The sequence below is a fragment of the Vidua chalybeata genome, chromosome 1 (assembly GCF_026979565.1).
Source record: "Vidua chalybeata isolate OUT-0048 chromosome 1, bVidCha1 merged haplotype, whole genome shotgun sequence".
Taxonomy (NCBI): domain Eukaryota; kingdom Metazoa; phylum Chordata; class Aves; order Passeriformes; family Viduidae; genus Vidua; species Vidua chalybeata.
In genome coordinates, this window is record NC_071530.1 from 15,793,747 (window position 1) to 15,915,642 (window position 121,896).

General features: G+C 40.8%; 3 protein-coding genes and 2 long non-coding RNA genes across 16 annotated transcripts; 2 read left to right on the forward strand and 3 right to left on the reverse strand.

Moving 5' to 3' along the window:
- Positions 1-92: 92 nt before the first annotated feature.
- On the reverse strand, positions 93-4,800 carry BAMBI (BMP and activin membrane bound inhibitor). Of its 2 annotated transcripts, XM_053965011.1 has the most exons (4): positions 4,496-4,581; positions 2,771-2,969; positions 1,346-1,636; positions 93-894 (listed from the first exon to the last, which is right to left on the reverse strand). In XM_053965011.1, the coding sequence occupies exons 3-4, from the start codon at positions 1,584-1,586 to the stop codon at positions 476-478; spliced, it is 660 nt and encodes a 219-aa protein (XP_053820986.1). In that variant the 5' UTR covers positions 1,587-1,636; positions 2,771-2,969; positions 4,496-4,581; the 3' UTR covers positions 93-475. The 2 variants fall into 2 exon arrangements, with proteins under 2 accessions (XP_053820986.1, XP_053820976.1); XM_053965001.1 differs by lacking the exon at positions 2,771-2,969 and having other exon boundaries at positions 4,496-4,800.
- Positions 4,801-34,970: 30,170 nt separating this feature from the next.
- On the reverse strand, positions 34,971-91,860 carry WAC (WW domain containing adaptor with coiled-coil). Of its 4 annotated transcripts, none has more exons than XM_053967113.1 (14): positions 91,757-91,860; positions 90,985-91,021; positions 89,411-89,606; positions 71,435-71,541; positions 70,575-70,690; positions 69,867-69,979; positions 68,125-68,433; positions 52,203-52,448; positions 50,169-50,291; positions 49,036-49,184; positions 45,568-45,686; positions 40,736-40,922; positions 37,488-37,615; positions 34,971-35,106 (listed from the first exon to the last, which is right to left on the reverse strand). In XM_053967113.1, the coding sequence occupies exons 1-14, from the start codon at positions 91,771-91,773 to the stop codon at positions 35,037-35,039; spliced, it is 1,917 nt and encodes a 638-aa protein (XP_053823088.1). In that variant the 5' UTR covers positions 91,774-91,860; the 3' UTR covers positions 34,971-35,036. The 4 variants fall into 4 exon arrangements, with proteins under 4 accessions (XP_053823088.1, XP_053823084.1, XP_053823077.1 ...); XM_053967109.1 differs by lacking the exon at positions 91,757-91,860 and adding an exon at positions 91,150-91,734 and having other exon boundaries at positions 40,736-40,919; XM_053967102.1 differs by lacking the exon at positions 91,757-91,860 and adding an exon at positions 91,150-91,732.
- LOC128801313 (microtubule nucleation factor SSNA1-like) lies at positions 90,967-106,749 on the forward strand. Of its 7 annotated transcripts, XR_008435169.1 has the most exons (4): positions 91,866-91,973; positions 92,952-93,380; positions 96,826-96,858; positions 100,216-106,749. XR_008435169.1 is itself a non-coding variant. In XM_053967144.1 (3 exons), the coding sequence occupies exon 2, from the start codon at positions 92,993-92,995 to the stop codon at positions 93,335-93,337; it is 345 nt and encodes a 114-aa protein (XP_053823119.1). In that variant the 5' UTR covers positions 91,866-91,973; positions 92,952-92,992; the 3' UTR covers positions 93,338-93,380; positions 100,216-106,749. The 7 variants fall into 7 exon arrangements, 6 of the variants coding, with proteins under 6 accessions (XP_053823127.1, XP_053823129.1, XP_053823119.1 ...); XM_053967144.1 differs by lacking the exon at positions 96,826-96,858; XM_053967164.1 differs by lacking the exons at positions 96,826-96,858; positions 100,216-106,749 and adding an exon at positions 95,731-96,819.
- Positions 106,750-110,027: 3,278 nt separating this feature from the next.
- LOC128794089 (uncharacterized) lies at positions 110,028-111,923 on the reverse strand. Of its 2 annotated transcripts, none has more exons than XR_008432984.1 (3): positions 111,659-111,923; positions 111,289-111,562; positions 110,028-110,864 (listed from the first exon to the last, which is right to left on the reverse strand). It is a non-coding gene; the product is annotated as an uncharacterized LOC128794089 (long non-coding RNA). The 2 variants fall into 2 exon arrangements; XR_008432985.1 differs by having other exon boundaries at positions 110,028-110,867.
- Positions 111,924-112,050: 127 nt separating this feature from the next.
- Positions 112,051-119,773, forward strand: LOC128801081 (uncharacterized). The gene is made up of 3 exons (XR_008435133.1): positions 112,051-112,647; positions 113,417-113,488; positions 116,390-119,773. It is a non-coding gene; the product is annotated as an uncharacterized LOC128801081 (long non-coding RNA).
- The last annotated feature ends 2,123 nt before the right edge of the window (positions 119,774-121,896 follow it).

Below are 121,896 nucleotides of genomic sequence, written 5' to 3' on the forward strand. Positions count from 1 at the left end.
GCTATGCATGGCATTACCATGTACACCTTGATTTGTTTTCTACTGTCATCCACAAGAAAACCCATTTTCCAAAACAGAAATCACAAGCAAGGTTCAGAGAAAATATATATATTTTAAAAAATCTTTACAATAAGTCAGGAAACATAGGAGCTTGCATACAGTTTATTATAATAACTCAGTTCTCAGCTCCCTACAGTTCAGATAACCCTGGTGACAGTGTTTACAACTTCTAACTTTTGCTTTCACAACTCTGAAGCAAACAATACATTTGAGTGTATTTTACTCTGTGCAAATAAGACAACTTTTGGAATCCTTCAGAAGAAATATCCAAGATTCTGTTTGCAGAGGTCCTTTGTTTCTCAAAGATGATTTATCAGAGTTTTTTTTTTTTAAGATAAAGTGCTCCTGTCCAGCAGAACCCAAAGGCCTTCAAGAGTTCAGAGAGTAAGTTTAGCTCAGATTAGAAAATAATTGGTCATACAAATTCCAGCTTCCCATGTCCGCTGTACATTCCCCAGTGGACTAGTGAAAGAATTTTATCATTGCTGAGGTCTGAATGTCTCATTTTATCACAGGTCATGCAGCAGTTCTCGTGACCAGTCACAGGCACCATGCATTCCAAGTCCAATTTTGCCACCTGCCCTTTTTTCGAATGATGTCCATGAAAACTGTAGTGCAAACGAGAGAGCATTTGCTGTCGCTGATCTTGCAGTCTCTTGTTTTCACTCCTGAGCATCCTCAAGGCCAGCATGATAAGGAGCACCAAGATTAGCCCACCAGCTATTGGAACAGCAATTACAGCTGCCCTGAACCATAACTCTTTCGAAGAAGTCAATTCTTGCACCTTGGTGATGAGATTCCTGCTGCTGTCATGTTGATATCTGCTCCCTTGTCCTGCAAAGGGAAAAGATGTGAAGCTTATTTCAGGATTTATATGTACACTGATTTACATACGAACGCCTCCCTTAAATCCCACACTGACAAGTTTAAGGAGCAACTGCTACACACTCCAGTATCCACAGAAAACACCCCTTTAAAGAAAAAAATTAGTTTCTAAGTCTGCTTATAACATGGAATTTCTTACCCCAATAGCCAGTTGGACTAGGAACACCACTGCCACTGACTCTTAGACTTCATATCAAGATGGCAAGAGAAACTTCCAATATTAATGCAGACAAAAAAAGCTAATTGGCTGAGATGATCCCCTGCATCCAGCCACCCACTTCTCCCTCTGGTGTCTCCACTTACATTAACAACTAAATCAATAACAGCAGATGCACAAGGTTTTGACTGTAGCTGGCCTGACGGCCAGAAGAGGCGTTTCACTGAAGCTTTATTGCCCTACCTGAAGCATCACCCCTGGAAGGAGACAAAAGATCATGTAATCCTCTGTAATTGCACATATCTTCATGACAGCATTCCAATGTGGACATGGTGGTGGTGCCAGAGTGGTTTTGTGCTTGTTTGGCTTGGCAGATATCAGCTGTGCTTGCAATAGAGTCCAAGCAGCCATGAGTAAGTGGGGAATGTGTATTCTGAGGATCAAGCAGTCTGGAGAAGCAGGCACTAAGCTCAGATTTGCACATATAGCCAGTTGCAACACAGTGTGCAGCATCACAGTAGCATCTGATTTCACCTAAAAAACAAAAATTGTGCAAGAAAGGTAAGAATTTGGTCCTCTAAGGACACCTCACCATATATCATTATTAGCCACACGCATCACACAACCAAACTCGGTGCCAGTTTTGAGACAGTTCTCTAAGCTGTAGAGCCACAAGAGCTGGGGTTGTTCCCTTCCTATCACTGTACAGCGCCTGCCTCTTGAAACCTTAATCCTTGTAAACGCCTTGGGGCACTTGCTTTAATGACTACTGCTATAGTCCTTTGAATTAAAGCAAGAGCATTTCACTAAAACAGGGACTTGGGGAGGGCTTGGGGGGGGCGGGGGAAGGTCACAGTGGCTTTTTTTTTTCCAAGGTAAATAACTAACAAGACCATTTTATAGGTACTTCCACTCGCTGTCAGCAGCTGCATTTAACCACATTTAAAGTGAAATACCAGTTCTAAAAGCAACACACACTTTCAATCCTAGAAGAAAGTCACATCTGTGTTTTTAACCATTACTCTAGGAAGAGCATTCTATTTATATAAAAGTAACATTTCTTTTAATTGCACATAAATACACAACAAAAATACCAGGCTTAAATACTTATGTGACAAATGAAAAAGAAAAACTCGGAACTGCTAAATTGTTTATTACCTCTCAATACTGCCCCAAAATTTAAAAGGTTTAACTAACACCTTATAAAGCTATTTGCTAAAACCATTACCATCTAAGTCTCTCTGTCAGGAAGGTTTTACTGTGTGAAACTGAGTAACTATTTCTAATTTCTACAGAAAGAGAAAATCTTTAACTAGTTCTTCATGAAAAAAGACTTTTTAATCAATATTATAGAACAAAAAGTTCCAGTTTATAATTATTCTGCTCACCAGAGATAATGACTCTCAACTCAAATGTGAAGTTTTTTAATGGAATGAAACTGCAAGGCTAAAGGCTCCCCCTTGCCTCTCCCCAGTTTCACATGCAATCGAAATGCAGTAGAAAAGAGGAAACACTTAAGACTGAAAATCCTCTACCGGCTCTATGAAAAATATCAGGAAACCTCAAAAATTTCTGAAGGAAGCGATAAAAAAGTTCCCTTCATAAAATTCTTCATTTTGTGCTCTCCAAACCGCTCTGGTATGAATTAAACATGTAGCAAAAACTTACTCTTTCTAGGCAAGTTGCAACTCAAACATAATTCAATGTGCCATCGAGCCAAGGTTTAAGAGGAAGCCAGATTTTGGAGACATCCTTGGAAGAATGGACTTAAAACTACTTCTGGTGTGCCTACTGTACTTGCCACCATAGTAGCACCAAGGCTTTCAAAGTTGACTGAATAGTCAGTCAGATGTCTTCCTCCTACAGTCTGCATTTCAAAAAAAAAAAAAATCAATCTACAGGCCTTCCTGCTGCCAGCCCTTCTTATGATGTTATCTACCACCTATATCTAAAAAAAACCCCAACTGTTCTGCAAGACGTTAAAAATCATCCCAAACAAGTTAGCTTCCCCTCGTCGGGCTACCTTAATACTTTCCCCAAAATGCTACTGCAGGCTCCAGGCCTTGAAGTTCCCGCTGCTCTTTAATAACTCTGCTTAATAGAAGCCAAATGATGGAGTGTCTCACTGTCTCCAGTCCAATTCCCTTGGGGTTTCAGAGCAAATAACCTAATTTTTCATGAATTCACACTCACTGTCATCCAGCATGTTACAGAAAAAAGTACTCAATAATTTTCTAAGCATTCTATATGAGGTCTCCCCCCTACCCCTCTGAAAAAAATGGTTTTCATAATTTTTACACTGTTAGTGTAAGATACAAACATGGCACAATTCCAAAGCTCTTTCATGAGCCCCAGCACAGTACGGGAGTAAAGAGAAACAATACACATACTTGCATTTTAACTGCTCATACAATTACGTTTAAAAATCTACATTTTATTGCCCTAAGACAATCTTACAAACAAAATCTGACAGGCTAGTCATCAGGTTAATTCAACTGCTTTTTAATTAAAGCCACGTTTTCAGTGAAACAAAATGGACTTTGTATTACTGTATTTCTGTCAATTCATAAAGTTTCTTCCTGTGCTATGCAAAAGGCCAGAAAGGGTATTTAGTATTTTGAAACAGTGAACAATGCCCTTCTGTTCCCTCCTCTTTCTTGTTACTGTATATAGCTATTAAAGAAAAATGTCTGCTTTTAGTCAAGATGGCTACAGGAGAGACTGCAGGCTTCTCTTAAAGCTTTTGAAGTCAACAGCAGCCAGAAGTCTGTGATCCCCTAATTATATCATTATCAGGCACATAGTTTCAGTATCTGCGACTTCACATCACTCAGTCACTCCCTGTTCTGCCCGCTTTGATGGGGCCAGCAGGCTCCCCCCTGCACGCTGCAAGGCTGTTATTTAGGGTTAATTACAGCCTTCCTTCCAAAATAAATAAATACCGTCGCACATCACCACCACGCTAACTTATCCCTTACCCTCCTCCCCGGAGCACGACGATTACCGCCAGCCAGCGGGTCGCCTCTGCCCCCGAGGGCGCTCCCCGGGCGGCCAGACCACAGAGCACAGCCCGCAGAGCCCCCACCGAGGGCAGCCCCCAGAGCCCCCAGCCCCCCGCGGGCGGGGACAGCGCCGGGCGCGGCTGCTCCGCCGGGACACGGCGGGGCCGTGGCTGCCCGGCACCGGCGGCCAGGTGGGAGGGGAGGGACAGAGGAGCGGGAGGCACAGGCCCGGCGGCTCCGCCGCCAGCACCGCTCGGCGCGGGGTCCCGAGGGAGCGCCGGGCCCGGCTGCCCTCGGGCGGCAGCTCCCGGGCACCCCGCTCCCGCCGGCACGGCCCCCGCGGACCACGAGCCCCGCAGGCGCCCCCCGGTGCCCCGCCGCAGCCCCTCACCTCTGGTGAGCAGGACGGCCATGGCGCACAGCTCCAGTTGCAGCCAGATGAAGATGTAGCTGGAATGGCGATCCATTTACCCGGCGCCGTTCGTCACAGCCCGCAGCGCAGGCACGGCCGAGTCGCCGTCGCCCGCCCGCCCCTGTCCGAAGAGCCGCTCGCCCGCGGGCAGAGCCGTGGCGCGGCCACAGCTGCGGTGGCGGGCCAGGGGGACGGCCGCGGCTCTCCGCCTTTCCCTCGCAGCTCCGCCGCGGCCGCAGGAGCAGCAGGAGCGGCGGCGGCGCGGCCCGGCAGGCGCTGTCTCACTGGCACGGCGGCGGCGGCGGCGCCCGCCCCGTAAATACGGCCGGCGCCGGGCGCGACTGGGCCCCGCCCCGCCTCCCCATTGGCTGCGCCTGCCGTGAGTGGGCGGGGGCTCGTTCCGCCCCGCCTCCTCCGGCCCCGCGCCGCGACCCGAGCCCCGCCCGCGGCGCCCCCGAGCGGCGGCGGCGGCGCCGGGCGGGCCGGGAGCGCGCTGGGGTCTGCGTTCGGCGGCGGGCTCTGAGCGCCGGGAGCCCCGGAGACCTGCCGGGAGAAAGACGCTGGAGGCACCGAGCGCCCTCGCTCGCCGCCTTAGGTTCGGGGCTCTCCGTGGGCGGGGGAACGGGCGCCGCTGGGTCCCCGAGGTAATTCCCTACGGAGGCGGCAGCGCGAGGTTCCACTAAAAACCATCATGTTCTGACTGCGAGTTCTGCGGAGCCACGATGGATGGATGGATGGATGGATGGATGGATGGATGGATGGATGGATGGATGGATGGACGGACGGACGGACGGACGGACGGACGGATGGATGGATGAGCTGCCCGCAGCCCCAGGTCGCGGTGACGGGCAGCGCCGGAGCGGAACGAGGCGGCGGCCGAGCCCTCCCGCCCGCGCCCGCTGTCCCGGCGCTGCCGCCAGCCCTGCCTGTCCTCTCCCGACCCGCAGGGCTGCACCAGGGTGCAGAGATGTTGCCCGAGCGGAACAGCGGCAGTTCCACTGCAGCCGGGGCTTTTTTCCCGGGTTTATGGAAATCCTGTGCTTGGGCTTGGCGCAGCGCGGAGCCGGCAGCCGTCGGCTGGAACCGCGGTGCAGCTGGGGTGTCCATCCCCGGCGCCACGCCGGTGTCCCGGCCTGGGGTTCACCCTGTGGCTCGGGGGCTCCTGCATCTCGTACTCAGCCCGCAGGGTCTCACCCGCTGCTGTCACATCCCCGCAGCAAGGGCAGACCCGTGGTACAGAGATATTAGCGAATATACCCTGCAGTAACTATTCTCCTTCCAGTATTCCGTTTCCAAGAACAGCTGCTGGGGATGGAAGTACGAGATGGTGTTCTACCACTGAGCTCCGATACAGCTCCTGTGGGTCCTGCTTAGCTTGGACAGTTTTCCTTCACGTATTGGTCCTGAAAAAAAAATGTGTCCCTTAATTAAAATTTCTTTGCTAACTTAGTTTTCTTCTTTCTTTGTTCATTACGTTTTACAAGCCTTGATTTCTACAGCACAGACTGTTTCCCATTTATGGGAAAAATGCTTTACATATTTGGGTCCACTACTAGTATGAAAGCTGTTGGATAATGTGTAGATAATAATAAAAAAATTACTTGAGAATTTTCATTTGAAATTTTTTGTGAGTCTTTAAAGACATTTTCAATAGGGGACATAATACCTCATGTCAGAGACATTCCTCCCTGAAAGAGAAAGGAGGAAATATGAAATCTGAGATTGAGATAACTCCAGTTTACTTTGGCAGAGAGGAACAGACTGGATCTCGGGCTAATTAGTGCTGATGCCATCACATGTTATAATGGTTTTACTGTGAGTCTTGTGATTTGCATATGTATAAGATAGATACACGTGTGCTGCGCTGCAGCCTTTACACTTATGTTAGACATATTTGCACTCCACCACAAAGTAATTTGCTAGTTCTTGTTTCTATTTTGAAATTACAAAAACAGCAAGAACAGCCAAGTCGTATCTCCCAGTCTGGCACCGGCTATCAGACACTCATTTGCAAACATACGAAATGTCATTCATTATAGCTTAGAATCATTACAGCAACATGTGCAATTCTTCTTCTCCTGTTCCTATCAATGGTGACAAGCGCATTTAACAGATCTCATTTGTTACGTGCAGTACCGACAGACTGGAAAAGGCTTTTATTCATGGAGCCACATTACTGCACTAAGTAACATGAGAGACACCCTGAGTATTATAAACATCCTGGCCAAGGGAGCACAGACAGACTAACCAGAGGGCAATGTGCTTGACATCAGTTTTGAACAGCAAATTTCATTGACAGCTGTCAGCTTTGAATTGTGAGGTACAATTTACTGTAAAAAAAAAATTCTAATTCTGTATGTTACAAGCGTGCATGAAGGACCAAAAGTGACGGAGGGACAGCAGGGATCACTATCCAGCGTTAGTTCCCCCGAAAGCAACTAAAGACCCTTTTGTAAACCTGTAGATCAAGTCAGAGTGTCAGGAGGGTTTGACTTACTGTGTCTCTTCACTCTCTGGTACACTGCTCACAGAGGCATGTAAGGTTTGTGTGGGGTCCTCTGACAGACTATAACATAAACAAGATAATTCAGCTTCTGCAGTGCTAATTTGCTTTTGTTTTAGAGACAAGAGCTAACAGGGCCAGATTGGCCTGTAAAAAAGGGACAGGAGACAGACCCAGCACAAAGCAATAATAGCAACATGTTCTGCAACCAGAAGGAATGTGGGATAATGACTACAAGGAACCATCAAGGAAAGCGTCAGGAGCCTGAGGCCGCATTACGTGTCTCCAGCAGCCATGGGAGAGCAGCCTAAAGCCTCCACTTGAACGGACTACAGAGCCTGTAGTCAGAGCCTGCAGAGCACAGGGCTGCTCCCTCCCACCAGATACGGTGAAGGCCTTTGAAGCCAACATGAACAGAAGGACCTGGTTGCAAAATCAGCCTCTGGCACCTCACGGAAAGGGACTGCTTTGGGCAGCATCTCACAGGAGCACGTTCTCTGCATCAGCTCAAAGCTCTGTCACAGATGCAGAATTTTGTCTTTAAGAAGAAATTGCCAACTAAAACAAGAGATCCATCCAATGTTTGCAGGCCACACAAATGCTGGTTTGAGTCTTTTACTTTGTTTCACAAGCCAATAGTTGCAGTGCCAAGTTTCTGGTAGGAGGACTTTAGAACTGACAAGTCCTTCTAAAAGACCAATTCAGATGAGCACCCAATGTCCTGAACTATTCCAGACCAGGATTTCTCCTATCAGACAAGCAGCAGCTCAGGACAGTACTTGCTCTCCTCTACAATCACATTCCAGAAGAGGCTCACTATTTCCCACCAGGAGTGTGTGAGCAGTTGAGCCATACAAGAGTCTTCTTCCAAATGTCAGGGTGCAGTCCCTCCAGTGAAATGCCAAATCACATCCATCTCCTTCTCCAGAATCTCCCTGTGCCTGAGAGTCCCAGCACAGGCATGAGAGGATGGCTGCCATGAGGGATTTAGGCCTTTCCTGCGTCAAGGAGGAAAATAAAACAAGCCAAGACAGAAATCAGCCTGTCAGAATTTTCTAAGTACAGAACTCTGAACAAGAGAAAAGCTCTTCTCTGGCTATGGGAACCCAGCTTTAGAAAATTCAACTTCCTCCCATTGTTTTGCTTCTTTCATATATTCTCTTCCTCTTTTTCACATGAATTGGCATAAATGCCTGTCCCTGCTGCTACTGCCTACTGTTTATGTGCCACCACAGCAGTCTGTCTGCAAAACGAAGTTACAACTTCAGCCTGCAGGTGCCCCTGATTTAGGTAACTCACCCCAGAAAAACAGTTTGGAATCAAAGATAAATCTTTCATCTGGCAGCTTTGAACATTATTATGAATTCCTCACCCCTCTATAAGCTTAAATGGTATGTTGGCAACTCACCACCATTTCCCCCAAATGATTGGATGTAACCCTTCTGTCGATTTCTAGCAAAAAGCCCTGTGTTTTCACAGTATTATTTACCTGTTTGAACCTTTCAACAATGAATGCATCCTTCCCCCCCTCAAAAAAAAAAAAAGTTAGGCAAGAATAAAAATTTATTAGAGCTACAATTTGGAAATCCTTTCTACCATCACCTCTCTAGTCAAGGCATCACTGAAGCCTGTTCTGCGGAGACCCACGTTCCTCAGGGAGATGAAGATTTGCATAGTGCTGGATCTGCATGCACACACCAGCATTTGTCAGTACTGCCACATCGGATTCTCATTGCACTAGCAAGGAAAGGTTAGTACTACTGCTTTGGAGTAATTTCAAATTGGTGTCAAAAGCAACATTTGCACACCATATCCATTCCTTTTTGCACCTTGCAGTCATGATTCAGCTGGGAATTTCTTATTTGGAAATGATGTGAAGTTAAAAGCATTGGGACTGTTTAAAGCATCTTTGGAGCAACATTAATCAGAGTAGTTTGGGGTTTTTGTTAACTGCTTAACACTAGCCAACAACCAACCATTGTTTTTTGAGTTGCTTTGCTAGCATTTGGGATATGATACACAAAAGCTAATTCTACTGAATTACATTTATTTATGCTGATTATTGCCTTTAAAAAAATAATTAAGGCTTAAGCTAGCTTAGCTTGGCATAAAGGCCAGGGGGCAGGGAACATAATGTGACTGTGCAATTCTTTTGGCTTCCCACTTCAGGGTCTGGCCATAGATCTCCTGAAGCAAGTAGCCATTTCAGGATCTAAGGCTATGCAGATCCCAAAGGCTGGCTCCTCCAGCCGCTCCTCTGTGACAAACAGGCTGCTGAGCAGGTTCCCTCAAGGTTAATAACTCTCAAGGAACTTTATCCCTGTAACTGGGGCAGTTCAAGGAGGTGGATAGAAGCCTGCACATTAGTCCCTGCTCATTTTCAGCAGCAATTAGCGTGTCCCCAGTGAAACCCAGTTACGTCCAAACTGGAGAAGGGGAGCTGCGTTCCAGAGATGATACATGTTCACCTAAAATAAGTAGGAAACCAGACTAGTGTCTATGTCGCAGGATCCACCTCTCCATGCACGTGATATACTATCCAGATGGCACCAATCTGCATCCCCCTCAGACACAGGACATGATAAAGAGATGCTACTTAAGAGGCCCAGAAAGTGAAGCATTTCCTGCCATGCTCATCACTTTACTTTTTTTTTTTTTTTTTTTTTTTTCATTTAAAACTAATCCTCCCTCCCCCAAGCGACCTGCACTCCTACTCCTCCCAATCAATAGGGCGATTTGCATTTATCCTCCTGGAGGCATCGCTCCTAGAATCGGGGCCAGAGCGATCCAATCGATAGGAGAAAGCTGGAGCAAGACTGGAAAAGAAGCAGCAGAGAGATTTCCCCCAGGGAGAAATGCAAAACACTGGAGAGAGGCAACAATTATTGTAATTGAAGGTAATGAGGCCGAGGCGCCAGCCCCAGCCCTGCTTAACATCATTCAATACAAAGTGAGACACACATGAAGGAGACGGCCCGAGCCCGGCCGGCCCCGCGGCGGCCCAGCCCGGCTCCCGCACCCCCGCGCCCCGCACCCAGCCCCGCAGCCGCCGCCCGGCCAGCTCCCCGCCGGCAGCAGCACGGATGCTCCCGGAACAGGCCTGTCTCCTGTGCTGCTGCATTTGGGAGAGTCCCTCTGGACCTGACCGCTGCCAGGGTCCCAGAGGCCTCTAGGAGCCTCCCGTGTCCGTAAAATTCTCGGTGTGTTTATCCGTCACCGTGCGGTGAAAGTCACGCGCTGAGCCCCAAATCCTTCGGCCAGGGCCAAACGCCGTCCTGTCCCGAGGCAGGACAGGCTCAGCCCCTAAACCTTCAGCCCTTCCCTGCCGACACCCTGTCTGCCACCGCAGCCTCCTCCCCGCAGCTCCCCGGTGTGGGGTGCGACTCCCCGGGAGGAGAGAGGGGATGCTGGAGAGGAGCTCCATCTGCCCTGCGGCTCTCGCTGCGGCTCTGCCGGGGTACGGTGCAGGTGGTTCGGTATCTCTGTCCCTGTGCCCGGCCCTGTGTTCGCTGACCTCGGAGCAGAGCTCACACCGGCTTCAGGCGAGAGGTCTGCACTGGAAGCACTCAACTGCGCCATCGCCTTGGATTCCTTGGGCACAGAGCCTCGGCCGCCGGGGGGTCAGGGAGCCACCAACACCGGGGCAGGCTTTTTGAACTCTCCTCGAGATTAAGGCAGCCGGGGCCGGCACGGAGTGAGAGCCGCAGAGGCGGCCGGAGCCCCGGCGGGGCGCGGCTGCGGGCGGGCGGCGCTCCCGGCCGCGCTCCCCGGGCTGGCGGCGGCTCAGCGCGGGCACCTCTTGCCCTCTGCCGGCAGAGCCGGCCCTAGCAGGGACAGCCGGGGCCTCTCCCGCAGCGAGGAAACTGTCTGTCCCCTGCCAGGTCAGGGCGAAAGAGCGCCGGGTGGAGGTACGGGAGGAGGCGGCTGCCTGCAGGCGTAGAGATGAGTAATCCCGGGGCTCACATCAGCATCTACCCCCAGCCACATCCTGCACACAGGAATTAACATCCAGGATTCAGCCATCACCTTCTGAAACATCCATGTAAAGGTGTTACATGTCAGGATTTATAAACGGTACCTAAAACGTCAAGCACCACCTATCAGATCTGAGTTATCAGGTGTCTAGAGATAAGGAATAGCAAATATTAGGAATTTGCTTTAGATCCCAAGCATGAGAAACCATTAGTTACATCCTGTTACAGCATAATGTGTGCATGGGGGAGGAGAGCTGACACCTGGACATGGCCAAAAAAACCCTGGAAATCACTGTAGCAGGACAGAACATACAGTTCAAGTAACCTCTCTTACAGAAAGCTATAGTTTGGATATAGGACATGAAGGAAACAGTCATGTTTGCCAGTGAAACCAGAGCCTCTTTTGAATAAGAGCTTATTGCCTAAGCAAGAGTCTCAGGCTTATATTTGCACATACAAGACAGACTGTCCACGAGTCCAAACACAAACACCAGTTCCTTGGAGGACTTATCCTAACCCTTGGAAGACTTACACCCAGCACCCTGCATGCTCTGCAGGGCCTGGGGGCTATGTGAAACTGTTCTACACTCTTACAAATCTATTGTCAGCAACCCCTTCACAACAGCAGCTCTAAAAGCTTTTGATGCAGATAAAGAAACTCTCCAGAGATACATTACTTTGTATTAGTCAATATTTATTGCTCCAGCTCTATTTTCTGAGTCGTATATTTCAGAGCCAAATGCCAGAGCCAAGGCAGTCAATTCAAGCCAGGAAAGCCTACACACATTGTAACAGACTGGAGTCTCAGCTACTTAAATAGGCATCACTCTGCCACATTACACCAAATCTCTGTTCTGACAGACATTTGTAAATACAGTAGAGAAAACTGAAGGCAGAGCTAGATCTCAAAGCAAGGACCAGCAGTTTCAAGAAGATGGATATGTATCTTAATTGTATCTTAATAAGATTTTAATAGTTCAGTCCCACAGCTGCTGTTTGAAAAAGAAGGCAGCAGGACATCTAAGCATAGATGTGCAATTGAAATAAAACCTTAATTCTCACTTTATCATGAAAAGGAGAAGGGAAAAAAGTATTTGTGAGAGGGAACATGAAGAGCTAAGTCAATAAAGGCTGTGGACCCACTTAAATTCTAGCAGCATATGATTGTGTGCTCCAAAGGGAGAGTGTGGACAATTCCCTGTCCTGGCTCTAGAGTAGGATCAGTAAGTACATCAGAGACAGCTTGTAATTCTGAAAACTCTGAGTCAGAATAATTGTAAAAAGGACAAATAAATGGGCAGGGGGAGCTGCAGTGAGCTTTGACAAATATGAAAGAAGCTGAAGGTATTCAATATCCAGGATGCCAGGCAGGGCAGCATCTGAAGACCCAAGCCCACCACCTCTAGTGGGTTTAACCAGGGCTGGTGAAGGTAGTGATATCCTCAGCTTTCTGCTAGCCCTTCTTGAGGGACTCCCACCCCTGTGACAGGGACTGCAGATGGGATCACCCATCCCTATCACCTGGTGCTGAGGCACCCAAGGAACAGGTTTGAGCACCCTCTGACTGAGATGATAATCGCAGGCAGAGGAGGAGGATACACAGCTTGCTGCCAACAACACCTCAAGAAGCCACAAGGGTTCATCTGTAGGAGCACTGTGAGATCAAAGGCAGATCAGGCAGAGGAAAGGATGGGTGGAGAGAGAGAGCAGTGTTGGCAGAAAGTGATACCAAGTGCAACAGAAACTCAGATTCCTCGCAGTCCAGGCCTCAGAGGCAGTGAGGAGGCAAGAGGGCTGAGCTCAGAGAGCTGAGAGTCTTGGAAGGAGGGAGAAGTGTGGCCCTTATGTTTTCATAATTATGAGTGCAAGTCATTAAAGTTACACAGGACTAAAACAAAATTAAGAAGCCTCAGAGAGAGAAAGCAGTGCTGATTATTCTCAAAGGACCTTTTGTTACGAAGAGTATTATATAGCAGAATGGGGTATTAAACCAAGGTCTTCTCCACAGGTTGCAAGGCAGTAGTGAAACATGAGAGTTAAACACATTGGAGGTGGGGAGCAGGAGAGTGCTGCCCAGAGCCCCAGAGCCAGAGCTGCTGGACAGCCATCCCCAAGCCTTGCCCCCAGCCCTGCACTGCAGGGCTCTCTGCACTGCAGAATAGATCTGGTTCTGCCTCCACCAGGCTGCCATCCTCTTCCTCTGCCATACCTCCAACATGCTGCTCTTCTACTTTACTCTGTTCAATACTGTTACATGTTTATGGAGAAATATTTTTCCTTCACTTTGACTGAAAGAAGTTAAGAAAGGAGGTAGTGAGTGTTACCATCTGAGACCCAAAGGGAGCTTCAGAGATGGAGTTCCAATGTACCAAAAGTAATGAAGAGACTAAATTATGGCCTTCAGCAAATACACCAGTCTGCCATAGACTGTGAACAGGTTGGCCAACTGCTTTGTCTTCTTTGTTGCCTTTGATGCTCATGGCAGGACCATGCTGCCTGTGGCTGCTGCAGCCCTGACTGGCACACCCCCCCTCTCCCAGCAGCCCATCAGTGGCCTTCTTTTTTAATCAATTCAATAATAACCTAGTTTTCACTTTCATCTTTAGGACTGAGTCTTAACAAAACAAAATTCTATCAATCTCTCTAAAGACACATTCAGACTGATATTAAGTGTGTCTCTTTATGTCCCCATGGAGAGCCTGGCAGGAAGGTTGATAAAGAACAGAATGTCCTTTTACCTCCTAAGGGCGGATTTTAAACTTATCTTGTTCTAACCATGGGAGTAGCATAAGGGCTGATATTAGGAGCCCAATTAAGGGAAACTGCTGCTGAACACTTAGCAACTGAATGGATATTAGCATGATAGAAATCACACACAACAATCTGCATTAATTAGTATAGCTTTTGTTAACCATAGATACATGCATTTCTAAATAAATACATGTAATATTCATCTGAATTGCATTTCCCATGAATAAAGCTGGACTCAAGCTCTGTGCCACAGGAAGGAGGACCCTGAGGGTTGCTGTTTTCGGAGCAGGGCTAGCAGAGGGGAACATTGGCAGCAGCTCTGCCCCCGTGCTGTGTCCAGCCAGGACAATTTCATTTAACCAAGTCTCTTTGCCTTTCCTGAAACCCCCAGGTTAAAACAACATTGGCTAATTCATGACACAAATGCCAGTTGAAACACATCTATTTCCAGTAGCAGGAGGTAACACTTGATTCAGCTCTGAGGAGGCTGTGCAGGGTTTCTCTGCCTGTCCACTGGCAGCTCTGCCTGTCCAAATGGTGAGGAGCTGAGAATAACTACCCACCAGCTTTGTTGGGCTGCTGGGCATCCATGTACATCTCTGCTCTTCACATATGGTCAGAACCAAAGTCGCTCAAGATCATCCCTACTGACATGCTTTTCAAACCTCTCCCCAAAACCCTGAATTTTCCTTTACCCCTGTCCCTCACACTTTTTTTTTTCACTGTATTTACACATGAAGCTAGAAAGTAGCAACAGCAAGAAGAACTGAGCTGTTGAAAAAAGTGAAGTGGAGAGAAAACTGGCCAAAACAGAGAGGAGTCCAAAAAGCTAGCAGGGAAGAAGGATGAGGAATGAGCCACCCAAGTGAAAAGCAGTGAGCGTATCTGAGCACAAAACCCACAGTGAGAAAAGCTGGTCCTGGCACTCTGCTGAGGGATCAAGGGGTGATGTGCCAGGAAAAAGAGATGTGGTAATGAAGGCTAAGGACAGAGTGACTGACAGGCACCAGCACTGCCAAACACTGACGTGTGAAAAATTGTCCTCACTGTCCCCTCTACTGGTTTGCAACTTGACAAACCTAGAAGCCCAGCTGGCACTGAGGAGGTGCTTGGAAGAACTGGGGACAAGGAGTAGGTACAGGGAGAGCACAAAGATGAGGTGCACCTGAAATTTGAGGAGCAGATATTTGGCAGGAGGACAGAAGCATTCAGGGACACTGCATAGGACAGTGCTGTCAGGATCCCTCTCTCCGCTGAGAGGGCCCCTCTACATCCATCTTGGCAAATCTGCAACAGTGCTCATACTTTCATTCCTAAAATCTAGTACCATGCTCCAGAAACAGATCATTATTTCCAGCATGCCAAGCTCAGAATTTTTCACTGTGCCCAGAAAACAAGTCTCCCCATGGCCTACTCCATCCCTAATGGTCCTGCAGGAACACTTGGGTGAGGAATATCTCACTGTGGCTGATTGAGTTTTTCCTTTCTGATTTCAGTGACATAATTAGGAAAGCACAAATGATGAGGCTTTTTGAGAAGGCATGCTCCTTCCCTCTTTGCTGGCACATCTGTAACAGTCCTTCTCACTACATTTGTGTCATAGATTTACTTCATTTTTGTTGAAAGAAGAGGTTGTCAGAAATCTGAAAATGGAAACCGAGCCAGGGTCCTACTTTAATCCTTAAAATTACACAGCTGCCCCAGACTCCCTCGCACAGATTGCTTAAAAATGTGGTGGTATGCAATGACTTATCAACATCAACCAGCAGGGAATGGCAGATAGTGTGTCAGGAGATACCTTCAGCTTATAAAGCATGTTTCTTCTAGAATGTCCCTAAAGCCCAATATTAAAATCAGTCAGCAAAAAATTATTCATTCTCATTATATTTGATTAAAAGGCCTGCATTTTCTCAACTGTTTTACAGGTGATGATCCTAAATAAAAATGCACATGCCAATTCTGATGCAAGAGAAATAAATGTTAATTGATTGTCTATAAATTGGGAAACACGTAATTCTGTCACCAGCCTTATCACAATATTAAACTTCATTGGACCATTACCAAAACCAATCCTAGAGCTGATTCAGAAAGCACAATAACTTACTCATTCACAAGCTTCTTATTTCCTCCAGACTCCGTGATTAAGAGTGGGATCCTTCAGGGGAATTTAATGGTGTTAAGTTCCCATTTGCCACAGAAACACTCATATATTACCACAGGGTGGTGTTACAAACCACGTGGTGGACACGGGAAGCAGAGCAAGTTGTCAGTGAGAGCCGTGCAGCCCCTACAGCCAGAATGAGTTGGTGAATTTGCACACCCAGCAGTAAACACCCATTCAAGTATCCCCACTGGAAAACATCACATTTACTTCAGCAGATGGTTTTCCCTCAGCAGAGGCAGTGTCCTGTGGACAGTGCTCCACTGCAGGGGTCCAGTTGACCTCCATAAAAAAGACCTGCTCTTCACCTGGCTTTCCCTTGAACAGTGCCCGTGCAGAAAATCTTTAGGAAATACTAGGCGTATCCCTGCAGAAATCATCAGAGACTGTCCTGTTTGACCCTTTAAGAATAGATGAAAGGAACAGAAATGAACCATATTTCTCAATCAATCTGCAGAAATAATTCAGTTATTCAAAGTGCTGCCCTACCCCACGCTAGATTCTTGCTGCAGTACATAAAATAATGTGTGAGACTTGTTCAGCATCCAAAGTTGAAGTCATCAAGTTCTACAGATGTTGAAAGTACATCTACAGTCATCCAGAAATGACAAGGAAAGAACTGCAGGCAGCTATAAAGTATCATGGCATACATAATCATTTCAGAACCAAAGAAAAATAAAAGTAACACTTGACTAAAAAAACCCCAACATAGTGCAGTCAGAGTTGCTTATCCCTTGTCCTACCTGCCAAGGACAGAGAAAGACTTGTGCTTCTTCTACCACTCTCTATATATTTGAAGATTTGAATATTGCATGCTCCCCTCTTTCATAGACTGCCCCAGGATAAGCTACCCCTGTTTTTTCAGCCCTGTCTGTCACATCATGTTCTGGAGATCATTGTCCTTGTTCTCATCCAGATTCTTTCCAAAGTGCAGTCTACAAATACAGACTCCACCCTACACCTCAGACCCTCCTTGCCTGATTTTGCAGACAGGAACATAGCATATATCTCTGAATTTGCTGCTTTCCTGCAACAGCAACACACTGACATATCCTGAACTGATCTCCAAAAAGAAGAAGTTAATCTCCCTGTTGCAAATTTTAAGGCTACTCCAGAGGATATTCCTGAAGAGTTGTCTAGCTAAGGCAGTCCAAATTTCAATGTAGGAGGTAACTGCTGGCTAGGAAAGGAGTTTGGGAAAACTGGCATCAGGCAAGGTGTGTCTGACAGATACACAGCCAGTACCACATTCAGCTTTGTGCAATACAGATGGGTTCTCAGACATCTTCCAAAGCTCTGCTCCTCAGCCATGTTCCTGCAGTGGGCTCTCCTCGGTGCACAGTTGTTCTTTTCACCAAGGAGTTTCATCCCATGTTTTTTCAGAAAAAATACTTTTCACTTACTTTACACCCCTACATTGTGAAAGAAGAGATCACACTGTAGCCAGTATCACCTCTTTTCTTTCCTTGGTCCATGCTAGAACAACTTCTTTTGGCATACTTGGAACTCATAGTTTAATTATTATTTAAAGAAATTGCCAGTTCTGCTTAACTCCTTTTTCCTTCAGGCTTCCTCCCTGAAATTACCTACTAATTCTGATTTTACTCCAGACTTTTGTCTATAGTTTGCTCTTCTCTCACTTTGTATTCCCAAACAGCAAATACATTACCTTTTATCTTCATAGTCAACCTGTTTTGTTTTGCTGGTTAGACTCAAACCTAGAATTTACCTTTTAAAATTACTTTTTATATATATAAAGAAAGTGAAAAAAAAAAATTCTATCTCATTCATATAGGTAGGAATAGGCACATATATTTATGAAACACATTATGGCAATGAGTGCTGGAATTTCTCGCCAGTCTGCATCCCACTCATCCTTTCCCAGCAGATGATTACAGCCCTCCGTGACAGCCTGCCACGCTCTGTGCTTTGGATGATACTGCTGGATGCTGAAAGGCAGCCTGGTCCACCTGATTTTCCTACTACAGAAACCTGCAGGAACATGTGCAGTCACAGTGGTCCTTTCCCTGTCATCCTCACTGACAGAGCCAGTATCTCCTGTGAAAGTCTTCACCTCCTCTTTGCTGCAGCAGCCACAGATCACACAGCCATTGAGGTGTGTGGTGTTTCCTTCTGCACTGATGGGGCTCAGTCCCCACTTTGTGTTTGGGCAAGGATCCAGTCAATCTTTCCTGCTAAGGAACAGGTTCTGACTTCCTTTTGCAGCATTCCCTCTCTCATTAGCAATGCTGCTGCAAACCCTCAGCTTCCCAGCTTTTACATTTTCAGCATCCACTCTATCTGGGCCTGTGGAATGATGAGCTTTTCTCCACTTGACTTTTCCTCACCCAGCTTTTGCAGTCTGGTTCCACAGAAGTTTCCCCAGAACTAGTCTCCACACTGGAGCATGTTGGTCTCCTCACCCTCACCAGGAGGAAAATGTGGAGTTCAGTCCTTGGTAGCCCAGCCCAGGATCCAGGCTGAAACACGGCATGTTTGTGGTGACCATGTGGGCTTGGCCCTCAGAGAGTCAGGTCAAGGCAAGTCTGGGCTCCACAGCACTGGGCTCCACCATTCCTGCCTCTCAGGCTGTGTCCCAGCTCACCTGTTAACCTTGGGAAATTCTCCTCTGTTACCCTATTCACAGATGCTGGGGCTGGGGGTTCACAGGCTCTCTCCCAGCCCAGCTGCCTCCTGCCTTCTTATTAGGTTGCAAAAAGAGGGCAGACATGCTACTTCTTGTTAAACTGATGTAGCTGGGGAAGCTGCAGCAGATGGCTCTGGCTGAAGGGATTTTGTGGCTGTGCTGGGATTCCCCATAAATTCATCTCAGACAGAATCAGTTTTCTCATAATCTGAAAAGGATAAATGAAAAAGTCTCTTAAAGCAGCTGAGGAGTAGGAGCAGCATTAAAGCCACAACAAATCCCCTTCATTAGCTTCTGAACAAGGGTATTGCTTCTGCCTGCCAGTGCAGCTTGTGTCACAACAGCAGAAATGGGGCTGGATGCACCAATTCTAGACATCAGCTCTTTTTGTTATAAGATTACCTTGTCAGAAGGAGAGCCAAGATTCACCTAGGTGAGCTTGTGTCTCCTTTAAGTAGGCACCTGAATTGTGTAAAAGAAGCCCAACATTTGAGAGACCTGTTTTTTCCCTAGTGTGCACAGGTACCATTGGCTTTGTTAGCAGTTACTATGTGTGTCAGGTGTTAAACCCCCTAATATTCAAAAGGAGTTAGGTAAAAGTTTTAAGCTCTGTTATTTTAGCTATTTTTCTCACCATTTATCTTCAATATCTCTGAAAACATAATGAGGTTGGCTCTTTCTGTGTTGAACATTATGAAAGGGATGGTAACTGTGTCCCCCTACTTTTTGACATTCTATTCTCCATACAGGTTACATTTTAACCTACTACAGGTCACCAAGTTTCTCCAGTCTCAGAAGGACTGGGTTAAGATCAAGGTTATACCTCCCTAGCTCAAATGCAAACAGGTGGCTACTAAAACAGGGCCATTTCCAAACTGTTTATGAGTTGATACCTTAAATACTTTTCCAATTAATCAGAAATAAATAACTCAAGTTTGTGTCTGCTCTTGATGTTGAAAGAAGGGTTCCTATGTATTTAAGTCAAGAGATTTCTGCAAGCCTACATATTTTTTGACATCTCCAGAAACATTCTGGTATTTGGATTTTTTGGGGGTTTTTTTAACTTGTAACACTTTGAAGTGGGCATCTGCACCATGGTACCTCAACTACAGGACCTGGGAAAGGCTGAGCTCTCAGAGGCAGGGACTGTTGGGGAGTGGGGATGTGATAGGAAAGGGAAGCAAGCTTGTAGAACTGTCACTGATTGGTAACTTAGATAAAGCAGTGAAGGCATGGGGGATAACCATGCCTAGGTTAGAAAATCTATTCCAAAATTCATTACTTAGATGCATGCAAATGTTAGAGGGAATTTTAGACAAGCTAATTCACCTAATATATTAAATTGTTGCTGATAGGGATTTAAACTGATTAATAATCAAGCCAGGATACTCAGTTTCCTCTTTCTTTTCTCAGTACTTTTAGTGGTTGTCATTGAATCTTGTTTTAAAATATACTGGCTGTGCAGTGTGAGGGTTATTTCCTAGTTCCTGAAATGCTCCAAATCTTTTTTGGGACTGAGAAGCAACTATTTCCTATCCCCAACTAAAATTATGAGGGCCATTCCCATAATTTCTCCCAAATCTAGGCAAGTTTTCACTCAGCCTGAGCACTGATCTACTGTTGGCACAACGCAAACCCACGGAAGGGTCACATTGTGACCCTTTCAGTTGCAGGACTACATTTGACCCATGAATGAGCAAGTAAGGGACAGGATCTCCACCCAGGTCACTCCCAGGGAAATGTATTCTTAATTTGAGATATGGGTTTGTGGTACAGAGGAGGTATTTTGGCTAAGAAACGAGCCTGTCTCCAAGCATATTTGGGAAGTCAAATATATAGGAGCCAAGTCTCAGTTCTCACATTAAAATCAACCAGTTAGGTTGCAATATTCTGTTTATGCTGCCAAGCTGGGATGGTCAACAGAATTTGTTTTGTCTCCAGTATACCCTAGGATGAGCATAACAGGCTAGAAAATCCCCTATCTTGTGGGAGCTATCAGGGCCTCTTCCTTTGTGAAGACAGAAAGATGACAAATCAGGGCACAGAGCAGAGAAAGGAGAATGGGCAATCACAGCATTCCCAGTCTCTTGTCCAAATTGTCTACCTCCCAGATTGCAAAAGCCAGAAATAAAAGGAAGTTATGCAGCCCTATAAGAAGCAAGAGACACTTAGGCAGAAATGCAGAGGAGAGCTGGTGTCATGCAGCAACAAGTTGTGCTAAAAGAGAAGATGCATCCAGGAAAACAAAGCAGACTGGCAAGGTCCAAGGGGATTTTCTTGCTTTGCACCAGTATGGATATCAATCAAAAGCACTTTCAAAAGCACATATTAATCTTCCTTCAAGAAACAAGGAATCCCCACATAACTGCTCTCCTCCCCAAATAGAAACACCTTGTGAAAATGTCTCTGGAGTCACAACCTGCAGTCCCCCCCTCTCACCAGTTTTGCATTGGGAATGTACCTCCAGCAAGTGCCAGCAGGAGCCAGGGCCTCCCCAGCAGAGGCTGAGCACTGCCACACTGCCTCCAAGTTCTAGGTTCTAAGCACCTAAGAATTCAAGTTATCAATGCACAGAATGTTTATGGCTTTTGTCAAGCCATAGCCTTAGTAAATGGAACTTTGATCAAAAACCATTCGCCTGTCTCTAGATACCCTCAACCCCCTGGTGTATTCTCTCATGGTCAGAAACTATTAGCTTCACATCACAGGTTTTTGGCATGGCACCTCTGTAAAGAAACAGGTTGCAGCTGTACCCAAGCATTTGGCTTAGCTCAGCACAGCAGGAGATGCTGGAAGCAGGGGGTTAAACACGTTGGAGTAACCACAGCCCTTCAACTTCCCCTTGCAGCCAAACTCAGAACCTGCCAAGTGCTGCGTTCCAATAAAATGCAACTCACACAATCTGTAAGTGCAATAAAATAGCTGTTAACAATTCTGTAACTCTCCCTCTTTTAGCTTGTAAAAGCCTGAAGGTCAGCTGGAAGTCAAGCTGCATTTCTTTGGAAAGAGGGCAGGCCAATCCCGGGTGACTGGTTCCTGTCCTTTTGCCTCCTCCTCTGGGGTTTCTGAAGGGCAAGCACTGTGCCTGGAGGGGGTCTTGTGCCTTATTCCCACCACAGGGGAGCAAACAAGGGTGTGTAGCCAAAGGAGAGCAGGTACCAAAGGACCTTGCCCATTCCAGGGCAGTTCAGCTCTGCCTTTCATCAGCAGTGACACTGAGTGAACACCTCAGTTGATGTTTCCCCTTCTCTGGACTTGACACTGCAGATGCTCAGGACCATGGAGTGAAAAGAGAAGCAGTTTCAAATCTGTCCTAGGAATGAGCAAGTCTTAAAATCACCTGGTGACTTCCAGGTTGGCTGAGGTTTGGGGCTAGGTATGCACACCCAAACACAGTGCTCCTGCAGACATGTATGTCGAAATTTAGGGTCACCTATCAAGGGACTGAAGCAGCTCTGCCATATATGAGAGTGGGGATGTAGGATGGGTGCAGAGAGGAAAAGCAAGGGTAACAGATGCAGGAAAAAATCATCACCACTCCCTCATCACAAGACACTTAATTTCTAGTTTGGCAAATCAAGTGAATGTACTTGTCATCTCCAGGGTCAAAAGCCTCCTCACATAATCACTGAGATTTGGAGGGACAGAATGTGCCAACACTAAGAGTAAAAACAACCAGTATGAAAGCAATGCTTTCCCCAGTAATTTCCCAGTTGTGTTCCCAAGTATATAAAATTCTTGCAAGAAAGAACATCCAGACAGGCCAGACTGAGGGCTGAGCCACACCACTGGAGCAGCCCTGGTGAAAGCTGCAGTCATTGCAAAATGGCATAATCCACTTCAGTTAATTACCAGTTGAGAGAGCAAAGTGTTCATGGCTGGATCCTTTTATTGTTTTAGCAAATGTTATGTTATTATACTTACATTTTACATTTAAACTCTCATTATTGCAGCTAAGAAAGGAGGGACTCAAAGGGGAAAAACAAAGAAGTGCACTGACCTGCAATACCAGTTCAAGCACAGGCTTTGAAATCAAGCATTTTTTCCAGGATGGCATAGGAATACTCAAAATCCTGCTCTTGCTAAAAGGCTTTTGCTCACCATTACTTTATTGTAGTTGAGGCCAGGGCCTTCAGGAGCAGATTTGGGTGAGCACTGTGAGGAAGGAGGAAAGGTGAAGCTGAACACCATCAGCAGGCTGAGTATTGCCCTCTCCTCCAGGTGCTGCAAGTCCATGTGAACAGAGAAGATCCTAAAATTTAGACAGACCTGCAACACTCACACAGACCAAGTACTGACCTTTTAATATTTTTTTTCTTTTACATGCCCTTTAGAAATTCCATTTGCCATAGCACCATTGGCAGAATGATACAACGGCAGCTTAGGTAACAGTAAGATGCACCAAAGTAATGATGAAACACATTCAGTTTTTCACCCAGTCTTGTGTCTTCAGTCTATCTTTAATCAGGGAATAATCTGGGTTCCCTTGGGGGTTTGACTACAGGAAACCAGCTGTAGTGCTGGAAGAAGACAGCTCTTCCAGAGGGAGCTGGTGGGGTTTGTGCCTGGTGATGTACTACAAAAGTTCAAACTGGCCTCAAATCGAGCTGTGTTCTGCACCCTCTTCTGGGAAACACCACGGACATACAATTAAGGTGTGGGTGGTCAAGAGCTGGGGAAACGGCACATGAGTACAGAAAACAGCCCCGGGATGTGTCACTCAAGGCTGGCATCCCGTCACCTTCATCCACCAGTGTGTGCCTCCCCTCCGCACTGCTGCTGCTGCCACTTTTGGGAAAACCACCGTATGAGGCGAATTTTGTCCCGAGCCTGGCGGGATCCCCGCAGCCTGAGCTCGTCGTGCTGGGGCAGCGGAGGGCGGAGGGAGGTGCGGGAGGCAGGAGCGATGGAGGCGATGGATGCAGTGGATGTGGTGGAGGCAGAGAGAAGCAATGGATGCGGTGGATGCGGTGGATACGATGGATGCGGTGGATGTGGTGGATACGATGGATGCGGTGGATACGATGGATACAACGGATGCGGTGGATGCGGTGGATACGATGGATGCGGTGGATATGATGGATGTGGTGGATATGATGGATGTGGTGGATGCAGTGGATATGATGGATGCAGTGGATGCAGTGGATGCGGTGGATGCAGTGGATATGATGGATGCGGTGGATACGATCGATGGATGCAGTGGATGCGGTGGATATGATGGATGCGGTGGATGTGGTGGATGCAGTGGATGCAGTGGATATCATGGATGCGGTGGATATCATGGATATGATGGATATGATGGATGTGGTGGATGCGGTGGATATGATGGATACGATGGATGCGGTGGATGCGGTGGATGCGGTGGATATGATGGATACGGTGGATGCGGTGGATGTGGTGGACGCAGTGGATATGATGGATGTGGTGGATGCGGTGGATATGATGGATGCAGTGGATATGATGGGTACGATGGATACGATGGATACGATGGATGTGGTGGATGCGGTGGATGCGGTGGATGCGGTGGATATGATGGATACGATGGATGTGGTGGATGCGGTGGATATGATGGATACGGTGGATATCATGGATATGATGGTTGTGGTGGATGCGGTGGATATCATGGATATGATGGATACGATGGATGCGGTGGATGCGGTGGATATGATGGATACGATGGATACGATGGATGCGGTGGATGCGGTGGATATGATGGATACGATGGATACGATGGATGCGGTGGATGCGGTGGATGCGGTGGATGCGGTGGATATGATGGATAGGATGGATACGATGGATGCGGTGGATGCGGTGGATGCGGTGGATATGATGGATGCGGTGGATGCGGTGGATATGATGGATACGGTGGATATCATGGATATGATGGATACGATGGATGCGGTGGATACGATGGATGCGGTGGATGCGGCCGAGCCGCCGCTGCCCCGGCGGGCGCGGAGAGAGCCCGCGCGCGCAGCGCCACCTAGCGGCGGCCGGCGGCTCCCGCCGAACGAGGATGTCCCGTGGGAGCGGGAGCGCTCCTGGGAGACCGAGTCACATCAGCAGCAAAAGGAGCTCCCCGACCTCCGCTGGATGCGGGGCGAAACACAGTGACAAGGGATGAGGGAAAGGCTGAGGTACTTAACGCCCTACTGGCGTAGGTTTCCACAGAACAGTTGTTCTCTGGGTACTCAGCCCCTAAGGTGGAGGAAGAGGATGGGGAGCAGAATGAAGCCCTCATAATCCAAGAGGAAATGGCCAGTGACCTGTCACACTATTTGGCCAAGAAGGCCAATGGCATTTTGGCTTGTACCAGCAATAGTGTGGCCAGCAGGCCCAGGGCAGTGATTGTCCCCCTGCGCTCAGCACCAGTGAGGTTGCACCTCGAGTACTGGGCTCAGTTTTGGGCTCCTCAGCACAAGAACAACAGTGCTGGAACATGTCCAGAGAAGGACTATGAAGCTGGGGAAGGGTCCAGAGCACAAGTCTGATGACAAATGGCTGAAGCAGCTGGTGTTGTTTAGCCTGGAGTAAAATAGGCTCAGAGGAGACCTTACCATTCTCTACAACTGCCTGACAGGAGGCTGCAGCAAGGTGGAGGTCAGTCTCTTCTCACACATAGGAAGTGACTGGATGAGAGGAAATCATCTCAAGATGCACCAGGAGAGGTTTAGACTGGGTATTAGGAAAAATTTCTTCATGAAAAGGGTGGTCAAGCACTGGAGGAGACTGCCCAGGGAAATCACCATCCTGAAAGTGTTCAAAAGATGTGTAGATGAGCCACTTGGGGACATGGTTTAGTGGTGAATATGGCAGCGCCAAGTTAACAGTTGGATGCAGTGATCTTGGAGGTATTTTCCCTTATGATTCTGTATTTCTACATGTGCTGTCCACTGAAAACTCTGTTGGGGGGATAAGGGAATTGCTCTTTTACAGCAGAAGGAGACTGACAAAAGGAGGTGAAGAGCAGCAGGAAGATAAAACTAGGCAGAAGAAGATGAGGCCATGATAGTCAAAACTTCAGCACCAAGATCATAAAAATTCAATGGATGATAAAATCCTACCTAGAAAAAGAGAAATGGCATGACTGAAATATCCCAGCAAGACACTTTGGTGCACACATGAAGATGGGACACAATCCCTGACCAAAGATTAAGATCACTGACAGAATGTAGCAAGCAATTTAAGAGACATAAAAGTGTGCTGAGAAGAAAAACAAGCCTCAAATAATTAAAAGGAAGTGTAACATTTCAAATAAAATGGCCCCGATGGTTCAAAATGGAAAAAATAATCAGGTTGATTTCTCAATTCAGGGAAGTCTCTAAAGCCACTATAGCCTACTTCTGCATTGATTAAAATACATTAATAATCTCTGAATTTTAGATTAATATTGAAAAGAAGATTCAGTTAAAAGTATTTTCCATAGTTCACAGAAGTCCTGTCACTCATCCTAGGAAATTCCACAAAATGTAAAAGCCCACAGAAAAGATGCCATTTAATCATATTGAATACAACTTCACTTCAAAATTTCCAATCTGTGAAGAACTCAAGTGTGTAACAAAATGAACAGGCAAATCTGACTTACCTTTTACCTTTTTCCTCCCCTCAGCAAAGTACTAGACTCCCACAGCTTTTTTTAAAATTCAGGGGCTTTAGGGTACACTGTTTCTGACAACACTTCTCATTTATGTACAATTTGCTTGAAAAAAAAAGATGAAAAAGGCATTAAAAAGGTATTCAAAAGGCACATCAAAAGAATCACAACTGTGCTAGATTCCCAGGTAGAAAATCAGTCTCTTGAATAACTCTGTGTAAGTGAATTAATCATTCCAGCTCTAAAAAGAAAATCTTATAAACTCTACTATGAAGAGGTACAAAATATAAGGTCATTTCAGTATTTCTGCTTGTCAGCCTGGGATGCCATTGCTGAAAAATGTGATTAACAAAATTTCCTTGTGAAAAAACTCTTGCAATAATCCAAATCCCATTGGAGTTGAACAAGGCAGTAAAAAGAACAGAACATCATTAGATATATGAGATTTTTTTCCTAAACAACAATGTAAAAGTTAACAGCAGTTTTTTTTAGGTAGTCCCCATCTAAAACTATATATCACCACAAAAGCCTGATGCATATCAAAATTTTCCCACTAGATCTTATAAAATCTAATGCCCAAGGGTCGGCGCAGAGGATGTGAGCAGAAGTTAATCTTGTGATATGAGTAGCTTACCTAAAAATAGTAGCAGCTATTTGGGTCAATGCATGATAATGAAAATTCATTTTCAGACTACTAAATGCTGAATAATCAATCTGTAGAATGCCTGAAGTAAAGTCTCTTACTAAATACTGTCCAGGGATGATGTGTGCCACTCCCAGCTGCAAAAGGCAGATTCTTGTGAAAGAGCACCGTTACATTTTACCAATGCCATGAAGGGCAGTCATGTGAAACTGAAAAAGCATGGAACAAACTCCCATGGAGCACCTATCAAAATGTTGTCTTCTGATCAATAAACTACTCTAAATTGAACCTTTAATCAATAAACTACTCTAAATTGAACCTTTAATCTCAAGTAGCTTGAAACAATTGCTGACATTTCAGATTAAAATAAATCAGTCCCAAAACTACACCTAGCATATAAACTCTACTTAATCTTATACTGATCAAGGACCATCAGTACTGACTCTGGGTACTAGAGAACGTAAACAAATTCAAATATATTAACAGTTAGGAGAGAAAGCCACAAATGTTACCTAGGAGAGAAATACAGATATTTAGGGGCTTATACCAAAGATTATTCTAGGTGGGGTATCAGAGCCCCAAAGTTGGTGACATAGATTTTTAAGCAAAAGGAAGCCAGTTTCCAGAGGAAGAGGGGTCTGGCCTAGCATTACCAAAATTAGATCTGAGTTGGCCATAATAGCAGTGCTCAATGCAGTTCAAGTGAGTGCTGACCCTGATGTGGATTTCTGAACCCTTCTTTTCATGGTTCTCTTGCTCTGACCCTCCAGGGTTGGATGCCTTGCGTGTGCTGGAGAGATTCCTGCACTTTGGAGCTACCTCAAAAATTACTGCACTAAGAACTCCAGCTGGGTAAAGTGCCAGCTGAAGCAGAGGCTTTTTATCAGGCCATGCATTAGGTCTGTCTCTGCTGAGCCAGGGGAAGCACTGGACCAGCTCAGATCCCACGTTCTGCACACCTCCTCACACCCCAAGCTGACACCAAACAGTTTCAGCTGCCACAGAAGTGAGGCAGATTGGCTGGAGAGGGAGAGAAAACACATGCAGAGACAGAGCCTGTGTCTCTGTACCAGCACAAGGGCAGAGGTGTGCCGAGCACCCGAGCTGGCCCAGGAGCTGTGGCAGATCCCCAGCCTGGCTGGCTGCTCAGGACCTGCAGTCAGGGCACGTGCTTGATCACAAGGCTCCCGGCAGGGGAGTCTGCAAGATCCTCACATGACAACTAAGGAGTTCAGGAAATGCTCCAAACTCATCAGATGGCAGATGAGGACAGCCAAGCAGATTTTCTCTCTCTTGAGAGAGGTTTGGTATCTGATGAGACAATCCAGGGCAAGAATAGCAGTTCAGTGCTAGTTTAACAAGGAGTAGTAAAGAGAAATAGCATTTCCTTGGAGACACTGCTTCCTTTATGTACTACACCTATCAAAGATGCACAGTTTGTTCCGGGACGAGTGCTTTGTTTAAAATATATTAAGGATGTGCTTGATAGTTAGAACTTGATTTAAGCTTACCTGAAAGCTCATGTTAATAGAGCAGTTAGATTGTTATAATTTTGTTCAGATGCACAGCAGGTACAAATTTAGAGATTAAATTTTCAGATGAAAACATATATGCACCAAAACCCCAGAATAACATGCTTTACTTGGAGAAATCTCCATGTCCCAGGTCCCTGCTCTCTGCACATGTAGCCCAGAGTTTTAAGAGCATTTGCCATTTGAGCTTACAGCTGACCCAAGTGTTACTCTGACCTGCCCTTCAATGTCAGAAGGTGTCAGCCCTGCCCTTGCTTGGCTCCTTGGTGTGAGCCCTGTCAGCCTCTGAAGTCAGTGACATATTTACCAGGCAGGTTTCTGCTGGGGCTTTACTCCTTGGAATACTTCAGGGCTGGCAAAAAGGCCTCAGCAGGAGCACATCACCAGGAGCAGGGAAGCAGTAAGCAAGGGTCAGTTCTTTCTGCAGGGAGCTGGGTGTCAGATAAGCTGAGTGATGCCTCACCATCACTGAGTAATTCTTTCAGTGAGGCAAACCAGAGTCCTGAAAGATCTTGTCCTGTTGATGTGATACATATATTCCACTCCACACACACCCACAGCCCGTCTCCAATTGTTCAGGTGAGGAGGTGCCGGAGGACGTAAGAATAAAATACACAACAAATTAATCCTCTTCTTTAAATTAAATGAAATTCAGATACCAACCTAGGTCAAAGTGAACTCCGGGAATTTTTACCCTAAAACCAGAGCAGTATCTACAGGTTCAGTTAGCCATGCTTCTACTGGCAATGCTACTGCAAGCAGAAAGGCAGTTTCATTTAGCAAGTGAAGATAGGGACAAGCTGTCAGTAGTTTAACAGGTTTTCCACTTAAAAAAAGATAGAAGTCTTACTGTGAAATTGAATCTCAAACACAAAGTTTAATAAACCTTCCAAAATGTGGAAGAAAGGAAAAGTCCTTACTCTGAGGATGCAAAGCAGCAGCTAAAGAAACCTAGGTGGAACGGAGGGACATCGGAGTTCCTTGGCAACATCACACAGTCCAGACTTGCTGACAACACATTCACCTTCTGTAGCACCATCTGCCAGGGGCTTTGGTCAATTTACCACATAACTCTTCCCAGGGTTAAGTTTTCTGCTACTAACAAGGATGCATCCAGCAGAACACGAACCTCAGTCAAATTCTGACAGCATCCCAATTACACTGAAAAAAGATCCAATCACAGATTTTTGGCCAGAGAAGTATGTAAGACCTTGTCAGCAAATCTGCCTGGCCAGGCAGAAGAAAGTTGTCCAGGCTGTTCAGAACTCTGAAGTAACACACTAACTGACCTCCACGTGGCAACTTTAGAAATCTGGGAGAATGAGAATCAATTTGTGACTTGCATTTAAATTCTAGCTGCTGATACAAAGGACTGTAACAGTATTTTCCATGAGTAATTTTCTTGTAATATACAGTCAAAAGGAAGATGAGCCTAAATTAACATTCTGAGCATCACTACATTAACACACTTTTACACAGCCCAGATTCTGAGATTTCAAACTGGAGCACAGGGATCAGTCTTTGAGCATGGAGCTGCATGCAGGAGTAGGTAGCATCCCTTTGCAAATGCTCTCTGGCACGTATGATTAACATAAAGTGACAAAATACTTCACACATAACTGAGTAACTGCAGGAAAGATCAGGTTGTTTAAGCTGTGTTTGCAAACCTGCTGTGCTAACTGTGGAGCTGTGTAGTACAGCTGCACACAGCCCATCAGCTCCAGGTAGGACCGTCCAGGATGCAACAAGATTTCCTAGGATATTCCTAGTTCCATGGGAGACAAAACCTGACAGTTCATTCTCTGAATGTCCTAGATCAGGCATAGATGGGTTAGTGCCTTTATTAGGGAGGAGAAAAGTGCTTTGTGACTTTCAGATTCTCAGCTACCTGGAGCCCTGAGTGCTAGAGAGCCTACATCAGTCCATTCCCTCAGACAGTCTTCCCAGACAAAAAAGCCATAGTTGGAAAACACAAAAATCTATATCAAAGAGCATCTAGGAAACAGTTCCAGATGTGTTAGTACAGCAGCAGCAACACAGGCATCCATGGAGGTTAGGAGGATAAAGCTGATGCCTACAGCTATGAAAGACTGAATCTTTTTGAGCATCTGTTGTAAACCAGAGACAAGATAAAGTTAACAGATATCTAGAAAAAGTGATGTGTAACTGGAATCCAAAACTAACAATGCTGAAAATATTTTTTTGCAGAAGTCAATGTCTATATGGATCTCAGTTGCAAATGAAAGCTTTTGCTTGACTGACTACAGCAAAACAACTGTCAAAAAAAGGGATTTTTTCCTTTTGCTAGGCAACAAAACCAATTCCTCCCACATCAAAAGCTCAAATTCTTAAGAAATAATATAAACACAAATAAGAAAACCAAAACGAAAGAAACCTCCACATATCATTAATCAGCAATGATGGGCAGAAGAGTAGTGCTGATGTTAATGAGATGGCACTTTAGCTCAGAACATTCCTCTGCTGGAAGCTTCTGAAAGTTGAGGCATTTTCAAAACATCCAGATTTGCCTCATGATCATCTTGTATCTGTAAATGAGATTGATTTGGTGAGCAGAGATTATTCCAGGATCAGCAGTAAGGATGACATATTCACAGAAACATCCATCTAATTCCAAGAATGGACTTGATATTTAGCTGTATATAGAACAGTTGTGTGTTAACAGAGAGTTGAAGTGATTGACCCTTAGACACAGTGGACTCACGAGTCCCTGAGGCACCATGGCAGTGATGCTCAGGGTACATCACTCCTTCCTTCCTTGCAGCAGAATATACAGTACTCGCCATGGCAGCCAAACTCACAGCAACAAAGGACTCTGCTAAGTCCTCAGGTTGTCATCACAGGCAAGGTGACACTGGAATAAAAGGGTGACAATAAGACATGGCCTTCTTTGACCCACTGACTTAGGAGGCATGGCACAACTACCCAGTATTTTTTCATGTATTCTTTGGGGATAGTCCTGCAATGAGGCTGCTCTAAAAAAGAATGGATATTTTACAAATTCTTCCTGGCCTCAGTGATACACTCTTTCTGAACATATTTTTAATTGCAATAGTAAAGACAGCACCAGTATCCACCAAAAGATAAGATGCTCCTACCAAAAGAGATGCAATTAATGAAATGAGTCTGAAAATTGTGTTGCTACAGATCAGTGTAGGCAGGCAAAGTTGATGCAAATTGAGCAGTTGACCACAGCACCTTCAGGGTCAGTGAAAAGAATACATTCACCTGCAGAAGAATTAAGAGTGCCTTAACAATAAAGTAAAAATAGGAATTCCTTGGAACAGTCATGTCATTTTATAATCATATTAAGCTGCTCCTGCTGTAGTCCTTGAGCATGCCACAACATCTGATAAAGTACGAGCCCAATGGCACTGCTTGCAGTATGACTGTACCAGCTCAGACAATCTCCTCAGTCATTCTGAAGGCTGTTTTTCTATTATACTAAACAGTTGCTTAGCAAATGCATAACAAGAAAATCAAAAGCAACATATGCAACAACAGTTCTTTCCCCAGTTTCTCATCACTTTTCCTTGACCACCTCAATTAAGTAATTAATATAGAAAACACATCCCCACAGCTCCAATCAACACCTTCTGAACACCTGCCTAGGAAAAATACAAGGTTTGATCCAGGGGAATTTCACTCATTTTGACTTACAGGTGCAGAGCAATTCAATAAAGCCCTTTAGATTAACCAGTGTAAGGGATAGCATCAGTTTCAGGATGGATAATTAATAAAACGCTAGTAATCTACTAATAGGTCTCAGTGCACCTGCTCATTTTTGTCCAGCTTCAGATACAAGATTTGATAGGGAGGAGAAAAATCAGTGTTTTTTTCCCCAAGGAGCTTACAGAATGCTGGCTTTGGCACACTACAGAAGCTGAACAGGGTCTCCAGATCACCCTGTAAGGCCAGGATTGTATTTGCATCTTAGTGAAGCCATTTTGAAGGACCTCAACCTAACCCACTCTTTGGTTAGTGCTGACTTCAGAGCAGTGCCTGCAATCCTCTTCCCTAACTTGTCTAATACCAAAGTTTGGCAGGCTGTCCCTCCTCAGCTAACAACAGCTCCAGGTGTTGGAAGGGTGTGGAGGATGGGGAGGAAAGCTATTGCATGGTGAGCAAATACAGAACCCAACAAGGTATGGACATGTCATCAGATGGTGACAAAGCAGCCATCTTTGCAGAGATAGGGAGGGCATCATCTGAAGAAAGAGTATGTCTCTGTGTGATGGGTATTTATGCAGGTGGTTTGAGGGGGTTAAAGTGGCACGTTAATCCTTGTGACTCCCAAATTATCTGTGACCATTCATATTTTATGTAAGTTTTCAAGTGATAAACAGACTAGTATTTTTTAGGCTGGAAAGGATACTCATCTGCAAAACAGCAAGATCAACAGACAGTAGTTAAACGTAAGACAATTAATTCAAAACAGAGATTTAAAAAAAAATTATCCAAAGTAATTTTCTAAAAATAAAATTAACTTCTGAGGCTCACTGATACAGGATATTATAGAGGGCAATATAACAAGCAAAAGGAAACAAAATAAGCTCATGGAAAATAGACCCAGCATATCTATTAAGATAAAAGTCACCCTTGTCTCAGCAAGTAACAAAACAGCAAAATACCTAAACTAAGGACAGCCACTGGTGAGAGATGCCTTGCACACCCCCATGCACTTCACATGCTATTTGGACAACTTCCAAAAATAGGATGCAAGACAAATATGAAAGTCTCAGGAAGAATTTTGTCACTCAGCCATGGGTCTTTAGAAACACAGAAACAATGTATGTTCCAATTCATTCATTCAAGATTACTCCCATCTTCTGAGAAACATCAAACATTTGCATGATATGAAACACAACAGAACATACTGGGTTAAAAAGTGAGGAAAAATCACAAGTTCATCTGTCCCAACTTTCCATTGTTGTTGTTGCTAGGTATTTCAACTTGCTCCATTTGCAATGTTTTGTTAAATCAGAGCACTCAGATTCTACTGATGAAAACTTCATTTTAAAAATCAGTCCAAGCTCACTCAACACAAAAATCAAGTACCATTTCTGGTGCCGAAAGTATTTTTTAGGAACAAAACACAAAGCATCACATGTTCACATGTCAACACCTCTATCATCCTTTTTGTTTTTAATCCATCTCCTACTATCTTTCCTACTTAACAGACTGCTGTGACATATATATACCTCTACAAATATTAAACTAGTACGACCATCATGATTTCTGTAATTTTTAAGCAAAGAAAAAGTCACGTTTATTTTGTAGTAGCAATAGTTTCTTTTTTATTTTTAATATACTTTAGGAAACAATATACAAAGCTGAGCTTTTCCACCATTTTCAAACGGTGAGTTGCTCCAATTACACAAATTCAGCGTTTTGTGATGGTTAAGAACAGCAGTCAGCACCAGACTTAAACAGTTAGCTACAACACAAACATCCTTCGAAATGAAATGTCATAATATCAAGACAGGTAAACCAGGAGTTAACATATGACAACTGTTGGGGAGGTGTCTTAAATCATCCTTGTTGAATTTTATATTTCCTTAAATATTTTATACATATTTTCCTGTTTACAAGTTTTAAACAAAACCTCCCTTGAGGAATTATTTAAGTACAAAAATGTTCAACAAGAACAGTTCTAATAAAGAATCCCCAAAAAGACCAAATTTTAATGTGTTGACCAAAGGAAATGAAAACCAGTGTTTCTTTGCTTTAACATGTTTATTACAACAGATACAATTCACATCTGACTAGCTTTTTTTTTTTCCTCTTTCCCCTCCCACAACCATGTTAACATGTTCATTGGGCTATTTCCTTATATTTGAGCAAGTAATGTACTTTCAGCACACATGCCCAGCAGTACTCTAAGTCCATTCTTACAGGGTGCAAATGGAAATACGTTTCAATAATTTATACAAACAAGTGGGTTATGCTCAATCACTGCAATTTTAAGCTACTGTACACAGGAATGAAAAGATTATAGAAAAAGTGCCATAGCAACAGTGCCTTAAGAAAAGAGAAAATTAGAAGCATTAAAAAGCTGATAAAATCAGATTTAGGATTTCATGGGGAAATGGAACACAGAAGATGAAAAACATTTCTCTGTAAAACAGAAATGGAGAAGCACTGCTCTCGACTCGGTGCAAGTGTGGAAACAGTTGTTTCATGGTATTTTGTACATTGCCCAAACTGTTGCAGCCTTAGACACAAATCGCCTGGCGCTTGCATTGAATTTTAGGAAATGAAAAATTTCTGAATGATAAATTAACTAAAAAAAAAAAAAAAAAGAAAAAACAAGAAAAAAAAAAAAGAGAAAAAAAAAGAAAGCTAATTTTGCAGACAGGTTTACATGTAAGAGGCTAGGTATTTAGCCACCTCAGCATTGATTAGTTTTGGATGTCTAAGCTCTGATACACATGGCTTCCCATGGCTTCACTCTACAAAATATATTTACAACGTGAAGAATACATCTACAAGAAATCTACATTTCAAGGGTTTTACAAATCATTCTTGTATCTTTCCCCTGAATTTGACTCCCTCCTGTCCCCTTCCCCATGTCATCTTTTTTTTCTGCCCAGCTCAACGGTCCAAAGTCTACTCAAATGCAGCTCAAAAGTGTTAAGACTGGGCATCAGTTTAATAGTTCCTGTACTCAAAACCATGTGCAATTGTTTACAATTTTTCACACCATGAAGGAATTCTGATTCTTTAGCTTTTCAAGTTCTTTAATTTGTTGCCTCAAAAATAGTATCCTGCAAGAGAAAATAAATGAATTAGTATAAACATTTCCATTCTACAGATGTACTAAATAAGCATCTACACAAGTCCTTCTACAATTTCAGTGAAAGATACCAACTTCCTTAGCCCCATTAAAAAATTCAGATATCAAGTTAATACCCAATCTGTTCAATAACCAACAGTCTTATGCAGATACACAAAGGCCTGGTGCGTTTGACACTTTAGTTCAAAAAATGAAGTTGCTGTATTTCTATTATGACTGATACACAGTTGTGTTTAGGTCTGCTCTTCACTAGAATGTAGCTCCCAGAAAAAGCAGGACACTGGCAAATAAGCCAAGTAACTGAATAATCTGGAGAACAGCATTATGCCTGTGTCACACAGTTTTCCAGATGATAAAACAACCTAAAGCGCTCTTTTTTTTTAAAAAAAATGTGAGTTTTCTTCTCACGTGCTTTTTTAAAAGTATTTGGCTCTATGGCTAATGGTAGTCTCTACTTATGGTAAGCTCCAATCTCAAAAACATTTGAAGCATCATTAAGGGCCATCTAAGATAAAAAGTTGTAAGACCACCTTGCTTAAAAATAAATTATACTTCTTATATCTTCTTATATCACAACTTCTTATATCTTTTTTTCTCTTCTTCTGAACTGATGTAAGTAATTACCGTGACTAACAAACATCTGGTTCACAGGACTGTCTCCCAGAATTTTTAACGAACATTTTGAAACAACTTTTCATGATGCTGAAGTGCAATGCAAACATATCAGCAAAATAAGAAAATACTCAGGGAGAATTTAAGTTTTATATAAATATTCTATGAAGGCTGAAGCAACTTTAATCAATGCAGAAAAAGAAAAAAATCAGCACTTTTGTGGAACACTTTACAAATATGTGCCCAGTTCATTAAAAATTAATTTTCTACTGAAAAGTAGGTCGAAAACAATATATTTATATAGAGACACTGAAAAGATAACATTTAGCTTCAAGGCATGGGCATATAAAATATATCAGTCAATGTAAAGTGCCTTTTCACATGCTGTCAGTTATGATTCAAACAATATATGTGCTTTATCTAGAGATGAAGTTCCTTCTTGGAAGAAATTTAAGTAGCACTCTTCTGTGCAAAAGTACAGAAATAGTATCATCATTTAAATGTGTTGATTTTGATAATCCCATCCTTTGTGAAAGCCTCCCCCATCAACTTGGTTACTTATGCCTTGTATTCCACATCTTTGGGATTGCAGCAAAAATAAAAGATACATGTTACTATAGGCTCAAAGTCATAATAATAATTATCCATTGACAGTTTAAGCATTCAAAGTATACAAGAAAGAAGGTACTATTTAATGAGCTGAACAATGACATTTGACAAGTTATTTCAGATCAAATGTGCAGAGACAAATGACACCTTAGGAAATTAAAACTGTAAGAAACCAAGCTGTTCATTAAATAAACTACAGAAATAATTAATGTAGTGAAGTTATGAAATAAAGCTTCAGAAAGAATGGGTATTTTCAATTCTTTATCAGGAAAGGTTTACAAATATATTACAGTCTGCTTCTAAAGGATTGTTTCACTATCTGCCAAAATGCAAGAGCTTCAAGAATAAATTGAGCAATTTTAAAAGCATGCCAAGACAATTAAGGTGGCTTCAAATATTAAGTCAGCAGCATTGTATTCAAACTGTAGTATGACTTAGTAGTTGGGATAACATCATTGAAAGAGGAAACAAGATGAAAGCAGATAAAAAATCATGACTATTGGTGAATATTTTGAGCATGTATTTTATGATTACAGTTTCCAATCTTGCACGAAACTATTCAAAAGCCTGGCTGTGCATCACTGAAGTGATACAGAAGACACCTGCTATCACTGACTTAAGAAGTAAAATCTACTTTGTTATAAGCAAACATTAATTTTTCCTTCACTTGTGATGTAAATTACACCTGTTCAAACCTGCTCTGGCTTTAGACCTATTGAATTTCTCATATAAACTGTAGTGTTTCAGATCAGGATAAACTGTGCAGATGTGTACCTATGTGATCTATGCATTACATATGGGCTGATACTCTAGAAGCATGCTGAAATATTGTGAGTTCATCAGTTCTTTTTAATGCACTAAGGTTTCTGCAAAGATATTTTTTTTTCTCTCCAAGTAAAAGTAGATACAGAAACTACATATCTGGTTCTGTTTAGTGGGGAGAAACAGGCAGAATGTACACAGGGAAGACAGCTTGCAAACATGGCAAGTACTGGTGTACTTATAAAGTCATCAGTAAACTTATAAAGTCTTATAAAGTCATGAGTAAACAGAACTCATGCAAAATAATGCAAGTATGGATGTTCTAATAACACCCTAAAAACTGAAAATAAGCACAGAGCACACACTTACCTTTGCTCACGCAAAGTTGCTTGAATTTCACATACTCGAACTAAAGACCTTAAATTCTTTAATTCAGTACAAATTTCTGACATATGCACACTTCCCATGTTATGGGCTTCCTCACGTAATCTTGATGCCTGCAGTGGTTAAACAAAGGTTAGGATTTTGAATCATGCATTGGAAACAACTGGCACTAGCCAGAGAATTGCTGGATTGGTGTTTCTTGAAACAGCAAAGCACTCTAATTTCAAAAGGGAATATTATATCAGAAGCAGATTAAGTTCTCTACAAAAGCCCATTCTGAATCATAAATAAACAACACTGCTGCCCAGAAACTTTCTAACCTACGCCTATGCTAAGGCAGGGCTAGTTTAGACTTTCTTGATCCTAAAGGTTTACCCGACCATCTTGAAAGACAGTACATGAGGGCTTGCAGTTTCTAAAATAACTTTTTCAAGTAGTTTGAAGTCTCCAGCCATTATTCCAATGGCAGACTTAAACTTCCCATCTAATTAAGCCTTACTGACAAAAATAACTGAATGCCATCTTTTTTCTAGCTACCTTCTACCTGACAAAAAAAACTTTGCAACCCTCTTCAGGTGTTCTCTAACAGACCAACTCCATTACTTTAATATTCCCACTCAGTCAGCTGGAGATAAGCAGAAGTGTAAATTTAAAGAGCATGACCTATCCAATTCCCAATTTGTGCATTTCTTTAAGTGTCATCACTATATTGGATATGACTCTAGAGAACTCCTCAACAGCACGAAGGAGACCAGTGTAATTATCTGAGGCCCTGTGTATTTCACTGCATTAAGGAACAGGACTTCTTTCAAGTGGCACATGGAAAAATTGTTTAAAAATACAGCCTTCTCTGCAGCATTACTGTTTAGCAATGCTATTTATCCTCTGCTACACCGGGTCTAGCTGGGATGGAATGAATTCTCTTCACAGAGAAGAGAATGGTGCCACATGGTGCCAAGTTTTAAATCTGTGACCAAGCCAGTGCTGACAACATAGTAACGTTTTAGCTATTTCTAAGCAGACCATATACAACATCAAGGGTTTCTCCCTTTTTCTCTCTGACCCCTCCTCCACCCACCAAATACACTTTGTGGTGGACAACAGGCAGTGAGGGAACAAAACTGGGACAGCTGACCCGAACTGACCTCAGGGATATTCCATACCATACATGTGTCATGCTCAGCAGTAAAACTGGGGGACAGTGTTCCAGGGTTGCCATGGCTCAAGGACTGGTGGTGCACTGGCTGGCAGTGACTGCTTCTGCATTACTTTCCCCCCCCCCACAACCCTTTTACTCTTTGACCTGCTTTTACCTCAACTCCCGAGTCTTCTCACTTTTGCCTAATTGTTTCCCCTATCCAATTGGGGCAGAGTGAGCAAGTGGCTGTGTGGTGCTTAGCTGCCTACTGGAATTCATCCACATCTGCTTAGGTACTTGTACACTTAATTTTCCTTCCCAAAAATAATGTTATTTAGCACAGGTCTTCATCAACTTTTGGCACTTCTCCAGTTCAAAGCAGCATTTTGTGTTCTAATTCCCTACTTGAAAGTTTTTGTTTCTGGAGTTTATTAACATCCAGGAGTACCCTGGTCTCCACTAGGATATAACTGCCCATGTCTTCTCTGCACAACTCCAGTTACTGAATCGTTTTTCAGTTTCCCATATTAGTTCCCAAGTGCTTTCTGTGAGTTCTGTGAGGTGATTGCTGTAATTCAAGAATGTTTTAGCTATTAACTATTGCACAGTACATTTCTTCAATTCTAACTGCTTTCGCACATACCTGTCCTGACTCAGTCTAATTTATTTACTTATTTATTTTTCGGTTTACTCCAGCATGTGCTCTTCCGCCTTAAGTTCAAATTACACTATATATCTGGCAGCTATCTGAAGAAACCAAGGCAGTGGATTTTTAGTCTCTCCACTTTGATCTATCTTATCTTCTTCACGATGTACTGCACCTATACTTTCATTCACTTTCATATAAAATATCTCAAGTGCCTCAAGTGCTACTATTCAAAACTGTCTATGAACAAAACCACCATGTAAAATCATCTGAAATAGCAGACAGGACAAACCAGCATGTAGCACAAAGGGAGAAGTACCCAACTGAGTACATGACTGCCTAGCATTAGCTGAGTTTTTTGATCTCTTTATTACCAACAAGGGAAAAAGACCCCCAAAACCTATGCACTGCATAAATCTATTTCCTGTATTAAGATACTTGTGAATTCAGTACACTGTGAAAATACTACTTTCAAAACAAGAGACCAAGGCCATAGGTAAGTGCCTGTGCTACACCATTTCCTTCAAGACACTCCACAGCAATGCCTCAGCGTTTGACTCAGTACAGGTTGGTAATGTCTTAAAACTGACTTTAACAAATCAGTGAAAAGAAGCAAGAACCCTAACAGGGTCTGAGTTTAAACTGTGCTTCTGAGAGTCATCTCGCAAGTTACCACCCAAAAGTTTCCGGTGTGGAATTGTGCCAGCACGCAACAACTCTTCAAAAGACCAAAGTAAACTGGGCTAGGTAAGATTATTACCCCAAACAGATTGCATCAGACAAGGCTGCCTGTGGAAATAACTTAACTAGATTCAATAACCAATATGGTTCCTTTGAGTAATACATTGCAAGAGGCTGACATGCATCCAGTTTCCTTGTACTACTACAACAGAACAGGCTTCATGCAGTTAGCTATAATATATGGATGGCAGTTCGACTGGATTTTCCATTATGTAAAAATAGCCCAAATTCAGTCTGAGTACTCTACATCAATTTACAAACAAGGCAGAGTTTCTTTTTCACTGTGCAGAACTAACATGTCAGTAACTAAAATCGTAAAGTAGTCTCAAGTAGTTTAACTGCACCTAATTTATAACATTTTCCACATAACCAAAATATCATTATGAAAAAATATGTTGAACTATATGTTCTCTTTAAATTTCAACAAAACTTTAGGAGTAAGAAAATAGTTATGAGGATAGCTATTCATCTGCGGGAATTTCAAAGTACTGACACTTCAAGTGAGACTGAAAATACCCAGCCACTGAAAGGTAAACACATGTAAAACCGGCAGGTCTGGCCTACTCTCTCTTTCTTCTCTTCTGTCTGAGGACAAGCGTAAGGGTTTTAATAATTTTAATTCCTAGAAAAAGCAAGATGCGTAAGAAACCCAAATTTTAAGCTACATATTATGCACTCTCACAGGTAACAAAGCATAGGAGCACTCACCTGCTTTTCTGCGTGATCTGCAGGCCAGCCTTGAACATGCTTTATAAGGTTTTCATTGAAGTGTGCTGCTAGCGTAGGTGTTAATGAACATGTGGGTCGTACAGATGTATTTTGTGGTGCAGGTGTTGAGTTTGATGCACTACTGCTAGAGGTATGATTTGGACCTGGAGATGGACTTCTTTGACTACTAGAAGAAAGAATTAAAAAGAGCAAGTGAGCATTTAAAAACATATACGAACCTGTAGAGAAATGAACACTGAAATTGCTTCCAGGCACAAAAATACATAAAGTGTTCAAACCACAAGTAAACACTTCTGGTAGACCAAACCTGTGCTACCTTTCTACAAACCTCTAACTTTAATTGGAACTGAGTGCTACAATGTAATAGGAGGATTCTGTGGTTTGGTAGGGTTTTGTGTTTGTCTGGTTTTTAACTCTGAGAGCTGTTCAAGAGATACAAGCTAGCCCTAAATGGTGTTAGATAGAAAAAAAAAATATATATTTATGTTCCTCCTTCGAACAGCTGCAAACCTAAGATTTTCAGTAATGATGTATCAGATGGTAGGCAAACAGGTTTATTCATAAGAGGTTTGCCAGAATAATCATTAAGAACAATGCCCGATGTCCTGATCTGAAAATACAGCCATATGGAATTTGAGCAGTTTACTACTCATGTCAAAACACAATCTATATGGTTTTGTGACATTGTACATCTTTACTGAATGCACTCAGAACAGAAGCATCACAGGAGCAGCGTGTTTGTAGCCACCAAACCTGACTGCTTTACTGGAACATACTCAGCACAACAGTGATGGTACCTCACAGTTAAATGTTCTTTGGCACTACATGTGATGAGAAATAGTAGCACTAATTGTGTAAGTGAAACTCTCCCACTGGCAGAAGCTTTTCAGCACAGGCCATCATTTCAGTCTATTTCTTAAAACTTTATATCACCTGCAGGCAAGAAGAAAGTATTATGAAGGAGAACTAAATTTTAAAGGACTTCTGATTCATCATCTAACCTGTCAGTCCCCTTGAAGACTGAAAACAGCCTTACATAATGCAACTATCCGTCTAGTCCAATGCCCAGACACCCTAATCAACTCAAACTTGCAAAGAATTACAGCATTAAGAATTACTGCCAACAAATTGGATGGCTGACTGGACCTGCTGGAATAAAGCCAGAGAGTCACCAAGCCAACAAAAGGGATGAAGCACTTCTCCTATAAAAAAGGCAATTCCTCCCCTCTTTTCAGAGCTTATGAGATTCACAGTATCTGGAGCACTGTGTAGTGGGAAGCCTAAAACCTGACAAGAATTAAACTGCTGTAGCAAAGGAATGTGGCAGAGGACCACACAGGCAACTAAGGGGCTGAAGCACATGCTGTATCAGAAGAAGCTCAAAGTTTATTCAGTCTGGAAAACAGAAGGCTGAAGGGAAGGGGACTGAGGAATCTTTTTGCAGATTTTTACTAGTTTTGGGGAGAACAGACTCTTTTCAGAGATGCACAGTGATAGCACAAGAGGCAGAGACAAGCTGAAACAAGGGAAATTCTAATTAGACATGAGAAAAAAGAATCATCATAAGGGCAGTCAAACATCAGAAGAAGATATTCTGAGATATTTAAAAAAATCACCTAACTTAATGCCCTTAGCAATTCAAATTTGTCAGTCCTACTCTAAGTTGGGACCAAAGTAGACTGCAGCTAGAATTCTGTTCCAAAGTAAATTATTCTAAGTTTCAATGTATTCATTTAGCATCAGCATAGTGATGGTGCAGAGACAGGCTACTTTTATTAATTAAGTAGAATTCAGGCATAACTTTATTTACTCCTTAGTTCTACTAGAATTAAATTTCCCTCTATGACTTGCCTCCTCTTCATTTATTAGCCTGTCTTCTCCTACTTCATGAGTAAAAATCACTCTAACACATCAGAAATGTTTCAAGAAAATAAATAAATAAAATCTGTGGGCTTCTCAAAAATAAAGCTGTATCTTAATTATGACTAAAACATATTGTCACAAAATATCTTAGGCACTGCTGTGTTAGCAGTAGGGGGAGCTACGAATGCAGCAATGACTGCTTCAAACTACCACAGTATTTTTAAATGCTTCACTGAAGGGAAATACTTGCCTTAGCTGAGAAGACTGACTATGCCACAAATAACACAATGCCTCCAGAGAGGCAAAAATATCTGTATCAAGGGTACAAGAACATGATGGTTCTGAAATATACTACTACAAATGTCAGAATTTTACAACCTACAAAAAATACAATGAAATACCTCCCTTCACAGCACTTTCCCAAGGTAAAAGAAAAATTTTCTCAGTCCTTTCTGAAAACAGAAAGAAACTATCAACCTGATGAAACTGTTAATTATGGAAGCATTAATTTAGTTTCATTTTAAAAGCAGCCATAATTGATAGTGTGCCTTTGGAATAATCTCTAACAGACTCACTGTATGCCTGCATTGTGTTAATTTCCCAACTTAAATGGCTGAAATGTTCACTTCTTGAAAGTTAACAATAGCTACTCAGGTTTTCTCACACAGTGTTTCCACCCCAACAAGTAAAAAAAAAAATTTACCTCTATTTACTTAAAACTTTTAATAAGCCAAGGAAATGCAGTTGTGATGAACTTCCGCTCAATTAATCAATATTTAGGCTGGAGAAAAATGCAACCTTAATTCACAGAGCTAAAAAAATTTTGGCCCATCTGACTACAGTTCAGTTTGCTAAATTGTTGTTCACTCCTATGAAAGTAAAATTTGCTCCCAAGAGCAATTCCCAATCCAAACGACTGCTTTCACCTACAAAGGAATCATCTGTTCCCTATCAGAATCAGAATTCAGGCATACTGCCTAGACACAGCAAATCTTTTGCAGGTAAGTAAATCAATATCTGAACTGGTCCACTTTCATTCAACTCCACTGCACTCAGTAGAAGAAAATACCAGTCACACAGGTTTTTCCAAGTCACCTATTCCTTAATCTTTCACTTGTGAACGAGACACTTCCAAAGCAAACTGAAATTGCATGAACTCACGATACACAATACAGCAGAGTCACAAACATGTATTAATTTGAGAGACACAAGATACTGAACAATACTAACATTGTCTCAGCATCTTTCACCCTGAGCTGCACCCTGCCTCCTGCCATGGGAATGTGCTACCTGCACAACGCTCCCACTTCAGCAGTGCTGGGGCAAACTCCACCAAAACACTGATGCCAAATGGAGCAATGGTTTGCAGAGGGACAGCAGATCCCTAAACTCACTGTAGGTAAGGGTCATGCCAGAGTACAAAGTCATGTAACCCAAACGAAGGGTGAGGTATGGATTAGCAGGCCAAATGCCCAGCAGTATCAATTCACACAGACTCTAAGCCATGGTAAAGGTTTTCAACAATAAGACTATCTTTCATAAGATTTCCTGTGCAGAGAGGGTGATGAGTGAAGAAAAAAAGGGCCTGCGACTTAAGAGCTGTCCCCCAAAACCTCACCACTCCTCATAAAAAAGCTTAGCTTGCTGCAAAGTGTAATTTTATCTTTGGTACTGTAATTTAGAAAGATTTAAATAGCACCATTCATAATTACTAGGGACTGGAGGTGGACACTTTGCCTTTTCTCCTAAAAGAGAAAAATGAGTTATAGGCTTATAATCTGACAAAGCTTAGAATCAAGTGCCTGTAAAACAGCCTACATTAAAAACTCAAAACTTCTGACTTGCTTGCGTCTGTACCCTCAAACCTGACAATACTCCAGAGTCTCCAGTAAAGCCAGCTTCTGGGACAGGACTGCCAAGCACACAACAGAAAACCCAGTCCCCCAGAAAACATCAAAACATAAATCACTTCTCCCCACAAAACCAGCCAAAACCAACAAAGAAAACAAAAGTCCCCTTTGTTATTAGTCCCAGAAGGGCAGATAAAAGGACCTCACTATTTTACGATCTGGAAAGCACTACCATGTGTAGCTTCAAGTATGCTGACAATGAATGAGTATTGGGTTTTGGTTTTTTGTTTCTTTTTTTAATACCATACCACACAACACACCTTATTCAACTACTCTAAAAATCCAGCTATTAAGAACTGTAGATTTACAGAACCTCTAAAAAAGTCAGCTTCTTCCTACCACAGTTCTATACCATGACTCCATCACACATCTGACATGACTCATGACACATCTTTGGTTACAGCCCCTGGAACCAATATGACAAAATGCAGAGCATCTGACACTATGAAGAGTCCATCTTCCCAAAAGAAAAATTTCAAAGATACAGAATCGAAACCCACCTTGTAAATCAATGGTTAAATGATGGTATCATGCAACTTCATCTTAATAAGTTGCAATGTTGACAAAAAAGTCTGGCCAAGGAAAGGTATTTGTGAAATTTACTTAATTTTTAATGTTTTTCATTAGAGCAGCAAAATCACCTGACAAACTAAAAAATCATGCTAATTTCAAAATCAAATTACACTACAGCAAGACACTACAAACATCTAACACTAAGCAAATCACAGATTCCGTAACTGCACAGAGACAGAAACTTCAAACTCTGAAATCACAATACAAGGAATCACTTATAAAATTGACACCAGAGTGACAGAACACAGCTATGAGTTCCATTTTGCTTCTGTGAGAATGGTCTAATGATTACCCCAAAAATGGAGAATCTACCACATTAAATATGTAACAAAGGTACTTAGCTGCATCATCTCAGTAGCAGCAGTTAAATATAGCAGCAGTTCAATAAACTGGCCAAAGCGAGTCCACTAACTGCAACATATACAACATACACTGAATGCAGAAGAGAGAAGCATTTCAATATACCTTGAACGCTGAAGACTTCGTGGAGAGGCAGGTTCATGACCTGCCTGCTTGTCAGCTATTACTGGCTGCTGAGGTGCTGCCTGGGAAGCTGGTCCTTGTTTAACACCTGGAGTAGCAACCTACAAAGTTCAAAATTTCATTAGAATTCCTCCACAGTAAAGAGCAAGTGTAAGAAACAGAGAAAACCAAGGAAATTACAGTTTCAACACCTGTGGGGTTTTTTTTGATACAAGGGCTTTTGCTGATACAATTTTTATTATCTTCACAAGGTGTTCTTTAAAAAAAATTCTAGTTCCACAGCTGTGAAAGATTTTTTTTTACTAAGAATGGGTTATTTATAGACATAACAGAAGCAAATTTAGACCCATGTGACTTGTCAAAATATTGCAAGCCTCTATTATTTCTGACTGTATCTTCCATCTGAGCACTAAGCTCATTTTCAACCACAGAAGAGTTGCTCATTACCCAAATAAAATCTTCATGTACAAACTTAAGGGTTCCCTACTTGAAAATACATTACACAGTGTCAAGGACATAATTACATCACAAGCATATTAAAAACATCTCTATCAAAAATGGAAAAGAAAATCTAAAGCATATTTATCAGTTTACTCTCCCTTTTCTCTACGTTCTAAACTCACGGGTGACTAAAAAAATAGTCATCAGTACCTTCTTGCTTTTCCTTTGTAGTACACATTCAATGCAAGATGTTAAGATACATGCAGTAAGATACAGTCTTTTCTGTGAATTTCTGAACTATGTTTGGGAATACAGTAATGTCTGATTTACAGCAAATGAAGTTCAAGATACTTCATCTTGCCCAATGTTTTGCATACATCAGTCAGTTTTGAACTATGTACCAGAGAGGTTAAGTATCAAAATTTATCCTCCACAAAATCAAGCTAACAATTTTAAGAGAAAAGGGAGAGAGCAAAGAAAAAATGGCTTCTAGGGATCCATAAAGACAAAAACCCCCAAATTATCTGGATTGTCTGGCATTTGCTGACTTCACATTAGTGTAGATTACTAACTAGTAGTCACCAGAACCTCCAGAAATTCTCTATTTCAGAAACACACTTCTGTGAAACAAACCACAGATGGTAAGTCAGACACTACCTGCGAAAGTAAACTCAAGACATAACTTGATTCATTTAAATATGCAGGGAGGTGGTTCTTAATGCAAATTCAAACTCTAATATGTCTAGGAGGAAAAGTCACCTTTTAAAATTATCATTAAAAATTAAATGTGTTCTTTCTGGGTTCTAGATTAATAGGCATATACTAAATAAGTCTGAGTAGCACATGAAAAGCCCATGGTACTAAAAGGAAAAAGCAAGATAATTTTAAGATCACTCTGCTGTTGAACTAAACAGAACTATATAGTTCAGAAGGGTGAAAGAGTAGCAGATCGTAAACTGATTTATGAGAACAGACTACACAGGTACCTTTATGAAATGTATGACATGAAAAACTTTGCTGTTAATGCCTGCATTTTGCTCAGCCTGTGAGCAGACATTAAACCACCAAGGCTGTTCAAACAGAACAATTTCAAAAGGGAAGTCCATCAGTAGTAACGGAATCATGCTGCAGATCCAAACTGGTAAAGTAACCAGCTCCTCGGCTGGTAAAAATAACCAAGAAAAAAGGACCGTGAAGAATAAGTGGGATTTGTAAAATAAATGAACCACAAAACCTCTCAACTATTCCATGTTTTCCAAGTGTTTCAAAAACTGTAAATACATATACCAGAACCAGAAAAATAGTAAGGGCTAAATAAATTCAAAAAACAAACAAACCAACCAACAGCAACATTCTCACTGAGCTTGACAAGACTGTGTAAAGTGCTTTACACAACCCCTTTGAAGAAATTCTGAACAGTTTCTGATCACACAATACAGGCACAGCTAAAAGGCAAAAGGTGACCCCCAGGCTCCTGGAGTCTGTGACCCCCCGAGATGCCACAGCACCTGCACAGACAGACACAGCAGCTTCAGTCTGAAAGCACTGCTGACATGTTCAAGCAGTCGTCAGCAACAGTTCTGTGCCAATGGCACTACTGTGCCACAGCCAGCTCAAATACCTGTGCATCTGGAACTGGCAGGGCCAGTTCAGCTTTGTCTGCTCTAAGCCCATCTTCTCTAAAACCAAGTGTGTCCTGGCACTGTACCACATCTTGATTAGGCATAATTTACCTCAAACTGTACAACTGGACAAGCTTAGCCTGACTCACATATCCGACGGGCTGCTAAAACAGACATGCTCACACCAGAGCTAGCACCACCTAAATTCTCCCATCTCGTGGAAATGAGTTACACAAATAAATACAAGAACTGCCAGTTCTTTTTTTTTATTTGAACTGGCAAAGTGTCTGGTGCGGAACCAAAATTCGTTACTTCTGGGACTAGCAATCAATCTCTGGGTTGTAGAGACCAGAAGAGATGTACTTCCAGGTATCGACAGTACACAACTTAAGAAGATTCTTTTTCATACCTCAGGATTTGGAAGTATCAAATATCTCAATCCTGCTATTTGATAATTTCATTACTTGCCACCTAGGTATGGGATGTGAACAGAGATTGAGGATGCAATCCAGGGGCAGAAAACAAGGTAACAACCAGTACTGGTAAACACATGAAGCTTTGCAATTCATTGTATCACTGTCAATCACAAGAAACTGGGAAAATCACTTGGTTTTCTTTGCACCCATGAAAAAAATCAGATGAAGGAACATGGGGCATGTTGAATATAATGAGGAATGCAATGTGTTCTCCTGAAGAGAAAAGTATTGCTCAAAGGCATCCAAGACATTAGAGGTTCGATTGTGAGCAGAAAATTGAGAAAAAGACACCTCAGCTAAGCAGGGGTGGTGATAGAGAAGACAGATTTTTAGGAAGGTGGGGGTGTCTCACCCCACTACAGTCATGCTTCTCAGGAGCTTCAATTTACATTTCCTAGTCACTGATCCAATGAAGGAATTCTGAATGAACAGAAGTGAGGGGGCAGGAAGGGAAAGGAACATTATGTTATTGATCTGTAAACACCTAGAACATTTCTAAATGCAATCTGAGACTATTTCAAGTTAATTTCCCCAAGAATTTCTCTCCCATTCTAAACGTATTTTATTGGGTAAGTCTAAATAATTGTATCAGTTGTTGCCTGTGAAGTATGCTTTTGTTTCTATTTAAATATGCTAGAATACCAATGCATTGGTAATATCTCCAGACAGTATCTGAAGCCAGCATAAGAATTTCCTCAAGAAAAGTAAACTAGAGATCATGCTGGAGCTGCACTGCCAACATACAGTCCAGTAGTTGCTTTCAGTTGTTTGCTTCTATTGGGAAAGATAGCATACATGTTTTATTATCCTACATACAATTGTTAGCACATGGATATATAGGAACAACATTTAATATTATGTATAACGGCTTCATACATACTACAATATGGCATAAATCAAAAGGAGCTTACCTTCTGCTGGGATGATACTGGTGGCGTAGTCATCAAAGGTTTAAGTGGAACAGTGTTAGTCTGTGGCGTGCTTATCCTTGGAGACACGTATGATCTTGGTGATGAGGCATCAGATGTTAAAGACATTGGAGACTGATTAGATGGCTGAGCTGTAAAGGAAAAAAATTGCTTTTAATAAAACCATGTCCTATCATAAATGCAAATTAGATTTTCTTTTGGTACTTTGGAATATGCTGTATTAGGTGATACAGAAACATGTTCAATGTGAACAACGATAACAATCTAATGTTCAACAACAATCCTAGCTAAGGAATTGTATTTCCCTCAAACTCCCCACTTCTAAAATTTCAGGGGAGGGGAAAGAGAAGAAGCTATTAGGAAATGCTTTTTACACATGAAGAGACTAAATCATATGTGACTCCTATTTTAGAGTGCTCAACTTGATTTAACCAAAAGAAAGCATGAACAGCTTATACAGAAACCTATTCATCCATTCTAGGCATATATCAACAGTTCCCCACCCATGGTTAAAAATTACCATTAATACTGCTTACCTACTCAGTACAATGACTGCATTTATTGTTTTGGTTTAAGTTTCTAAACTTAAGTTTTAAAGTTTTTTTTATTAAGTTACAAGCCAGAACATATTGAAAATACCTGAAAGAGTATGTTGCCTGGAAGATGAAAAAAAAAAGTCCCCCACCAGACAGAGGAAATTTTCTTTTAAAAATTTAAAGCCTCCCCCAAAGGCCACAGTTGCACAGTACTACAAGATAGGTATTGAAGTAAGGAAGAGTTGTGTTTTATACTGTTAAATAACACCTAATTACAGTCCAGAATAAATTGAGAGGGTCTCACAGAAGTTTCACATTATTCATGTAGAATTTCTTAACATACAAAGAAAATTCCAAAAGGTGAGACAGAGAAGCATGTTTACTTAGTAGTGTGTCAGGTTCCTGCTCCTCAATAATAATTTTTTATCCTATCTCTGGAAAAAGAAGTAATTTCACATTCTCCACACCCTGTGGCCAAAGATATGACAAGAGACAGATTCCACAACTGTATCAGCCTTTTTAAAACGTTGTGTAACAAATTTACATAAGTGAAAAAAAAAAAAACAAAACTCTGAATACCTTGCGTAGACAGTTGTGCAGCTTGAGAAATTAGGGAGGTGATATTGAAAGCAGATGGTCCAGCAGTAAGAATTTTATGGAGTATAGACTGCAGAGAGGCTTGTGTCACAGCTGCTGTTAGAACTGAAAACAAACATTCTGTTTTACTGACAATTCTAGAACACCACTTTAAACTGTTGAAACTGGCCAATTATATTTAAGGTACATTTTCCTTCAGATTTATTTCCCATATCTACCATGACTAAAGATCCATCTGAATTGTTTTTCAGTTACTCGATTTCAAGTTGACTTGGAATGTCTAGCAGGTCCTTTCTTTAGTAGTTTTAAGACATACACTTAAAAAAATTCTTTTAAAAAATAATGTCAAGTCTTCTGCTTGACCTTATGGATCAGTAATAATTCTTGTAAACAGCAAGAAAAAATTTATTCAATTTGCTACTTAGTAAGCAGAATGTGTGTGAAGTTTTTTTAAATTACAATACTTTTTTAAAAAAGCAAAAAGCAGAATCACTTCAACTCACTAAAAGAGACTGGGGGTAGACTTCATGTCCAAGACGAAGACAAATCTCTTTCAGGTTAAAAATCTATGTTTCTTCTTACTAATAAAAAAACCCTTATCTGTTCTGGGTTTAGGTGTCCTATGTCATCCCCCCACACCCCCTCTAAAAAAACCAGTAACTTTTAACCATTTTAAAACTGCACAATACAGGAAGAGCTTCTTGCAGCATGAGATGACAACACCCTGAACTATGAGCTTCTGAACTAACCTTCCCAAAAAGGTCTACAAGCTCTGTGGGATACTTCCTGAATGTACCTTCCAGCCATGCATACTCCTGAAAAAACTGACTCACCAGGCACAAGCACAGAATAACCCTGAACTGTGTGCACAGTAAGGGCAGCCCTGCTATGCAAGGTGAAGTCACTCTGCTCACATGGATACAGCCAGGCCCTCATGCTATCAGAACAATTCTGAACACTCTTGTTCCAAGACATACACACAGCTTCTGCTCATACAGCAAGAGAAAATTACTAGAAATTTCACTGGGCAGCCTTTTAATAGAATACAATTGGAGCTGAGTGGACCTTTCATTTTTCAACATAACCATAACACTAATTTTTTTCAATCCAACCTAGTGCACTACAGTTTTAAAGACTTCTCCCTGCACAGGAAAAAGAAAACAGTGACCTACTCACTTATTAGTATGAAGACAGAATATTTGCTGATTAAAAGGAAGCAATTCACCACTTTTTCTGATAAATAACTGCAAGGTACAGAATATTTTGTACATATTTTCACTTACTGGATTTGCACTTTCGGAAAGTTAAAGACAATTAACTCTCAGCACTCAATGCAAATGTTTTACTTCCTATTTAAATCAGTGATCCATGCACAAGAAGCAAACAAAAAAACCTACACCATTTTATCTGTAACCTGTCACACGCAGACACATTAGATAAAACTGCATTCAAAATGCATCAATTCTACCTGCTCTTGCAGCAAAAGGCACTATAGGAAAGTGATAAACTGACTTCTAACAACCTACACCACCGTAACAAAAATCTAAGGGACACACAGATTAAATGTACAAAATTTCACAGGCTAGTAAAGTTACTGATACACTACCTGTATTCAGAAAGGCTTTCTTTGTTATGCTAAACAAAAAAGTTATTAGGCAACAAGATTGAAGAACCCCTAGAAGTTTCACAATTTGCAACACACGTTAATAGAACAGCAGGACAAACTACAGAAAACAAAGAACAGTGCACAAAACGAACAAAGAGCTCTAACGAAATTTTGTGCAACAGACAAATGCTGATATAGTGATTACATCACCAGTTTCATTTACACTGCTCATGTACATCAACATTTATTAATTTGAAAACCTTAAATGTTGAGAAGGTTTAACAGAAAAAAAACCCACAGAAGTCTTCACTTTTCAATTAAAATAAGGTTTTCATTTACTACAGCCTGGTATCCAATAATATACTAATGTATGTAAATGAGAGATTACATGAACTTTAAAGAATCCTTACCTTCATTGATTTTGGATATATCTACGCTAGAATTATTAAGCTGCAAGGTGGCTTGCAGAGCAGGCAGCAGCTGTCGAAGGAGATTTGGGTCCTGAAGTAATGGAGGAATTGGTGATTGTGGGATAGGTGAAACAGGAACTGTAGGAGCAGATGAAGCAGGCGCAGAAGTTGGATTCAGTCCAGAAGCAGAAGATGTAGAAGGAGTTGTGCAAGAATGGGATACAGACTTGTCCACAGATGCAGACTCTGAACAGGAGACAGACAGTATTTTTCATTTTCCCCAATACAACCTGACAACTCACTAGTACAATACTAAAATTCTGAAGATCAAATGCCTAACTATCATTTTAAGAAAAAAACTCACAACATTAATAGAACAAAAATTGAAGATAGCAGATTTCTGATGCAATTTATGCTACTGAACTTAGTATTTATTATGAGCACACACACGCAACTTTTCCATTTCAAGATACTGGATGAAAAGCAGTCAGTATCAAAAATGGGCCATTTTTTCCCTTAACTTTTATGGCATATGTGGGCCAAAAATCCCTTACTGATCACCTACACTCATATTCTAAATTTTTACTTATGATCTCAATCTTTCTTTGGAAAATATGCTATGAACAAAAACCTTATAGCCCACAGATTTTGCATACAGGCTACTGTGTCAAATTTGAGGGGAGGGTATAAGCCATGCTTCATTTATGAAGAGACCAGTGCAAGAAGCCACAAATATAAGTCTATTTTACAAAATCCTGCTACACTGCTGAGGATTTAGAAAGGATAATGAGCTGTACTAGAAATGTAAAACAGTGCTGTTAACATCCCCACAGCAGAGTGGAAAAATATCTAAAAATGTATCTGCCCATAATTAATTTTTAACTTGTCAGCTTCTTCTGAAGCATTAAGACCTATATCCTTTATTTTATTAATACGATTTTAGGAAATATTACCACTTATTCTCCAAAGAAATACATAGTACTTAAATACAATTATACTATATGGCAATTTGTTCTGATTAATATGAGTTAATTAATTTTAAATATGACTTCCACTTAACAGAAAGTTGTTCCTCCATTCCAATATGGTGAGAAATCTCTGCAATGGAATTATTTCAACCTACTATAGGTGTACCATCAGTCACTTCAAATATCCTTCCTTTAAGAAACCTGGACCATCATATTTCAATCTTTGCTCCCCCTTCTCTCATCCTCATTAAACCCTCAGAGACTCCTGCCCACAAAGTCAGTCAAGACTAATGCATCTATAGCACCAAAGAAGTTGGATGCAGAGCATAAAGCTATGGATCCAAGATCTCATGCAGGATGTTTGCCCAGAGTAATGAAGATACGAATTTTAAAGCCACCTCAAACCGGGCAGAGAATGTCAACATGGATATTCTACATTTCAGGTAAAAGTCTCAAAGTTTTTTCAAAAAATTGGGAAAACGGGCTGGGAAGCTTTTTTACTTTAAGGGTGTGCTTTTTTATTTGGAAAAATGGCCAAAGTAAGATGATGCTGACTTTATTAGTAAAGAAGTGAGATGGTCTGATTTGCTTTACTACACCAGAATAAAATGTTACAGAATTTCTAACAGCTTTTGTATTCCAATAACCTTAACTGCAACTTCCAAGACTAATTTGGAGAAGAACCCTAAAAAAACAAACAAAAAATTATGGAAGTGAGTAATGATGTGTAAATCTTATCACTAAGATTTCTAATCTCACTGGGAAGAGGGTTTCTGCTTCCATGCTGTTACAGTAAAAATAGCTTATAAAGGTCACAAATACTCCAGAAAACTTTTTCCAGACACGTAGCTGAGAAATCTGAACCAGAAAAAAAAAAACCTGCTTAAGAATCTGAATTTGAAAGCTGGCAAGGATGCAACAGCCAGGACACGAAGACATACTTTGGAGTTTCAGGCAATCTTCTGAAAAAGATGTGCCCCTATCTAGTTACAATCTCCTCAGAGTTGGTAGCAATGTATCCGTGAAGGGACCTGGTCATTTGGCCAGGAGCTTTTTTAAGAACAACTTTAAAAGGGACAAAGGGGTTACAAAGATTGAAGATGAGGAAAAAAGAAAAACCTGTTACGAAGTTTCTGTAGGGTTTTCAGTAACATGAACTAGGACAGCTGATTAGGTATTAGTTACCATAAAACACTAAGTCATTAGTAAAAGTTTTTGTTATAAAGTATTGCATCTTCTGTTATAGCTTCAAAGTAAACACTAAGACAATTGCAGGTCAAGACATATCCAACAAACAAGACTCTTATCATACTAAACAAAACTATGTGAAGTTGAAATTGAACTTCGATCTGTCACAGTCCAAATAAGATCAACAAACACTGGCAGACAAAAGCAAGGGAAATAAGCACAATGGGGCACATTAGTACTTACATGTACAAGCCTGCTACCTACAGTTTTGAGAACCTTACCAGAAAAACAACCATTAAAAAACACCAAAACACAAAACACCCTCATTTCAAAATGAAACAATACTGCAACTGCTAGCATTAATTTAAAAACATATTTAATGTATTTAGGTTTGTCTTCACAGTTAAGTTAATTTAAGTAGAGAAGCAACTCACTACTGTTTTATTTTTTCATGTAAGCAAATATCTAACCCTCACACCACACCACCATACCAAACAGCTGGAAGTGCTTTTCACCCATGCTGCAGTTCTGAACAGAAAATACACTGAATCAAAGGCAAACTTAAGCTAACAATGCAGTTAAAATAAACCTTACATCCACCCAGTCCTGGTGGGGATAAGGTTTATTTTATTCACTTTATTTACTTATTTCTTGAATAACAGAACTCAAAACATGTCACGCAAAACCACTGAATATCATGAGGTCTGTAAAACTACTTTAGTTTGAGTTTTTATGCTCTAAAAATGCACACTGAAATGCATCAACACAATACAGTCAAGTTATCTCTTTCAGACAATATGGAGACACTATTTCACATAGCTGTACTACTGCAGGTATTTTAAGTATAAGTTAAAATGTATCTGTTAAAGGTATTTTTGTACGATCACCCTATTAAACCTAGAGAAAGGATACAAAGCAAGGATAACACCTAATGCTAACATTCCAATATTCTGCGATGTTTAGCAACTCAAAAACAAAACACTAAATGTTATACTAGATTGCATCTCTATGATTATGACTACCTACACATACATCAAATTAGAACTGTTATTTAACATCATAGAGATTGTAGAATAAAATGACTGTTCAAAGCATCATTGCATTAAACAAATTATTATTAATTAAATCCAAGTTATAAACCTGTTTCTGAAAAAAAAAAAAAAAAAAAAAAAAAACCAAAAATAAAAACCCAACCAAACACAAACCTGTAAAAATATTGATAGAAATTCAAGTACTTCTTGCATGTATTAAGTAGCTGTGCTGGTTCTGGCCAGGACAAGGTTAATTTTTGGAGTAGCCAGAGGGGTTGGGTTATTCTATACCACCTCACTTCACTGCCAGGGGCAGGGGTAAGGGAGTTGTTATCCAGTTGGCATAACGTGAATTGTCTCTCTTGCACACTTTTTTATTAATATTGTTGCTGTTAGTGTTCATTTCTTATTTCATTGCTGATTCCAGTAAATTTTTCTTATCTCAACCTGCAATCTTTTCCTTTTGTGCCTCAAATTCTCCTCTCTAGCCTGTCACAGGGGAGAGGGAGGAGGAAGCAGTGAATGAACAGTGCATGGGGAACACCGACCATAAACCTCAATAGCTTTAGTTGGCGCTCAATGGGGTACAAAAGGTTGAAATAATCAGACCTGACCAGAGCGGTTTGAAACAAATTTGACTGAAGCATTTGTTGTACTGGGCAGGGAGTCAATGTCACAATGTTTTTTGGTCTGTCCACAGGGTTGCGGCACCTAACCCTGTAGAGATATTCCTGTATACGCCATTTGTGCCCCTTTTTTTCATAACAGGGAGAGTGAGGGATCAGGATTGCTGTGTTGCTGAATTGTGGGAGACCAGTTTATGACATGTGGGGCAATGAGGGTCATTTGGGATGTGTGTTCAGTAATGCTCTATTACCTTTCCTTTGGGGCCTACCTCTGGGAGTCCATTAAATTGTACCTATTCTGTGGGGAACAGGGGCATTTAATTTTCCCCAGCTTTTTATACCCTTTGTCACTTTCAGGCCTATTAAACCAGCTTTTGAGAATTTTGTCTTTCCTTTGGTTGTTAAGAAAAGCATGGTCTTGTTGTTATGTCTCTTGAGTACAGTCTGTACCACATTTAGAGTCAGTGTGGCCCACACCATGTTTAGAATCCAGAGAGACATTTCTAAGGAGGGCTGCTCCATGGGCGAGTTGTCACAAATGGCAGGAATGCCAGAGAAAATAGGTCAGTTGTGGGGGAAATTCTCTGCTTCAATGGCTGGGAAGTTCACCCCTGAACAACTACAGGATCCTGATAGAGCAACAGTATATTTTCAAGGAGGATGGTATGACAGCTCCAGAGGGGAGGAAATCATTGCAGTGTGTTGGGCGCTGGCTATTCTTTAGCAGACATAGCTCAGTAGTAGACAGTCCCTCAGGGAGAACAGGAGGAAAACAAACAGGCACTGAGACCACTCAAACAGCTGAACCATAGGATGAATCTGTGCCAGAGCAGTTGCCCTACACATAAGAAGAAATCCAAGATCAAATCAGTTCAGTTAGTGAGGGACGAAGAGGAAGTAGAACCCTCACAAAAGCAGGAAGAGGAAGGGCCAAAGACAATTACCCAATCCCTATCCCTGAGTGAGTTGTGAGATATGCAGGAAGATTTCAGCTGCCAGTCAAATGAACTCCTGGTGATCTAGCTCCTCCAATGCTGGAATATCATGGCCCATGATATTAAACTAGATGGCAGTGAAGCCAAGCAACTGGGATCCCTGTCCTGGGACATGGGCATTGAAAAGGGAATTGGGAAGAAGACAAACTCTCAGCCTTTGGAGGTGACTCCCGTCATGCCGGAGGGAAGGTATTGGATCAAGGACAATCTAGTAGTGCACTCCAGCAGGTAGAATGCCATGGGAAAAATGTATCCAGTATGTGAATCAGATGTGCTGGAGGTAATCTACAGAGATTCAAATAACAAGCAGTCTCCTGCAGATTCAGATCAGGTCCACTGCACACAGCCCATGTGGCAGAAGTTTGTAGAGAGCATGCCACTGTCATACTGGTATTAATGTCTAGAGAAGGAGAAACAAACCGTACTTCATGTGACTACCCAACTCCAGCAATATGAAGATCATCTTGACCCACACCTTGGCTGTGGAGACTGTCCAAGACTTTGGACAGACTTGAAAAAGTCAGTGAGGAAATGTCCCATGCCCTGCCAGTACAGACCGAAGTCTCTACTATTGGGAGCAAGCACTCCCCTGCTCAAGAGAGAAGACATACACAAGGCAACCTGTGTTTTTTCTGTGAGCAAAATAGAGGACACGAGGAACTGGGATGGAAAAATCCATCTCTACCCTAGCAGTATGGGTATGTGAGCTGAATGCTTGGAAGAACAACAGGAAATTCCTCACAGACAAATGCCACTTCAGTTTTCAGTGGACAAGTCTCAGACAGAAGAGGTGATGTTACTTCTGATCTTCTAGAAGGGACCTCCAGTTCATATTTACAAGGAGTGAGCAATGAGAACTATGACCAGGACTAAAGGGGCCCTGCCCCCTGCCAGATGAGGGAAAGGGACAATCAGATCTATTGACCCAGTGGATTGTATAACTGGATCCAATGGGCTGGCACATCAGACCCACAAGAGTATAAGGCTTTAGTTGACACCAGCACACAATGTACCCTGATGCCATCAAGATACATAGGGGCAGAATCCATCTGGATTTCTGGGGTGACAGGGGTATCTCAACAGCTGACTGTACTGGAAGCTAAGTGAATTTGACTGGGAATGAATGGCAAACCCACTGTGACTGACCCAGAAGCACCATGCATCCTTGGCACAGATTACCTTCAGGAGAGGGCATTTCAAGGACCCAAAAGGGCATTGCTGGGCATTTGGGACAGATGCTCTAGAGACAGAGGAAATTAGACAGCTGAATACCTTGCCTGGTCTGTCAGAGGACTCTTCTGTTCTGGTTGAGCTGAAGAACAACAGGTACCCAATTACTACCAGTAATTGGGTAATTACCAGTGACTACTACCACATCACTGTCGACAATACCACACCAACTGGGACTCCCTATCATAAAATAATTTGTGAGCTGAAGAGACAGGGAATGTCAGCAAGACTCATTCATACTTGAATTGCCCATATGGCAGGTGTCTTAGTTCAATGGAGACTGACAGTGGACAAGTTCAGTATGAACTTGAGTCCAAGGCAGGGAAGTCATGCCGCCATTGATATTGCCAATACATATTTCTCCATCCCTCTGGCGGGAGAGTGCAGGCCAGTTTGCTTTCACCTGAGGAGCATGCAGTACCCTTGGAACCGACTGTCCCAAGGGTGCAAACACAGTTCCACCATTTGCCATGGACTGATCCAGAATGCACTGGTAAAGGGTGAGGCTCCAGAACATTTGCAGTACATTAATGACATCACTGTATGGGGGAATACAGCAGAGGAAGTTTTTGAGAAAAAGAAGATAATTCAAATCCTCCAGAAGGCAAATTTTGCCATAAAGCAAAGTAGGGTCAAGGGACCTGTCCAGGAAATTAAGTTTTTAGGAGTAAAATGGCAAGATGGACATCATCAGAGTCAAATGAATGTGGTCAACAAAATAGCAGCTATGTCCCCACCAACAAGCAAATAGTAAGCACAAGCTTTCCTAGGTGCTGTGGGTTTTTGGAGAATGCATATTCCAGATTGCAGACAGGCAGTCAGGCCTCTCTATCATGTGACACAGAAGAACGATTTCAAGTAGGGTCCTGAACAACAAATTTTTAAACAAAACAGGATCATGCAATTGTCCTTGGGTCAGTCAAGACAGATATGAAAAATGTGCTCCACATTGCAGTCAGGGAGAATGGTCCTTCCTGGAGTCTCTGGTAAAAAGCACTTGGAGAGACTAAAGGACAAACCCTGGAGTTCTGGAGTCAAGATACAACGATTTGAGGCCTGCTATATCCCAACTAAATAAAAGATACTGGCAACTTATGACGGGGTAGAAGCTACTTCAGTAGTGATTGGCACCAAAGTACAGCTACTCCTGGCACCCTGACTGCCGCTGCTGCTGGCCTGGATGTGCAAGGGAGAAGTCCCTTCCACACCTGATACCACTGATGCTATTTGGAGCAAGTGGGTTATGCTGGTTAAACAGAAAACTCAAACAGGAAACCCAAATCACCTTTGGATCCTGGAAGTCATCACTAACTGGCCCAAAGATGAAAAATTCAAACTATCGTCATCAGAGGAGGAGGAAAAGGTCACATGTGCTGAGGAGACCATACCATATAATCAGCTGCTACCAAATGAAAAGTGATAGTCTCTTCACTGATGGTTCCTGCTGTATTGTAGGGACACACTGAAAATGGAAAGCTGCTGGACTCCTATGAGGCAAGCCACAGAAGCTATTGAGGGACAAGGTGGATCAAGTCAGGCTGTACAGGTGAAAGTCATCCAGCTGGCTTTACATATCACTGAATGAGACAAAAAGGCTAATGCTCTACCTTTACAATGAGTCATGGACAGTCACAAATGCTCTGGTGGCTGGACTGATGGAAAAAGACCAATTGGCACTGGAGAGGGAAAACCATGTGGGCTGCTGTACTGTGGCAAGACATGGTTGCTTGGGTAGGGAAGTTGGCTTTAAAAGTCTATCATGCAGATGCTCTCTGTACCCCAGATTTGGGCTAGTGAAGAACACTGCAACAACAGAGGAGTGGAACACGCTGCCAAGGTTAAAGGGTCTCAGATGCATTGGCAACATAAGGGTGAATTATTTATTTCTGACTCAGTGGGCTCATGGCACCTCACATCATCAGGAAAGAGATGCAACATACTGAGAGGCTCATGACTGAGGGCTGGGTTTAGCCATGGACAGTATCTCACAGGTTAGTCACAACTGCGAACCACACATTGCAATCAAGCGGGTAAAGCCCCTTTTCTATGGTGGACGATGGTGAAAAGCACAGGGAAGCCTGGCAGACTGATTATATCACACTTCCACAAATCCACCATGGCAAGCTCTACATGCTTACAATGATAGGAACAACCACTGGACGGCTGAAGACATACCCTATGCCACTGCCTGGCACACCCCCTCGGGCCTTGAAAAGCAATTCCTGTAAGCAGCATGGTACCCTGAAAGAACCGAATCAGCCAATGGGACTCATTTCAAAAACAGCCTCAGAGACACCTGGGCTACAATATTGAGTGGGTATATAATATTCCCTATCACACACCAGCCTCCAGGAAAACTGAACTGTACAACAGACTGTTAAAAACCACACTGAAAGCAGTAAGTGGTAGAACCTTTAAACAATGGGAGATAAATTAAGCAAAGGCTACCTAGTCAGTTAACACTGGAAGCTCTACCAAGTGAGAAAGCCCTGTCCAAACAAAATTTTCACGTACCATAGAAAGGGATTAAGTCCCTGTGGTGCATATGAAGAATGAATTAGGGAAGACAATTTGAATTAGTCCTTCCTCAAGCAAAGGCAAAACCCATCCACAGGGTAGGCAAACCCATCCATGTTTTTGCTCAACGACCTGGGTGCACTTGGTGGGTAATGCAGAGGGATAGGGAAACACTATGTGTACTTCAAGGGGATTTGATTATATTGTGAGAACAGTCTGTAATGTTGAATTTTAAAACACTGGCTGCTGAATGACACTGTCACTGTATGCTATATGTATGTCACTATATGTATGCTGTGGACAGTGAGTATGGACTGCTTCAGATATACCAATCAGGAGATTCTGATACATCTTGCAATTAGCTGGGAGCACAGCAGTTGGAGGTGCAGGATCTGGGCATGATGTAAGTGGTATAGAATAAGGGGTGGATAATGTCCTGGATCTGGTCAGCACAGGGTTAATTTCTGGAGCAGCCAGGAAGAGCACATCACTGCCAGGGCTGGGGAAGGGAATCTTTCTCCAGTCAGAGAAGGTGGAAGCAGCTCCCATACTGCGGTTCCCCCATGGTGAGCTTTTGTTCACGCGTGAATTTTTCACCTCTCTTGTACACCCTTCTAACAATATTGTGGCTTTTATTATCCATTCCTTATTTCATTGCTGTTTCCAGTAAATTGTTCTCATCTCAATCCGTGATCTTTACCTGCTCTCCACAAAGGGAAACTCCTCTGTAATGGAAACTCACATGTTAAAAATATAGACTACAAATTAGTTGTATATAATCATAACTTTCTTTAGCTTAATTTAAACCCATCTATCTTACTTCATGGCTCAGACAGGATACTAAATCCTGGAATTGCTGCCAACAAAACAAAGCCTCCAAATATTTTCATATCCATTTTTGAATAATGTAACTACAAAGTTTAAAACCTTGTTTAATTTATGATGCTGTACAAAGCCTGCAAGTTTTGCCTTTTGAAGTTAATTTAACTAGCCAGAACTCCTCAAGATGAAATATTTGTCTGACAAAAACCCTCAGGTATCACTCATTAGGGTGCATGGATTTCCCCTGCTTTTTCTACAAATAGAAGCAGAAACTCCCCACTCCCTTCTTTTCCTTCCCAATTTATTTTTCTGTTTCATTGTTTATTTTGCCATAGAAGTAAGTTTACTTTCCAACATCTAAACAGTATTTTTTTAGTTTATTAGGGTTTTTAAAAATGCCTATTAATAATATAAGCCTGTGGTTCTTAAGTGCACTTGAAGCCCTCAAACATCATGAAACACAGTCAAGATGAACATAGCATGCTGAGAAAAGTTAAACACCTCCACAAATTTAAATCCTGTAGCTTTACAAATCTGATACACCAGTCCCTACACCTGTGTCAACATCAATTCATGTTCCTTGACAAGCAATCTACACTATTATTGCAGAATAAAGTTTTGGTTTACATTGCAGTCATTCATAAACCTAACCTGAATCATTGAGCATCATACTAATTTTGAAATGACAACTGGAATTCTACCAACACAAAATGCAAATGAATCCACATCTTATAAAAAAATTTCTGAAACAACTTAAGACTTTTGCAGGCTTTACACCACAGACTATGGCTGAAGAAGTGGAACAGGGCAAGGCTGCAGTCTCTTCATTGTCAACATCAATTTCAAAACAAATGCTATGCAAATGACTCTAACCTCACCTAAAACTTCAGCTTTTATCATGGAAGTCCCAAGGAAAGCTTTTTAAATGATAAAAAAAAAAACAAAAACTAAAACTAGAACATAGCATGCTGAGATCTCTTCACATTGTAAGAACTTCATTAAATAAAATCTCTTCCTCTGAATGACTAAAAAAAGAAAATTAGATAATTTTTAAAATTACTTTTTGTGATTTTAAAAATATGACTTGGCACCAATTTTTCCATTATAAGCTATGCACCATAAAGTCTCAATATTGGGAGCTTTAAAAAAACTTTAAAAATCCATTCACTTTGTGGCAATAATGTGAAAATACAGTTTGCTTTCTGACAATTATGCAAATAAGTTTATTAGACGCAGCCTACATACAGACCTGAATTATAGAACTAAACAACTTTCTGGACCATCAACTTCATTCACATGGAAAAAAAAATGACCAAAAATAAAGCCATCCAAAACAAAAAACAAAAAAACAAAACAAAACAAAAAAACAAAACACAAAAAAAAAAAAAAAAAAAAAAAACAGAGGAAAACAAAGTAATCAGATGGCAAAAAGAAACACCATTAGATCTGGAGATTAATTTAATGGGAAGAACTATTAATTGGTTTAACATTAAAATGGAGCAGGAAAAAACCTTCTTATAATGAAAATAATTTTTGAAAACCACAATTGTTAGGGAAGAGCTTTCTATTCGTAACCCTCTACGCTGGGAGCGTGACCCATAATCACATCTTTTGGACAAAAAGTAAAGAAATCCAAGTTATCAGTCAGAATTTCATATGACAAGAACCAGTATGACACAAGATGCAGTTCATTTTAAGTTTTGCAAAGAGGTTTGCCCAAGTTTTCGCTCAAGTAGAAACACCAGGTCAAGTCAGAATGGGAACATTCTGGTGTGATGCTTCCAAGCAGTGGGAAATTTTTAATAACGTGGCCAAACGATCCTTTCAGGAAAAAACCCAAAACCAGATAATTTTCAGCAGTTGTGCCAAAACAATCCTCAGTTTCTTTCTAACCACCCTTAGCTTCTCAGTTTGAGCCAGTACATAAACATGCTACTGAATCTTGCCATCACCAATCTCTGCCCTTATGACAAGAATTTTCACTCCTAAGCAAACAGCTGATCTGCCAGGACTGACATTCTGAAAGGCAACCTTGAGCCTGCAAGCTTGAATGCAAGGGGGTGGAAATGGAAGCCTTCTGACTGTTCAGCTACTCTGCTTCAATGCAGAGGGTTGACACTGACAGTCCCACACCTCTGCTGTGCTGCTGCCACCCTGCTGTGTCTGCTGGAGTCCTGTGAGCACCTGTAATTTGGCTACTCTCCTCTTGACTAGGGTGTGCTGAGCTCATCAGGCACATGAGTGTGACAGAGAAGTGGATGGGGAAAAAAGAACAAAACTGGGAAATGCCTTTTTGTGATGAAACGACTTTACTTCACAGCCCCTCTTTCTGATAGCTAACATACTAGTACTCCCAACATGACCAGCTTTAAATTAATGCGATGTATTGGCTTGTTCTTACTCTGATTTATAGCAACCAAGATTTATTTTTAATGACATGGAAATTACTGACTACTGTTGACTAGATGATTCCTAATCCTAAATTATTAAAATGACCCTCTGAGTGTTCCTACAGCTTTTACCACTGATGTAATTTTTATCCCATTTAAACAAAACAAATGCATCCAAAGTCCTTTGGAGTCAACACTAAAACATTACCCAACCACTCTCTTGTGAGCTTGAGCTGTCATCTTTGCACTGTTAGCAACTATTAGGCCCTTGTGCTCGCACAGTGTGCTCTCTGTGGGAGAAAAACTGCATTACAAAATTTTCAGAAATTTGTATCTTGTCACCCTATATGATGTCACCCTAACATCATCTCTGCTTCACTGATTAAAAAACTACTACCCACAACAGCTGACAGAACTGCTGTATTTTCTGCTCACAATTAAGAATGATAACACATTTTCGGTACTGAAGCACCTGGAGTGTACAGTCCACCAACTAAACTCTGAGCACTGAGAGTCACATTTACTTGTTTTACGTAGTTCAGTTCTGATCTACTAAGGACTGTAAGCCACAACAAAAATACATAAATATTTAAAAGCAATGCATTCTGTAAACACATATGACCAAATGAAACTATAATAACAATAGCAACTAGATTCTCAAAAATACTCAAATTATCTAAAATACAAAAAAAAAATCCCTATTTCTCACATTTGGATTACTCCAGTCTCAAAATTGTTTTTTTTTTTTTTGTTTTTTTTATATTTTACCTCTGCTGTCAAAATAAATGTAACAGCAATGTTCAGCAAACACGTATAAAGTACTGGAAGAAACTAACAGTCTCATGTAACTTTTTCTAACCGACATATGAATTGAGTAATATACTTGAAACTGCAAAACTCAGCCAAAGAAGATGCAACAATACCAGAAGCAATGTTAATAACTGACCACTAAAGCTAGCAAGTGTTACAAGAAAACCACAAGGGTGAGAAAAGGAAAAGAAGCACCGTAGTCACAACCCACCCAGCATTGCACTGGCCAGCTTGCTGTGTTCTCATAAAAGTTTTCAGAGTACTGCTGCACTAGAAACAGAAGTGCTGCCTTGATGGGACTTGGAGAAAAGGTGTGAGAAGCAGTATCCTACAGACAGACACACTGTTAAGATATGGACAATACAACATTTCATTCTGAATTAGAAATAGGAAAATGTGATGTGCCCTACAGATAAAGCAGCCAAAAAGTAGGAAAAGCAACCCCACACTTTACCTGCATAAAGCACTCACAGTGAGCACAAACAGAAGCAGCAGATTCTGACTGGAACATTCAAACCAAAGGGTAGAGGTCAAATAGTTCCCCAGGAACTCTCCACTACTGCCAGCCATTCTACTGCTAACAGCTGAGCTATAATTCAGCCAGGGATTTTATTCAATCTCCTTGTGGGACTACAACATACCCCTGCAGCAAAAGAGATTGAGCTGAAAAAAGCATTGTCGTTGGGTTTTGTGTTCTTCTTTGTTTTGCTGTTCAAAACTATTACTGCTTTAAAAAAATACACACTGAAATCAGGACTATTAAAACAGTGGTACATATATGCTGGCATAAGGCAGCCAGCAACACATTCACAAGAAGCAAGAATTAATTTAAGGAAGGACTACTGCACGTATTATTCAGTCATTTGGACCAATCTATTTTTATAGACAAAAAAATACAGTTTTACCTCTTTTTAAGAGGGATGGCATAATCAGTGAACCGAAAAAGAAGATCAAAGGCTATTTGCTTCACTACTGTAAACATAAACCTCTCAAACTATTTTTCAGTTCTGCAAAGACTGATAGAAGATTGTTTGAAGCAAATGTGTCAGGACAATTACTCCATTTTCAATTTGTATAACAGCTACAAAAAAATATTTTCTAAACTGCATACTTCTAGTACTGCAGGTTCACAGTCACTCCTGAGAGAATGAGTAACAGTAAATCATCCAAAGCACTGCTTCTTCCCTTTTTTAAATTTAAGTATGTAAAATGCTATGGAAAATTTACTGGTTTAATTTCCTTAAAAAGACAGTCTGACATTCACCAGAAAAAGAAAAGTCAACTGAATGTACTGTTTGATGAGCTTTTACCATTACAGCACCTGCACTGAATTCTTCTGTTTCTGTACAAGACGTAAAAAGCAACATGTAAAAACATACATTTTCTACAGTAAGAATTTCAAGCTCAACATTTACCTATTCTAAATCTTCAATTATTTGCTAACTTTCTGTAATCGAACCTTTTCTGAAGCTCAGTAAGTACAGTATTTGCTCACAATCAAGTGCCGTGAGACAGATCAATGAGGCATGATTATTACAGAGCATCTATTCATTTAACCCATACAAAATTTAAAAAACACCTATCTAAGAATACAGAAATTCAGTGAAATATTTAATATAATCCGTGGATTCTAACGTAAGATTTACAGTATCAAGACTGCCCTGTGTGATTGTTTTCAATATCATAACCTGCTGTATGTTCTCAAATTAATGTTGTATGTAAGAAATATTTGAACTTTCTGCCAACATCTGTAGCAGTTGTCAGAATGGGAAGTTCCTTCAATTGCTATGAGTCATCTCTTCAATTAACGAAGGTGTGCAGAAAGCAGCAAAAGAATACCCACTTTGAAATCTGATCACACCAAATGGGAATCAAGAACATGCCAGAATTGAGTAATAATAATAGGAGTTTAAAGTGTATTTTAAATATAGAAATAGAAATGGAGTAGATATATTAAGGAAAGATCACTTGACATGATGTTTTGCACTGTAATGTGTACAAGTGCATCAAACTGCAATCAGAAAATAGAGGCTTAACTGAAGCAGGTAACTACTACACTCAGTACAAGAGCCATGCTGAACTAGTACACCTTACTTTGTGCTTTACTGTGTTGAATAGGAAAAGGCTTGCTGAAAATAACCTGTTCCTCTGTAGTTTACAGTCAGTATTAATGACCCAGGTTATGTAAAAATTGCACAAAGTGTCAAGAAAAAACATCCAAAAATTTCTTTACATGCACAATTATCTTACAGTATTTGTCAGTGTATGCTATTGTTCAAGTATTTTGTGTGGCCAGCTGTTCTTAAGTCTGTCTAGAAGTTGGAACTCTTTAATAAACAAAAGTGGAAGAGTTGAAAATAAACACAGAGCACAAGACTGGTGTCAGACCAGAGTCTGTTTTGGTCTTCTTTTTAGAACTATTTATCTAGGCCAACTTGCAAGTATGGACAGGGCAACAAGCCATCTTTCAAAAAAAGAATTCCATTACGTATTAACTATACACTATTTTAAATTAAAACACAACATGATTATCAAAAATTATTTTCTCCCTCCCAAAGCCCTCAAAATAGAATTTTCTTACACAATATCACTCTGAAAACTCAACTACACCAAAATAACACACTGTCGTTAATGACACACATCTCATTCTCACAATCTTCTTGAGCTCTTCATCCCTAATAATGAAGTAAATCTAACTAAAAGACAGAGGTCTGAAACAACCCACAGTGAAGTCCTGATCTTCGCTTGATTGTAACTGTATCTACCAGGTATTATCAGATAACAGAAACACGTACTATCAGATTTAGAACTGAAGATCCAATATTTCTAACTGAAGATCCAATATTTCTCAAGATACAGATCAAAACAGATTAGCTCTTACAAAAATGTAGAAAACTCTCGCTTTCTGTAAAAACTGTGCTTGTGTTGATTGAAAGGTTTGACACTGGCATTCCAAACAGTAACAGAAGTTCATAAAACATAATGGTCCAAAATGACTTTCAAACTGTGTAACTACATGACAACTCAAATAAATGGCAAAGATCCAAAACAAGACAGAAGAATTAAAATATGTTCTACAAAAATACATCTTTCAAATTATCATTTGAAATGTTAATTTGCAGAATAAGGCCATAAATAGTAAATACCACAGTGTCAAATTGAAGTTGTGTATGATACAGCAAATTGGGTTTGGGGAAAGTAAACACATCAAAACAGTAATCAGGTTCTAAGCACACACAATCAAACAGAAAAAAAGTATTTAAATTCTAGTACCAACATACTTTGAACAAGCAATGTAATGCAATGCATCATCTTGAATACTAGAGGGAATTTCATTAGACATACCTTTTCTTTCTGTTTTCTGTGCAGGGATGGAAGATGCGGATGTAGACAGTTTTGATAAAGTGGATGCTCCATTAGCATCAAAGGATTTCTTTGGCTGGTGATCAGATTGTAGAGAAAATGGACTAGGAGGAACAGTGCTTGGGGTAGCAGTTGGATGAACCACTGTTTTGATGGGATGCTGTACTGGAGTAGAACTACTGTGAGTCTCTGCTCTTGGCAGTCTGTAGTCTCTGTCATTGTGCCTGCTCGTTTGAGATAAAATATTCTGTGGGAGCATACTGCTGGTGTCACTGGAATGCTTGTCTTCCACTTTTTTCAGGATTCCCCAAGTAATGTTGCAATAAAAAAAAAAAAAGGATTAAATTAGAAACAAGTCTAAGACTGCAGTAACTGATTAATACAGCTGCACACCAACAACTAGAGCTGATTGAACTTCTTATGATTAAAAAAAGCTTCAAGTAGATCAGTATCAAAAAAGGCAAAATTTAATTCTACTCACTGACAAAATGTATTTTCTCTGACCTTTGCTTGATTTAGAGCTCCAGTTAAGCACTGTTTTCATGAAAGGCTGCTTTATAACCAGTGTTACAGTCAAGTTAACTTTTGAAGTCTCCTAAAAAGATCTAAATCAAGATCTATTATTTCCATCTTGTATTTAGTGTGAAGAGATAATTTATGCCATTTTTCTTTTGTTCATCAAAACCCCTGAACATCACGTATAATTTAATAGATTCACACTGTAGCCTTCAAAGAATTCCTCTTCATGTCACTTGAGTACTACTACAACAAGCTTACTTACAATTAATTCAAGACATTTATATATATTAAATGAATTACTCATCTGCACTGGTCACATGATCATAGACTTTAAAATATGCTACTCAGCGAACATACCAAGTAAACAGAGAGTAATTCTTTTATAGATTCTTACATTTTCACCTGTCACAAAACAAATACTCACTGCATTATGCATGACTTCTATCTTTTTGCAGCATCCAGTATATTTTAGCATATGCAGTAAGTTTCAGTGTACACAGAAAAATACCTCTTTATATATCTCCACCTTGTCAAATCCCAAGAGAATGGATGAAGAATAATATTTTGGCTTCTCCTTTTAAACTACCCTGAGAACTATGCTACAAATTTATCCAAACTACATCAGCATACAGACAGAATCTCACAGTACAACTATTTTCCAGAAGAAAACTGACAAATATTAAAGCCAGCTATCAGGACAGAAATCTCCAAGTCACAGAAATTTATAGTCCAGGGAAGATTTTGCTAAGAGTCTTGGTGAGGTAAAAATATGCTCTCAATAACACGCACAAAAAAAAGCCTCTGAAAACTCAGATACCAAAATCGATTGAATTAGGTTATTATTTTTAGATGTGAAATCTTTATTTTTAAGGTAAGAATATGGCATTAGCAGGTCTCAATGATCACAACACTCCAACTAAACTACAGATTATGCAATTATTTAAGTAACTACCCGTGAACATAATTAAACTTGACAGTAAAAGCCACAAAAGGAGGAGAACCATGAAAAATGTTGTACTAGTAAAGTTATTTAAAGAAACCACATTTGGAAGAGTTAACTGAGTTATCCACTTTGGCTTTTATATACAAAAAGCTGAGAAAAAGAGCCAAGGAAAGGGATTTTTTTACAATTTTTGAAGTTTGGAAAAGGAAACAGTAATGTAAACAAGGCAAGAATATATTGCTGTAAAAAAAAAACCACATACTTCCACTGGCAAACCCACTGGCAGCTGTCGCCTGCATCACCTCTCTTCTGTAATCCCTATCTTTTGGAAAACTGTTAACTGACATTTTGCTTGCTTCTTTTTGTCTCTGCTCTCTGAAGAAAAGAAAACAAAAGTTAGGTAAAAACTTACATTATCTAATAATAAAACAGTTTATTTAAGTTACATGAGATGAATTAAACTGTTAAGAGCTTGCTGCTACAGGTGTGGTTAGCAAACTCCAGCCACTGCTTCCTTCCATCCGTGCTTGTTGAAGCCCATAATATACCAGTTCAGCTAACTAACCTTGTCCAAAAAAAAAAAAAAAACCCACCCAAAAAAGCCACCCCAAAACAAAACATTAAAAACAACACTCACCCAGAAAACCAAAACAAAAATCCAACCAAAACAAACAAATAAACCCCGGAACAAAACAAAAACCAAACCAACCAACCAATAAAACCCCCCCACAACAACACCACCACCACCCCCCCCCAAAAAATCATCCCCATACAAAGCTCTCAAGCTCCCTCTCAAGCTCTGGATTGTCAAGGGATAAAAGAGGTGCCAGAGGTCATGGTAAGGGTAGGAACACAGCAGACTTAGAGGACAATCTTTTATTGCAGTAATCTATTAGATAAGCTCAAGTGCTCTGAAATGTGCTTAAGAATATTTGTTCTTTATACAGTTAAAACAAATACAAACATATACCTTTCCAGCCACTCTTTTGGTTTTTCCCACTGTGAAACTTCTGTTCGGCAGTTGTAGTAGTATTTTTTGCCTGAAGAGCTGATGTGTTCAGACCAATCATCCGCAGAATCATAAGCCTTTAAAATACAAACAGTGTTGGACAAAAGACTACTTGAGAGTTTTGATATACAAATTTAACAGCTTCCACTGTTTTTAAAACTACATGGCACCTTTTACTACCACCTCTAAATGCCCGTTTCATTGACAGCTTGAACACATGACCAGTATCCTCCTGTTGCATTCTGCAATAGTTTCCTCTGGTTTATTCCCATCAAACCCCTTAACAAAATCTAACAGTCCATTTAGTGGGATACAGTAAGGTCAATACTGGTAACATTAGTTTCCTTCACCTTACAACATACTCAGAATTATTATCTTGCCAAAATTTTTCCACCGATCACAAATTTACCGATTTTGCTTTTGGGCAATTTTTTCCAAACACCACTCTAACTACTAAAACTTTGATACTGAAGTAAGTAAAATTCACAATATGTAATGCATTTCAAATAAGTAAACTCACACTGTCTACTCTAGATTTACCATGAAGTTCATGGAAAATATTTCTGTATCTATGTCATTTAAATAATCTAACATTTTAAAGTGAATGACAGGTAACTCAAAGCTCTAATGATTACCAATTAGAATAGTTTTAAAACATAAACCCAACTGCAGGTTGGGTTTACAGAGTGTTTATAAAATAAAAACTGATGTTGGAAATGTACAAGCACAATGTACATGCTGCCTGTCTTAGACAAAATGATGAAAATATGGTGTGTATGAACAGGGCAACTCATTGATAAAAATCAATCACAAATACTCACTGCATCAGAAGTTTTGCTTGGATTATTGCTGGGATTAGAAGAATGGGAATTTGAACTATGAAGAGCACTGTGGTTGTGTGAATTTTCTTGTGGAGAGTAACTGGTCCCTGAAAGAAAGGAGAAAGACTATTCACCATGTATCATTTCAAAGTAATCAACCATCAGCATTCTAAGGAGGGGGAAGGGCAAAGAAGAGGGAAAGGGAGAAGGAAGGTTGTCCAAAACCTGGATCACAGCCACATGAACCATAGGTCAGATGCAGAAGTATTTCAAGAGACCACATGCATATTTCTTTTTCACATAGCATAAAACTCACTTTGGTTTTATAATTAGAGTAATGCAGTATGTCCCTTCACTGGTCTAACTCTCAAACTTTATTACATTACTAGCAAACAAACAGCCTTTATAATTTTGATGCTTTTAAGAGTCCTAACATGCCAATTCAGAAATTAACAGACATTTTATCCTCAACATTAGATCATAAAATTTAAATAGGCTTATCAACAGCCTACATGGTTAGATGCATAAAAAGAGGTTTTAAGTTTACGGAAGCAATGCTGTTTTCTTAAAACTGTTATTTTCTTTTGAGACTACTTGTTATTAGTTCTAGGTAACTATTTCTGTTTATGCATACTGAGTAGACTAAATTTTCCTGCACCTCAGTCTCTGCAATAAAGGTACTGACATCTAGAACACCAAAAGCAGCACTTTCCCAAATGGCCACTTGCTTCTGGCCTCCCTACCAACTACTCTTGAAGGCAACCTGGTTTTCTTCAATGTGAAAACACTTGAACAGCTGAAACGAGAAAGGAGATAATTCTCAACATCTTTTAGATCTGTATTTGTGCCTAAGCTCAAGGCACCTGAAAAGTTCCATCTACAATTAAACAAGGACAACCATTCCACACTGCAACCTTATTTTAAATTTCCTGTTCTTAAGGCCTCCCATTCCTCTAAAATTTCTAAGTAAGTAAAAACTCTTCCATTGTTCTTGATGGGATTTTTTTTAAAGTTCCAAGTGTTCACATAAATCACACCAAACTAAGAAAAGTAATTTTTTTACACATTTCAGGGAAAAACCAAGATATTGCAAATATAACACTCACCTAGCTTTTACTTTCCCTACTGAGAAATTTCTCAATACCCAGGGGTTACTACATGAACATGAAGTTGTATAGCAATCTAGTATTCATAGTAAATAAGAAGTCAAAGTGATTTGAAAATGGCAAAGACTTTATCTTATGGGCAATTACAGTAAAGAACAGTAAAGGACTGATAGGTAGGAGTGAATGGAGTAATAAAAAAACAATTGTTTCAAAGTCTTCCGAGAGCTACACACAGAGAACATGACTAAATGACACAGTATAGTGCAAAATGAGAGCCATTATAATGCAAATTCTGTCTTCTGAGCCTTCTAGCTACACAAACAGTGACAAAATTGCTATTTCAAACTTCTTTCTCCCCACCTTTAACCCTGCAGGTTAGAAAGACAGTCCATCACAAAAGCAAAAAGAGGTACACCACCACCAAACTGTTTAGTACCCTACAAAGCTTAAAGATCAATTTGCCCAAACATGAGTTACTGCAACCTGAACCAGCACTACCTCAAAACCTTTCCCTACACTATGTTGGCTAAAATTGTATGCTATCCTCTGTAAAGATATAAGGAGAAAAAAAAAAATAAGGATAACAGACTAAGTCTCATAGTTAAACACAGTTTTTCAAAAGGTAGACCATAATCCTACACCAAAAGTATCCTGCATGGTCAGAGCCAGGCAGAATGACTTAGTATGGGGGCAAGTTAGGCTTGTCAAAGCAATACTTACAACCATGACACACTTGTGATGCACGTGCCTAACAACAACAAAAGCCCATGTATAGATGCATTTGATTTCTCCCCCAAGATATAATTAGTATATCATAATTACAAGGCTGTACTCCTCAGTTACACCAACAGTCTCAATTTTTTTTAGACACTGATCATGTAGTGGAACAGTTGTTTGATATTTTTTTATTAGCCATTCTTTTAGTCTTTATTTACTATATTCTTCTACTGAGGTAAAAATCATTATAATTTCTTAATGTATTTTTGTAGGTTGTTCAACACAGACATATTTTAATTTATTTCTGCTAAGCGGTAAAATCACCTCCCTTTTTCAAGGAAAAAAATTAGATGAGAATTTACCAGATGGCTTTGTTTGAACAGTCCCTTCAAAACATTAAAATGTACATCAATGCATTTAATTTACCATAATCCCATACCACAGTTGCAGTATCACTACATTTTGTTCAGCATGCCAAGATGTACATGGTAATTTTTAAATACTGTAGCGGCCTAAATACACCACTACCGGGATTCTACTCTTTGGGATTCTTCCCAAACATGAGAAAGAGCCAACAACATACCTATTATACCAATAAAATATTGTGAAGCCAATTCTATCCAACCCATGAACAAACCGCTCAAATTCACTGTGCAGACTTTCAAACCCCACATGGTGTATCAGTTCAGCAGCATGCCCCCATTTCACACTGTGCCCAGCCCCAGTACCGTCACCAAGCACTCTGCAGGAGTATCAGAGCAGCTGCAGCAAGTCACACCCACCTCCAGCTGGCCCCGATAGGCCAACACTACTATGCAGCAGTTTCTTCAAAAGGGGCACCTTGGCCTATCAGAGCTGCAGTCCCCCAGAGTGTCCACCCACGCGCTGCATCCATCAGGAACCCTGTCCTACCTGAGCTGCCCTCAGCTGCATAAAAACTCATCATGGCTGCTCCAGCAATGCCGACTGCCTCCTGTCACCAGGACAAGTGACATGGGCATTTACAGGGCCGGCCATAAATGCATGCTGATGGTGCAGGGTAATTACAGGTTTGGGTTCACCACCCAGACCTCCATTCTGTTTTACACATAATATCACTTTATATTTGGATCTGTACCCAAACTTCAGGAATGAGCATACAAAAGGACTGCTGAACTGCTGTTTGCTGTTGGAAAGCCTACAAGACCAAAGTAGATGATACTCTGGGGAACAAGAATTTTAGGCACTTCAAACAAGTTAAGGGCTTGAACACTGTATGTACACATGACAACCATATTACCAAATTACCTTTTTATACTGAGGCAGCAAGGTTTTAGTATGTGGTTAAATCCATGCACAGCTAAGAATCTGAAGGTCCAGCCAAGCAAGTGGTGACAGCTCAAGTTGTCTGAGAAAGTTGTTGAAGATGTTTAAAAGGCCAGAGAGCAACCCACAAGCAGAGGTCCACCTCTAAAAACAAGGGGGTTCCCCTCACTTGAATGATAATTTGCGAAGCCTAACCCTGAGCCATTTTAAGGTGGCTGTGACTTGCCACCAGCTCTGTATCTCCCAGCTGCATGCCTGGCAAAGCAGATCATGAGAACAGGATCACCAGGACTAGTCCATACCCCAGAAACAGGCCTGGTAAGAGAGAGCATACTACTGTCCCTTGAGACAGTTCCTCATGGCAACTTCTCACCTTTTCCTCTTACAATTAGACCTTACTTACTAGCTACTTTCCTCAGGAAAGAGGAACAAAGACTTGGTTTTGCACTCCTTATTAGCGTATTTTCAGATTTAGCAATTGCTAATATGTATCTTTGATGCACCATAAGGAAATTCATACTGTGTTATAAATACTCCAATTCAGTTTCAGAACTCCCCATGGAAATGTTTACTGCACAATCACAGTGAGTTTCCTCAGTTTAATCATTATTTTGAAAGCGGTTAAAGCTGGAAAGAGCTACTCCTAACTGGAAGATGGCCAACAAGGGCATCAGCCCTACGGTTATATAAAACTGTAGTGGTGCAACTGTGTGAGCAAGTCTTCCCTAGTGATTAACAAGTCATAGGGCAGGTCAGAGTCAAGGTTAAAATATCACAGCTATCTTCTAGCCTTTCCAACAAAAATCACATCTTCCTTACTAATGCATGAAAATCACCAGAAAGCACAAAGAGCAAGAGTCTAGTAACCAATTCAAAATTGACTTAATGCCTACTAAAGATTTGAGATTCTGTTACACTACGACTCCTTTTAATGTTTTTGTAAGTTTTTTCCATATCCCAAGCACTGAACCCAAGACACTTTGAACTGCAACATGGGCTCAAAACTATGCTGGACTTGAAAAACAGATTTAACATAGGCTGAAATAAGAACACTCCATTTTGCAATACAGTTAACTTTCTCTAGCAATTATCACATTGAATTAGCATCTCTATTAACACCACTACAATTCTGAAAGTATAAAAAGTTCAAATTTTGAGTTAACTAAAGATCAGATTGCTCTAATAAAGCACCTGGTTTCCCTCCCTTCTCCCCTGCCATCTTTCACGACCAAATTGAAACTCCTTCCTTTCCAGAACCTGTACACCTATACTGGCAATTACAACATCCACCTGAAACCACCTAAAATAAATTTTCTTGCCATTTGATTAGAATAATCTAATACATGACTGCATTGCTCACCATCCTCTGGCATCCAAGTATCTTAGCCTAATTTACTCTTTTTTGGTTCATAACATCATACAGTATCAGAATCATAAAATCTTCTACTGAAATGCACAAGTTGGAACAGAAAGACATTAGAGTTGCAGTATATATACTGTTGCACCACATGACAGCTAACTTTACACAGGTCACCACTGATAGAGCATTTATATTTTCTTTTTAGCCACAAAAATACCTTGTTAATATCCTAACTCTCGTTTTGTTCATACTAAAAAGTGTCAGTGTAGTTATAAAATAAAGGAAGTTTTGTCCATACTAAAAAGTGTCAGTGTAGAATAAAATAAAGGAAGTTTGTAAGTCCTCACCAGCTGGAACTCAAAGATGGTCTGCTCCTTCAGTCCCTCTGAGGGAAGTGGGATTCAGGAAGGGCTTTAGGAGAGTCACTGTTTCTGTGCCCACACACTAGGCATGTGGAAAGAAACACTGGGCAGCAGAAAAGCAAGGAAGGTCATTACCTTTGTGACAATTCCATCTGTACTTTCTATTACTCCATGTTCCACCTCTCAGCTAACATGCAATCAAATTCATTAAACTACATACAATATCAGAATCTGAACTTCTTCAAAAGAACAAATACTACCAAGTGACAGATACTAATTAGTTGTTAACAAAGACTTAACAGCAAGGTAAGTTTATGGTGGTGATATTATGGGGATAAGTAATTAAGAAGACTTCTTCAAATGGTAAAAATGATAGAAATTTATCTAGGATAAGCCTAAATTAAAATGCCTAAAGTGTATTTTAACTGGCTTTATTTCAGTGCAAATCTTTATGCAGAACACTTTCTAAAGTACTGCACATGGGAGGAAATAAAGCAACACAATAGGAACACAATACCCAACATGCCAGCAGTAACAGAACAGCCTATCATGGTCATTTTGATTTGCCAAATGTAAAAGTAGTAAGACAAAACAATTTTTCTTCACTGCATTTTTATGTGGCCTAGTGTATTGAAATAAACATGGCTGCCTTCCACATGCAACCAAAAGCATAAAAACTTGCAATTTTCGTAGCAGAGCAGTAGCCCCAGAGAATACACCAACTGTGCAGTAACGTCTTCCAGAAATTCATAACCTACTAAGTTGAATGCACAAGGCTTTGCCAAAGAAAGAAAATCTAGCCTGATCACTGTACTGCCTAACTACATACTCATTATGCCCCCCCAAATAAATGTTTTATACCAGTCAAGTAGCAGCTCTATTAAGCAAAAAATCTTACAAAGCCTTATTTCATTCCCTACCCTTCTCCTGCCACACTGCCAATCCAGGACAGCAAAGTCCGTACTGTTTTGCAATATCCGATTCACAGGGTAAGCATTCCAATGTAAAGAAGTTCCTTTTTTCTCCAAGTTACAATTCACACAGAATTTCACAGACATCAGCCAAAAACATTGCTATAAACAGACCAGGAGTCATACATACATGGAGCAGCACAAATGACCAAATGCAGATGAAAATCATACTGTAAACATATAGTTTTATTCATAATACAATCATTCTTCTAAAATGGTAGTAAGAAAATGACACCCTGAAAAGGAAAAGTGAGGAGCAGTAAACTAATGAAAGTCAAGGACTCATTTTACAAATGCAATACTCAGCAAATGCAAAGGCATTACTGATTATTAAAATGAAAAAGATAAAAGTTAAATCTTATATATTGTGTAATGTACAGTAAATTTTATTTTGCTCTTTGCTGCTTGCTTTTCTCTTTTTAATTAGTTATACTTGGGTTCTCCTCACTGATAGAGCAGATAAACTTTTTGTCCAACCATCCTATCATTTGCTCCTTTCCTTGTTACAGCTACAGCTTAATAATTAAATAATTTTGGGGTTGTTTTCTTTCTCCCCTCAGTTCACCTCCCAGGAACAATGAGAAATCACTTTTCAAATTAAGACACAACTTTGAAAATTATCAGGTTCACTAACAAGGTCCACTGAATGCAGTAAATTTCTGTATGATCCAGTACTCAAATGTCACAAATCATAGAGCTGAAAAAAGCCTCAGAGATGAAAAATGGACTTTCAGCACACTCCAGACATAATTCCTACCGATTTTCTTCTTCAAAGAAAATCAGTATATGGCAGTTTCCTTCATATCTCAATTATCAAAATAAACAAAGACTGGACAAATATTTTTACCATCACCCATAAAGACGTTTATTCTTTACTTTGAAGTGGGGTAAACAGTATCATTTGAAAGAATTTGCCTGTTTCTTAATAATTAAGGCACACTCCTAAATTTTAGCTTCTAAACATTTCTGGTAAGACTCAAAGGTTACTAAAATAGATTAAACAAATTATAATCTACAAAACGGATTTATGTGGAATTAAAAACTATGGGTTTTAAAAACTATGAGACAAGTTCTGCAGATTAACTGCAATTTCCTCCCTATAGGGAACCTTAGGTTCAGGTCACCTAATACAATGAAAAACTGCTAGCAACATCCTCAACACTGCTGAAGATCTACTAAGACACGCACTTCATTTGAGATCAATCGACTTGAAAAAAGCAGCTTAAGCAGTTTCACCCATGGAAAATGTGAGTGAGTACCATGAATTACAGCAACACAGAGTCGTATTTCTAACTCTCTGGCTCATGACACCAGAAGATTTCAGTGTGTTTAATAAAAAAACAAAATCCTTGTTCAATATCACTAATGACAGTCTGAAGTATTTTTAAGCTTGCAACACTAATTAACATGACCATATTTGTACAATGAGTGGGACATTGCTCTAAAAAGAAAGGAGGTAGGTTGAGAAAAAGCTGAACTCTGTCTTCATTCTGGACTGTGGCTCTCAAAACATTTACATCTCTAATATGGTGTCAGAGACTACCCAAGAGAGATTCTTACAACCTCAAGTAACAGCTTCATACAGAGACTTTTTAATTATTATGACATGCAAAAACAGATGTGTTAAACTGACAGCTAGGATCCTTACCACAAACTAATAACCATGTTATCTGAACTCCATATGGATCAGCTTAGCAAAGAGACAATGGACTGAACTTCCCCTTCAAAACTCTCCTCAGCAACACACCACAAAACCCAAATGAGCCTCCCATGAACACGCTGTAATACAGCACTGAGAGTCAAGCTCAGGGATGGAAGTCTAACAGCACCACAACACACTCTACTACCTCCAGCAACATTTCCACAAACTGATCAACTAAGATTAAGCAGAAGACTGATTCTCTATTTCTGATTCACATTAATTGTCAGTAGCTAATTCCAAATTTAGAAATTTTTTCCTCTCAAAAGCCAAGAAAAACTAGACAACTCAAGACATTAAAAAAAAATACATTAGTCATCTGGGGCAACAGGCACATACTCAAATGCTTCATGAAAATTAGGCTCAAGGGATACTGAAGTAAGTAACAATTCCTTTAACATTGCAGGAGGGGGAGGGGGCAAGCATCATAAATTTTACTTTTCATTCAAGGAGCTTCCCAAAGAACATAAAACATTGGAAGAACCACTGATATTTATCAACACACACCTCAGATAGGAGTTACTCAAATGCAGACATTTCATAAATACTGTGTATTTCAGTATTTTTAGATTACAAACAGCATAGTAGGACTGTGAAAGACTAATACACCATAACCCAGTCATCACAAACTGTAGTTTGATTAAAATCACAGGTCAGGCAAAACAATTTCTGCTTATAAAGGAGAAAAAAAGCAGTTGCCCAAACACAGCTCCGAGACTATTTCCCCTTTTTCTATGTATACCCAGCACCAAATTAGCACACCCACTCAGAAGCTCCAAACAATTAAGTAAGATATGACAACTTAAATCTCCCTAACAAAATCCACTGAGCAAAAATAAGGTTAATTAAGAACAAGGCCAGGTTGTTTAGCAACTCTCAAATTTCTTTTGATGTTTTGAGGATAGCTTCTTGAGGACAAACAAGTTTAAACAGAAGACCCTATGAATGCACTATTACTTACAAATGAACTTGCATCGAATGTTTCCATTACTAGGCTTAGAATAAGGAAGGTAAAGCTAGAAATTTCTATGCACATAGGTAGTGCCGCACAATGACAAATGCTTGTGAACTTCATCCCATTTTAAGTTTCCTTCATCTCAACTGAGCATACACTATTGACAGTCAGCAATTCAACAAGTACATAGTGCTCCAGAAGCACTAAAAAAAGGGAGTCTGTTACAAAACATTACTGCAATCCTGCAAAAAGATTAGCCACACACAAAACACACTTATACATCCTTAATCAGAAAGCTGTGGCAGAAACAATGTCTAACCACATTAATACAAGGCAAGTAAAAAAAAGGCCTCATGTATCTTCTTAAATGTGTCTTAAAAATAGTAACTGTCAGATTATCTCAAATTTGTATCTTAAGATACATCAAACACAATAGAAGAACCAACCTCCACTTCAATACCAGATCATTCCTTGAGCACTACTAATATCTGCTATTTGAACTTCCTTTTCTTCTAAGACTACAGCAATGTCCATGTCTCAATAAAACAGAGAAAGCATTATTTCACCTAAAATTTAGATAGTGAGTGATCTGCCTATAAAGAATTCTGGAATATTTCTGTTTTCAGAAAGATTACTCTTTTTTTCCTGGACATGTTATTTCTTCACCAGAAATGAGAAACCTAACTTGAAAATATTTAGTATTAAAAGCAGCAATTGCTCACTACACTTATAACTTGAAAAATTACTAGTTTTAGACAAAATACATTTTCAGTTCTGCACATACTATGCCATGTGTATTTATTACAGTATAGATATACAACAAGCATAATTTTAATGCTTATTTAATTTTTTAATGCTTATTTTAATGCTTATTTAATTTTCAACTGGGAATTGTTTTTGAAGAGATGCTAGTAATACTCAAAAAAAAAAGAAAAAAAAAGAGAGAACAAAAGCAAGTCAAATTACTTTATTACTTTCTGTCATAATTCTGTCAAATTTACATAATTCTGTCAAATTACTTTATTACTTTTCTGTCATGTCGAAGTTCTTTCCTAATAAAGGAATGCTGGCCCACAGCTCTAGGAGGAAGCAAAGATGGCAAGCAAGGATTGACCTAAGAATTAATATATATAGTGGTGTGGTTTAAAAAAAAAATCAGATTCACAGCTTTATTTCAGGCTGGCCCAGCTCAGCTCAAAAAGGTTAGCTCAGCTTAACAAAGGTATTGTGCAACAGAGCTTTCAAGCATCTAAAGCACAATAGGTGCCAGGACAATTCATCCCTCTTCCCATTAAGTAATTCTTAAATATATACATCAAATTCAACTGGTCTTTCCTGGAACTACCTTACTAGAGGAAAATAAGCCTCTTCATGAAAGCTGTAGTTATGTTTACAAACTCAAAATCTATTTTACAATTGTTTGATTGCTTAAGTGTCTAATTTTATTTCTCTAGTTAAGTAAACACGCTCAAAAGGACTATACAAAAACTGCAATCATTATTATCTACAGTGTCTAGCCAGTATGAGGTGAACTTTATATTACCTGAAGAGGATCGTATTATCTCTTGTATTAAAGTAAGCAGAAATAGCATTCTTTCAAATGAACAGTTTTTAAAATGAAGTCTATGTTATCTGTCAGCAGCAGGTGCCTGAACGAGGAATCTACTCAAACAACTTAACTAGATGAGATCAAAACTCTTATGTTATTCAAGGGGCACAGCTGGCATGAACACACCACCATGCAGAAGAACATAATTACGTGAAATAAACACAGCAGAAAAAAAAAATAGGTAGAAAAAATTAACAAAGCTGTATTGTGGTGTTTATGTACAAATGTGCATTATTTATTATATACCTTAATAAAAAAACATTCTTTGTGGGTTTTTCCACATTGGGAGTGAATAGGTATGTTTGAATCATAAAAATGAGATGAGTAGGACAGACAATAATTTCCTTTCCCTGTTTTTGCTACTGATAGACATGGATAATTGATAACTGCTGCTCCAAAAAGCTCAGTAACAAACCTAGAAAAACACTGACAAAGATTGTTGATTTGGAGAACATAAAAAAGCACAATATTTAGAAATCTGGGAAACCATCACAGAGGAACTATTCTGTGTAGCTGGGATGGAACTATGAATCTTTTTCATAAAAGTATTTTCAGAAAGCCTGACATTACTGAATATATATAGCAGGTCGCAGAAACTATATTGACAGGTATCAGAAAAGTAATGATAAAGTTTAGACCAAAAAAAGACATTTTGAAGATTTCTGCTGCCCCTCAAAGACAGGGAATTTAGCTCATTTAGCACACTGTATTTCTGGCTGCCTTTTCCTTATCATGAAGTACTTGAAAGCTGTTCTACATCTCTTTTTTTGAGTGATGACAAAAGGAGAGTATTCTCATTTTTATCATACCTCTGTTGTAGAACCAAAACAAGTTAGTTATGTTTTAACATTGCAACAGAAACTTTGACAGACTGCTCCTTTGCAACTTTCCTTTGTAACAACAATCACATTAAGGAACAGATGATTATTCCCAAGTACTACAGGGCCTAATCATAGGTCTCTAGGCCTCGTTTTTTATTAATTTCAAACACAATGTAACATTGCTGCATGCATGGAGAGGTAAGTCAAGGCCACAAAAGCTTAAGAGACATCTCTTAATGCACCTGGTAAAAAGAGTGAAGTCTCTTGTCAGTCATCTGCTCAAAAATTTATCTCCCTTTCCAGTGACCTGAAGGATAGGCTTTCCAACTGGACATACCAAGGGGGACGCTCATCACTGTCTACAAGTATCTGAACGGAGGGTGTCAGAGGATGGATCCAGGTTCTCTCAGCAGTGTCAAACAACAGGGCAAGAAGCAATGGGCACAAACTGTGGTGCAAGAAGTTCCACCTGAATATGAATAAGGAAGAACTTCTTTACTGCCTGAGTGACAGAGCACTGGAGATGGTTGCCCAGGGCGGTTGTGGAGTCTCCCTCACTTCAGAGATTCAAGAACCATCTGGACACAATCCTGCATGCCCTGTGTTCTAGGATGACCCTGCTTGAGCAGGGAGTTTGGACCCCTGTGGCCCCTTCCAATCTGACTCACTCTGTGATTATTCTTGAACAGTATTCCATTGATCTACTTCCAGTTAGCAGGCAAGTACAATTTGTGCCTTAGAACACACATCTCACTTCACAAGCTTGAAAGCTGGGAGAAAAAGGGAAACAATCCTTACTGAAGAGCTACACAGGGAATGATCTCTCTGTACAGCAAGAGGTTTTTCCCTGAAAATATCCATGAAATTGCATAAAAGCCTGACTTTGTAAACAAATGCAGTTACCCCTGCAAGTTGTGTGCCATTAAATTACTATTATTCACAGAGAAGTTATTACAGCATCACCTCCCCTCTCAGCCACAACAGAGGCAGAGCATTCTCTCCCGAGTTCTGTAGAGCATTCTCTCCCAAGTTCTGTACAGCTTCAGTGATACTTGGCTTACTGGACACTTTACACTGAATAGGTAGAAATGGCCAGGAAAACAAATGTAAACTGTCAATTAACAGTATTTCTCTTAAAAAGCAGCCATGTCCCAAAACATGGTTAAGGAATAATTCTAATTGGGGGCCATTGGGGAATGCAGAGCAAAATGCTATATAATTTACAATTGCTATCTTGACTATGGCCTAGTAGCAGGCAGCTCATCAGAAACCAATAGTTTTCATTACTTCTTTTCATCTTCAGAAAAGCAACCCAAAAGTACAAGTTTAGTAAACTGTATATTCCGTTTCTGTAAAGTCAGAGGCAAGTAGCATAGGTTAAGCATGATGCTAAGTAAAAATCATTCCCTTCTGATTAGCTCACATACCAAAAACAACCAAAGTCACCAAATCTTGCATATTGTCAGTTATTTTTTCATTTCCAAAATATAGAATCTGCTTATGTACAAAAGCTTACCAGGTCTAGCAAGCAGATTGAACATACTACATTTACAAACCAATGAATTCTTAAAACTAAGATGTATATTTGCTTATACAGAACAAAAATGGAAACCTTCAGAGGACCTATTTACACATCTGAATTTTATACTCTCACATATAAAAGAATGCAAAAGGAGTAAGCGAAAATTCCCAAAGTCCTAACAGAAACAGAGGTTGGGAAGCAGCTGCATCAACAGGTTAGAAACAAATAGCTCTGCTTATTAACATTTGATGTAGCCTCCATTTCAGATCAAGTCTCACACTAATACATCTTTACTCTAGCAACCTACACCAGATACTTGAACTTCATTAGGAGAAACAGAGGACTCCATCCACCTACATGAATAAAAACTTGGTGTTTAATACCAATATATTAATATCACAATTCTTCCCTAACATCAATAATATAAAATTAGGGGGGTTTATATTCCATTCTGTGCTTGTTAAAAGCAAGCCTAGCAGGTACTTTTCAAAAGCAATTTTCAATATTAACATTCTAAACCTCTAGATTTAAAAAGTATAAACACAAGTCAGATCTTTTATTATGACTCTATGAGCACATACTTTTCAATTTCTTTTCTACTAGAGATCCTTGCAACAGCAAAAAAATGGTTATAATACAACTGATCCCATAAAAATTCTCCTCAGAAATACTGTCAAATCCACTGAGTAAATGGAGAACTACTCTCTACCTGAAAGTTCTAAATTTGAAAGCAAACCTAAAACTAAAACCCTGTCTGAAGGCAGTAGAACTAATAAAACTTAAAAGAAAGCTTTTATAAATACCAGAAAGCAGAAACTTACTTTTCCCATTTTTTATTAAAATCCAAAGAAAAGCTTCTAAAAGGTGAATGATCCTGGAAGCAATTCTATTTTTCTTAAAAAACAAACCAGTCAACCTCTACCTCTTTAAAGCCATCCAAACAGCCAACATTCAAGGAATAGTGAAGTGAATCACTAAATCTACACTTGGCTGTTGGGGGATATTCAAAGCATGTTTCATGGAGAGCTCACTCTCCTTTGTGATCAGACTTCTCTCATCCCAGTTTTGACCAGAGTCAAATGGTTTTCACAGTAATGAATAATTACTTTAACATTAACAGCAGTTAATAGTAACTACACAGATAGAATCTACTCCAGCTTCTTCCTGAACCCTTCACAATGTTCCATTACTCTCAGACTTGCCTCTTTCCACCTACCCTGCAATTTCCTCTCTACAAGGCCCATTGCCCAAGCATCTTCCATTCTCTTGTAGCTGCCCTAACACCCTGTTCATTGTTTCACTGGCCAATGATGACACTAATCAGCAGTTCCCCTTTACTGCCAGGGCTGCCAACACAGGAACCTAACACAGCTCTCTGTTCAGGGCTATTTGTTCAGGCCTTTGCTATGAGGACTCTGAACTCCTTCAGGAACCAGTGAAACAAAGCAAGCCAACGAAGAATGACAGAAGCTCCCACCACCACTTTGATAAAAATAGAAACCCATTATTTAAAATATTTCATTCAGCCTCTAACAGCAGTAAGATTTTTAATCTTAGAATTCTATTAGTCAGTAGCAGTCCTCACTGACAAATGTTCTTAATTGCCAGTTAAAAAAACAACAACAACTCACATGCAAAAGAAACAGTCACAATGCTTCAATTATACTTTGGAATTTAAATATCTCAAGTTATAATTGAATTTCATTAAAAGAGTCTACACTACACAACAGCACACAATTCTGCAGAAGATTTCATGCTATGTACATTTACACCCTCCAGTTGTTATTTTAAGCAATTCAGTAAGATCATGGCATGAAGCAAAGTTTCCAAGTCTCTTAAACATAAATGTAGTGAAACACGCAGTATTTTCTTCACAGTAAGAAACAATTGAGTAGAGGTGGCTTAAGTGAACAAACCTTGTTTGCATTAAATTCTACTGTGTATCTTACTGTGGGTCATTCTGCTCCACACAGTTAGGCAGAAATACCCTCTGCCTTTTTATAACAAGGGTTGCATCTCGCATTTTTACTTTTAAATTATATATATTTATAGCTATATATCTCCCTTTCATTATTCCCAAAGCTACCCTACTTATCTGGCCTCTTTATTCTCTTTCCTAGACACCAGTATGTCATCATTCATGCATTTTAAAAGACCTACAACAGCCTTCCATCCTCAAGCCTGAGAGTCCTCAAATCTTTTTATTTCCCTTTTTCTTTAATGGAAACATTTCTCCACATCTACAAGGCCCTTCATAGTTCTATACCCCATAAACAATGCTGGCTTTAAGTCCCTATTTGTTACTGTTAAGAAACTTCACACTTGAGCTGGTCTCATAAGACCCCCTAATCTCTTCAAACCCCACACTTGCCTATAGCAGCTGACCTATAAATAAGAGATGCACTGAGGGGGGGAAGCTGTTCATTATGTTTTAAACACTTACATACAGAGACAATAACCCCATGCACAGGGACCTGAAAGCAAGAACAAAGTTAAGGCAGTTTTTTGATATGCTGCATGTGCAAGTGCTCTTAGGAAACCAGGAATGTGACAAAAACTTGCAATTACTCCATGGTGTTTAGTCCAAGGTAAACTTGGAAGTCTCTCTCCAGAGAACAACTGTCTCTGTACACAGTCTCTTTCCAGAGAAACCATGCAGTAAGCAACTTTGAAAAATGCTTTGTTTGCACTGTATCAGTATGGAGGGCTTACCCATAACATGTTTTAAAACCTTAATTGAATTTCTCACAATGATTACAATTCTGCAAAAGATTCTGCCATGAATATTACAAAAATAAGCTGTTACAAAAAGTACCTTTATAAACATACTAAGGATATTAATAGGAGGTGGTTCTACCATTTTTGACTAATTAAATTTCAGTCAATTCCTGCTTTTATTTTAAAGGTGTACACTTAAATCTTGAAATTACATTTAAATGACATTCTGCATTTACCACAAAAACATGAACCAGTCATGACTGAATCAGTGTGCTACACCACTGTATCTTCCCATTTCTCTTCAGAGCTAAAATTACTAAGAGATGTATAGGAATTCTTTCTAAAGATTGAGTTGAGAGGGAGAGATCAGGTTAAATCGGTTTTATGTTCAGTAGTAATACTCCAAATTTATGTCCTATTTGTTTTCTAAGGTTTGAGAGAAGAAGAGATTGTACATTTGGGACTTTAATTCAGTTTAGGAAAATAAATACTACAGGTGTTTCAATGAGATTTGCTTTGTTGAGTTCAGCTAGATCACAGGAAGGCAACAACATCTGTAGTAGTTTCAAACTGAGCAGCACCAATTTTAAAATAATGCACAGCGATTACAAAAAATAAAAAACCACTCAGCTTCTTTCCTCCTCTATGAAGAATGCAAAAAAAAAAAAAACAAAAACAAAAACAAGACAGGCAATTATAGTAGTATCATAGCAAATTAATACTTCCTGATCCTATAAAGGCTTAGATAAAAAATATTAGCACTTTTGTAACGTTTTTCTTTTTTCCACTGTATGTCTCTAATTGCAAAACTAAGGGAATACTATAGCAATAGCAACCCTTCAGAGTAATTCAATAAACAGAGAAAATGGTAAATTTTATTATGTCTTTTGCCTATTAGCAACATGCAAATGTTTGTTATACTACAGCATTTCACCTCTATTTTAACACCTACCTTCAATTCATACTGAGAGAAATATTCAGTATATCAAAGAAAAATTAATACCCTTCTGCCCACATCTGCTCAGCTTTGGTTTACTACATACAGTACACAGGATTTAACATGATTTTGGTTGTTCTGAATATATTTTCACAGAGGTGAAACTGTGGCCAAACTAACCTTACCAATGACACACAAAAAAATCACTTATTTACATTAAACAGTAAAAATGTTAAACTTTTAAAATTAGTAATTTCCCCTCAGACTGTTGCAGACTACTTCCTTCTTCCAGTCTGTTAACACATGATGTGAAGACACCTGCTTTCAGATCAGAATAAATGAAACTTTCTACTGTCTTAACTAGGAGAAGGTACAGCAGGATGGTGTTCCTTTCATTCACTAAACTACAAATAATTCATTTTCTTTCATCCTGACTGCATGCATACATGCTTCAGACCATTCCCCAGCTATGAAATCCAGCTGGACCTCATAAGGACTTCAGAATATCTCTATCCTACAACACTTCCAACACACAAAGAAGCAAAGCACTCCCCACATAGAGCCTCATCCTCCAGATGTTTTCATATATGCATGATTCCACTAAATGCAGCTCTGTTCAAGAAGAAAAAATTACTGACTGTAGCAAAACTGAAGAGAACTGCAATAGAATGTGGGACTAATTTCTGGACAGGTGAACAGGAAATAAAAGAGGATATCTCTGTATCCTGAAAAGTAGCACAGAATAGCAGCGTATGGGCATTGCACATGAATTTAATTCTGAGATTACTGCACTTTCAATTATTATCAGATACAATGAAAATTAGTGTATTAACAAAAAAGGCATGTTCTTATAATGCATCTACATACTTCTATGACATTAACAGTGGTCTACAGAGCTTCTGCATTAAGTCAAAGAAGGAAAAACAAACAGGATTTATAAGAATAATGAGGTACCCATGAACACTTTTGTAGGGTTAAACTAGTATGTCCTAAAAAGGTACTTCAAAGATATTTCCTTTATTTTACTAAAACTATTATATCAAGTAAAACTAGTGCAGCAATAAATGTGTATGTACATCAGAATTTGCTAGCTTTATACAGAACAAAGAAGCACTGATTTAAAGCTCCAAATTCTTTACTTGAATACTTCACCTTGTACCTTGACACAAAGACCAATCAACAAAACAAAAGAACTTTTCCATATTCAGACAGCAACTGCAATTTCCTAAACTCTGGCTGTTTGTTACCTAACATTGTTTATTACCTGCAAAATCCCACTCTTTTCCTAGGAAGCAGGGACACAAAAATAAGATCAGTTAAAAAATACTGGGGATATTACTACTGTTTATAAACCTATAGAAACTTGACTGTGAACACACTTCTTCAAGCTCCTGTCAAGAAGGTTCTAGTATGTGCTACCTTTGATCATCTATTAAGAGTTCTACGTAGCAGCTAAATACAAAGAAGCTTTTTTCATTTAGTCTATGAAGCATGTACCTACACAGTACTGCACCACAATACACAAAGTTATTAAAAAGGATGCAAAACAGCCAATATTTATTACTAATGAAAAATCCAGAAAACTATTTCATGTTATCAAATGTTGCTGTATGCCTAAATAAATGAGACATACTAGTTAAAATAATAATAAAAAAGGGTTTATTTAATCTTTGGGGCTGTAAGGAAAACTACCATACCTGTAAAAAACAGAAAATTAATAGGTGTTACAATGCCTCAATGATTGTTTCCAATTAAATTCCCACTTTGGGTACACTGCAGTCACCCTAGCTGAGTACAAGGCATGTTTAGTGTAAGACATCACTTGAGTGATACTGGCTAATTTTAATGAGAAATTAGTGATTGCTTAAGGAAAAGTTTGTTAAAGGTAACTTACCACCATCCCTCTCTCTAACTCTGTGAGTATGCACACTTTTTGCTTTACTGTGCCCTGTGTTGTCACCGTATTTGTTTTCAGGACTGTCAGAGCGCCGCAGCATTTTATTTGGTGGTGAAGGATCTGTGGTGTCTCGCATCTTGTCATGACGATGATCACCACCACTGGGGTGACTCTTGGATGAGTACTTAAGAGCCTGCAACAGATAACAAGAAAATAGCCATAGACATTAGAGACAAAATTTAGAGACTTTTTCTTCTTTTTCAAAAGTACTTTTAAAAGTTAATTAATTTTCATTTCCTATTTAAAAAATCAGCATTAGTCTTCCTGGTTTTAATTACCTACGTTAAAGCAACAAGTTCTGTAATTAGAACTAAAACCAATTTCTCCCACTATTACATCCAGTGCAACACTTGCTGTTAAGAAGAATCTAGTTTCTCTATCTTCTCACTGATGTATCTGATACACACTTTCAGCCATAAATGGGCCACCGTTCTTCAACACTTTTGGGAGAAGAAATAGTCTCCACTTGCTATTAGGAAAACAAACTTGAAGTCACACTGAATCAATGTAAACTTTGAATATGTCCTCCATACTCTAATCAAGACCACTTGGTTGTGTCATTACCTTGAATTTCTGTGATGTTTTTTTCAGTACTAACATCCCTGCAATTAAAACAAAAATAATTCTACGGGGCCAAAACATGTCATGTAATAACTCATTCTAAAGTCTTTACCAAAAATTACATGTTCTGCCTCACTCTGACCTGCTCGGTTTTGTGAACTCCTGAGAGGCAAGTGTTTATATTTACGTGAACTGTCACTGACAGCTGCCTTGGACTGCTGTGCTGCACTTCAGCGATTCAAACACACAGAAATGCAGTAAAACAGTCTAATTCAGGGCCTACAGAGAACAGTATCACAACATACAGCTTTCTACAGACTCAAACCTGCACAATTGGGTTTCTTCAGTATACACAGCAAAGAAGTGCAGTATCCACCTTACAGAAACTGAGGCCATTGTCGGTAACTCAAGGATTTGATGGTTTCTGAACATGCCTAGCAGATGGCAACTGCAGAAATTAAGCCTCAGTTGCAGCCCCAAGTTGGTGAGGGTCTAAACCCGTGCCCTGCTCAGGTTACAGCCCACAGCAGCAGTTTTGGGGAGAAGAAAGGGCTTTGGGGAGGGGTTGGGGGAGTGGGGGTGGAAGAGTAAGACTCCTTTTGTTTTTAGAAGAAAAACATTCACCTCTCCTGGATCTCCACTCCACCGTAGGTGACCCTGGCTCTCTCTCCTGCCTCTCGCACCCTCCCCGACTCCCAGGCCCGAACCCCGCACGGGTCGCACTAGGCCGCTCCTGCTCGCCCCGGCTCCGTAGGCCTCGGCCGAGCACCGGGGCCCCGTTCCCTGCGCCAGGGCCGCCGCCGCCTCTCCGCCCCGCGGCGCCGGGCCCAGAGCTCCGCCAGGGGCCTGACCGGGGCGGCCGCGGCGCCGCGGCCTGCGGCGGCCGCCGGAGCCTCTGCTGGAGTAGCACCCCCCCGCCTCCCCTGCTCCTCCTCCCGGCCCGGCGGTACCTGGTAGGGCTGCGAGTCCCCCCTGCGGTCGTGACAGCTGAGGAGAGAACGAGAAAAAGACAGAGAGGCGTTAGCGAGCGCCCGTTACCGGCCCCGCGGCCGGGCCGAACATGGCGGAGGGGGTGGGGGGGGGGCGGCCCCGCGGGGCCGAGGGGGTGAATTTACCCATCACTGAGTCTCTGCTGTTTCCTCGCATACATTACCATCAATGCCCGGCCTGTGTATGTGAGGGTGAGGGGACCAGGAGGGCACGGCCGCGGCCGGGCCACAGGCGCCGAGGGGGGAGGCGGGGGCGGCAGCGCTCCGGGGGCAGGGGCGGGGGAAGGGGGCGGCTCGGGCAGCTCGGCTGGAGCGGCGCTCACGGGCCCATCGCCTCGAGAGGGGAGACGCTGGCAGCTCGGCCCCGCGCGCGCTGAGACACACCGGGAGCACCGACTCGGCCACCGCCTCCCCCCGCCGCGCCCGCCGCCGCCGCTCCAACTACATCCGGGGAACTCGGGCGACGCCGCGCTCGGTCAACGTCGGCTCTTTCCGGCTCTTTCCGACGCGCTCCGTCCCCTCTGTCCCCTTTGCTCTCGGGCGACTCTGCCTTCGGTAAACATCGGCTGCGTCCGCCGAGCCCGACGCCCCTCAGTCCCTCCCTTCGTCAAACATCGGCTGCCTCCGCCGAGCACGACGCCCTTCAGTCCCTCCCTTCGGCAAACATCGGCTCCTTCCGTAACGCTCGGCCCTCCCTGCCCCTCCCGCCTCGGCCCACTCTGGCGAGCGCTACCTGTCTTCGGAAAACATCGCGTTTTTCCGGAGAGACGTTTCCGCGCGGCCGTCAGGGCGGCGCCGCGTTCGGAAGCGCTCGGGTGTTTCCGTGACCCCCTCACGGGCCGGCGCGGTCGTTGGCGGGCGCACGGGGCCGGCCGCTTAGCCGAGGGCAGCGCGGCCTCGGTGGCAGAGCCGCTCCCTCGGTGGGGAGGAATCGCGATCCTGCCAGGCAGGTGGGGGCAACAGGGGGAATTATGGGGGGGGACATAGGAATGGGAAGGTCTCCTCTTACCTACCCCCTCCTCCCCTTCCGCCCGGGCACTCGATGTGCAGATGGGAGCCATTTTGTGCGCGGCGCGTGTTCCGCGGGGCCGCGCTCTGCGGCGAGGAGGGTGTTAAAATGTCCCTGGGACGGCGGCCGCGCGGGTCGGGCCTGGCCTAGGCCCCGGTGTGTCCTCGGGGGGTGTGAGTGGCGGCACACGTCGTGTCTCCGGCACACGAGATCCGCGTCACCCCAGTGTTCGGGAAGCTCCGGGCGCTCGCTGTGTCGGGAAGATTCCCTGATGTTGTCAGTGCCTGCTGAGCCACTCAGGGTTGTGCCCAGTGACAGGACGAGGAGTGATGGCCATAAACTAAAACACGAGAAGTTTCACCTCAGGATGAGGAAGAACTTCCTTGTGTTGAGGGTGGAAGATTACTGGATTAGGCTCCCCGGGAAGGGCGTGGAGCCTCCCTCTGCGGAGACATTCAAAACCCACTTGGATGCTCCTGGTGACCTGTCTTGCCAGGGGGTTGGACTGGATGATCTCCAGAAGTCCCTTCCAACCCTAACCATTCTGTGATTCTGTAGTTTTTGCTTATTTCTGACCAGGCCCTCGAAGTTTGAGGTACAAAGCATCCTATATTCAGGGTTGTAGAAAGGTATGATAAAATGTATCATATCATAAATACTTTGATGCCATTGCCATGATGGTGTCATAGGGGACAGCAGTTTTTAGTAAAGGTTTAAGAGCATTTGCCATATTTTGTCCTGTCCACCTTCTGAAAAGGAAAGAGATGTGGCACATCTGAGAATGGGCGTGTTAACCTTAGACAGAGAACCTTGCCCAGTGGCTCTGTCTATGCTAGTGAAGCATTATTCGCGGCAACACGCTTACAGATTGTTTTTTTCTGTTTCTTTGTTTGTTTGTTTTCCTTTCATTTGAGTGCAGAAGGCCATTGCTGAAAGGGGACTTCAGGGAGTGAGTGCAGGATGACTCAGCAGGGAGCTGTTCTTCAGGGTTACAATAATGAACTAGTGAAATGTATTGAAGATTTATGTATGCAAAAAGAAGAATTGAACAAGCAAATCCAGCAAGCAGAAGAGGAAAAGAATAAACTCCAGCATGAAATCCAAGTCCTCAGTGAACAGCTGGAGTGTGTATGTGAAAACCTGGCCCAAAAAGTGGCTTCACGGAATGAGCTTGATAAAATACTTGCTGAAACTGAAGCTGCTTACATGAAGATTTTGGATAGCTCTAGAACTTTACTTAATGTCCTGAAGAAGGAAGTGGGAAGCTTAAAGCATTCACCTGATCTGAAAACCAATGTAACGTGAAACAGTCAAATGTTTGGACTCTGCCGTGCTAAAATTCCACTAGGTGAGAAACGTGGTCAGCCACGGAACCTTACAGCCACAGTATAAGTAGAGAGAGGTTTTCTTCCAGTCTTTCTGTATGTTTTATTGTTTTCAAATGCACTAGAAAATAGATTAAATAAAGTTGCCGTTTTGCTTTAAGAAATCTACTTAATTGAACACTACAAAAACTAGCAGATAGGTAGCTGAGGCAGATGGGAAACTGTCAGTTTTGACATCATTACGCTTCAAGGCTTAGAAGAAAGGCATGTTTTATTGGTTGACTTGGGATGGCTCCCAGTAAATTATTCTTTGAAAACTAGTAGATACAAGTCAATCAGATACTACTTCTTTTCACTTTACTAATGCTTAGGCTTTACTGTTGGGACCAAGTCGAAATGAGTTACTTAGCTTCCTCTCGGAGCTTGGAGTTCTGATGCCTGCACAAAGACAGCCCCGTTGACAATAATTGCCTACTTGATGGAGGGATAAGGTGAGAAATCAGGAGTAATGCAGGGCATGGAGGCTTAAAATTTAACACTGTATGTGGTTCATGCATCTTCTGAAGCTATTCCTCAAAGCCGTGTTTAGAAAGGAGATGTGCTGCAGTGAAAGGGTTTGGTGCAAGTGCAAAGGCAGCTGCACCATGAAGGCTTGGACCACTAATTCACTTGGGGGTAAGAAAAACATGTCAGTAGCAACTGGCAGTCCTGAAAAACCACTGGGGTCCAGTTAAAAATACAGAGGTAAATACAAGACCAAAGAAGGTAATCCTGGCTAAAAGCCAGTAGTAGAATTTCTGGAAGCTTTTTTAGTGCCTTTTAGCTCTATACTGATCTGTTAAATAACTGTAACAAAATTGTGGAGAATAATGAACATCCTGAAATTATGCAAAAGAAATACAAATGAAAGGTGAAAGAAGAAAATGAGAAGTGGTTTGCAGCTATCAGTCATTCTTACAGAGGACGTTAAAATAGAACTTAGTTTAGAGATCAGGGATGACATAACAGCATGGCATTAATTTCAGTTTAATGCTGTTTTTTGTTTCTGCTGAACCTCTCTATTCTGCAGAAATCTCTCTCAGCAGTGTGTGCATGTACCCATGCATTTTGTCCCACTTATTTGCATTTTACAACAGTAACTTTTTAAGCTGAATCTTCATTCAATACCAATTAATTAATTTATATAATACCAATTAATCAATACCAATTTAATTAAATTGAAAGAAGTGCAGTTGAAATCTCCTGACTTGATAGTGGTGTGTCTGTCAGGTGCACATATAGAGGGAATGGAGATGTGAATAGTTTTGGTAATAGCTCTTCATCAATAATAGGGAGCAAATTTTCTGTTCTTCTGGTTGCCAAGCTACATCAGGGATGAGTGTGACTGGGCTAATCATAGTTTACTTGTTTGGCACTTCCAGGGGCTTCCCTCTGGGGAATTCCCAGTGGCTAATGCAGACGTGATAAAAGTACATTATCTCAGGAGTACTGCTGTTGGAGTACTGCAGCACTCAGGACCACCTTGTTTATGTTGAAGAGAAACACAAAAATTTTGCTATTTTTAGTAGCAAAAAAGTGATTTATTTGACTGGACATTTTATGACATTCTCTCTGCCCTTAGACTTGTAATAGTAACTGATTTACTGGAAATAGGAATATTTGGGAAAAGTACTAACTAAAGAGCAAGAACTTTGAGTTGCAAATGTAAGCTGCTGCTTCTTATTAGCTGCACTGGAACTCGACATTTTGAAAAACAATTTGTATCATAGAAAGGTCATTTATAGAGAACAGTACAGTTAATTTCTAGTATTGGTCTCAGACAATAATTGCAGGTTTGTTTGCCTTAGAGTAATCATAAATAATGCCTCTTGTTCTGCTGAAGCTGATAAAACTAAAGAAACTTTAAGAGAAGCCTTATAAGATTTTAAAGAAATCTACTTCACAGCCATTATTATGTCTAGTTGTATTACAGTGTCAAAATGAAATAACTGGAGATGCTTGATTTTTTTTTTTTACTAAAAAACTAAGGGAAAAAATGTAAATGTTGGCTAGTACTTATACACAGATGGGGGCCTCCCAACATTCAAATAAAAAGATGAAATGTTGCTAGAATTCCATTCAGTGATCCCAGTCTAAAATTTCCATTTAAATTCACATTTAAAAGTGGAGAGAAATAATAGATCTCTAGGGTTTGCCTATTTTTAGAATAAATCCCTAGCATGGCAGTTATCATGCAGAAATAGTGTTTAGCATTATATTCTGTATTTACCCAAATGAACCCTTTTATTGAAGTGGTAACCTTTCTCACTGCTTTTTCAGACACTATAAATCTTGACATGAATAGCTTTTGTTAAACAACTTCACTTTTTTCAGAAGATGTGCAGACTAAGTTGGTCCAAAGTATTGCTGGGAGAGAAGTGATGATTTGCAGATGGCAGCAGCTCTACAGGGATAGCCTGAAACAGAAAGCTTACCTGGAATAAGGCAGGTCATAAGTTTAAAGTATCATACTTATTCCTAACTTAATTTTTATATTGAATTTTTATGACTCTCTGAGTTTGACCTGGTGCTTTACTGGAGTACTTACAGTCTAGGAGCCTTACTGACAGAAGTTGGGTTCCTAATCTAAACTGCTGTGTTGGGTGTTCTGTATCTTATTAGTGTGTGAGGAGACACAGTTTTTGAAACTCCTCCCTGTGCCTGGTTCAGAGGTTTAGTGAAACGCATCTAGATCAGTTGTTTAAAGTCCTGAATTTATGTAAAGGCAACTTTACCTCGCTTCTAAAGAGCAGAACATAACTGGAAGAGATCTGATGATTCCCTGCTTTTATAGCAATGCTTCTTGAACATGTGCCCAGCACTTAACACACTAGTGATCAACAGTTTTTCCAAAACATTTGACTGTTGACTCCTTGCAAGTAAACTGAAGAGATTTTGGCAGTTACCAAAGAAACTGCTTGTGGGTGGTATGTTGAAGTAGAAGTAATTTTCTGTGTGGAAGTGAGTATAGGAACCACTGGGTGAAGTGCTTATGCCAGCAGCTATTCACACCCCATTACTGTCTCTTTCCAGAGGTGCTTACCCTGCAGTTCAGGTGCCTCCCACATGCAGTTTCTCTTAATCCCCTTACAGAAATGGGGGTGAGTGGACTGGGGATTCACCCTAATTTTAAGGGTAGGGAATAAAGAGAATGTGTGGGTATAAAGTCCTGGTTCGGGAAGACTGGAGCATCAGGGGGAAGGATAGAGAGGTGGAATTTCTCCTAATTTCTGTCTGCTCTAAGTGTACTTGTACTGATCTACTGCCTACAGTTCTTGCTACCCAATAAATCAAATTCTAGAAATCATCTGAGCTTCATCTGAACTCTGGACATTCTTCCCCTTCCTTTAAGCCCGCAGATGGTCAGCAAAAGAGGCAGTCTGTGTTTTGTGTTCTCTTTCTGTCTTTTATTTCTTTCTATTCCAGCAGGAGGCTGTGGAATCTGACTCTCCTCTTTGCTGGGTAAGTGTGCTGCCAGGCTCACACAGGATGTTGTTTCCTGTCCTGGTTGCTGCCCTTTAAACAGTCATCAGGGAATTGCTCAAGTTTTATAAAGAACCTCCAGTTCTGTGTGTACTTGATGTAGTTTGTATGTCAGATTGACTTTGGAGAGTTTAGGCAGAGCATTGGCAGGTTTTTGGCTTTTGGTGAATGCAAGAGATTTGTTTCCTTGGACTAGGAATTCTTCAGACCAGGAAGACTAGGCATCTTCAAATACCCAAAGAATTGTACATTCAAACAATGAAGCAAGCTGTAGTCTAAACCCAGGTGACTGGACCTTGGATTGCTGTTTCAGAATTGAGAATCATTTCCATCTAGGTCTTGGGGTACAAGTGTGTTCCACTCCAAATCAAGTGGATTAAGCTAAACTGGTAATTCTGTAACAACATTCAGAAGATGGTTAGCCAAAGGATTAAATGTCTACAGTTAATTCATCATACAGATGAGTCTTGTGCAGAAGACCAATATCTATTACTCCTTAGATGATTTTGCTGGTTAGGAGAGATTTGAGTGATAAGGTGTAGCTTGTGGCAATTGCCTTAACTTTGAGCTTGAGGTTTTATGCAAGAAGTAGACAAGACAGTTATTTTTTAATGATTTATTTTCTTTTCTAATTTCTTCCTTTTCAGGTGTAAATATTTTTTCTTTTTTTGGGTGAAGGACAGACTATCCTTTGATTTAATTTGTGCACCAATTGCTTTGTCAATGTCTGTTTTTTTACTGGGGTGGAGTCAGGCACCATGGCCATTTCTTGGGTGTCTGTTCTGTGCTTCTGTTCTGTGCTGGGGATGGGTTTTTTGTTCTTTGCCCCTTAACTACATATATATCTGTGAGGGATTTTATTAGATGCCCCAGAGTAGTCCTTGATGGTTTGTCTACCTCAGTTGGTTTCAGATGAAGTTTGGTTCACTGTCAGCTGTAAAACCCAGCTACTTGCATGTTAGGTGTTGATGAAACACGGAGAGGTTCAAGCTTGCAGAACAGGGAGCTATATGGTCATTCATAGCTCTAGCCTGTGGGATTTGTGTGAAAAGTAGTGCAGTGTTGTAGTGTGTATTGACAAAAGTAAGGTGTTAGTAGAATTGAGGCTAGTAGAACACTTCCATTTTGTAGTTTCAAAAGTAGTTTTACAAGATCTTGTGGGGTGGAACACTTTGCAGAGTTTTTTTTGCCTATTTGTGCAAGGCTATGGATATGCTGCAGTAACTACTACAAAAAATTTGTAAATTTTAGTACAAACTTGGGTATCTTATTTGGCAGCAGAGTGGAAAATAACAGTATAAAATACATGCATTTTGATCATAGCACACCCATTGTTTGTGACCTGATGCGAAGCTGATAATATTTGTAAATATGCTTAATTTGAATGTCACAAATAGGAAAATGTTACTTTTAAAATAGGATTGATCCATATTAGAGGAAAACAAGCCCATGTAGACAGAGATCCTGTTCAGGAAAAGGCATTTGAAAAAAGTCCTGGCAGTCATGCTCTGGAGGTGGGGTTGATTCTGATTCCACTGATTGTGATGGGAGCTTGTTTCTCTCACACCTCACTTCAGGGCCTGTGAAGTTTCATGGGGTGGCTTCTCCTCTCAGCCTTAGCAGCACTCGTGTACAGAGTGTGTGTACTTGGTCCTGAAGGATTTAGAGCAGTGTTGAGTGTTCTTGTTTGCTATCTTATGTGAAGTAGGCATGCAGCTTCCTGGCCAGCCTAAATCAAGACCACAGGAGTGTTAGAGACTATAAAACAAAGAGGCTGAACCATTTTTAACACCTACTGTGAAAAATGTTTAAAATTATGAAACCTGATAGATTGGTCACAGAGCATTTTAAAGTTAAATTTTTACAGGTGTTATTTTTTGAGCTTCATATGTTTAGGTTCTCTTGCTTCAATCAGAGCTCCCATAATTGACTTGAGGTTTTCCATTGATATGGGAACACTTCTGGAAAATTATTTACATCATAGTCCATGGCAGATTTGTAATTTACATTTTTTTTTAAAAACCATATAGTTGATTTAGTTGAACATAGTAAAAAGTATCATATTTCTTTCCTAAAGACTTTCAAATCTCTCTGTATTAAGAATTAGATCAAAGTATTATTTCTTGTTACATGATTATTAAAGAGCTGATACAACTTGGATACTGATTCTGATCGGGCATGTCTGTCAGTTCCTGACACAAAATCCTCTTCATATTCTGCAAGCTTACACTTTTTTAAAACCTCTTTTTCTTACACAGTAAGAGCATTTTAAGTTGAATTTCAGCATGAAAGAGTTTGTTTTTTGAAATTTTTTAAATATAGTTAGTATTCAGGGATGAATCATACACTGTCAGGGGTTCAAAACAAAAAACTGGCAGTAATTCTTACATGGTTTTGCAGTTGTTCAGTAACAGAAATCCTGCTAGACATTTGCACTGCTCACTGCCTTGTAGTAAGTTAGATTAATTGCTGTAACTCATGAACCCAAGGTACTTTTTGTTAAATGCTGAGTCTTCCTCAAGTGTTGTTGCTAGCATGAGTGGAATGGATGCTCCATTCCAGGGAACATGGCGAGGAAGATGAGCTGCCTTTTTAGTAGTGAACACCATCTGGAAAGAGAGGAGCATCCTTGTTAGTCTTGTCCATGGTAAAGTGATGTGAGACAACTCTAAGGGGTTAGAATGATAAGAGTTCTCTGTTGTAAGGTTCACTGAAGCAAGCTGACAAAAAGAAAACCCAGTCCATGCTGTCAGTCACAGGGAATGTGATACTTGATTGCAACCAGGTTATCTTTAAAGGCAGGAGCTCAGGTACAGCTGGAAGCAGTGTAACTGCTGCAGAACTGGGTTCAGTGAGGGTTGTTTTGCCCTGCCAAGAAGCAGTTGGCTCTGTGGTCACACTTAGGAAATCTGATACACTCTGGAGTCACTGGACTTGTTAGAAAAGTGTGACCTCTTTCTGTTCTTGAAACTCAGGGAATTCTGCATCTTAGTGACACGTGACTTAGTGACATGACTGCATGAGAAGGATATTTATTTAAAATCCTGTACATTTTAGTGTTTTTTCTCTGAAGCCTAAATAAAGTGTTCTTGCTTTAGATTCAGGTTCAAGTTCAAATACCTGTGATCAAAAATACAAATGCCCAAGTTCCACTGAAGGCCACAAGCCCATAAGTTGTTGGTATTCACTGTGTAGTACACGAAGTTCTTGGGCAAATGCAGTCTTAATCCTTCAGTCAAGTTGCAAACATTGTGGCTCCTCTTAGTTTAAATTATTTGCATGAAGTGTTGCTTACTCTGGAATGTGCTTTTCGTTTTTTGTTTGTTTGTTTTTCAGTGAAGTATTCCATTGAGGCCTCCTGTGGCACTCTGCCATACACATTCATGGTGTGCATGTGGAATGTTTTCTTTGAGAATGTCAGAAGGAAACTACCTGTACAGCAGCAGTTTAACTGAAACAAGATTTGGTTTTATGCCATGCTGGTTTTGTTTTAAAAAGTGTTTAGAAATGACGCATCTATAAATATGTGTATTTATATAGGATACATAAACAAGTGCTTCCAATGAACTGATCGCATAGTACCTCACTGAGAATGTTAATGTCTTTATCCCCTTGATTCACAGTGATACTCAGTAGTAATCTGCCCAAATAAGGGACAGATCTGGGAATGGAGGCTTTGCTTTTTCAGCCTTAATTGAATGCTCTGACTTGGATGGGTTCCCAGGGATTCGTGTCCTGTTTGGTGTTTTGACATAAACAGACAGGATTATGCATTCTCAACCTGTGTCTTGGGGGTAGGGATAGATATAACTGATTAGAGGCACAATTTTCTGCTGTTACTTCCTCCACATTGCATGCAGCTTGATGATGATATTTAAATGTGTTACTCCTTTCTCCATAGATAGACCCTGCATGACAAGGTATCCCAGCTTCTGGGCAGCCACTTTCACTTTCCAGACGTGCTCTTTTCAAGCCCCTGCTTTGGGACTTGTAGGAGGTGGGGCAGAGGAACAGAAAGAACTTTTAATGATAGTTGCTAATTAATTACCTTTCAAAGCCTAACCTTTTTCAGGTACCTCGCCTTTATAGATCCTATTGTTTTGTCAGGCTGCTTATTACCTTATACTAGTCCATGTAAGACCACCAGGTTTTTTAGGCATGGAGGCTCCTTGATGCTTGAAGGTAGTGGGAAGTCTGAATTCTAGTCCATCTGTAACAGCATACAGAGCACATGTAACAGCAGCAGGCAGTGAGGCAAGCATGTTCCACCACAGCTTGTTTTGGGCTAATGGATTGAAGTAGTATGGCAAATGAGGAACTCCAGATATCTGGATAGATTGGGCTCTTCTATAGTGAAAATAAACTGGCTGTATGAGTTAGGATTAAGAACTATTCTAACCTTGCACAGGTAACAACCTGACAGCAGTATTCATATATTAACATATAATATGTATATATGTGTGTGTGTATACTCAGACATACATTAAAATGTATATATAAATATACTCACCAATTTTTTAAGTATAGAGAGTTCTTGGTAGAAAGCTGTCTAATACTTCAGTACTATCTGCCATTAGAAAAGACAATTTAAATAGGTTGGACATTAACAGCTTGCAGGTTGTGTACCCCGTTTTTTCAGTAGTCTTCACAGTCTTGCTTCCACATAAGCCATCATTTGTAGCATCATCCTCATCTTCCTCCTGCAACAGCTTTTGTTGTCTCTATTTCCTAGCTCCTTGTTTACCATGTTTTTAGTTATCCCAAGCTGCTGACCAGAAACATGCTGCTCTTTTGACACGTGCTGGGTCAGAGATGCTTTCACTATCTTGATATTGTCCAGACATGTTCTGGCACACTTGGGAAAATTTTTTGCATGATAAACAGATTACGTGCAATTTGACAGTGCCCCAAAAGTTAGGTTTGGATGGGGTGATAATATTATATTCCAGAGAAACAACAGACACCTGATCTCAGTTTCATCCTAAAAAAGGGTGTAGGTAAAAGCAATGGATGGCTGGGAATTTTCCTGATATGCTATGGAGATTAAAGAACATAAGTTTATTTTGTTTGTCATTGAGGATGAATAATATAATCTTCTCCAGATAAAGGTCTATATGAGATGCTGTAATTTAATTTGTATTAAGGCTATGTTCAGAGTGATGTGAGTTTGTTTTAGAAATGTTGCTCTGTGTTTGAGAAAAGATTATGACTTGAAATTAGAAAGAGGAAAAGGAATAAAGTGCTGGATCTTGCAGATAAGGATCTCAGTGAGGAAGCTGTTATAGGTCAGTTGTGTCTTCTTCAAAGCTCTGAGTGTGACCCGTATTGCAAATTAATAAATATGTGCTAAGACAGAGTGGAGTATGGCACAATAAGGCTACTTGGAAAAAGTTATGTCAAGGCATTGTATGTATTCAGCAATTTTCTTTGCAATTCTGCTCTATTTTACAACCTAATCTATTCCCCACTAAGATGTGCTAGAGATAAACATTGCAGATGCCTTTGTGTGCAGAGAAGAAGGAGAGGCAATTAAAAGTCTGCATGCTGTGAAGTCTCTGGGTGCCAACAGTGTCTGCACAGACCTTTACAATGTTCTGGGGAACAATAGGTTTTCCTGCTGTCTGGGGTGACCGAACGCAAATAGTTTTTGAATGAGGACAGTAACTCAGTTATTTTCATGCTGGCTAAAGTCCTGCTGGTTTGCATAAAGGTTTCCATTTTTATTTACTGATAGCAAAGCCTTGGTGACAAAGTGGTTCCTCCAGATCAGATGCTGTTTTAATAAAACACATCATTTCATTACTGACAAAGAAAGGGCAAACTTCTGATAATGTAATGAAAGAACCTGGGGCACTATCTGGTATTGGCCTCCATCAAAGACAAGGAAAAGCACAAAAGAACAAAACTGCTGGCCATGGTCTGAATCAAATGGGTTGCCTCCAAGTGTAGCAAGTGAGAGGGCATTTCTTTCTTTTAACTTGCTCCCTCCTACATCGTTACTGGACTGAGTAAGAAAAAAAAAATTCTTTTGAATAAGAATAAATGGGATAATTTGCTTTAGGAAAAGCTAGTTCCACATAGGAGGCAGCTAAAGCTGCTCCATGGGAGCTTTATTTACTTTTCTTGTAAAAAAATTTTTATAATGCAAATTCTAAAAGCAAGCAGCTATTGTAAGGAAGAGGAACACCAAAATGTTGTGTTTGCTTGTCATTGCAGACCTTCTATACTTCAGTAACTTCACTCCTATGTGCAGTTTCTTGGCTGCAAGTACTGCTTGTCCAAAATGTGGATTTTTTATCTCAGACCTGTTCAGTCTAAAATTCCTTTTCTTATTTTACATAAGCTTAATAAAGCAGTATACATTTTTACTTATATTGCATGTATATTATATATACATGTTATATATTACTTATGTAAGTATGTTGTTACTTAGATAGGTATGAAACTTACCTATAACTCTTAAGTAGAAAGTTTTTTCCCATGGCTTAATATGCTATGTATTACTACATGTGTTACCACACTGATGTAGCTGGAGTGAGGCTTGGTTCTCAGACATTAAGATGACCTTTGAACTTTGATTAGCTGATAAAAAAATTTATAAGTTTCAGGTGTTGGCAAAGTCAGAAGCAGCCAAACATTGGGAAGTGTAACTTGACTTTGCAAATTTAAATTAAAAGTTGCATATTGCTTTACATGGAACTTGCCTTAGTTTCAAATAACTTCTGCATCTGGTTGTGTGGTGGGAGAGCACAGCCAAATGTTTTAAAGAAGTATCAAAAGCCTTAGAACTATTTAAATTGGAAAGAACCTCCCAGATGGTCAAGTCCAACCATTAACCCAAAACTGCCAAGCCCACCACTAAACCATGTCCCTTAGTGCCACATCTTAGTGTCTTTTAAATGAATAATAGCTGCTTGAGCTACTAGATGCTACCTCTGCTACACTGGGATTGTTACATTGTTACATGATGTAACTTGTAGTTAAAATAATCTCATTAGCAGGAGCACAAATCCCCTTACACTAACTAAAGTAGTTGTACAGTGTTAGCGGATTTCAAAATGTAAACTTCTGATTCTTGTGCTGTGGTCTGTATAAGAGCTAAGAAGGTAACAAAAAATAATCTTAAAATTCTGGAATGAGTTTTGAGATATTAATTAGAATTTAATAGGTGCCCAAGGATTTTATGCCATAAGACTCGCTGAAAGTTAGTGGGTCTTGTGCTCTGCTTGGTGTTGCTCTGGTTTTTAAGATTCAGGATTCTGCATGCATTTCTCAGGGACCTGGCTCCTGAAAGCAGGGCATTTTATTTGTCCTTCTTCCCCCTACCCTCTGAAGTTACATTTCTGTTTCTTGTAAAGAAAAGGCTGAAAGCGCAAAAGCAGGTAGAAAGGCTCAGAAATGGAAATATAAAAAATTCTAAATATTTTTCATGATTTAGCAACAGTCTCACACTTTGTGCTTGGCCTGATGTGTCTTTTTCAGTGCCTGAAGCTAGTAATGGTCGAAGTACTGTTGCAGATTTCACACCATGTTGTACTTCAGCCAGGTCAGATGCAATGATGGCTCTAAGAAAGTCCCCCATAATCTGTGGTTGTAGCATAACTGTTAACTGGCTTCCTGTACTGTGTATTTAAATTCCTCTCTTAGTACCTTTAGCAGCTACACCCAGCTTTCCACAGTCATTATTGGTTACTCAGAACTGTCAGGGAAGCCCCTTTTAATCCAGCCTCAATATGATCTGCAGGTGTCAGGGAACAAGGTGTGGTTTGGAAATGGAATTGTGGAGCTTCCAGGCCAGCAGAAGCTGGAAGCTCTATGGGATGGCAGGGGAAGGAAGGCTGCTGACTCCTGGCAGAGAGGGCATGCAGCACCAATACAGCAGCGGCCTGTCTTCTGCCAGAAGAAGTATTAACCTGACATGATGCTTCCCAGAATCAGGAATCTTAGAGGAACAAGCAATTTCAGGGCTGAAAGAGGCTCCAAGGGATCTCCTAACATCACAATGTATTTGTTCCCTGCAAGTGAATGCAGGAAAGGTAAATGGGAAGATGACTGAACAGAAGGGGTTTGTAGTACTTGCAGAGCCTGCTTTGGAGTCTGAAAGGCCAAAAATATGATCATGACATCTAGCTGAAGACTGAAGATGTGATTTAGAAATGGAACAGTTTATCAGACTAAAGCTAAAGATTGAAGTAAGTATGCTGTATAAAGAGTAGGACAAAGACATTTTAATAAAATTAACTCTGATCAGGAGCGAATAAGCAATTGACAATATCCAGAGGAATTTTTCCAAGAGGAGAACATCAGAAGAACTGCCAGAATTGTGTAATTTTTCAATATTTTTTTTATTAAAACATATCAATTAGTATCTAACATGAAGAAAAATGTATCACAATAGAAATAATTGAATCCTTGGCAAAATGAACATGGATTTTTATGCCATTCCACAATTATTTTTGACTAATGCTTTTAATTTGGCCCAAACAATAGTAAGGAGGCTTTGTGGGTGTCATAATAAGCAATCTAGACTTGAATTATTTGTTTCAGTCATCATAAAGAGGGGACAATAGAGGAAACATGACAAAAATATAGACAACAATGAGTAGGGCTGCATATAATTTTGGCTCTCCTATTTTTATAATAAATCTTTGTGGTTTGCTTAAAGCCTCAACTCCCAGATTCATGTAGTAAATAATCTAAGATTTCATTACACAAGAACAAGTTTCTGATTTCTGCAATTGCAAAAAAAAAAAAAAAAAAAAGGCTTATATACAAAGCAAGAAGAAGAACCAAAATACATCTTTTTAAGAGATATAAAGTAAAATCCACCTTTACTCTAAAAAAATTGAAAGGTATAAGGATAGGATGCTGCTATTAGAGCTCAGGTCAATATTTATTGCTCAGACAGACATTGCAAAGCCTTATATCCCATCCCTTTCCTTTGATTCTCTCAGAGCCTGGAAAATAACATGCCTCTGCCCTCTGTTTTATGTGCTTTTTCCTTCAGCAGATGCTGCCAAGCCCAGCGTCTGATTTCAGTCCTGATCTGGAATAACTCCAGGGGCGTACACGAAGCCATCTCTTTCTTCCCTCCTAAGGGGGTGGTGGCAGGGAGGAGACTTAAGACTGTTGTTCTCCGTCCCCGTGTCCCTCCTGCAGCAGCAGCCAACATTGTTCCTTTTTATTTACTTCCCCCTCTCTGTAAACCAGCAGGGCTCGCAGCAGAGGGATGCAGCTCTCATTAGAGTAATTAGGCTGATTTATGAGTGAGTGGCACAGTGAAGGAGAGCTTTCCTAATACAGTGTTCCCCATGGGAGGCTGGGCACGCCCCCAGCTGCTGGCAGTGCAGTGCTGGGCCTCCCCGCTGGCTCGGGTAGAGAGCCCCCTTCTCTTCAACCTTTAATATCAGTGAAAATGGACAAACACATGCAATAAACACTTTTTTCCTTCGCATGATATTCTTCACAAGTTGTTTGTTCCAAGCTAATATTAGAAGTCTAATTAAAGTAATAGGAGAGAGAGATCCTTAGTGTTAACTAAGCGTACATTTTGTCTTATAAAGGACTCTTCAAGCAAGTGTGTTGTGTCACTGGAACAGCAAGAGCTGGTAGGGCTTTGTTCCTCTCCTGCTCTGTGGAAGTTTTACATTACTTTTATGAAAGGCTTATGTATGAAATTTCCTTCTTCCTGGTGTTACGAATATCCTTTGTTCATCACATTTCCTTGGTATCTTCATGGCAAGTCCAAGACTTCTCTGCTGCACTTTGGAAGTCTCATTTGAAATGTACATGGGCCTATTTAAAAACACATTTAAGCTTTTAAAAATGTATTATGCAAGCAAACAAAAAATAAAATATCATTAGCAATTCTGCCTGTTGTGTTTCTGCCAGACACCAGGATCAAACTTGCAAAACTTGCCAGCTGCCTGCACTTCCCAGTGCAATATTTGTGGTCACCTTTATGAAAAAATGTACCCATCACTTGTCTTCACTAACAAGGTGGTATTTATAGTGCCTGAAGGGCAATTAAATAATTTTGTAATCATCCCCCAAGTCTATAAGAGTATATTTTATCCAGGAGCATTTTAATGGTGCTGAAGGCATGTTCAATAGCCTCTCACATTACAAACTGAAAATCCTCAATGAACCCAAGGAACTGCTGGTAGAACCAAGCCAGAGAAGTGAAAGCAATGAAAGAATGAAGTGTATGTTATAAACTGACATGAAAAATCTTACTGCAATTGTAATTGCCTCTAAATGCCTCATACAACCCACAAGAAAAAGCACATAGGCATCCAGCACTTTCTGCCACCTTCACGTTGTCTCAAATGATCTCAATACACTTTCAACTGGAACATTTGCCTCGGCCCTTTGCATACACAGAAAAGCAGTGCAAGCCCCAGTTTCATTCATCACATTTCCTCATGCAAAGCCTCAGTGTATTTTTGGCCGCCACAAAGTTGATCCATGAGGAAATATGCCCCCTTTTACAGACTTGCATTCCTGCAAGTGAGTAAGAACATTCTTTCTCATTTTGTAAAAAAAGAGGTGGGGAGGGCAACCCCTGAGACCTTTACAGTTGGAAGAAAAACTTTGGTGCTTACTGATACCTCATTAGTCTGTGTTCACCACAAAACAGCATCTAAACATGTATCCAAACCACAACTTTATTCTCAGAGGTCACTGTTATGATAGGTAAATATGCAACCTAGTTTTTTGTGCCTCCAGATACAGATGGATGTGGGGCATTCCCATGGGAGGAGCTCATGGTGTTGCTGTGTACAAGGTCAATCTGTGGGGAAGAGACCCAGCTATAAAATGAAGAAATGGTTAAAACACTGTGCATTGTGCCTCTCTCCTAAACAATCATACTGTACTCGCTTTCCTTCTCAGAATTGCTGCCTTGGGGAGGTAACGAATTACCATTGCCATAAACCATAATCAAGATCAGATGTGCAAAGGGAAAGGCCTTGCTCAAATATCAAAGGGTCTTAAACTGCCAAAACAGAGCAAGAGAGAGAAATCCTGAGGGAATCAGAGATGTAATTTATGGCTGACCTTCATTTTAACTGGGAAATCTGTGCTCTTGAATGGCAGTGCTCCCATGAATGCACGTTTTATTTTGTTTCAGCTTATTGGGAATCTTTGTTGCAGCAGTATTGATGCAAGCTCCCAAACAAAGAGCCAGGAACAAGGACTCACATATGCATTCCAGAAACATTTTTCTGTACTGAACCCATCTCAGCAGTGACAGTGCCTGGCTTTGTCATCCCCTCTGCCACGGCGCTGCCTTCCAGGGCTCGCTTCTTTGTGTTCACATCATTGCTTGCCCAAATGACTCCACATTTTCTACATTCTCATAATCCAATTGTATGGGAAATAAAGTGAAGTAACAACTCTTTAAAGGGATTTTTGCTGCCACAGGAGCAGCTGATGCTTGGATGAGCTCTCAGTCATTCAGAGTCCAAGCAGTACAAGAGAAAATAGATATATTAAATCTTTGCAGTCAAATATAAAATCACAGCACCACAGCACCTCAGCTTCCTATGTGCTGCCTGCCCTTTTGAATTTCCCAGGGTAACCTTTGGGGCCCCACTATGCTTCAAAAAAGTTAGATTAAAATCTAGTTCCAAACTTGTCTTTGCACAGACCCAAACTGCACACCAAGCATTGGAGAAATTCAGATTCACATTTCCATCTGTATTCTGTATTTCATGGCCCAATTCCAGCCATAGTTTAAAACAAAGATGCTTAGCTGTTGTCAGCTGAAGTACTGTACTGGGCTCCCCTTCCCATCAGATATGCTGTTTTAAAGCAAATGCTCATTTACATCATCTCAGAATTACACTCTGGAATTTTTAAATTCCAGTTAAACATTTTGATGCAAAAACATATCTTCTAAATTATCCCTTACACTGAACATGAACTGCAAGCAACAGAAGTGCTTAGAAGGGACAGTGAAAAGAACAGATTGTCAGGAAAGCCTCTAGAGTTGTCCATTCTGAAGAAATGTCACCAAGGTGTTAGCTATTTGTAAGCTACACTTCTTGACTGATAATCAGAAAGAGATATCTGTCATAAATGTTATAACTCCTTCACATTTTCCCCTCACAGCTTCTTCTGTGAACAGCTGTCAATATGTGTAGGAAACTTTTAAAACCCCAACAGATAGGTTTGATAGCTGATTTAAACAAAGTGATCTTTTAAATTGAGCTTTTTCAGGTAAATCCCCCTTTGGAGTTAATTGGATGGGAGTTATTTTTCATCACTGCAAGATGTTGTTCTGCCACACAAAATATGTCCATTTTCAGTAAATACGGAGATGTCTGCAACAAATTAACTTCGGAGTTTTGGAAACACAGATGGTATTTGTTGCACTTTCCCAAAGGGCTACATTTGCTCCAGAGAAAGAAGAGCTTTTAGCTATTCTGTTATTTTTAGGAGTTTGTTCATCCCCATAATTTCCACTTCACTAAGAAGAGATAAAATCTGATTTGCCGTTTATCTGCTCCCAAGCAGGCAGATTAAACAATTCATTTTGTCACTCGCGCTGTGTTTCTGCCGCCTCAGGCATTTAATTCTAAAACTCGGTATGTCTGTAAGGTGAGCCATGGAGATTCTGTGCTCGACAGGGAGGTCTCAGCGTTCGGTACATGCCGGGAAGGCAGAAATCCCCCGGCGCTCTCTCTCTGTGCGCTTTGGCCCACCCGGGCAGGTCGCCCGGACCGCCAGGAGGGGGCGGTCCTGGATTTGGGAAAACAAGCGTGAAACATTTCATAGAAGCCTTTGCTGGAGCCCACGTTTATGACTGTCTACATTTTTGGAATTTTCACCCCCATCATGCTGTAAGGAATTTAATTTAGGACACTCCCGGGAGGGCAGAGTTCCTGAGACCCTTAGACAGAACGGGCAATGGAAGGGCAGAGCGTGCAGCAGAGTCTGCGTCCGTCCCACCTAAACACGGGCATCCAAGGGAGAGGGCTAACTTGGAAGCCAGTTTGTCTTTGCTTCCCTCTAGAGTCGATGGATAGACCTGGCTCCTCCGAATAGCGATTCAGCACGTACAGCTGTCAAAAGCGTCTCTCAGTTCACCATCCCCTGCTCCCAGGGAAAAAATAATCAAATTTTGCAAGCAATGAAACACAACATGTTTTTTGTAAATCCTTTATTGTGATGCTTAAGTCATTCAAAGTGACACTGTGAAGTAAATTACTACTTTTTCACTTAAAACACACAGAAGATGGCTTAAAGATGTAACTTGCCAGTGACAAGTTCTGTTAAGAAGTAAGAAAAATATTCTTGTGGCAGAACTGTCATTGATTGACTGGTAAAACATGCAAATGAATCCAGGGAGGAATTCAGACACCTCTCAAGTGACAAATTCTTACTGCAAGTAGATCAAATTCTTCTCTCCTGAATGACACATTTGACTGAACAGTGTTTATAATAAGCAAATGGTGAGTTTGAGATAAATAAGAGGACAGAGCAGCAAACTGCTCCTGCTTGGCAGAGCAGCAGGACTTCCCTCTGCACCCTGCAGATTCCTTTGCCATCTGGAATTCCTCTTTCTTTGCTTGCTGTTTCTGGGACCAGGGAACACACATGTTAATGTTAATCTTTTACAACTCAGTTCCTGCATATGGCTTTAGGATCACTCTTGTCCACAATCCTAAAGGTGTACAGCAGCTCAGTGAAATTGGTTTCTACTGCACAGAAACTTGTAAATTCTTGATGGATGCCTACCTGCATGTGACGGCACCTAAAATCCTTTCACAATCTGGTCCTTGCTTTGGCCACTAGCTGTTTCATTCCTCCAGCTGACTGATGACAGTGAAAAAGCAGGATTCAAATCAGGTTTAAATCTGCAGACAGCCTGACAGCAGTATCTTGTTTTGCTCAACTGAGGTTTTTTTCTGCAGGTCCAGGATTTCTTTTCATTTGAGATTTTTCCACCGGTTATATCTTGTCTTCTTTTGTTATTTTTCCTACTGAACAAATAAAGAGATCAGCTCTGCTAACTTAGAGTCATCTTTAGTGACAATCTCAAGGATGGCATCCATCAAATCCTTAAGCCAAAGATGCAATGCAGTAATCTGTGTGGATTGGAAAGAGAACAAGCTATCCCCAGAGCTGCTCCCAAAACCATCACCTTCTCCCTCTTCCTCCTCTGGGAAGTTACACAGCAGTGGCTGTGAGAATGGCTGCAAGAACACAACCTGCAGGTTCCAGTCAGCAAGAACAGGGGCAGATCATCAAAAGGTAAACACAGCATTGAGCCAGTTCAGAAATACTGTATTAGTGGAGCCTACACTACAGATTTGGCTACAAGCACCTTTGGGGGAATCACACCAGAGAACAGGAACTCGTGGGCAAAGGGCCACTGCACAGAAACAGTCATTCTGGACTTACAAGCATATCCCAACTTGCACAGAATATTCCAGACTTGCTGCATCTGTCCTCTGGCTACCAAGATGGTGAGTTCATGGTTCCACATGGTTTCTCTCAAGGCCTCTTGAGGGTTTGCACAGCAGCCTTCTTGTAGGTTCAGAGTTTCTTCCTACAGGCAGCACAGCTCCAGGGGGAAGGGGGGTTTCCAAGACGTTCTTGTCCTTATGCCTTGATCCCTTAGTGCCGTGTCTTCTTTGCAATCACTGATGTTCACACAATACTTAGCACTGCTGTCCTTTGTGGAGATATAAATTGCAAACCATTGTTCACTTGCCAGGAAGCTCTTCCTTCATATTGCATGTGACCCACAGTAGCACATACAGACACAAACCTTCCCAAGGCAACTGGCAAGCAGTACTACATCCTCATCCTATTGTCACTGACCCGTCCAGTTGTATCTTACACTCATGAAACACCTTTACAGATGTTTGCAGTTAAGCAGAAACATCTCTGCTGTATCTCTCCTACAAAACTGGATGGCTCTTCTGATGTATTGATGAGCAGCGTGTGGTGTATCAGGTAACAGAGTGAACTGCTCAGCAGAAAGGGGCTGCACACTTCCACCCCAGGCAGCTCCCACACCTCCCAGCTGTAGCACACGGATTCCCCGCCACAGGAGCAAAGGCATCCCATGTCCCAAGGCCTCATTTCTTGTGATGTCAGATCTCATTGTGTCCTACTGCAGAATAAACTGAAGCGCTGCTTGTTTAGACATGACCCTTGAGGTGGGTGCTTTCCTGTCTGATACTCACTTTGTGGTTAAGGTAAGTGTGTGATTGCCACCCAAAGCAAGAAAGCAGCACTTGGGCAAAATGACAATGGTATCTCAAAGAGGAAGTGGTCAGTATTTGCTCATAACATCTGCAGAGCTTATTTTCTCTTTGTTGCCTATATCAGGAAAATCTATTACAATAGTTAGGAGAGGGAAATATTTCTTTCTGTTTCTAAGCATGTGAATCACATTCCCTACTGGCAAAAGCTGCCCAGCACAAAAGCTGCCCAGTTCAGTGATATATAGAGCCTGCAACTGTACACTGCACCAGGAGCAAAATGTGTGGCAGTACAGGAGCCTGAGAAAGGGCTTAGCAGGACAAACCTGGGCTAGCTAAGCCTCAGCTAGATCCTGCTTTGGGTAAGCTTTTGTTTTCTTTTTAAAAAAGCTAAATTGCACCAGTATTTCATTTCCTTTTTTACAAATGAGAAGTTTGGTGTTTTGAGGTTGTGGCCAACTTCTGATAAATAATGTTTTGATGATGAGTGCGACCGTTTGGGAACTGATGGAGATGGACACAGAGAGGGGGATGTGTCTTCCAGTGGCAGGTATGGTGTCATGCCCTACTCCTTTCCAGGGAAGCAGGGGAATATGGGTCTGAACAGAACAAAAACTGGCTTCAGTGACATGTCAGGACTGCCCACATTTCCTGGCTGGTTATGAAAGTTCTTGTAGCTCATGTGTAGCCACATTGGAATAGCATTTGATGGAGCTTCTGCCTGTTCATGTCAAATGAACTCAAGATAAATGTCAGCTCATGACAACGATGAGTCTTTAATTTACTTTTTAACTTTGAAGCTAGTGGAAAAGACCTTTAAGGGATATTGGCAATTATCAAATTTCTGTTAAAGTATTTTACTTCTAAAGCAGCATCTCTAAAGAAGCACTAATTTAAAGGAAGAGAGGTTTGTTTTTTTTTTTTCTTTTCTCTTTTCCTGGTCACTTCTGAGCATTTATAGTATTCTTTCAACTTCCACTGTTTCCTCCTTAACTTTATTTTTACTTTTTTGTTCCTGTGGTACGAGTCTGTGACAGTAAGTATAGAACATCGCTAGGGGAATCTAAGTTCACAGGGAATGCCAAATCAATTTCATATTTCACACTGAAGTCCTCCTTTAGCACTTCCTTGCCAATGTTTTACAGCTATAAACCTGCCAGTCTCCACACCACAGTAATCTTATCATATACCCTTAGGAATACTTTTGCCTAGTGACCATAAAACCTTCCTTGTATATACATTGCCACAGATCTAGAAAGGATAAGAAACTTCCCAAATTTTCATTTGAAAAATTCCTTTTTTTCTGTTTGTCTGCAAAGATCAAGCACACAAAAGCCTCCAGCATTTAGAGGACCCAGGGAAGTTTTGGATGCCAGAAATCTTATACCAAGGTGAAGCTACTACCTTTGCAATTACTTTCTATTCCCATAAGGTACCTTCAGCTTTGTCCTTTCATAGGAAAAAAGCCTCTCTTGGTCCTTCTTCCTAGAGATTGTTCCAGAGAGAATGAATGTCTACACCCCTCTCTGACAAGTCTTCAAATCTGGTGGTTGGAAATGTGGAAAGGGCAGCTACCAGCACAACTATCATCAGAGGGTCACAGCAGAGCAGCTTCCAGCCCTGAGCATTGGCATGCAGTAGAGGACAACAGGGAGAAGTTGTTACAGTTGAGGCCAGAAGTACCCAGTCTTATTTGCAGTGGTAGAAAGGACTCCCTGGCTCACTACTTGGGTGGCAGGACAGCCTTAGTGGGAGAGGTCCAAGAAAAAGCTGTACATGCTTGAAGCAAACCCCGGGAGAAATTGTAATGCCCCAGCCCAACAGACCAATCACAAAAAGGCTGTTTATGTGCCCAAGTTTACAGGCACCTGAGCATCATTCTACTACCACCCTTGTCTGGAGATGCAGCCACCTTGCCAAACTGAGCAGCTCCATGCTTTCTTCCCACCTAAGATAGCAGCAACTGTGGCAACTTTCATTTCAACCCACACAGGTTTGTGTAACAGCCTAGATCCTGGGGCTCTTGCTCTGGAAATAAGCCACCCCTTTAACTTTCTTCTCAACTGAAAAAAACTACGTCAACAGTACCAATGACTGTAAGTCAGTAGTCTAAGGCTACAAAATTAGGTGGGAAGGGAACAAAGTTAATCTCTTTCTGAAACTACATCAGTGCAAGTCCAAGAGTGATGTAGCTAGGAGGAAAGGAAATGTAATGGAGCCATTCTGTAGTTCATAAATTAGGAATTTAGCTAAGTGTAATCTCAAAGCAGAAGAGGTGTGGTCGTCACTGAGGTGGCAGTGTAATCTCAAGGCAAAAGAGGTAGTCTTATGGAACTAGTCCCATAAGAATATATAAAGTCTTCAGTGACCAGAGTTCACCAGCTCCTGACCTGACTTCATTCTTCACTGACTGCAACCCCCTCCTGTTGCTTGTGCACTCTGCTCACAGCCTACTGTAACCATTTCAAGAACAGGTAATGAAATTTTTCAGATTATTAAAAACAAAGGCTGAGACCAGATGTAAAATGAGCAAATATATTTTCTAGGTCACATCAATCTTCATTTGCAATTCTCAAATCTTAAAAATAAAATGCCTGAGAGCTTATCTCCAAAAAACTGTAATTAAGGAGGAAAAATCTAAATGGCTTGTTATGGGGAAAATACTTAAAACCTCCTTTATGGAGCACTGTTGTATTTCTGGAATTTATATGGTGTATTTCTTGCAAAAAAAGACTTACTTTCTCAGTGAGAAATCCTCTCCCAACCTGTACCTCTGTGGCAGCAACATTCTTGAGCTGCTCCATTTGTTCTCATTCATGTGCTATTGATGAGTATGGAAAAGAGAAAAGGAGGCATGACAGACTTCATCTTTTTTAGTCCCTGCCTGACAACATAAAACTATGAACCCTGTCAGACCTTATTCTTCCTGAGAGCCTCAGGGTAATTCTGAAAGACTTTACAGTCCGCTTTTTTAACTTCTGCAATCATTTATGCTTTATTTTCTTTTAAAAACAGCGAGTGGGAAATGAGTTGTCCTGTTCTGATTTCATCCTGCCTGCTGTTTTTGAGGGAGGAGGACCCCTTCAGAGGGAGAGGGGTGCAAAGTGTGAGCTCTGAAACTGACACTGCCTCTAATGGAGTGGAAGGACTGAGATCCAGGGAACCCTTGGAACATGCAGAATGCTCTCTGTGAGGGTATTTAATGCAACATTGAGTGCTCATAGTGCTCAGAACAGCAGGTCTGCTTTTCAAACACAGGCTTCTGAAGTACAAGGTTTACAGGTAATGCAGTAGTAACACTGCCTGCCTGTTACTTGCTCTGAAATTCTCAATTGCAGTTAGTATGTGTCTTGAAAAATTCATTCTAGCTGAGACTGGGGTGTCTCATAAGGGACGTGTTGCTCCAGTGCTGTGAGTCAGAGGCTCTCTTGTTCTTTATTTGTGGCAGTGGGAGCACACACAATGAAAGCTGTATCTATGACAGTTCCTTTATTGAAGTGACAGGCTTATTGTGCTGCCTGTAAAGTCATAGGAAAGAACCTCCCCAAGTTTCTTTTTCTTCCCCCCCTTTTTTTTTTTTTTAATACAGACAATGTTAAATGTTTGAACCAAGGCATTCCTGCTTCTCATAGCTGCCAGGTCCTGAGCACAAGATTCAATGTTTTTCTTTTACTTGCTATAAAATGCTTAAACAAAGCCTTCCCTGCTCTGGTATAGCTGTTTCATTATTTATGAATCTAAAAATATGAATTACTGAACTTCAGCCTTGGCAGATAAGTGAAATTGGAATGAACTTTCAGCTCTTTGGTTTCAGAAGGTGAGTAAAACTCTGGTGGAGTTTGCACACATGGTTGGAATAGTTCCCCTCATTTACCCTGGCACAGCTCCACCAACTGCTGCTGCACTGCCCTGATTCACACTTTCAGCAGCAGGGAGTTAGAAACTCAGGGGTCTAAGACAGCTGTAACTTTTTCAAATTACTTGTCCAGCTTACCTTTTAAAACAGAAAATTTAAAATCATACATGAAGAGAATGGTTATTTTTCTCCTTGGCTATTAGGGGTGACTTGACTAGAGAGAGAGAGGAAGGAGCTGTAAGTGGCGTGCTGAAGATGACCCTGGAAGAAGAAATCAAATAACTGTACAAATATCCTTTGCCTCTTGAACCAAGTCACACACAGGATTTCTCATCTCTTTTACATAATGCCCCCGGAATAAGGAGCTCCTTTTAACCTGGTTTCCCTAGGAAATGTAGCATGATGTTCACACCATCTACCTATTATGTCTCCCCAGCCTTCTTCCTGTCCCCTGCCACTTGTCCACATCCTGGCATGTGACAGAGAAAGTCCAAAAGTGAAAACTGGCAGCTGTGTCCGGGAGAGATGAACGCCAGGCCTCCCCAGCTGGGCAAAGGGAACAGCACCCATTGGAGGGGGGACTCCATCGAGTGGAGCTGCACCAGGATGCCTTCAGTCTGCCAGAGGGGATGCCCAGGCACCTGGAGACATAGCAGGAAGTAGCAATGGCACTGGGGTGCAGGAAGGAACTGGGAGGGTAAGGGGATGTGGAAGAGAAATCCATAGGAAACCAGTTTCTGTGAGCTTTACTGCACACAGCAGTGGAACCTGACACTAGATAGGTGCTAAACTAAAGAAAATCCCTTAAATAGGCAGATGTGCACTTTCCAAAGTGTCTGCTGGTAAAAAAAATGAAGCCAGTTAAGTTAAGCTTCCATGTTAGCATCCAGCAGTACAGCTCACCCTGATTTACCAAACTGTTTAACTACAGTCAGCAATGTAAAGCTGGCATTTTATAATTTAGGATGGTTGATTCAAGTGTTGTTTGACATACTGTCTGCTTTTAAAAACCAGGGAACACGAAAGTGTCTGCTCGCTTTTGGAAAAGGAAATAAATATTAACTTATCTGCACAATGTGTGAGCAGATCTAGCCCTGTTGCAGGAAACTCATTAATCTCACATGGAAAATAAATAAACCAGGAGAGAAAAGGATGGGTGGGATTTCAACTTCCTCTATTTCCGTAAATCGTTATTTTATATGAACAAGAGCATGCCAAAGGTTTTAAAGTACTGCAAAGAACAAATAACTTCATTGAATCTTTTAAAGATGGAATATTTTCATTATATAACTTCATTGAATCTTTTAAAATATCCCAGTAGTGGGATAATTTAGGGTGGCATTGGGAAAACTCACCTGTTAAATACTGCCTGATAGTTCCTGCTATTAGACCACATTTTCCATTGTTGATGCTATTGTCAGTCTTCAGCCACCAGGCTCACATTTTCCATGGCAGGTGTCTGCCTAAGGCTGGATACGTGTGATGCATGTGTGCTTGTACCAAGAATTGTCTCAGACTGTATATAAAAATTTCAGCCAAAATGCTTTTGCTCTTCAACAAGTTTCCTTCACATTAAGAAGAATGGCAACCTCATCTTTAGACAGTCCCAAAGGCCCCTTACTTTGGAGGAAAAGCATTAAATTTTGCAGGAGTGCTTTAGCCACCCTGGAAATCCAACTCAGCCTGGATTAATTATGAGCCTTATCAAGATCAGTTTGGTCTTGATAGAGTTTCATAGCTTGATGTTTCAAAGGTCCTGCCTTCAGTGATTCTGTGCTACTCTGGGCCTGACTGAGGTGGACTTCCTCAGCAAGTTTCCCATTTACTACTTTGGACCCTGTTGCTGCTTTGGGGAAACCCAGAAGAAATAATCACCCAAGGAAGGAACAGGCTGGAGAGGGAGAGGTGTCTGGACAGAGAGCATGTGGCAAGGGAAGAAGGTTTGGATGAGAAGCCAAAGAGGGTGATATAGCACAGCTGGTGCAAGACAGGAATGTAGCAAAAGAGATGCTGGATAGAAGAAAGTGATCAAAGGGTGTGTGGCCACTGTACCCACAGTCACTGACCAACACATGTGCCATAGGGTAAGATAGAGGTCATTTTCTTTGCTGACAGGATCAGCTGACAGAATCTCACAGGAGCACTGACAGAGCATTTAGAATAACACAGTTTTGAGAGTCATAGAAAGCATGGCTCAAGCTCAGTTTCACTCATGTAAGAGTTGGACTTGCAAGGTATAGCCATATTAAAAAAAATAAATTGGGAAATGGGTGAATGGCCCTTTTCTTCCATAAAAATATGACTCTGAACCTGAAAACAGCCACTTGGTCAATGGTGCTCTTGCTCTTTCATCACAGGTGGGACATACTGTTCCTCAATGCCTTGGAAATTCAAATACTCACTGAGATGCCTTTAATATAGCTTTAAATGTTGGCCTTTCCCAAAGACAGACATCTGTGACCAGAGTAGCCAGTGCTTCCACGATCATCCATGTATTCATCATACATCTCCAGCATTCTAGATCTGCTCTTACATCATTTGCAAAATTAGAAAGAGGAAAAACACAGTGTGCACTGAGTGACCACCAGTTCTCTCTCTGAGCCCAGTGGTTTATTCTCTGATCACTAAAGCAGTTTAAAACTGAGTCATTTGTATGGCATTCACTGCCAAGAGGCACCTGTTCCTTCAGATTAAACCACATTCTTCAGTAATCTGTGATTGTTAATAGTAGTAATTTCTAACTTCAAAATATTGCTATAAATATCTTCTTTCAGGTTTTATGACAGCCAGATCGTTATGTTCTAAGGATCCCAAAAGCCATTCATCACAATCCAGAGCTATATTTCTATAAAGATGTAAAGCTTAGAAAAGCAGGTTTAGAATATCTATGAGAAATGGAGAACTTTTAATTTAAGCTAAGAACTAGTGAGAATGCCAATTTACGGTCATGGGATGGGTGTGCCACTGATTCTGACAAATGTCTTCCTGATATGAATACAGGCTGGAAAAGCAAATGGAAGCCAAGTGTGAAAGAGATGCAGCCAGCCTTAGGGGAGTGCAGGAACATCTGCAATCAAATTAAAATAGCATATGACCACAGGAGAGTTTTTTTACAGTATGTATTTGGCAGAGCAGGCAGGGGGTAGTTGAAATGCTGGTTTGGAAGGCAAATACACAAAATTCAAATCTGAATTCATAAACTTTTGTTGTGTTAGTTGGGAGGCAGGAATTAAATTTCAGGGATGCAGCTTGGGGGACATTGGGACAGCACAAGGTGGAAAGAAAAGGAGGGCACAAGTCATAAGTAATGGCTAATCCCTGTTTCACACTGGACAAAGAAATAGCAATGGTACAACACTCTATACACCAAGTGTCTGTACTATGATTCCCCCATTTTCTATCCATAAAGAATTTTGATGGGTTTATCGTAGTTTGATGGATTTATAGTGGTTTGGTGCTGACAGACATTGCTCTCTCCCCTGAACAGATTCCCTGACAACTAATAAGCGCTGAGCTCTTGTAGTTTTTCAGTGTGGAGTCACCATTTTTGATTTCTTTCTTCTCTCGGCTGCCTGTTTTCACAAAATTAAACTCACCTCTGAGTAAATTCAAATATGTTTGAGACCTGAGTTAATTCTAATTCAAACTTGTAACTTCTAATTCAAACAAATCAAATAATTATTGGGGAGACATGGACATCTAAGCCTTGACTCTTTAGAAACTAAGCAGAAAGGAAAAAACAAAACAAGCAGAGAAAAAAAAAGGGAAGAAACTAAAGAAACTAAACATTAAAAGATCTCTTAATATTTTGTATGTACTGAGAATCTGAATTGGGTTAACCCAAGTACATCAAAGGCTAGAAGTCATTAGGATACCTTCAGATGTCTCTGCAAAATCCTCCTCCGCACAGCTATTTCAAAAGCTTCAGCACAGTGGAGGTTCTGCAGCTGTGAGTGCAGTCCTTACACACAGTCCTGTGCCCCGCATTTGTTTCCTGCATGCTGATGGGAGTGGAACTGCAAGAAGTAGTTTTGAAGTCTGAAGTACTGCAAACAGTGAATCATGGCTTCAATGGATCATCTGTCTGAAAGCCCTGTCTCAGCAATTTGTAGCTGTTTCTGACACCAGTGGATCATTACGAGCTTCTGCTGCAATGAAAGCTACCTCCCCAAAATACCACACCAGTCAGCCTAAAATTGCATGCTTGGATTTTGCAAAAAGGAGTCTTCTCCTTCATGCTTGGATATACAGCATGAGCATGTGTTATTCTCTGGATGTACTCTAAACTAGGTGATATGGTTTCATTTATCAACTATTTTGGGGCAGGGAAATATTTAAAACATTACTTACATAGCCGGCTGTATAGGACTTACACTGGAATTAAGTTTTCTGCCTTTAATTTAGATATTAAGAAATTAACTAAAATGAACTATACTTGTTTTTGATCTCTATCTCGAGGATCTCTGTGAACAATACATGATAGATGCACTGTGCTGAGACCCACAACAGAGGAACTGCAACTTTTACTCAGGGGTGCATAACTCTTTGATTCAGGCATAAATGTTTTCTTATTTATTAAAAGTTGGCCAGGGGAAATCAAAAATTCTGGAGAAGAAATTATGCATGTTTCTGATCATCTTGATATATGCCTGAGGAACAAACTACTATTCCCCAAATAAAAATGAGTAATTAAGAGTTATGCTTTGTGACTCCAAAATTTGAGAAAAAAAAAATCATATGGTGTCTAATTAATGTCTATGTAAGTACTTTAATGTCTTTTCTCAGGAGGAAGATATTTATTGCCACATACAAAAACAAGAAAAGGACCTAAGGGAACACAAACAAAACCCCACCACCCAGCACCTTAACTGCAGCATCTGCAAGCCAGCAGTCACGGAATACTTGATGAAGTGCTTAAGGCTAGGAAGGCTGATAATGAGATTTCTTTTAAGTTCACAGTGCTGCACATTAAAGAGACATTGCCAACCTGATTCTGAAAGGAAATAATATTACATATCACAAACAGGCTGGGTTGTTTTTTTTTAATAAAAGAGTCCTTTTCATTACCCTTTGCTGGTGTCTAGAAAGACAAACAGGTTTAGTAAGCAGCATACTTGGTCCACAAGTTTTCCCCTCAATATTTTTGCATTTTATTTGTATATTTAGTATCACTGCAGTTCTTATGCTGTCTGGAGAGTGCTCCAGAGAGAAGATTGGTTCTGAGTTCCCCCTCAATCAGGGGGCAAAAAACTGGAACTCCCCAAGGTAGTACCTTACAAAGAATATACTAAAGGCCACCTGCAGACCGTGACACAGACTGCACACAAAGTGCTGACACATGTACAGCATAAACAACCTGGAACCAGATAGTCCCACCTCTCTCTCTGGTCTGTTCAGTGGTAGAAACTACCACATTATTTGCTGCAAGATTATTATTATTATTATGGTATTTCCAGAACTACACATGAATCATCAAGTTGAAGAAAAGTCAATCACTTACTTTGTCTACTTTCCGGATATTTTTTATAAAATCAAATAATATTTTCTGATGCAGAAGCCTTTTATAGAGGGACTATAATGTTTCTTATAAAACAGCATATGTGTAGCCCTATCCTTATCCTAACATAATTGCTTCCAGGAGTTTGTCTGCAAAAATGTCCTTGAACCCTTTCTGTTGGCCTTTCTCATTCTAAATGGCAGTGAAATGGTAATGCCAGCATGTTCCATCTGCCTGCATGGACTAGTCCAAATTAACTTCCAGGTTTTTCTTATTTCCTATAATTTTTTCTCAGCACCCGCTGTGAGGAGAAAGACTGTGAGCTGCCAATCAGGTAGAACACATAAATGGATCTGTATTCAGAAAAAAAAATATATTCCAACAGTATTACTATTACACAATCAACCACTCAAACTTGACAAAGCTAATTTTGTAATACTAACTTT

Excerpts from the sequence above, each read along its gene's own strand:
- BAMBI (XM_053965001.1), bottom strand. The coding sequence starts at position 4,571 with ATGGATCGCCATTCCAGCTACATCTTCATCTGGCTGCAACTGGAGCTG. Across the intron at positions 1,637-4,495 it reads GGCCGTCCTGCTCACCAGAG|GTGAAATCAGATGCTACTGT; the intron begins GTGAGGGGCTGC and ends TTTGTTTTTTAG. Across the intron at positions 895-1,345 it reads TTCCAGGGGTGATGCTTCAG|GACAAGGGAGCAGATATCAA; the intron begins GTAGGGCAATAA and ends TTCCCTTTGCAG.
- WAC (XM_053967102.1), bottom strand. The coding sequence starts at position 91,190 with ATGGTAATGTATGCGAGGAAACAGCAGAGACTCAGTGATGG. Across the intron at positions 70,691-71,434 it reads CAAGCAAAACTTCTGATGCA|GCTTATGATTCTGCGGATGA; the intron begins GTGAGTATTTGT and ends TGTATTTTAAAG. Across the intron at positions 68,434-69,866 it reads CAGTGGGTTTGCCAGTGGAA|TGGAAGACAAGCATTCCAGT; the intron begins GTATGTGGTTTT and ends TCCTGAAAAAAG.
- LOC128801313 (XM_053967152.1), top strand. The coding sequence starts at position 92,993 with ATGACTCAGCAGGGAGCTGTTCTTCAGGGTTACAATAATGAACTAGTG.